At 38.7% G+C, this 103,269-nt stretch overlaps 1 protein-coding gene across 5 annotated transcripts; it reads right to left on the bottom strand.

The window, feature by feature from the left end:
• Nucleotides 1-6,578: 6,578 nt before the first annotated feature.
• On the bottom strand, nt 6,579-102,026 carry KCNMB4 (potassium calcium-activated channel subfamily M regulatory beta subunit 4). Of its 5 annotated transcripts, XR_011977270.1 has the most exons (5): nt 101,108-101,537; nt 78,708-78,835; nt 78,575-78,626; nt 70,806-71,202; nt 7,107-7,188 (listed from the first exon to the last, which is right to left on the bottom strand). XR_011977270.1 is itself a non-coding variant. In XM_072655371.1 (4 exons), the coding sequence occupies exons 1-4, from the start codon at nt 101,441-101,443 to the stop codon at nt 7,183-7,185; spliced, it is 522 nt and encodes a 173-aa protein (XP_072511472.1). In that variant the 5' UTR covers nt 101,444-101,537; the 3' UTR covers nt 7,132-7,182. The 5 variants fall into 5 exon arrangements, 3 of the variants coding, with proteins under 3 accessions (XP_072511469.1, XP_072511472.1, XP_072511471.1); XR_011977269.1 differs by lacking the exons at nt 70,806-71,202; nt 78,575-78,626 and adding an exon at nt 89,691-89,884 and having other exon boundaries at nt 6,579-7,188; nt 101,108-102,026; XM_072655371.1 differs by lacking the exon at nt 70,806-71,202 and having other exon boundaries at nt 7,132-7,188.
• Between the last annotated feature and the right edge of the window lie 1,243 nt (nt 102,027-103,269).

The raw sequence follows: 103,269 nt of genomic DNA, 5'->3' as shown, positions 1-103,269 counted from the left end.
GTGTGTGAGTCATTTGTATAAATGATAATTCAACCTATAGGAGCTGAGGAGATCATCCCAGGTAGCTGAGAGTATGATATGGATGATAAACCAACAAAGTAGACTAAAGAGTGGTCAGCCAAGTAGAATGAAGCCCAAGAGATCAATGTCATGAAAATTCAGAGATGAGAAAGCAACCAGAATAGGGTAATCAACAGTTAAATAGCAGAGAGACATCAAGAAGAATGAGGACAGACACAAGATGCTGGATTTGTCAATTAAGAGATCATTGGTAACTTTGAAGAAAACATTTTCAGTTGAGTGATGAAACTAGAAATCAGATTGCTAAGAAGGGAGAGGAAAGCAATGAGCTATAGACAGCCTTTCCTAGGAGATTATTTATATATAAGAGGGAAGAAACCAGTAGACAGAGAATGAGTTTGATGGTAGGGACAATGTTCTGGAGAAGAAGGGAAGCAGTGGGATCTAGTGTATATATAAAAGAGTGTTTGGGGCTGACAAAGAGAAAGGTTATATTTTCATCAGAGAGAGAAGGAAAGAAGGAGTTATGAGATGCAAAGAAGGAGAGAAGCATATGTTCTCTATTTTCTTATAAAGATCTCACCTCAGAGTATGAAGTGAGATCCTCCGCTGAGGATAAAGAATCATATGGTAAACTTTGGAGCAACCTCTGGAGTGAGTAGGACAGAGAATCATTTAAAGAATCATCTTGCTAAGTTGAAAATTCAATTGAAAGTATATAAGGCAAATTTGTAGTGATCCTACTTGGTTTAGTTGCATGATTTCTACTAGTTCTGTTCAACAGCATATGAATAGGACCCCAGGAAGCAGATGATGAGAATAATTCAGGGTTAGGGTTTAAACCTTGAATATTGATAGGATATCAGGGCAACAGATTTGAGAGAAAAAGACAGTGAGGAGTTGAAGTGTTTAACTATAGGAACTGGGAGAGGAAAAAAGTGAGGTTAGAGAAATGTCTGGGTTAGTTGAAGACAAAAACAAAATAGGCTTAGAAAGGGTTAAGGAATAGGAGAGACAGAGTTACTGCTGAAGTGAAACATTTGTAGTTGATGGTGAGACCCAAGTTATGACCATTCCCACGTGTATCTCAGGTGAAGTCAAAGAGTAGGCCATAAGAATTCAGATTCAGGAATGAGAGATGAGAGTATTCAAAGGGATATTTTCTTTTTCTAATTTACCTCCATCTAATCCCATTTGGTTCTACTGTACTAACGGTGGAACTTTTGTAGATAATTACACTTCTGACTTTGGGGCACACTTTCACAATAGCTAGAATGTTTTTCATAATCTTCTCAAATTAACTGATCCTTCAATCACCTCACGTGACTCCTCTGAATTTCTTCTTATTTTCAAATCTTTTTGAACCTCCAAGTGGCCCCTTTCTATACCTATTTACTCAACCCCTTCATGGTATCTTACAACAGTCTTTTTTTCTTACAGCATTCTTAACAGTGGTTCTAAAACCAACACATTCTGTGAAAGTTAATTTGACCCAAAGACTGGATGTTGGGGAAAATGATGCTCGTCATAAATTCCAAATTTTGCAGAGGTCAGGTTATCTCATCAGATTTTTAAGTCATTTTTCAGTATATTCACTGACCAAAATAAGGAATACCTATGCCTTTTCTAGTGCTTCAAAATTTTCCATCACAGATCATGCTATTTATATTTCTACTATGATGGGGGATGGAGAAAATAATCTGGTAATCTCATTGCATCATCATCCGTATTTCTTAAATGAGGAAACTGATGCTCAAAGTAAAGAAATGACAGTGTCAGAGCAAGCTCAAAATTGAACTCAGGTCTTTCTTGACTCTAGATCCAGCATCCTCTGTACTAAATCAGGCAGTCTCTCTGGTTTCCTTATTTATCTCCTACAACCAAAAATAACATAATATCATACTAGAAACAGTTTCCTTTCCATTAGGACCCAGGAACCCTAATTCTGAAGTAAGTGGAACACACAAAGCTATGTTTAAAAAAAAACTTGCTAGTTATATTTTCACAAAAGCATCCAGAAAATGAAGTCTTTGGACCCAAAATGAAAAGATTAACAAGTGCAGATTGAAGAGAATCCAACTGTTGAATAGAATGTCCTAATCAATGTATTATCTTCCATTTCCTTTCTCACTAAGAGATTTCTATAGGCAGAAAATTTTACACACTATCAAAATCATTGCAAGCATAGATAGATGCAATGGATTCCACTAATTCACTTCTTGACAAATGACCCAAAGGTGCCAAATTTTTTTTGAAGGGGGAGATTTTCAGTCAGTTGTCCAAATAAAATGCAGAATGTTTCCATTGACTACTAAGGAAAGAAGGATGCTGCAGGAAAAGCACAAACTGTGGTTAGAATGGAGTAGCTAGCTCAAGAGATCAGATTTAGTTAGATGGGACCTTAGACCATCTAGTCCAATCCTTCATTTGACAGATGAGGAAACTGAGGCTGATAGTTCAAGTAATCTGCTCAGTGACAGGTAGTGAATGGTAGGCCCAAGATGTGAAAAAAGGGACCTCTAAATAGAAGCTCTTTGTATGTAGGGGCTACTTTGTTCATTATATTTGTACCCCTCAGCTTACAGAAGAGTTATCATAATTATTTAATAAATATCGATTGGCTGATTGACCTCAAATCTAACATTCTTTCCACTACATCAGCATGGCATAATGCCAAGGGGACAAGTTGCACAAATGTCATAAATCACATTTCTGTCTCAATTCCCTTCTTGATGAAATGAGAAAGTTGGATTAATTGATGTCTAAGGAATCCTCCAACTCTCAATCTATAACCCTATCAATTGAATTGAAATTTTCCAAACCTTAAACCCAGCTACCTCACCACAGTATGAGCTGTTAGTGTGGTTATGACTTGTTCCAGTCAAATGTGAGAGAAGTCGGATGAGATCAAAAAGGAGAATCCTATATTCCACAAAGCTATGACCACCACAACAACACAGCCTGCTTTGTCTCTTGGGGTTTAAATATCAATTTGCCTTTATTTTCTATTAACAAAAGGGAAAGTGGTGGTATCAAGGACACAGTATGGGAGCTGGGGTCAGGAAGATGTGGGTTCTAATTCTACTTGAGACATTTGCTCTGGGCAAGCCACTTAATTCCATTAGTCTCGGTTTCCTCATCTGTCAAATGTGGATAATGATAGCACATACCTCATAGAGTTGTTAGGAGGCTCAGGATAATGTAGGTAAAGTGTTTTGCAAACCTTATGCGTTTGAGTGGAGCGACCCTGACAAACAATGCAGTAGTTTTTGTTTGATTTTGTTTATTGGGAAGTACTGAAAAGAGCTGTGGTAGCCCAGGCAGGGATTTGCTGTCTCTCCTTTTATGTTGGGAATTCTTAGCCTAGATTTCAGGATGTCTATGAATGTTTTTTTAAAAAATATTTTGAAAACTATATTTCAACATAATTGATTTCCTTCATGATCTTACAGATTTTTTTTATGCATTTAAAACATTATTTCGAGAAGAGGTCCATAGACTTCATCAGACTGACAAATGTAACCATGACATCAAAAAAAATTTTTTTAAGTTATCTTGGTTCTCACTGATTAGGAATTTGGTAATTTCCTGAGGGTAGATACAAGCAACACCTAAAAGAGTGGTGAGGTGTAGTTGTGTGTAGTGGGGGAGAGGGGAAGGGCAGTTCACCAGGGAAGCTTGGAGAAAGGAAGGAGAATAAAAAGAAAGAGACCAAGAAAGGGGATCAGAGGCCCTGACAAGACCAGAAGAATTCTTGAAATTTGATTCCTTCTCTTGCACTGGAGGGAAGACATTAAAAGGCAGAAAATCCTAGAGTTTACTTTGTGTTTTGTCTGAGATGTGTGTGTGGGGTAGCACCAGAAGTGCACTACAACCTTAACCATGACAGAGCTGTGGGTGAAGAAGACAGGGACTTGGAGAGCCTTCCTTAGAGGAACTCTTGTAATTTCAACTCTGACAGAGATCAAATTGGCAATCTGGGATAATACAGGATAAACTTCACAAATTAACCTGTGACAAGAAGTATAAAATGCACCCTTAAATCAATAATTCAGTGCAGAAGTGAGGAAAAGGTCTCAGGTGTGGAGACAGAGTCAGACCTGGACAGGAAAGGAGCTCACCTGGCAGGGAGGAATGGGGAAGACATTCCCTTTTGGTAGCTTCTTTCAACTGAAAAATCCTCACTTGGCTCTACTATCTTAAGCCATTGGTCTATATTTTTCCTCCTTTCTCAATAAGCTCCTAGAAAAAGCTATTGGCACTCTTACATTTTCTCCTGTTCTTCTCACTCCTCAACTCCAACTCCTTGCAACATCTTCCAACCACATCATTCAGCTGGAGGTGCTCTCTCCAAAGTTACCAGTGATGTCTTAATTACCATGTAAAATATTCTTTTCACTTCTCAATCTTCTCTGTCCCTGTGCACCATTTCACACTGCTTACCAACTTCTTCCACTGGACACCTTCTTCTCTAGTTTTTCATCATACCTATCTCTTGATTTTCCTCCTGCCTGTCTGACCACGCCTCCTCAGTCTTTGTTGGATCATGTCCCAGATCTTGCCCCACAACTGTGGATGGGTATCAAGGCTCTTTAGTGTGCATCCTCCCTTCTCTTTACACTCTCTAATCTCATCAGATCCCTTGGGCTTAATTCTCATTTTTACGTGGATGATTTCTCATTCTGAGCCCCAGGCCTGAATCAACACCTATCTATTAGACATTTCAGACTAGATGTCCCGTAGGCATCTCAAACACATTATGCCCCAGACTCATTCTTCCCCTACAAACCTGCCTCTTCTGAATTTTCCACATCTTTTCAGTCACCCAGTGTTGCACTGCCTACTTTTCCTCACCTCTCATATCCAATCTGTTGCCAAATATTGGCAATTCTACCTATGCATCTTTCATTTCTAGCACCATCTCCCTACTGTGATGAATGCTATCATCATCCTAAATTCAGTGTCACATCACTTCTGTCCTGAGATATTGTGATTGCCTCCTGAATTTTTTGTCTCAAGTCCATTCCTTCTCCAATCCAACCTCCACGGTTACCAATGATATTCCTGAAGCACAGACCTGACCACATTAGTCCCTTGCTTATTAAACTCCAGTAGCTCCTAATTGCCTCTAGAATGAAATAAAAACTTTTCTATGTGGTCTTTATTGTCCTCCACTGCCATATTACTTCCCTTCATATATGCTGTTGTCCTGCCAAATGGCCTTCTTGCTTTCTTTACACAAGTACAATACTCCATCACCTATCTCTGTGCTTTCATAGTCTCCCATTCATACCTGAAATGTGGTCCCTCCTTACCTCCAACTCTCTATCAGAGCTCCATTCAAGTATATACCATCTACATTAGGACTTTTCTGTTTCTTCCAGCTGCTAATGCCTCTTCCTGCCCCCAACTGCTTTGGATTTACTTTGTATAAATTTACTTATGTATGTCATATGCAGGAATGAGAGAGTGACCACAAGGAGAAGGGGGCAAATGTTAATTAATACTTATCCCAGGGTATATTGGCACACCTGTCTCAAGCTGTGTACATGTGTATATGTACTGGATATACTTGTATGCTTCTAGAGAAGGACTCAGTAGGAATACTTATCCCAGGATGTGCCAGCATGCCTTCTCTAAGATACAATCCCTCATCTGACAGAATATAAGCTCCTTGAGGGTTAAGGACAGTTTCATTTTTTTTTTTATCCCAAGGACCTAGCACAGTAGTTGGCACATCATTAGTGCTTGATAAATGTTTGCTAGACAAATTATTTTCACTAACTAAACCCTAAGCTCAATTATTTTCTACTAAAAGAGTACAATTGCTTTCAGTACCTTGGTTGCTTGGGAGCAAAGCCCTAGTCAATCCACGTTAGTTTTGGATCTAGTAAATGACTTTAAGGATCCTTGGGACTAATGAGCATTCATTCAAGGGTTTCTATTTTGTTTCTTTCTTTCTTCCATTGAAACTTTCTTGTTATATTGGGAACAGTAAGCCTCCAAAAGAAGGGGTGGGGAAGGGTTGGGTTCAGGATACTGAGGGATATACCCTGCAAGTATCCTGAGTATGGGCATATCAGCCAACAGAAGGGAGAACCTCCCCTGCCCCCCCCGCCACTACTCTGACACAAAGGATACCTAAGGAATCCCAACATTTTGAGAAGTGGAAGGACAGTGCTTGAGTTATTCTCTCTTAATAAGTTCTCTATCAAGAACCAACATTTGGGCAGACGAAATTCAGTTTTAGGATAATTTTTCCTAACCCAAAAACCTATCCTGTTCAAGTGTCACAAAAACATTGGTGACAACAGAAATGCATTCCTCTTCCAACCTTTAAGAATTAAGGGCTGCTTGTAATGAAGGGAATGGGATTACTCCAGACAGAGGTTTTCTACCATTTTATAAGAGAAGAAATGGAGGTTAGTATGGTTAGATCCAGTTCTGTGCAGAAATCCTCACAGAAAAGTGAAACTTTGATCCACAAGAATTAAATGAAGTATAAAAGAACCTTACCTCTCAGTGCTCTGCATTCAGGATAGAAAGCAGACATTAAAAAAGAATCAGACCACTCCGCTTTAATATTTTAAATAGCATTAGTCATGATGGTTTGTATTCTACATCATACCAAATGGTAGAATGTTTTTGGGTTTTTTTTTTCAAATGAAATTAAATCTACAGGATTTTCTGAAATGGTCATTCCATACAGCTAACAGCTTAACATGTTAGCCATGGCTCAGAAATGTCTAATACAACATGTGTGATTCTGAGTCTTTCAGTTGCTCATTCCTACTGCCTTTGAGGATAAGCCTTCCAGAGATAATTCATGGAACCTTCTCGTAGAAGTCCTTGCTGGGACACTGGTCACACCTACATTTCCCAAGATGCTGAAGGGGCTTTGCTGGGGCTGAGAAGGTATCGAGAAGGAGAGTAGCAAATGACACATTTCCTCTCATCTCTTTTGTATCTTTGGATCCTTTCTCTGGTACCATTTCCCTTTAGGAGAACTTCCTCTTTTTCAAAGCTTCTGCTCTGACAGCCAGGCTCTTGGCACAGATGGTCAGCACCACAATAAGGACTCCCACCAGGAAAGTCACCAGGGGCCAGAGGAAGCAGTGCAGTAGGACGATCTCATCATGGGTGCGCTTCAGAAGCACATCGTCAGGTCTACAGGACAGCATGGGAAGAGGAAGAGAAAAAGGTCAGAGTCATGGCATATCAGTCACTCTGGGACACCTGTCTGGGAAAATCTTCATGCAGGATTCATAACCATATAAGGAAATCATTTCAGAATGTAATCAATGTTATTCTTAATAAGATATACTGTCAGTTACTGGTGATGCAGGGGTTATTTTAGCTTATGGATTAACCAGACTTCTTGGTCTAGTGGAAAAAACATCTTCTCAGTTCTATCCATGTGGTTTTTGTTGTGTACTCTGTGCTCCAACCAAAATGGATTCCCATCTGACCACAGACATGTCAAGCACATCCCCTTCCCTTCAACTGTCCATTGGTCATGTATTTGGATGTCCCACTGTTACCTCAAACAACATATCCCAGTTGAATTCATGTCTGTTCCCAAAATGGCTCTACCTTATGACTTTCCATTTCTATTCAGGGTATTACCATGTTGCTAATCAGTTAGACTCAAAACTATGGTCATATTGGGCTCCTCATTCTCCCCATTCTCCATACTTATCCTCAGACTAGCACTATCCCCCACTAGCACCCATTTCTTCCTGTTCAGCCCTGCTCCACTGCTATATTGAACTGAGGCCCTTAACATTTTGTACTTGGGATCCTAACTGGGGATGTTTGGCCTGATGGAGAACAGAGTCAGCTGTCTGAGCGGCTGTCATAGAGAAGAGGGATTAGACATGTTGGGTTTAGCCCCAAAGAGAAAAATGAGGAACAATGGGTAGAAGCTGTGAGGAGCCAAATATAGGTGTTATATAAGGAAAAGTGCTGTGCAAACATGCAATGGGCTGCTTCATGAAATAGTGGGGATTCCCCTCAATAAGGCTCTTGAAGAAAAGGCTGAATATCCTTATGGGGAATATATTGTAGCGGGGACTTTTTTTTTTCTGGGACATTGGACCATATGGCCTCTGAGGTTTTTTCCAGTTATGAAATTCTGTGATTCTTCCCTCCAGTCTGTTTCTTTTAATAAAATCTGGTCCACTTCATTCCAGGCAGCTAACCTGCACACTATTGCAAGATTAATCTTCCTAATTCACAGAATCACAGAATTGGAAGGGACCTCCAAGCCTAGTGTGAACCTGAATAGGAATCCCCACTTCAAAAGCCCTGCTAAGTGGTATCCAGCCTCCCCTTGACATTCTCCAGTGATAGAGAACTTCTACAACCTGAGGAAGTCAGTCTTATTTTCGCACAGTTCTAACTACAGGGACTTTTTCCCTTTATAGTGATCCGAAAAATATCCATCTGAAATTTCCCCCAAGTGTTCTTAGTTATACTTTGTGGGGCTAAGGAAACAAAACTAATCCCTCTTCACACTTTTTTAAAAATATGTAAATATAGTTATCACATCGTAAGCCCACAGACCTAGAGCTACAAGAGACCTCAAAGGTCAGTGCATAATAAAATCACAGCTCTAGAATTGGAAGAAAGTCATTTAACAGATGAGGAAACTCAGGCCCAGGGAGGAAGGGAATGTCAGAAGCAGAATTTGAACATAAGGTCTCTGACTCCAGAGCTGGTATTTTTTTCTGTACTATACTGTCTCTTCTCATGTTTTCTTCATATCATTTTCTCCATTCCAGAGTGATCTCTTCTTCTTTTGAGCTCTACAGCACTTCGGGTCTACACCATCCATTTCATACTTACTGCACATGGCTCAGTAGAGGACTTTTTTGAGAATTCACACACGTTTATGTCTTTTAAACTTCTTGATGTCAGTGGTGGTGCCTTGTTTTACACAGTGACTAACACAGACCTCTGCACATAGCATAGAATCAAAGAATTCTATAGATGAAAGGGAGCTTGCTAATGGCAGCGACATTTATATTTGGCTCTTTAAGACTGCAAAACTTGCACAAATTAATCTCACTGGGTCCTCAGAACAATCCTGAAAGGTAGATACTATAGGTATCTTCTCTGTCTCTGTCTCTTTCACCTATGATTTCACTAATATAGGGAATCCAGTGATGTGGAAACTGCCTCCAAAATTCTTCCACAAAAGCAAGCTGAGAACTTAACCATAACTTACTGTCTCAGAGAGTTGGCTGGGGCACTGAAGGCTTAAGTGACTTGTCCTGGGTCACACAGCCAGTATGTATCAGAGGCAATATGTGAACCTAGTTGTTCCTGATTCCCAGTTTGGCTTTTTATCCACTATGCCAAACTGTTTCTCACTACAGGTGTCACTAGCCTCATAAAAAAAAAAAAGAAAGAAAGAAACAGATTCAGACAGAATAAATTATTTTCTTGTGGTCACACAGTAAATTCCAGAAGCAAGATTCATCCACATCTTGCATTCTCCTCTACATTAGTGATGCCTTTCCACTATGGTATTTTTTGACTAGCCTCTCATCCTGTGCTTAACATTTTCAGGGCACAATGTGTTACAAGATACCATTTCATTTTGGGACAGCAAAGTTCTTTAAATTCTGTTAAAGTATGCCTTACCCTTGTCCTAGTTCCACCCTCTAGAGCAACCTAAAATAGGACTAATCATTCTTCCATATGACAATATTTCAAGTGTGTGGAAACAGCTAACATTTCCCCCTTAATTTGTGTATTTTTTTTCCAGTCTAAAAATCACCAGTTCTTTCAACCAACCTCAAAATTCATGTTTCTAGACCCTTCTCCACCCTGGTCACCCTGTTCCAGTTGTACTTCATCTAATCCATTTTAAAGCAGAAATGCACATAACATTTTAGATATGCTTTAATGAGGACAAAGTATAGCAGAACTACTGTTCTGGGATTCACACACACACACACACACACACACATATATATACACACATACACATACATATGTATGTACGTATAGATATATAATATCTATTTATATATATATATTCATGCAGCCAAAGATCCCAATAGGTTTTGGGGGGCAGCTGGGTCACACTGTTGACTTATTGGTTTGCACACCATTAAATTTCCTAAATTTACTATGACAAGCTCATAAACTAAGTATCCTCTACCTTATGTGGTTGATTTTGTAACAGAAAAGTACAGGACTTTGTACTTATCCTTTTCATTTTTCATCAGGTGGATGTCACTAAGGCTCTGAGAAACCTCATTATCAGAAAACTGACCATCCTCCTGCTTCTCCTTTATACTTATGGGGCAGCTAGGTGGTGCAGTGGATACAGCACCAGTGCAGGAGTCAGGAGGACCTGAGTTCAAATCTTGGGCAAGTCACACAATTGACTCATCCTGGGTCATCTCCAGTCTTCCTGATGAATATCTGGTCACTGGATTCAGATGGCTCTGGAGGAGAAGTGAGGCTGGTGACCAGCACAGCCCTCCCTCACTCAAAACAAAGTCAAGTGCAAGTCACGTCACCATTTCTCTGATGGCATGGTCTTCTTTGGCAACAAAGGACTAATACACCTTATACTTATACATACTTATACCTCATTAGTATCCTCAGTATCCTTTGCCAATCTGACTGGAGGTCTGGAGAGCAAAAAAAGAACTCTTCTCAAAGCCTCCACTTAAAGAGGGTTTCCAACCTAGACATCTCTTAATTTTCCACCAGCTGCATTCCTTTGGACTAAACTCCATCATCCCTTGTGGCCAGGTACCTTCCTTCTTCTCTCCTCCTTTTATAGTGTCCTTGTGTATTGTCTTCCCCTATTGGATTGAGGGCAGGGACTCTAACTATTTGTATATTAGTACAAGGCCTGACACATCAGGCAAGTAAGAAATTTTACTGACAACTGAATAACTGATTGATCTTACATTCTGTTATTTCCATTTTGCTGAAGTATTTTTGATTACTGATTCTGTGGCAATTTAGTGCCTGCTTAAAAACATTTGTTGGTTGATTGATTGATTTAGCCACAAATCATCTGAACAATCTATGTGTCCTGGAGAGGTACATTTTAAGACATAAGCAAAAAATAAATAAATGACTATGTGATCTGAATTTTGAAGGTTAGACCACAAATTAGAAGAAAACCAGATGCCTTTTACATTTGTACCTTTTTTCTCTCCAGTGAATGAGCAGTCAGAGGGTATAGTTCTCCAAAAAAGAAAACAAAAACCCAAAACAAAAAACAACTCTGTAAATCATTAACAACCATGATTGCTACAATCACTTGTAAGAGACATGAAAAAAAATAGAGGTAACATAACCAGCAAACTAGCAAAGACGATAAAAGATGGGAATATTATGGCCAGTCTTGGAGTCTATTGCCTCATGCAGCTTATGGCGGATGAAAGATACTGGATTCCTCATAAGTGTCACAGAGCGACTTCTAGCCCCATCTCCAGCTTCTGCAGCCTTTCTACTTCCTTTCCATGCAGATTTAGAAATTCTGATCCTACCACATATTAATCAGTAGGAGTAAATCAGAAGGATCACATCTTTCAGTCACATCTAAGCCACAGAGAATTGATACAAAATTATAGATCCAGAGAGATCCTTAGAGGTCTGGTAAGTTCCAGAAGGTTGCACAGCCAGTTACTTCCAGAGCCACGCTAGCACACAACTTCTTCCTCCTAGTCAGTGCTTTTGTGCATACACATAAGGATGTAATACATAGTGTACACATGTATATCTGACAGCATGTCAGTCAAGGTAGACAGGTAGAGAACAAATGAAAGGTTGGATCCCTATGTGTCAGTTTAGTAAAAGATCAGTCAAACTCACTGTTTGAATTTAGTCAGAATGGTAGATTGTGCGGTCTCGTACAGACATAAGCTCTATATGAGATATTGTAACCCCAGGTCAGGGGTAACTGTCATCAAATTTACTTTCAAGACACTGATGCTCCCTTGCAGACATGTGCAACACCTCATCAGTTCCCACATGCTGATGAGGAAATGTTTTCAAGCCTAATGTATCTCTTTTGAAAACTTCACAAAATCGTAGCTGAAGAATTCTAATAAATGCCAACGTCACTGGCAATTTAACATTTTCAAAAAGCTGTCATCAGAGGTGGAGATGTGAGATACCACACAGTCCCTGTATTTAAAAGTGGTCCAGTGATCTGACTTTATCTTGAAATACTGCATTTAAATTTTACAACCACAGAAAACCCATGTTCCATTTAAACAATGTGTGGGAGTGCAATCTCCCCAAAAGGAAATGAATAATGCAGAGCAATTGATTAGTCTGTCCTTAGGCAACAGTAAGAAACATGAGAAGTAACAACCAAGAAATGACAAACAGCGCCTAAAGTTCTGGCGCTTTCCTCTACCACTCATTCATTTATGTCATGGCATTCAGCATGTGCTGACCTGCGTTATTCTCAGCCATAAAGTAAATGGCAAAATATCATTCTCTTTTTAAATTTAATTTTATTACATTTACAATTCCAAACTGTCTCCCTCCCTCCCTCCCCTCTCTGCACTTGAGAAGGCCACCATTTGATGCAGATTTATAAATATATTCAAAACCATACTATGCGTACTTCTATTTGTCAGTTCTTTCTCCGGAGGTGGATAGCATCTTCCTTCATAGGTCCTTTAGAGTTGATGTGAGTATTAATATTACTCAGAATAACTTGGTTGTTCACAATTGTTTTTCAGACAATATTGCAGTTACTATATGCAATGTTCCTTTGGTTCTGCTCACTTCATTTTTCATTATTTTGTGCAAGTCTTTCCATGTTTTTCTAAAACCAACCAGCTCGTCATTCCTTTTTTCCCTTTTTTATAAAAAATAATTAATTTATTTTTAGCTTTCAACATTCACTTTTATAACATTTAGAGTTCTAAATTTTACCTCTTCCTTCCCTTCCTCCCTCTCCAAGATGGTAAGCAATCTCATAGGATATACATGTACAATCATACTAAACACATTTCCACATTAGTCATGTTGTGAAAGAAGAATCGGAATGAAAGGGAAAAATCATGAGAAAAAAACAAAAAAAGGAAGAAAATAGTAGTTCGCTCTGTATTCAAATTCCATAGTTCTTTCTCTGGATATGGATAGTATTTTCCATTATAAGTCTTTTGGAATTGTCGTTGCTGAGAAGAGCTAAGTCTACCAAAGCTGGCCACTGCACAACGTTGCTGTTCCTGTGTACAATGTTCTCCTGGTTCTGCTCACTTCACTCAGCATCAGTTCATGTAGGTCTTTCCAGGTTTTTCTGAAATTCTCCTGCTCATCATTTTTTACGGAACAACTGTATTCCATTACATTCAGATGCCACAACTTGTTCAGCCACTTCTCAGCTGATGGTCATTCCCTCAATTTCCAATTCTTTGCCACCACAAAAAGAGCTGCTACGTGGGTCTTTTTCACTTCTTTTTATGATCTCCTTAAGATACAGACCTATTAGTGGTATTGCTGGGTTATTTCTTACAGCACAGTACAAAATATCATTCTCCAACAGGACCTTCTAAAAGACCTCATCATCCATTGAGAATTGCTCTTCAATTTGGGATTTGGGATTATAATCTTCCATGATAGTGATAAACATTTTTGGAAAGCATATGTCTCCTCTATTTTATACCTCACTGGGTAATAGAAGTGTCATCAAACAGGGATCATTTGTTACACCTTTCAAGGAACCTCATATAAGTTTGACATATGCATGACAGATTGCTGGAAGAAAGGCTAAAAGGAAGCTTTCTGCTTCAACCAATCAAAAACATTGTATAGTCAATAAACACAAATTAAAGTTGCAGCTCTCTCAGCATTCCCAAAAGATAATGGAAAAGGTACATGGTGGGCATGAATAAGATAAAGAATATTGGCTATTATAGATATCATCAGAGAAATGTATGCCCAGAAAAGGTGATGGGCTTGCCATTTACCAAGAGCAAAGGATAACTAATGGATAGCCAGTATACTCTACTGAGATCCACATCACGTTAAGAGTTCTAGAGGAAGACCTCCCAGCACTTGGATGGAATCCTTGTGATTTACAGGATATGGAAAAGAGTTTCTGAGGATGGGGGGGGGGGGCATTGATAAGTTTCCACCTATACTGCTGAAGAGAGTACCCTCATCATTATGATTACTGATCTATCAAAATATGGAATTAACCAAGGACCTTATCTTGTTTTTTTAATCTCTCTCCCCAACTGAACTGCAAGCCCCCTCAAGAGCAGATTGTTCCTTACACATTTTGGTTTCCCAGTGCCTAGCACCAGCCCTCAAAATGGTGATGGCAATGATGATAAAGTTGTTCACTGCTGTCACCTATACTGTACTTTGTGGAAATCCCTTCTCCAATAGAGATTCCATCCCAACTCATACAGTTCCAGGCCATTGTTTCCCCACAAATCTTCCATATGGCATGCGAGGTAGAGGCCTTCCTTTCATTAACTGGATCCTTCTGGGATGCTGTGTCCTTTTCAGTCTGTCCATCTATTGTTTCTCATTTCCATTACACAACTTGTTCTTCTTCTTTTCTGAGCAAACGTTTCCTCAATAATTTAGTTTCTACAATTTCTTCCATGCAAGACAATGGTAAAATGTGGCAGCCTACGTTCACTCACTACGTGCCTTCTCATTGACATGATTTATACTTTTTGTCCTTCCCAGTTTCTGTAATCACGTATTTTACAGCCACGTACTACCCCTCGGAGAATACTGTTGTTAAAATGATGGGCACTGAGGGCAGGGAGCACTGTGGTATCTTTGTGAGCACTGAGCAAACATGATCCAATATGTGATGCAGTTCCAAAGCCTCTGGAAAATTCACTGCAAGTCCCTGTTTCAGATACTCCATGACAAGGCTGCATAGTGCTCCCAGGCTGGATACAAATAGTGCAATGTTGTCTGCAAATAGAAACATTTGTAGAACCTTATCATCGCTAGGCAATCCTTGTTTGTATTTTGTATCTTCCGTGATCCTGGCAAACATCTTAGATTAACTTGTTTTACCCTCCCCATACCCTCCAAGAGATATACAACAGCAAAGTGGAGAGAAAGCTGGCCTTGATTTCAGGAAACACAGGGTTCAAGTCTTACCTCTGATACATACTGGCTATGTGACCCTGCTTAAATTACTGAGACTCTCAGTGCACTAAGCAATTCTTAAAGGCTATCAGTCACAGTGTCAACCTGCATTAAAAGAAGGAGTTTCATTACCTGAGAGTTCCCTGTATCAATTAAGTTATGTGTCTGTCTTTAATCCTATCTAATTTATACAAAAATTGGCATGGGCTCTCATCCTTAAGCATAAAAAAAAAAACAGGTGAAGTACATTGGCAAGTAACAATTTTAAACTATTTAAAAATGTAATCTCCCATGTACCAATACTGTATCTCTTGGACCTACCAGTATTTCCTGAATTCACTGCCATCGATGAATCATCCTAACATATGGAAGGGATTGGGAAAGCCTACTTCAGGATGATAATTTTCTTAGGCTCTGAAAGACTGCCTAGCCAGAAAAGCTCCATAGGACTGACAGGAGAGGGAGGCCACATCCTTTCTTTGCATATGATTTTCATGTAACTTATGCCAATATCCTTCAGAAAATTTCTAGTTAAGTGTTGTTGCACCTACTCTGGATCCAGGACTCTAAAAGACCCTCGATTTATCTGAATGTTCCTTCTGCAGCCTGTAATCTCTCCATGACTTTGGAAAGATGGCTTATGGGTTGTTTGGGCCAGAAAACTCCTCACCTCATGTTTAACCTTCTGGGGATGAGCTTATCTGATCCTGGCTAGACTAGTCCTTGGACAAAAACCACACAGTCCCTTTCCTTGGTAGGAACTGCCAGAGATGAGATATTCAAGAATTTTCCTTAGAGTGAGGGGGCTATTTCTTTTGTCTGTCTGTACTTTATTACCCAGTACAGTGCCTTGACCATAGAAGACAGTGAGTACATTCTGACAGAAGTAAATTTCTTGATTTCTTTGATTCCTATTGTTTCTCACCCAATTATGGACCTGGGTTTTCCCTACACCAAAATGGAGAAATGAGTGACATTAAAGACCAGGAAATAGTGAGCTGTGAAGGTAAATTGCACTAGAAATATTTTCTAGGAGACAGGTTGTGGAACACTCAAGTAGATAGTAAGTGAATAAGGAGAGAACAGCAGGAAGAAACGATTAGGAAACAATGGATTCTAGCTTAGCTTCTAACTAACTAACCAATCTCTTTTTGCTCACTCAAGTATTGCTGAGGGTGGGGGAAAGAGTGGAGAAAGGTAAAGAGGAAACTCTATATAGAAAATGCTGCTTCACATAACAAGTCAGATTTTATTTTGAACTAATCCAGACTTGTTAATTGTGTCTTTAGAATTAAAAAAAAAACCCTATGTATACATGTCTCTAAAAGGTAACTTTTGTTGAAAACTCTAACAACCTTTGTATTTCTCAATCTCCTCTGTATTTCATTGTGTCCCTAAAATAGACCTTTTTCCCTCCAATAGGAAAAACTTATTTAAATAATGAAAAATAGCTCTTTAATCTCTCTACTCAATAGATATTCCAGTTCATTAATCTGCTACAGATGTGCAAATTAACTGGGATAAAACAAAATAATCAAACATATCGACACATAATAAACCTAACAACTTACACCTTTAAAAAGTCCTTTTAATAGGCGGTATAAGCCATTTGCCTCAAGTACTTGTTTTACACAATTTGGTATTAAGTTTACAAGATTTTAAAGCATATTCTTCATATTCTTTAATTCTTCACGATGAAAGCACAATTATCACATTGGGTATTCCATGTACCTTTAACAGTCCATTTCCCTAGCTCTAGCCATAAATCTTTGATAGGGCTTACATCAGATAAGTTGCCAAGCTTCTGAAGCATGTTTATCTCCATCTACAATACGAGGTGGTTATTTGTACTGGATGACCTCAGAGGTCTCTCTAATTCTAGATCTATGATCAGACTATAACCTATGACTGCAATAAGAGCTAGTATTTATACACTTTAAGGTTTGCAAGGTACTTTACAGATATCTCATTTGATACAACTCTGGAAGGTAGGTGTCTATTATTATCCCCCTTTTACAGAAGAGTAAACTGAGGCAGATAGAAGTAACTCACTCAGTATCATGCAACTAGGAAGTGTCTGACGATAGATCTGAACTCAGAACTTCATGACTCCTGATCCAAAGCTCTATCTACTATTGTATCACCTAGCTGCTTCTATACTTCATAGATGGAGAACTTTATATCATTACCACTTACTAGTATTGCTTCTACTTATTATTATGACCTATGTGTGTTAAGACCTAGTATTAAGGGATAAAGGAATAATAAAGTAAGGGTTGAAGTTGCAGACTACTCCCCACATGGGGAGGGGGTGGCGGTGTTTCTCTTTGGTTGTGTGACTCTAATGCTTTGTGCCTTAAGCCTACAGGAGAACAGTGTGTCACTGTGTGAGTTATCCACCATGGTAATCTAGTTATTTGAATGCAGTGTCTGAATTACCCACTAGGGGACACTATCATACCTGAGCCACCAGCCCAGGCCCTATTAGTTATGGAGCTTGGAACACAGTCAGGGCTAGTCTGTCCAAAGATGATACAGATTCTCCACTGGTCACAAGAATGTGCTGAGACTGCTGGCCACAAAAGGTTGCTAAATCTACAAAGCTCCAGGATACACCTACTTCTCTCCCACCTCCATAGCCCTTCATCAAGACATGAGCTTTGACCTTCATAAAGTATTTCAAGCTCTTAGGGCACTTTCCAATAGACTGGACACTTCAGCATATGATTATGTGGGTTTCAATACATGGAGGTAAATGCAAAAGAAATTCATCAATACATTTTACCTTCCCTACCTCCTAGATCTTCCCTACAGATGGAAAATCCTCTATTTGTGCCATAGGTCATAAAGGGGAGATGGAGAGAGGATTTCGCTTCCACAGATCATACACTGAAAGATAAACATTAGAAGATAGCAGAGTAGAAGGACTGACCTACTCCAGCTCTCCCTCCATAGCTCATAAAATACCTGTAAAAAGACTCTAAATAAATTCTAGAGCAGTAGAAGCCACAAAATGACAGAGTGAAACAGATTTCCAGCCCAAGACAGGCTAGAAGGCTGACAGAAAAGGTCTATTACACCAGGGTTGGAGTGGAGTGCAGCCCAGCCTGGGTCACACAACAGGGACAGGACTGGAGCAGGCTTCAGGGTGCAGAATCATGGATGGCAGTTGCGGTTCCCAGATTTCTCAACCCACAAATGCCAATGTCAGCTTCAAAGGTCAGTAAGAAAGCTCTTTCACGTGAGAGGAGAGTGCAGTCTCACCTAGCCCTGTCCCCAGGGTGGCAGCAGTCACTGTGGCAGCAGGGTCCACTTTTGGAGACCCCAGCCTAAAGACCCTGCGGGAATTGAGCAATTGATCTGGATCTCAGCCTTGAGTGATGGTCCTGGGGTGAGGAGAAGCACTGGTGCTGGTGTGGTGGAGCTGGTGGTGGCTGTAGAGGGGGAAACCTACTCACAGTTCCAGGGCTGAAAAGAGTGCTTGTGGTTGCTCACAGAACAGAGTGCAGGCCAGGAGAGGAATAAACTCCTCTCTTTTGATTGTGTCACCTTGGAGGAACTGAGAACTTACAGGTCCCTAGAGATATCTTAGAGAATAGCTGTACAAAACCTCTGAAGCCTAGAGTAGTATACCCTCCACTTGACAAAGGACTCAAATGTCAAAACTGACTGGGAAAATGCCCAAAAAGAGAAAAAATAAGACTATAGAAGGTTACTTTCTTGGTGAAAAGGTATTTTCTTCCATCCTTTCAGATGAGGAAGAACAAAGAATATCATTAGAGGAAGAAATCAAGATCAAGGCTTCTACATTCAAAACCTCCAAAAAAATATGCAATGGTCTCAGGCCATGGAAGAGTTCAAAAAGGACTTTGAAAATCAAGTAAGAGAGGTGGAGGAAAAATTGGGAAGATAAAGGAGAGCAATGGAAGAAAATCAGGAAAAGCAAGTCAACAACTTGCTAAAGGAGACCCAAAGAAATGCTGAAGAAAATAACACCTTTAAAAATAGACTAACTAATTGGCAAACGAGGCCAAAAAGCCACTGAGGAGAAGAATGCTTTAAACAGCAGAATTGGTCAAATGGAAAAGGAGGTTCAAAAGCTCACTGAAGAAAATCGTTCTTTAAAAATTGGAATGGAACAGATGGAAGCTAATGACTTCATGAGAAACCAAGAAATTATAAAACAAAACCAAATGAATGAAAAAATAGAAGGCAATGTGAAATATCTCATTGGAAAAACAATTGACCTGAAAAATAGATCCAGGAGAGATAATTTAAAAATTATTGATCTACTTGAAAACCATTATCAGAAAAAAAAAAAAGCCTACACATAACCTTCCAAGAAATTTTCAAGGAAAACTGCCCTGATATTCTAGAATCAGAGGGTAAACTAAAAATGGAAAGAATTAACCAATTACATCCTGAAAGAGATTCCAAAAGGAAATCTCCTAGGAATATTGTAGCCAGACTCCAGAGTTTCCAGATCAAGGAGAGAATATTACAAGCAGCCAGAAAGAAAAAATTCAGGTATTGTGGAAATACAACCAGGATAACACAGGTTTTAGCAGCTTCTACACTAAGGGATTGAAGTGCTTGGAATATGATACTCCACAGGTCAAAGGAGATAGGACTAAAACAACAATCACCTACCCAGCAAAACTGAGTATAACACTTCAGGGGAAAAAATGGAATTTCAATGGAAAAGAGGACTTCCAAGCATTCTTGTTGAAAAGATCAGAGCTGAATAGAAAATCTCACTTTCAAATACAAGAATCAAGAGAAACATGAAAAGGTAAACAGGAAAGAGAAGCCTTAAGTAACTCATTAAAGTTGAATTATTTACATTCTTACATGGAAAGATGTAATTTGTAACTCATGAGACCTTTCTCAGTATTAGGGTAGTTAGAGGTAATATATATGTAAGCATGTATGGGTATGTATGTGTGTATATTACATATGTGTAGGTAAATATATATACATACATAGACACACACCTGTGTATGCATATATGTATATATAAAAATACATACACAGACAGAGGGTACAGGGTAAGCTGAATATGAAGGGAGAATACCTAAAAAAAAAATTTACTGTTGAATTGAATGTACTAGGAGTAAAAGAAAGAGAAAGGTGGAATGTAGTAAATCATCTCACATAAAAGAGGGAAGAAAGATCCTTTACAATGGAGGAAAAGAGGGAAGAGATGAGAGAAAATAAGTGAGCCTTACTTACTCTCATGGGATTTGGCTTAAGGAGGAATAACACACACTTCATTGGATATGAAAATCTATTTCACCATGCAGGAATGCAAGGAGGAAAGGGATAGGGGAGGGAAGATAATAGAAGGGACAGAAAATTGGGGAATGAGATAATCAGAAGCAAACACTATTGTGGGAGGAGAAGTCAAGGAAGAGAATGGAATAAATGACAGGCAAGATAAGAGAGAGGGAAATGTGGTTAGTCTTTTACAACATAACTATTATGGAAGTGCTTTGCATTGTTACACATGTATGACCTATACTGAATTACTTATTTTCTCAATGAGGGTGGTTGAAGAGGGAGGGAGAGAATATGAAACTCAAAGCTTTAAGAATGAATGTTAAAAATTGTTTTAGCAGGCAACTGAAAATTACGTTATGCAGGCAATGGAGTATAGAAATCTATTTTGTCTTACAGGATAATAGAGGGGAAGGGGGATGGAAGAAGGGTGAGTAATAGACGGGAGGACAGATTGGAGGAAGGGATGGATGGGGTGCATGCTGCCCTGGGGTGGGGGTGGGGAGAGATGGGGAGAAAATTTTGAATTCAAATTCCTGTGGAAGTGAATGTTGAGAACTGGAAAATAAATGAGTTATTGTAAATAAAAGAAAGAAAGTTATGCATTAGCTTAAAAATAAGCATGAAGAAAACCATCACCCATTCCCTACGTATCCCTAGCCACAGGAATGCTGGCAGTTGCATCTTCACTAGTTGTATAGCGGTTTACAAATTAACTAATGGAAAGTTAAAAACAAAACATATGCAATGAGCCCTCTTTTTTTCTGCAATCACTTGTTTACATGTTTTGGCATTTAGTTCACCAGATGTTGACATATACTCTTCAACACAGTGACATATGTTATTAAATATTTGACATATTGGATATAAATGTACCTTTGATGATCACTCCACTTAATTAAAACCTGTAGGTTTTCAATGGGGTTTAAATTAGGAAAGTTCCCAAGGTCATTGAAGCATATCTATCTCCATATCTTGGTTTAATTTCTTAACCTTTTGTGACATATGGACTGATTCAAAGTCAAAATCTGAAAGAAGGTTGGATTTGGGGAGAAATTATCGATAAGAAGTTCTGTTTTGAATAAGTTGAGTTTGAAATGTCTCCAAAACATCCTACTCTAAATGTAGTATTCTTGCAATATTCCAATCTCCACTTGGAATTCTGTAACTCCAGAACAATTCTGCTTCTCAGTAAATCAATACACGTATTGATCAGAGTTCTTCATCCCCTCCATAGAGAAAAGACTTTCAGGCTCACTGGAAGTAAAGAAAAAGCCCTAAAATACAAGTTTGGGTCAATATTTTACAGTCTGATGAAGATGCCCAAAGCTTAGAGACCATCCTGGAATTCCTCTGACAATGGTTTTGGTATAGTCTTGATTGAAAAAATAAGTTTCATCAATAAAAATTATCTTTTTTTTAAAATTTTCAGTACTCTGATCTTGGTCCAGGTCCATTGCAGGTGTTTAACAACAGTTAACAACTGTTTTGTTATTAGTTTCTTAGATGTTCTGCCATTTCAAGTACCCTATACCATACTACATAGAGCAGAGGTATCAAACTCTGTGTACAAAAAAGCAGATTAAAATGTAATTGGGAAGTAGTTTTTGTTGTTGGCTAGTCATTTTGCAGTTGTGACTGACTCTTTGTGACCCCATTTGGGGTTTTCTTTGCAAAGATATTGGAGTGGTTTGCCATTTCTTTCTCCAGTTCATTTTATAGATGAGGAAACTGAGGCAAATAGGGTTAAATGACTTGTCAAGCCAGCAAGTGTTTTGATGTGACCTAGGAAGAGGAGTCTTCCTGACTCCAAGTGAGGCACTCTATCTACTGCACCACCTTACTGCCCTGGGAAATGTTTAACAAAATAAATGAAAATACAATACAACACAGATATTGCTAATTTGTGGTATTCTAAATCAATGTGTACTCACAGGAGATATTTCTATGAGTTTGCCACCACTGCTGAAGAGGAATCATTAATAACTCCTCTAATTGTCAAATCCTTCTGAAAGTCTTCACTGGTTTTCTAAGGATTAATTATTCTGTTTCATGGCCATCCTGTAGTTTGTCATTTCTTGGCTTTGTCTTTTGTTTCCAACTACACTGACCACAGTGCCCTTTCTATTTCAGGGTGGTTTATCCTGTTTCATTGAGTACTTAAATGATCCTTGGAGCTGACCCGGCTTCCGCAAACCAGTGACTCCTGCAATAGTTCTAGTAGCACTGAAATGTGTTCTTTAAGAGCTACACCTTTTGCATGTTGCTATATCCATTCTATAACACAACAAAAGAGAGCAATGAAACCCTTTGTACATGGCGTGAAATCCTGAACTTCACTGGCGGAGAACTAGAGGTGGGATAATTAGCTCAAAATACAGCTTCGTATTAACAAGTTCAGAAGAACTCACATAGCCCAAGGTCAGTAGATAGCCATACACATGGCTACGGCTGTCACAAAATGAAACCGTATCAAAATTATCGCATGTCCCAAATAATTTGCATACAACTGTGTATGATTCACAACAATGCTTTAAAAATGGTACTTTGAACTAAAATTACAAGGAATTTTTAAAATCATATTTTAATTAGGTCTTCAGTAGACTGACTAACTGAATATTTTTTATTCTCTACTTGCCCTGCTTTCTAAAAGGGAGCTTTCTGATAGTTTCACTAGGAATCTTTAATAAATGAAAATGGCTTTGGATTTCAGTTCCTTTGTGATTGTATAAGTAAACCCTCCAGATATTCCTTGAATAAATATGAAAAATTATAAGGGAAGTTCTGCAAACCTTGCAGTGTGAAAGAAATGTTATTATTATTATCTTTAGTCAATGAAATATCTCTGTGACATATAGCTTGAAATGTTCAATAGGAAATTAGTGATACAGAATTGAAGCACAGGATTGACTAGTGGTAGATATATAGATATACAAGTCATTTTCATCAAACTGCTTATTAAACACACAGGAGCAAATGAAGTCACAAAGAAAGAAAATGTAGAGAAAGAAGAGGGATCAAGACAGAGAGTTAGGGAACACCTACAATTAGAGGACATGATATAGATTGTAATCCAACAAAAGAGACGGAGAAGGAATTCTGACAGGTATGAAGAGAAGCATGAAAGAGCAGTGTCATGATAACCTAGAAAAGTGAGCATTCAGGAGGTGACCAGAGTCAACAATGTCAAATGTAGTAGAAGGTTCAAGAAATATGAGACCAAGAAAAAATATCAGCTTAGCTTATTAAGAGATCATTAGTAACTTTGGAGAGAAAAGTTTCAGTTAAATGATTGAGTCTGAAAGACAGATTCCAAAAGAATGAATGAGAGAAGGAAGTGGAGGCAAAGACATAGACAATAGCTCTTTTCTAGAAAATTTGCAGGAGAAAGGGAAGAGAGATATAGAATGGCAGTTTGAGGGGATGGTAGGATTTAAGGGCAATTTTTTTAAGGAGGGAAGAGGATCAGACATGTTTGAGAGAAGAAAAAATGAATTAGAATGAAAGAAAGTGGGAGATGGTTGTCAATGGGGTGTTGGAATGGAGAGAAGGGAATAAAACGGAGTTAAGTTTGAATGGCTTTAACAGTCTCAGAAAAATAAGAGTAGAGGTCTTCTCAGAGGTTGTCAGGGAGGGGGAGGAGGGAAAAGATTTAGAAAAGCTGCTGTGCAGAGTGAGAAGGCATCAGTTAAGGAGAAATAAAAGGATTACTTTGCTCTAGTGATCATTCAATTGGAACTGGATAACAAATATTTATATTTATAACCCAGTTAGCCCAGTTACATCACTTTTTCCAGCTCTGTAGATCATATGAGTAGGAGTAGAGGTGACAGAGGGTGGAAGAAAGCCAACGATGAGTGGTTATCAAATAAGAGGGCAAGTGATTCAAACGTAGATGACAGTGTGCAACTGAATTGGTTAAGGGCTGAGATTAGAAAGGAAAGAAAATAAAATCAGAGTAGGGGCAATATCCTAAAATCCTGAGAGGCAGAGGGACTAGAGACCAGGATGAGACTGAAGAATATGTTTAGGCAGGACTAGATTAAAGAAATCGATAATAGTAATGGTGAGATCTAGGCTGTGACCATCCACACATAGCTGAGGTGGAATGAAAGGGTGTCGTGAGATTTAAGGATACTGAAGAATTAGATTAGGAGGACTAAGGGAACAATAATGTGCATGATGAAATCTCCTATTATAAGGTCAGGATTTGGGAAAGAGAGGAAGATAGTGATCCAGGTGATTAATTCCTTGGGAGAAGAAGGAGAATGACCTGTGGTCTGGAAAAGGTGTATAAAATTTATTTCAGCCTCCTCTTCCCAGACAGCAACTCCTAGGATCTTATGCATTTGGCCAAAACAGTATCATGGTGCACTGAATCTAAACCTACTTACACACACACACACACACACACACACACACACACACACACACATAGACACACACACACACACACACACGCATACATCTTCTTAAAAGAAAGGAGAAATTGGGGGAGATTTATAATTAATTTTATTGCTGTTTGTTTGCCCTACTCTTCTTTATCCCTTGTGAAATTTTCTTGGCAAAGATGCCAGAGGGATTTGTCATTTCCTTCTCCAGCTCACTTTACAGATGTGGAAACTAAGGCAAACAGGTTCAGAAACTGGCCCAGGGTCAATCTGAGTAGTAAATGTCTGAGGCCAGATTTGAACTCAGGAAGATGAGTCTTCCTGACTCCAGGCCCTGCACTATATCCACTGCACTACCCTTATAGTTCAAGGAAAATATGTAAATCAGGCAGAGGGAATGAGCATGTGATTTCACTGATATAGGGAACTCCCAAGGGAGGAAACTCTCTACCACAGGTTAGAACTCCAACTTATAGTCTTTGAGTTGCCAAAAGCATTGAGTGTAACTTGTCCAGTGTCACGCAGCCTATGTCTTCATCTCAATTTGAATCCAGATCTTTCTAGCTTCAGGGACAGTTCACTGACTACCACGAAGCTATGCTGTCTTCTCTAGCAAAAATAACTACTATAAATTGAGAATATGGTTTTTTAAAACTAACCCTAAAATGCAGATTTATATTAATTTCCCCAAAGAAGATGGAATTAGATTATAAATCTGCATCTCTCCTAGATCCTGTGGGCTGAATTCACCCACAATCATGTGACCTAACACACGAACCCCAAAATATGATGATGAAAAGAAAGAAAAGAAAGTGAAAGTGAAGATCAATTAGGAAAATTCCAAGTCTCCCGAGAAAGGAGATGCTTGTTCTACCTTGACAGAGATCAGTGGGGAAGAGAGGAGGAAGATAAGAGTGCTGCTGTTTGAAGGAAAGAAAGGAAACACTTCCAGGAAAATATATCACTTCCAGCATTAAGGCTCTTAGAGGAGAAGACATGGCCAGACAGCCATGAAGAAAAGAGAGAACGAGCAGAAACACTACCTCCTTAGCCAAGAGACCTAACAAGTAGATAGACATCAAGCTACACCTTGTTCTGGATATAGGCCTGGTCAGAAAATAAAGATGGGAATTGCACTAGCTTAGCATGGCAAGAAAGAGTTAGTCCCTTGGTAGGTCTTCTCCATATAGAATTCTTTTACATTACTTCTGATCTAGCCAGGAAACATTTAAGAGTCTCAACAAAAAAATATGTCTCTTGCTAGATTCTCATAGCCTGCTCCTCCTTAGCTTCCAGTGAAGGCTGAAAACAAAATTTTAACTTACTCCAAACTTAGACAGTGAGCTCTGGATATTGGCTAGTCTAGAATCAGAAAGGTCCTGTGCTATTATCAATAAATATCTTTTTCTAATCTAGACACCCACCCTGTAGATGCTGCCCCTCTTAATCAGATCTGTTATTCTGGTAGAAGCTGCCACAGGCAATTCCATAATCAGTGACCATACAAGGAAGCAGAGAGTGACACTGCTTCATGTGCTACTGACAGGCATGCTGTCTTCTGAGAAGAGTGTCTTTGTGGTCTTCATTCTTGGCGGTTATATTGGCTTTTCCACTCTGCCCTAGTAGCATCAAGCATGTTGGCTGGACCTGCAGCATCCTCCTCTCCAAGTTTAGCTCCCTCAAGCTGGTCTCACCAAGGGCTTTTCTTCCTGGTATTTCCAGCCCTGTACATCTTTTTTTTTTTTTAAATTTAACTAATTTGTTTTCAATTTTCTACAATCACTTCCATAAGTTTTAAATTTTCTCCCACTCCCTCTCTGAGATGGCATGCAATCTTAAATGGGTTCTACACATACATACTTGTTACCACATTTTCACATTAGTCATGTTGCATAGAAGAATTAAAACAAATAGGAGAAATCATAAGAAAAACCAAACCAAACCAAAACATAACAAAAGGGAAAACAGTCTGTTCCAGTCTGTGTTCTGGTTCCATAGTTCTTTCTCTGGATGTGGATAGCATTTTGCATCAAGAGTCCTTTGGAAATGTTTTAGGTTCTTTGCATTGCTGTGAAGGACTATCAGAAACAGTTCTTGCACACTGTGGCTGTTACTGTGTATAATGTTCTCCTGGATCTGCTCATATCACTTAGCATCAGTTCATATAAGTCTTTCCAGGTTTTTCTGAATTTTTGACTGTTCATCATTTCTTATAGCACAATAGTACTTCATTACATTCATATACCACAAGTTGTTCAGCCATTCCCGATTGATGGGCAATTTCCATCCATTTCCAGTTCTTGGCCACTACAAAAAGAGCTGCTATAAATATTTTTGTGTATTTGGGACCTTTCCCCATTTTTATGATCTCTTTGGGATACAGCCCTAGAAGCGATAGTGCTGGGTCAAAGTGTATGCACATTTTTGTAGCCTTTTGGGCAAAGTTCCAAATTGCTCTCCAGAATGGCTGAATCAGCTCACAGCTCCACCAATAATGAATTAGTGTTCCAACTCTTCCACATCTTCTCCAACATTTATCATCTTCCTGTTTTGTCATGTTAGCCAATCTGATAGGTGTGATGTGGTACCTCAAAGTTCTTTTGATTTGCATAGAGCATTTTTTCATATGACTATAGATAGCTTTAATTTCTTCCTCTGAAAACTGCCTACTCATATCTTTTGACCATTTATCAACTGGGGAATGACTTGTATTCTTGTAAATTTGACTCAGTTCTTTATACATTTTAGAAATGAGACCTTTATAACAGACACAGTTGTAAAAATTATTAACCAGTTTTCTGCTTCCCTCCTAATTTTGGTTGCATTGGGTTTGTTTGTGCAAAACTTTTCAATTTAATGTAATCAAAATTATCCATTCTGTACTATATAATGTTCTCTATCTCTTGTTTGGTCATAAATTTCTCCATTCTCCGTAGATCTGACAAATACATTATCCCTTGCTCCCCTAATTTGTTTATAATATCAGCTTTTATACCTAGTTCATGTACTCATTTGTACTCTGTTCTAGTATATGGTGTCAGGTACTGGTCTATGCCCAGTTTCCATCACACTATTATCCAGTCTTCCCAGTGGTTTTTGTCAAACAGTGAGTTCTTATCCCAGAAGTTGAGTTCCTTGGGTTTATCAAACAGCAGACTGCTATGTTCATTGAGTGTCTGTGTCTTGAGTACCTAACATATTCCACTGATCTACCCCTCTATTTCTTAGCCAATACCAAATGGTTTTGGTGATTGCTGCTTTATAACAATTTGAGATCTGGCCCAGTACAACTTAAGAGGCCTGACTTTAGCTCTCTGCTCACTCTAAGTGAATACCTGAATAGGCCAAAGTCTCCCATTGCATCCTAGGCCTTCTCCAGTGATCCTGATGAATATCTGGTCACTGGATTCAATTGGCTCTGGAGAAGAAGTGAGGCTGGTGACCTGCACAGCCCTCCCTCACAAAACAAAGTCAAGTGCAAGTCATGTCATCATTTCTCTGACGTCGTGGTCTTCTTCAAAAACAAAGGATGAACACAGACCTGTGAGTAGACCAAGTTGCCTAAATGGGGACCCAGCTAGCTGGATAACTCAGTTCATCCTCTCCCTTCTGTCCCCCCCTACCCCCTTTCTTTCTCCTCCCCAAAGGAAGGTAAATTTAGATAGCCAAAAGCTTCCCAGTTGACTTGAGTTTTACTGGCTCCTTTCCTTTCTTGTCCTGTCCTGTCTTGTCCTAAAACCTTAAACCTACTGCACTCTGAAACTGGAACTCCAATGGACCCCTGCCTAAGGGCTCCTCTGGACCCTCCTAGCTTTAGAGTGATTATCAATTGTAACTGATGCTGGTTCCCATCCAGCCTGGTGTCTTTCTTTTTCTTGACCTCATTAAAGAGGCCATGCCCTGGCTACTTCTTAAATAGGCCTATTCAATGAATGGGCATTGCCTCACCCTAAGTGAGTACCTGCAAAGACCTTGGCCTAAAGGGCCCATGGTCTCCAGTTCATCCTGGGTAATCTCCAGTCATCCTGAGGAATATTAGGTCGCTGAATTCAAATGGCTCTGGAGGATAAGTGAGACTGATGACCTGCATAGCCTTCCCTCACTCCAAAGTGAAGTGAAGTCAAGTCATCATTTCTCTGATGTTATGGTGTTTTTCAAAAATGAACACAGACACTGGCTGAGCTGAGCTGACAAGTATGTAATGGCTTTGGCCAATGGATACTCTTTTCTAACGTAGAGTCTTTGAGAGCTGCTGTCACAAAGGAATTCATTATTATGCTGTTGGCCTCATAGTGGGCCTCTCAGATCATAAGCAGGCTGGCTATTTGATGGGCTATTTTATTTATTTAAGGACTATTTGATGCCCTTCCAGCTTGAGAGCAGAGTCTACTGGCAAAGCCTTCAGGAGCCTTGGATCACTTCCAGTCAACAATGGGGCACTTGAATAGGACTTAATATAGGACTTAATGGAGTGGTCTCCTTCAAATATTGGTTCTAGAAAGAGCTGATTCCAAAATAGGTTGAACTGGATGACCACTGAGATCTATTCCAATTCTGACATTAAATAACATTTTCTCCTGCTTTTAATTACTGCCTTGCCTAGCTCAAAGTACAAAGTAAATCTCACATACTACCTGTTTTTATACTAATCACAACAACAGTAACAACAATGATATACATATATACAAATATGCATGTACATGTGTGTATATATATAAAATCAAAACCCATGTATACTCACTCTCTCTTCCCAAATCCCCTCCCATAAACATCAAGGGTCATTTCCTCACATTAACTTACACAGACATATGGAAGACATATTCAGCAAATATCTTTGACAATGTTTTGCATCATAACCTTGAGAAGAAGTGGAATTTAACAGACAAAAAATAAAAAATCACACACATAGATTCAGAAAAAAAACCAAACAGGTATAAAAGAACTGTCTTCTTAGCAGTTTGCATTAAAAAAAATCTATGGCATTTAAAAATTAATAGCTAATCCTTTCAGGTTTCCAAAGAACTCCATATACATTATCTTACTTAGCCAGCACAATAATCCTATGAGGTGGGCACTATAGGCATTATCTTTCCCAGAAGAAACAAAATCCTCCACTAAAGAACTCTTTTCTTGTTCTGTTTGTTTTCACAATCTATCAAACTGATAGAAACTGACAACTACAGGGTTAGCAGACATCGTTGCACAGAATGCTTTGTAAGCCTTCCAGAGCTCTGTAAGGAGGCATCTACTTTATTTTTCAATCTCAAAGTGGGACAAATATTTTCCTTCTTTTCTCATAGGACATTTCTCTACAGATCTAGAAACTATTTTAAATACCGGCACTGCCATAACCCATTTGAGATAGAGAAATCCAATGGGCTTTTACACAGAAGACATTCACACTTGAAATGTATGCACAAAACTATCAACATGTATTAGTTTTATAAGTTATATTCCTTTCCCTAGTAGCTTCTTTCCTGCATTTTTTTCATCTTTTTCCTCATTATTTCTGTCACATCCATTGTCCTTCAGTCTGTTAGCTATATTTTAATGGGCAAGTAGTCAATAGAGTTCTTAATTTTTACCGTCCCAAAGGGACTTTTCTCCTTTCTGTTTTTAAACCTTGCCAATCTGAATTCTTTTTCCAATTTTTATTTTCCTGTGAAAATGTATTTATGCATAAACATATTTACAGAGATGTGATAACATATTATGTTTCATCATGGTATAATGGTGACTGACCCTGGTTCTTGAAGGTGTTGTCATCTTGGCACAAAGTCTGATAAATACTCCTAAGCACAAAAGACTTTTCACTAAGTTCTTTGATAATTTGGTGAATCAGAAATTTCATTTTTGCAGGGAGTCCCTCCAATGATGTAAATAGCAACCCCTCATACCTGTCAATCACACAGGACTCTTGTCTTACACCTCCCAGAAATCTTCCCCAATACACTGGGGGCCTTCCTTAAGTTTTCTTAATATTATGAGCATACCAATGAACCATGTAAACTAACTGTCAGTTATCTTTCATCCTATGACTTATGACCAACCCATATTCTTTTACAAGCATACTCTTCTCTGATGACATCTTTTATAAATACTTCTTTTACACAATTCTTGGATGGTAATGTGTTATAGGCTACTCATGCCCACCATAAGCTTCTTCACTGCCCTCTGGGTTTACCTTAAATTTAATTTTTCAGACACTGTTATTTCATGATTAACAGCCATACAATAAAACTGGTAGAGTATTATTGTTTAATAGGTAGGACTTTGTTTCAAGGATAAGACTGGGGGCAATTCATTAAGTATGAACCCCAAAATACTCTATATGTCCCTTAATCACAGACCATAATGGCTGAGTGTAGAGGCTTATCACTAGAAGGCTTACCAATTAATGATGAGATTTGGCGCCATGGCAACTCTTAAGGAGCCACAAACTACTTTGATGGAAAGAATACCTACACCACACACATCATGAATCTTCCAAAAAGCTCAAAAGTATCATAGTAATGATGTAATATTAGGGTTGGATTACAGTACTTTCCATGGAATTGAATGTGAACTCAGGTCAATTATAGTGACAGATGTACCCTGGCCCGAGCTAAGGGACATATAAGGGAAACTCTTCTAGAAAAGCACTATACAAAACAGTAGGCATCAGGCTTGGTAGTTACCTTGTGAGCTTGAGAAATCCAAACTTGCCTAATGATAGGGCAAGCAAGCTAGCTCAAAAAGTAAGCAAATAAACTCAAAAGAGATCTAAACCTATATAGAACAAGGAGTAAGCATACAGGACTGATTGAATTCAACCCTCTCAGACGTTGGATCAGTCTTCAAGATGTCATTCATAGAGTAGGATGGGCAGGGTTTTCCCACAAAGGGGTTCTGGCTCTGGCTTCAAGTGGGCCAGATCTGGTACTTGGAGGGTCTGAACCCAAAGAGGCCAATCAGGAATTTTCTCATGTTCTCTGGCTTATTATATCCCCATCCCAGAGTCCTAGGGATAATTTCTTATATAATGCTTAGTTATGGCTCATATCTAGAGTCTATCAAGTCCCTTCTCTTAAAACATAGGTTTCCAAAGTGGAAAATACTGCAACCTGTGGGGAGGGGGGTGCTGGAATGATCCAGGGGAATGATAGTCACCTCAGACGCATTTGGGGGGAGGGAGCATTGAATAAAAATAAAGGAGTAGTGGAAGCATACAGAAAGAAGATAAGAAAATTTTGAAAAAACATTCATATATGACTTATCTGTTGTGTAACAGAGTTAAAGTCATAGCGATTACATTATTTTTCAAATAAACACAAAATATGCAAGTTATAACCAATCAGTGGTCAAGTCTGGCAACAGGTCTTAACAAGCAAGTGCTGGCAGGTGAATATGTCATGTTTTGTCAAGAAGTCCAGCATGCATCGACAGGAATATGTATATATAATAACTTGTTTACAATATAATACGTGACATGATGCAATGTTGTGTCATCAAAATTTCAATGCAGAACCCCCCCCCACAAATTTAAAATAAATTATTAAATTTAAGATGCATCATTTTAAATATATATATATATATATATATATATATATATATATATATTTGAAGTGGCACAAATTTCAAAAAAAAATTGAAGAGTTAAAGAAAATAGATTTCCAAGGGAGAGCTGAGTAATTTTTTTAAAAAAGGGGTGGCAGGCCAAGTAAGTTTGGGAATCTCTGTATTAAAGTTACTTAATGTATAAATTGGTAGATATGATATAGTAGAAAAAGCACCGTTTCTGGAGTCAAAGAACCTGGGTTCAAATCCTACATCTAATGTTCACTCCCTGAGTGATCTTGGGGAAGTCATTTAACCTTCAAAAGCCTCAGTTTCCTCATTTGAATACTGAGTGAAATGGATAAGATAGCTTCTGAGCTTCCTTCAAACTTTAGATCTATGATTTTATATCAAGTATAAGGCAGCTATTTTGTTCTTTAACCACAGAAACAATTTATTAAAGTACAAAGAACTCAATGTTCTCATTGATAAATGCTTAAAACATGAAATAATAACCCCAAACTCCAATTTATGCTATCCTAAGAGGTAAAAACTCCCAATAGACAGGTGGAACTACTGAAGATCATTCACATTTATTTTATATTTATACTATCCAAATAGTAACTCAAGGTCAATATATTCTGGGAGTGAAGTTATGCAGTTCACGGATATGGGATGTACTGTTACACATCCCTTATTCGTTTCTATAAATTACTCTTTTTTTTCCCTTCAGAATGAGATGCTTTATAAAAAGGGGGAAAATCATTTCTTGCCTTTGTTCTTTTTTACCCCTGGTACCTGTGGGTTTTTTTTACTTTATATTTTTTTAATATTTTGAACTTAGATACAAAAAGAAGAGAAACAAACACAAAATTAGAAAAGAAAAAGATTGCCAAGTACACAGCAGAACATAACAGAAGATTCAAAATATAAAGCAATAAATTTCCACTTCATGAAGTCTATATAACAAATATTTATATTGTGTTCAGAATTGTCCATCTTTACTTCCTTGTAGGTTTTATTTTGTTTTCTCCTGTGTACTTTTTACTTTGTTCTTTTTTTCTCCCTTCCTCTCCCCCCTGCCCTGCCAAGAAGGTTACAATTAAACGCAGATGCACACACACACACATGCATATACACATACACACATACATATATACACATACATACAAACATATAGACCTACAGACATACACACTCTTAGATACATATATAAATATCTATAATCATACACATATACATTCATATGCATCTATTTAAGACTGCACTATACTTGTTTGTGCTCTGTTTCTCTGAAGGTAGACAACATCTTCCTTCCTAAATCCAACTCTTTCCATACTTTTCTAAATCCATCAATTCATCATTTCCTATAGCACAGCAATATTCCAACTTTATGCTGTCTAGTTATTTTAAATAGTCTAAAACAATTGATTAATATGGGTGACATATAGCAGTGTAATTATTCTTAATAAAAGTTCATCCCCCTGGTGGTAGTTATCTTTTCTTATCACAAGGGTATAACTGCCAAAAGTACTCCTTCTGAGCAACCAGCATCCATTTCAAGGTATCTAGCCCTCTCAAGTTCACAAAGTAACTGTCAAGGTTAGAAACATCCATCTCAAGGACATTGTTCAGTCCCCTGTGCTCAGAGAAAGAAATACAAAGCAGATCAGGAAGCTAGGGACTTGAGATACAGTCTCAGGATCACCTAAGCAAGCATAAGTACTTGCCATCATGTGTCTATAGCTCCCACCTGTATCTGCTACTGGGGGGAGAGAGAAGAGAGCTATACCCTCCACACCTTTGTTGGAAGTCCTAAGTAAAGCTGGCAGAAGTCTAAGTGAGAGAAACGTGGAAAGCTCATCCTTTCATTTTAAAGCCTACTAAGTGAACTTCACAGTTCAGTCATCAATCACCTTCAGCACAGCCACCCCTCCAGTGACCCCAAATCTAAACATACCCATACACACCAACCACTTATTTACTGGTCACAGGGCACATGGAAGTAACCAGGGCCTCTGGTCACACATGTCCCTCAGCAAGGGTCCAGAGCATAGATATCACCAGAAGTGGCCCAAGATCAAACTGAGCTACAAAGGAAGCGGTCTAATCTCTCTATGCTATACTCAAAAACATGCTTTTCCATTATAAATACAAACTGCCTACATATTTTTTTACCTACTTGGTTTCCCATTATTTATATCATACAAATTGTTTTCTTAATCAAAAAATTAATAGAACTTTTAGTTCTAATATAATTTTGTATTCTTGCATTCCTAAAGGAATCACTTTCCTACTATATATAACACTTTGACCTATACATTCCTCTCACCTTTTGGTTCTAAATTGTATGATTTTTTTCCTGTTTCCTTTTTTGGCTTTGGCCTTAGCCATTGGATTCTAAATTATTTGAAGATTAGAGTTTATGATCAAGTATTTGGGCATCTTCTCGGCCTATATTTTTACACTATAGAATCTCACTAATACCTCTAAACTTTATATTCATTTTACCAAAAACTTATAATGTACCATGTACCAAATCACAATTTTGCCTTTCCTTATTTCCTTACACTAAATATCCTTCAATATTTTTTATGTCTTTGCCTTCTGATAGCTGTTTTACATGAGAATAAGGTTCTGTAATTTGAGGATATACTATTTTATATTACTTACTCTTCTGTGCAATTATTCTTCATAAACCTGAAGGTCATTTCAGTATTATTGTCAGTCATCGGTCAATAATGGGAAAGTGTCAGAATGCACAATGAAAGTCCTGAAGTCTTCAACTATAACAGGAAGGGATAGAAGCTGCTAAAACTCATTTTTCTTTTGAATTTGCCACTAGGAAGTGCTCTCAGGAAATGAAAATTTTGATATATGAAGTTAATAGCAGGGAATTTTTTCACTCTTTTCCAAGCCATAACCTTAGAACTATTAATTTTTAAAATACCAAATGATATTTTGCATACTTTATCTTACTTTAGAATATAATAGAGCTATATACTAACCATGGAGTAGGTCATCTTTGGAATGCTTGAAAATAAGCTAGAGAGGATATTTATGGAACATGGGATCAATGAAGTGAATGAAGAATAATGGTACCATATAACTGGATCCTGGCACCACATTATATCAATCACAATATCTGCCTTACTTCTAAAGACAAACATGGTGACTTTTTGCTAATGATGAGGCTGCTAAAAGCATTCTCAGGAATTAAAAATTGATGAGCTCTATGCTTCTCTTCAAGAGTCTTTATAACAAAAGGGGAGAATATGAAAAAGACAGTACATACAGAGGTGACTATAAGACAATGAAAGTCGCTAAAAATTATAATGGGCTATCAAAGGAAGTAATGGTATCCCAAGAGTCCTTTAAAATCAGGAAGGACCATAGATTTTAGAACTGGAAAGGACCTTAGAAATTATTTAGTCCAACCCTTCATTTATAGATGAGGAAACTGAGGCAAACAGAAGAAGTTAATTGACTTGCCCAAAGTTACAGAGCAGCGAGGTGGTATAGTAGATAGAGCTTTGGGCCTGGAGTTAGGAAGATCCGAGGTCCCCTTGGACACTTACTAGCTGTGTAACCTTGAGCAAGTCACTTAACCTCTGTTTGCTTCAACTGTAAAACAAGGGTAATAACAGTACCTACCTCACAGTGAACACATGATAACACTTGTAAAATGCTTAGTCTAGTACCTGGCATAGAGTAAGTACAATATAAGCAGTAGCTATAATTATTATTATTAATCTAGCAAAGTTTTAATCTGAGCCTACATCATCGAGCATCAAATCCAACACTTTTATCGCTCTGCCGTGTATTAGGATTGACATTAAGAAAGATTTTGCCTGAAGACAAGAGGATAGAGCAGGTGCTGTTGTGGGTCCCTCTAAAAATTCACCTGTGTCCCCCTCCTTACCCAGGTATGGGGATTCATAAAGATAAGCATAACAGGAGTGCACACTTACATATGAAGTCATTTAACAAAGCACTAAAGGCTGGTTTGAGCCAAATCATTGGCTCTTATTTCCCAAAGCTGGATCATGTTCCCTGTCCTCTCTCCATGCAAAAAGGATACAGAGAACAAATAGGAACTATATCACATACTTGCCATGTGGGTGTGAAAAACTGTTTCCAGAAAGAAAATGACAAGCATACTGATGTACCCGAAATAAGTGTGAGCTGAGGTACTACTGCTAAGCTAGGACTGGCAGGGCCTCCATCAGGGCTTGGAATTCAAGGAAAGGACGTGAGGAATCCCCCAACTGCCAATTATCATGTCCACACTTCCAACAATACATGACATATTTCATGGATTCAAAATTTAGCCTAAAAAAAGACTGGAAACATATATTTTCCTTTGACTTCTGAAAAGAAATCAAGATTGTAGGTGCTCCCCAAATCATGAAACAGCAGTCAGAGAGGAGGAGAGATGGTGGCTCACTGACTCACCCACAGCCCAAACTTAAACGCCTTCACAAAGAGAAATATTCTCAGCTATTGGACTGCTTTGTCTGAGACCAGCTTCTTTTCTGGGGTCCTAGCATCTAGTAGTGCTCAGTTCAGTTTTATGTGCACTGTGAGAACTCAGTAAATAGTAATGACACATGATAATCCACTGAAGGACAGTGATATTATGAGGAAATCTAGTATACAAAATTCTTAGTTAAACAACTTTGAAACAGGTTCAGACTTTTTTGGGTTTTTTCAAATATCACACTTATATGCCTGAAATAGTTAATCCCATCACAGGTGTATTTGCATAAATATTCACTATCTGCCTAAACAGCCATGTGTTATCTGCATATAATTTGCATTTATCTACATGGATTATGTCACCAGCTTTTAAAAGATGTTCAAGGAAAACTGGGATTATTATTGCTAGTCTTTAGGTCATTGTTATATTTCTATTTTCTAACTACCTCCTCAGGAGATATCTTACTATACTGGATAAATAACTGGCTTCCAAACACAAAGATTTGGGTTTGAGGTTTGCCCCTCCCCTCCCCAATTCATACTAGCCGTGTGACCTTGAAGTTACATAACTTCTCAGTGATTCGAGTAACTAAACTAATAATTTGTAGAGAAGGTGAAGACCTGCATTATTCAACGAAGTTTTCTCCTCCAGGGGACTTCCTTAAGCCAATGGAATCCTAGGTCCTGCCCTTATCCCTAAGTCTTTCCCCATCTTATATTGATAGCACTTTCAAGTTTCAATTTTAGACTTGGACTGCAATGTAACATTTCACCCAAGACAAGTGACAAACATCTTTTCTAATTTTCTAAAACCTCCACAAAATGAGATTCTATAATTAGCCCAGTGTTGATGAGCCCTCACTGGCAGGAAATGATTCTTAATGTCTAACTTATATACCTGATGCTTTAGAGGAAGTACATTCATTTTCTCATTGTTATAAAAAGTCCTCACCAGAATTCTCAAACAGAACTAGAATTTTGTGATGTTGGGGTATTTTGGCCTTTAAAATAATGTGTCTTATTACATTGGCAAGGAAAAATAGCTAATGCAATCCTGAGCTGCATTCAGAGAGAGTTAACTTCCTCAAGTGAGGAGGCAGAAATCTCTCTGTACCTGGGCCTGGTCAGACTATATCTAGGTGATTGTGTTTAGTTCTGAACAACACAGTTAAAGAAAGACATTGATCAGATAGAGTGAATCCAGGAGAATAATGACTCTTCAAGGATATGTTATGGGGGTGGGTCAAAGGAATTAGGAAGTTTAGGCTGAGAAGAAAAGATTCAGAGAAGGATGTGAGAACTGTGTTCAAGTACCTGAAGGGCTGTCACATGGAGGAGGAATTAGACTTCGGTTTTTTGGTCCTGAGAGGGGAGAAGTAGGAATGATGGGTGAGGTTGGATGTCAAGACAAAGAACCACTTAGATGGGAAGCAGGTGGCCTCCTCCCTCACGCATGGAGGCTGAGAACCACTTAGATGGGAGGCAGGTGGCCTCCTCCCTCACGCATGGAGGCTGAAGGACTCACCACTTGTTGGTTCTGCTATAGTAGAGATTCTTTTGTGGAATGGGCTAGAATAAATGGTTACTTAAGTGCATTAAAATATGAAAAAAATCTTCATTCCAGATTAAAATGTAAATTGATTACTTCAGAGAAATTTTAAATTTCACTGGTGTGGATGTTCTCTCTGTGACACAATCCACCGTAACTTACAGATCTATAAAACTTAAAGACTGAGAGAGTTACTAAGAACACTGAGTTGATTTAGAGCACAAAAGAGACCAAGTCGCATAGTAGGTGTTAGAGATAGAACTTGAATCCAGATCTTCCCGACTTTTACCATACTACCTCCCAGTTGAGGAAACTATTAACTAAAAATAAATATGCTTGAATACCTTGTTGCTGTGTTCATCCTTCGTTTTTGAAGACCATGACATCAGAAAAATGAGGACATGACTTGCACTTAACTTTGTTCCGAGTGAGGAAGGGCTGTGCAAGGTCACCAGCCTCACTTTCCCCTCCTGAGCCATCTAGATCCAGTGACCAGATATTCATCAGGATGACTGGAGGTGACCCAGGTGCACTGGGAGACTCTGGCCCTTTTAGGCCTGGTCTTTTCAGGTACTCACTTAGAGGGAGGCAACACCCATTCAGTGAATATTCCTCTTTAAGAAATAGTCAAGGAATGGCCCCTTTAATGAGCAAAAGAAAAAAATAATAAAATCAAGCTGGAAGGGAAAGGGAAACAGTTACTATTGATAATCACTGTAAGCCAGGAGGGTCCAAAGTACAGTCATTAAAGTAGAGCTTGAGTGGGACCTGTTATCCAATCTATGGGCTTCAGGTTTTGGGAAAGACACGAGAGGAAGGAAGGAAGGAAGGAAGGAAGGAAGGAAGGAAGGAAGGAAGGAAGGAAGGAAGGAAGGAAGGAAGGAAGGAAGGAAAGGGAAGGGAAGGAAAGGAAAAAAGAAAGAAAGACATTAAGCCAGTAAACTCCAAGTTAACTGGGCAGCCTCTGGCCTTCCAAATTTACCTTCCTTTGGAGAGGAGAAGGAAAGGGAGGGAGAGACAGAAGGGAAAGGATGAGCTGAGTTACCCAGCTAGCTGGGTCCCAACTTGGGAAGCTTGGTCTACTCACAGTCTGTGTTTGTCCTTTGTTTTTGAAGAAGACTATGACATCAGAGAAATGATGACATGACTTGCACTTGACTTTGTTTTGAGTGAGGAAGGGCTGTGCAAGGTAACCAACCTCACTTTCTCCTCCTGAGCCATCTGGATCCAGTGACCAGATATTCAAAGGGGCAGCTAGGTGGTGCAGTAGAAAGAGCAGACAGGAAGAACTGAGTTCAAATCTGGTTTTGGACACACTTACTACTATATGACCTTGGGCAAGTCACTTAACCTTGTTTGCCTTGGTTTCCTCCTCTGTAAAATGGAAATAATAGCATATATCTCCTAAGGTTTCTATGAGGATAAAATTAGATAATTGTAAAGCACACTGCAAACTTTTAAGTGCTATATAAATGTAAGCTATTATTATCATGGGAAAACTTTAGCTCTAATAAAAAACACAACAAAATGTTTATACAAAGAAAGTAAAGGAAATAGACAAGATTTATAATATACAAGTCCCTAGATACATGAAAGCTTCTTGGTCTAGAAAAGAAGACTTTCTAATTTAAAAAGCTCTTGCATGAATAAAATTGATGAAGATACAACTTAAAATGAAACAGAACAGGAAAAAATATGTATCAAATATCACTGATAGAAGTCTGACTTTAAAATATATAAGGAACTAACACAAACAGGTAATATCAAGTGTCATTCCTCATACTTTGACTACATTGGTAATCAGAGGTCATGAACAGTTTTCGAAAGAAGTGTAATCTATAAATGACCATGTGCTTCAAATCACTAATAGTAAATGAAGTGAAAATTAAAACAATTCTGAGATTTCACTTTACACTATACAAACTGGCAAAAAAGACAAAAGATGGGGAGAGAGAAAATCAAGGCAAGACTGATGCACTACTGGTAGTGGAATCACTTGGGATATGAGTTTAGAATGATGCAAGAAAAGTGACTGAACTGCTCATAGTCTTTAACTCAGCATTCACACTGTTGGGCATATACCCCAGGGAAGTCAAAGATAGAAACAAAGGTCCAGTTAGTCTTTGAGAAGTGGAAATAAAGTAGGTGTTCTGAAACTGGGGAATAGCTGGAAAAAATATTGCATATAAATATAATGAAATATTCTAAGAAGTAAAGAAAATGAAGAATTCAGAGAAACATAAGATGTGTATGAAATTATAAAGAGAAAAACAATACACAATGACCCCAACAATATAAATTAAAAGATCACTAAAAGAAAGTTTAGCTCTAAGTAATTAAAAAAATCAATGAAGGTCCCAGAAAATAGATCATGAAATATACTATCCCCCAGAAGCAGAAAGGTAGAGGACTGCTAGGCCAAACTGGCACACACTGCTATATGCGATCATTTTATCAGATGGTTTTGTTTACTTATTTTAATCACAATAGAATTTCAATTTGACAGTGGGTAGAGAGTGTTGAAATGGCAACGATTTAAAGACAAAAGACACAAATAAAATTTTAGTCCTTCTATGTGCTTGTGACATTGACTCTCTATAACTCCTTCCTAGGAGGTTGGGCATAAGGTTAGGAGGTGAGGGGAGGGTGTGTTGCTTGCACTAGAAACTAAAAAGTTATTTCATTAAAATATGTATTCCTAATCATAATATTTCTCTGTGTGGTACAGGTTATATATATTTTGCTCCTAAGGACAGGAGAATAGAAACAGGCTTTGAGGTACTACATATGAATGATATACACTGACTCCTAAATTTCATAGTAGAAGACACATAAATATTAGCATCATAAATTGCTATGCTACTGTCTATTATGCAAATGGTTCTCTATTTAAAATCTGCACAAGAGAAGCATTAATCTTAAGGTTTTGCCCCTAAATCAGGAGTTCTTCACCTGTGTGTGTGTGTGTGTGTGTTTATGTGTGTGTGATAGACTCTTCTGAACATCTAGTGAAGCATATAGACCTCTTCTTAGGAAAAAAAATTCAAATGCATAAAGTACATGGAATTTTAGAGGTGGTAAGCAGCTTGAGAGATGATGGACTTAAAGCTGCAAGTGATCTGGGGTCATTCAGTCAGACTCCCTCATTTTAAGATGAAGACACTGAACCTCAGAAAAGTTATTACTTGCCCAAAGCCCTGTAGGCAGCAAGTGGCAAAGCCAAGGTTTCAACACAAGACATCTGGCTCCAAACCCTGTGCTTTCCCCTGTGCTACACTGTATTCCATCTATTTGAGTCTCATTGAAGCTTGTGATCACAGAGTTAAAGCTGGACAAGACTTCAGATACCACTTGGTTAAACCTCTTCCTTTTATAGATAAAATAAGTGAGACCCAGAGACCTTGCTATCCAGATCACACAGGCATTAGGTAGTGGAGGTGGGATTAAAAACCAGGTCCCTGACTTGAAATCCAGCATATTTTGCACTGTACCACCCTGCCTCAAAATTTGATCTTTAATTGTGGCATGAAAACCTCCCTCCCTTTACCCCATTAAAGAAATTTCAAGTATCAATGAGTAGGTGGGAGGGGTGCTTTTTTTTTTTTTTTTTTTTGGATAGAGTCCAGAAATAATATGAAGTAGTTGTTATGGGTGAGAGCCCAAAATATGGCTGGGCAGATAGGGCTTTGCCTCAGGCATAGACATGGTATGTTTGAGGGTAGGGATAGTGTAGACTGCTCTCAAGGAACAGCAATATCTGTTCTGTCAACCAGCTTTCTTACCTACCCTCATGCTACCACATTCAGGGTGGACTGCCCTATGCTGCCTGGCCTGTGTGCTCAGGATGCCAGGGATCAGTCCAGGATCTGAATAGGAGTCAGCAGCAAAGCCAATGCATCAGCTGCCATCTCCTCCCTCCTTCCATAGTTAAAAATCAGTTCTAGTTCTCATTTCCTCAGTTCTATCTTTCCACTGTGACCCCCTGGAACACTTCAATTCTAAATTTCATATTTCTTCCATCTTATGATGCTCACTGAAGAAGAAACCCTACCTCTTGGCCCCCTCTCTAAGGCTGACTTTTCTTTCTTTCACACTCACTGACACACAAGGCCAGAAAGAAGAGATGAAATGGTCCATCCTTCCTCACAGTATTTTTATTCCCTTCTTATGCCATTACCAGCGCTCCTTTAAAATTTATTCTTTCCAGATAGCTGTTGTCACCTATTGACTCCCAGGTCACTCTCATTTTTCATAACCCACTCCCAACCTTCTGTATTCAAATACAGAATTCCTAGTTATGGTTCCAGCTGTTGAAGCTGGTGGTTTCTTAATACAAAATACAATGAGATGCATATTGTTTCCAAAGAATGGCTTTTGGAAAGTCTTAGTAGGACATCATTCTCTCAGAATATTAAACCATGAATAATTTTATTTTTGTTTGACCTTTCAGAGGGTTTTCCTACTACCAAAAAATCAGCTCAAAGTACTTGATAGTAACTATCAAACCAATCTCTCCAATGCCCTTCTAAATTTGAAAGGGAGCCAGTACTAGCCCCATTTTAAAGAAGGTTAAACTGAGGTGAGACCTATCCAATAATTAGACCAAGGTCACTCACTGAGTCAGGGAGAGAGCTATGCATAGAAGCCAAATCTCCTGATACCCAGCCTTACAAGTCTCACCACCAGACCGTACTACACTCCATGACCTACTTGCTCTAAGTTTTGTAGTTTCTTCTCCTGAATGCCCTCAGGGCTTTGCTTAATGGTTATATAAATCAACTTCAAATTTTAAAAAATTAAATATCAAATTTTTGCTTTATGGAAGTTAATAAAAGTGGTTAAAATGCTAGTTAAGAAGAAGACACTTCCATCAATCCCCTTAACACCCAGGAGAAAAAAATGCATGTGTACATTATATTGAAAATATGAGTACCTTGGATTTCAGGTCTCATTTAGTCTCTTGCATATAGTACAGTTCACTATACTGAACAAGAAATAACTAGTATTCTATTAAAAAAACCAGGCTTTGTTTAGCAGATATTAGTCTATTTTGTCTTTCTTAATGTTCTACCAATATAAAAGTCACAAAGAAACATCCAACTTTGGAGAAAATTCCACACTTTTGCTTTCAAAGTTTCATAAAATTCATAAAATATTCCTTCATATGTCAATGGATGTAATACATTGAAAATATAGGTAAAAAGACCAGAAACCATAACTTTAAAAATAATCCCTGAACTATACAATTATTTTTAGGTTTGATGAAAGGAAAATTTCCTAACTTTCTACTTTAGTAAAGTGATAGTATGCTTGATTTTGACCTCTAATGCATAGAAAAGTAAAGTAACTTGTATAAGGCTACAGAGGCAGTTTAATGGCAATGGTGGGAATCATTCCCCAGTTTTCTGTAGTTATATTCAGTACTCTTCACAATGAACCATACAATCATGGGGTTAATATTTGTTCTTTTAAAAGTTGCTTTTCAAAGTAACTGGAGAAAAAACCCATAAGCTCTAGCAAAAATAAACTTTCTACCAAATTATAAGGTTATTACTTGGAAATGAATTTAAATGTTAATGCCCTTTCAAAGAAGTACTTGCTTCTCCTGGATAATTTACTCCAAATTTTAGGTCTCATCAATGTGCACAGAATTTTTGTTTTCCTCCTAAAAAGACATCTTAGAAAACTTTTTGTGCTAAGTCCCTTAAAATTAATATTAGAGAACTTACTTTTTATAAAACAGATCTGTTCTTAGACATTTTATAGGTCAAAAATCTGAACAGTCACTGCCAAAATAAACTACCTGATAAACGACTTCTCACTAACCCTTATCAGCCATGATTCATATTACCATAAGTATCCTAACAGCTTCTGACTACCACTGTAGACCATCTATTTATTTTTATATAAATAGTTGTAATGCAGGTCTGACATGGGGGCAGATCTTCTCAGCTTGCTTAGGTGACAAGATGCCAGGGAACAACTGTGAGCTGGTCCAGTTATTCTAGAAAGCAATTTGGAACTATACCTCAGAGGCTATTAAACTGTGCATATCATTAGACCCAGTGATACCAAATCATATTTATATCCCCAAAGAGATAAAATAATGAGGGGAAGGACTTATCTCATATATAGAAAAATATTTATAGCAGCTTTTTGTGGTGGCAAAGAACTGGAAACTGAGGGGGTATGTATTAATTGGGGAATGATTTAACATGCAATGGTATATTACTATGAAGGAATACTATTGTTCTATAAGAAATGATGAAAGGGACTGTGATAGGACCAGGGTTTTCCTGCTTCAGCTTCCTTTCCCATCCCCCTCCCCCCAAAAAACAACAAACCAACACAGAGGTAGACTTAGGACAAATCTGCCTGTGGGATTTAATTGGCTCCAGTTTCCATTTGCAATTTCGTGATTATCTAAAAAGTCCCAGCCACAAGAAGTCTGGGTCTAAGACCATGAGTCTTTAGATTTCCTGATGATCTGCTAACTAGATGTTTCCATATGGAGATGAGGGGGCTACAACCAGAGAAGGTAAATGCCCCTGTATCCTTGCTACATGTCCTTTTTTTTTGTGGGTTCATCCTTCGTTGCCCAAGAAGACCATGCCATCAGAGAAATAATGACATGACTTGCACTTGACTTTGTTTTGAGTGAGGGAGGGCTGTGCAGGTCATCAGCCTCACTTCTTCTCCAGAGCCATGTGAATCCAGCGACCAGATATTCATCAGGATGACTGGAGATGACCCAGAATGAGGCAATTGGGGTTAAATGACTTTCCCAAGGTCACACAGCTAGTGAGTAACAAGTGTCTGAGGTGAAATTTGAACTCAGGTCCTCCTGACTCTGGCACTGGTGCTCTATCCACTGCACCACCTAGCTGCCCCAGCATGTCCTTACTGTGTTAGGATAAAGTAAAGCTCCTTTTGTAAATGTTCAACGAGTTGGAATTGCTTCGTTTTGTCCCCAAACCTAACACCAGTTCTGGCATTAGAGCTGTTCCTTCAACACAGACAGTTTCAGAGAAAGCAAGGAAGACTGTTATGAGTTGATGCAGAGGAAAGTGAATAGAACTAGAACAATTTATACAATAATATTATTATAAAAACAAACTCTGTAAGGCTTTAGAACTCTGATCAACATAATGACCAACCACAATCCCAGAGGACACGTGATAAATGAAACATACTACCTACTTACTGAGAGACAGATGACAGACCTAGGTTGAAAACCAAGACATTTTTTGTTTTGATATGGCCCATGGGGGAATTGTCTTACTTGACGATACATGTTTGTAACAGGGGGGTTGTTTTCTTTCTTTCTCAAAGGAAGGGGAGAGTTGTTGGAATGGGGAAAAGGTACTTTTTTGTTGATTGAAAAAATAAAAATATAAATTTAATATTAATAAAAAGAAATTTCAAGTTGAATCAAACAAGAAACAAAAAGCTCACGCAGCTTTAAAATACGAATGACAGAACAATCATATAAGGTGACTGAACTCTAGCTTCTCTGAAAAACTGGAAAAAGGCAAGACTGCCAAATCAGAGCTAGTGATCTACTAGTGTAGACTCAAGGGTTTGAGTTTGAATGTAGGGATCAAACTGAATCAACGGATGAAGGAAATACTTACAAATACCCTGGTCTTCTTCAGGCAAGACACATCATACATAAAGCTATCAAGGAAAAAAACTGTGGCTAAATGTTAAGAAATTCACTGGCATCCTAAAATTAAAGCTTAATACAAAGAACATATTTAAAGTGATTAGCATATAACCAACTTCAATTTTAGTGTATACTTTTGGAACTACAAAATGGACTATAACAGATTTGGAAGATAAACCTTAAAAACCCCATACAATATTAACAAAACACAAGGCTTATTTCCCTAAATCAACTATAAAAAGATTAACACTTCCTCATCAAAAAGGTAGATATTCTCAAGCACAAGTCAGAGTTAAAAACAACAGCAACACAAAACATCAGACATATTTTTGGAACAAGCAGATATCACTCCACTAAACAATAGTATAGCTGATAACAGAGTAAATCCCACTGGATTTGTCAATAAAATGAGAGTTTTTTTCCAGAACTTAGGAATGTTTTTAATAAAGGTTGATATCTTAAATATTCATAATCTCTAAATTGATTGAAATAAAAAGATTTCAAAATACAGAGACCTAGCAGAGCAAATTATAATCATTCTTATCATCCTGATTGCTACTAGAATTGTACTTGGGATGTTTTTGGTGAAGCTAAAGAAAGATAAGCTTATATCCAAGTATGTTTATTTGCCAGTAGATTAGTACACAGGACATAAAACATTAAAGAATAATAAACAGGAAAGCAATTTGTCCCAGAGGTATTTCTGAGTTCCATCAAGCAAAAGGAGAAGAATGCTTTTTCTCTAATGATAAGGACAATAATAAAATGTAAAAAGGGAACAACAGAAGCACAGTAGTAACTTGCTCCTACATCATTTCTACCTCAAATGCCATAAAAAAGTGAGAATGAGATGAATAATAGTGTCTTACATTTTACTGAACTACTAATTGCACAGCACCTCAACGCACGTTAATGTTGACTGAAATCTCACAACAGCCCTGTGAGATATATAGGGTATGTATTAAATTCACATTTTGGAGATGATGAAACTGAGAATCAGAAACGTTGAATAACTTGTCCAAAGTCATACAGGCTTCCTGATTCCTACCACATCATGTTTCCTCTGAATGAAGCAATTAATTCCTCAAATAAGTATGCTAAGTAGCATACGGATAGAGCACTGGGCCTGGAATCTGGAAGACCTGTGTTCAAATCTAACCTCTGACATTTACTAGCCATGTGACCCTGAACAAGTCACTTTACCCTGTTTGCCTCAGTTTCCTCATTTGTAAAATGAGTTAGAGAAGGAAATGGCAAACCAGTCTAGTATCTTTGCCAAGAAAACTCAAATATAGGGTCACAAAGAGTTGGACACGACTGAAATGACTGAACAACAAAAAATAAAACTATCCTAGATAATTTCAAACCCAAGCATTCATTGTATTCTTTAATATGTGCTAAGAATGCTCTCTGATTTTTCCAATTCAAAGAATTCTAATTTTACTAGCTGAATAACAAGAAGTCTCAATTTTAACTAAACAGCCTGGATTTTTCACACATATTTGTTTACTGAGAAAACAGGCCCCATTCACCATGAGCTCTTTTCTCCCCTCTTTCTATCTCAAAATTCTTTATCATCTTTCCTCATTCCTTCCTCTTTTACTTCAGTCTCTGATGAAGGGTGCCCTTCTCTTTACCACAGCTAATCCTTCTACTTGTATCTTTGATCTCCTCCCCTTCATCTCTTCCCTCTGACAGATTAATCTTGCAATTAATCCTTTATAATTGTCAATCTTCCCCTATATACATAGACTAATTTCCTACTGCCTACAAGCACATGTAGGTCTTTCCCACCTATAATCTCTTGAATCCTATGCCTTGCTTCAGTTTTACAGCCAAACTCCCAGGAAAAGTTACCTATACTAATTGTCTCTATTGCTTATTCTCTCATTCTTTTCACCACCTTGCAGACTTTAGCTCAGTTAAAACTACCCTTCAAAGTTACCAATGATTTCTTAATTGACAAATCCAATTGCATTGTCTAAATCCACATTCTTTTTTACTTTATTGTACACTGGACACTGCTAACTGCCTTCTCCTCTGTTTCCTTCATCACTGCTCTCTCTTGGCTCTCTTCCTTCTTCTGACCATTCCTTCTCAAGCTCCATTGCTGGATCATTGTTCATATCATGCCCACTAATGGAATGTACTCCAAAGCTCTATCACAGACTTTCTTCTTTCTATAAAGTGTTCTCTGAGCATCTCATCATCTCTCACAAATTCAATGTTCATCTTCATGGAAATGATTTCCAGATTTGTTGTCCTACCTTAATCTTTCTTATGAGCATACTTCCCATACCAATTATCTATTCTTATCTCCCAACCATAAGCATCTCAGATTTAAAGATAAGCATAGAACCTGTGATTTAATTTTCACAAGAAACTCCTAGGAAAGGAAACTGACTTTGTCAATGCACTTTCCAACCCACACTCAATAAAAATCAGTGGCTTTTGAACTCCTTCAGGATAAAATATAAAATCCTCTGTTTGGTATTCAAAGTTCTTCATAACCTTGCTGGGCTCCACTCCCCGCCCTTCCTACCTTTCTAGTCTTCAACCATACTCCCTACTAGTGGCATTGGACTTCTGGCTGGTCCACAAACTCCATCTCAGTTTGGGGCATTCTCTCTAGCTGTCCCCAATACCTGGAATACTCTCCTTCTGCACCTCTGCTTGCTGGTTTCCCTAGCTCTCTTTAAGTCCCAAGTAAAACCTCATCTTCTACAGGAAACCTTTGTCAATCCCTCTTAATTCCATGCCTTCCCTCTTTCAATAATCTCCTGTTTGGCTAGTAAATAGCTTGCCAGTACAAATTTGTTTGCATGTTATTTCCCCAACAGATTGTGAGATCTTTGAGGGCAGGGTCTACATTTTTTGCCTCTTTTGTATACCCAATGTTTAGCACAGTGTAAGTGGCACATAGAAGGTGTTTAATAAATGTTTACTGATGAACTGATTGACTTCTCTGCCACCTCTAGTCTCAAAGAATTACCAACAATCCTGAAAAGTAACATGTCCAGGATTACTCAGCCAGTGTGTCAGATTGTCTTGGTTTTGAAGCCTCCTCTTCATGTATTATGCCATGTTGCCTCAAACTTAATGTGTCCAGAATAGAATTCATTATATTTCTCCTGAACACACACCTTTTCTAAAATTCCCTATTTCTGATGAGAAGTCACTATCCTTCCAGTCACACCATTTCACAACCTTAGAGTCATCCTTGGCTATGCAATGTCTCTCATCCCTCCATATGCAATCACTTGCCAATGCTTAATCAATTTTACTTTCCCAACATCTCTTGCATCTACTTCCCTTCTTCCACATATAGAACTTCCAATCTAGTTCAATTTCTCATCACTCTCATCTGGACTATACAATCATATCTGAATTGAGTTCCCTCCTTCAGGTCTATCCCCTCTCCAGTCCATCTTCCACCCTACTACTAAAGAGACACTAATATGGCACAAGTCTGACTTTCTCACTGTCCTGCTCAAAAAGCTTCAATTAGTCTCTGTTGTTTCCAGAATAAAATACAAACTATTCTGCTTGGTATTTAAAGCTTTTGACAATCTAGCTCAATACCACCTTTCTTGACTTATAGTACTGACCCTTTACAGACACTAAATTCTCATCTAACGTGCTACCTGATGTCCTACATGTATACAATAATTTTTCTCCAATCTTCATGCCTTTGTACATGCTGGTTTTTATGCCTTGGATGCACTTCCTCTTCATCTAAGCTCCTTCTAACTCCTTCAAAGTTCAGTTTAACACCCATTTCTCACATAAGTCCATTCCTGATACCCCTGAGGACTAGTGTGTCCTCTACTGAAATCACTTTGGTTTTATTTACATCCATATGTGTTGTTTTCCCTAATCAAACAATAGTTTCTTAAGAGTGGAATCTGCTTTGGCACTTAAATATTTGTGGATTAAGTGGTTGGTTCCATGACAACCTCCCTGAACATCAGCTCAGAGTTATCATGAGAAAGGATCCAGGGCTTCACTGGATCTATGATCTCATCAATCCTGTGCAACTTTTACCCTTGAGCTCTGAGAAGTCACTACAGAAGATTTCATCCCGAATGGTGGAATCTACACTTTCTTGACAATGATAGCTATTGATGGAGCAGGAGAGCTATCAATGGGTTAACCCTGATTCTTGCTACATGACCAACCCATTTTTTTTTCTGGTTAGACATTTCACTGATAACACTCATTATACTTCATCTCCTTTATAATTCCTCATACGTTATGTACTGCAGCCTCCTCACATATATAATATCCCTCTGCATAGGCCTTTGGGTGATCCTCTACTTCAATTATTTAGAGATTTAGTATTTGAGGATTTGCAGGCATACAACACCAGAAGAGGGATGATGTTAAGAGTAGTGCTTTTCATAGGGAGAAGTTTGGGGTCATTAAAAGATTGACATAATTTTATTAAAGTATTTTAACCCATCCTACTCTCCTGTTCAATTCAAACCTTAAGACACTATATAAATGTGAGTTGTGATTATGATGGTGATATAATTGCAAACTCCCTGAAGTCAAAATCAGTGTCATATTTTATCTTTGTACCCTTAGAATCCAGTAAATAATAGAAGATTAAGTAAATATTCACTGAATAAATTACTGCTGCTATTGAGATTATTAAATACTTAAGTGTTTTAATAGTTATTTTTTAATGGAGAATAACAGTTCATTAACCTACTGGAAGGTTGAGTGCTTGAAGCATGAGGTAACAAATAAGGTATTACAACTCATTATCCAAAATGTAAGCAAAGAACTTAAGAGGACACCAATAACTTTTAGTTCTGAGATTCCAGATTTAACTCTATAAAATGACAGACATCACAAATGCCATCAAGCAACTGCCTGAGTTCAGATTCTGTCCTAGATTAGGAGGTCTGGATTGAGGAGGAATTAATGGTTCTCCTATATTCTGAAGTAGTTCTGAGATGTTTTGACCTGGCCTAGAGCTTCTTAGATCAATGTTTTGTAAAATCAGGAAGTTGAGATGGATACTAGAAATTTAGGCTATCCTCTTCACTTTACAAATGAGAAATCTGAGATTCTGAGAGGTTTCAGAGGCATAATCGATTGTAGAAACAGGACCAGAATCATGTCCCTTACTCCTGTTGCAGTACTCTTTTACCCTGTATGGTCTGGTGGTCCCCTCTGTCAGCCTTCAAGTGGCTTCATTATGTTCACGGTATATTAGAAATCCTAGATTAAACTGAATGATTGGGACAGGCCAGGAACTAAACTACCTTGCTTTGCTGCTGTTGTTCAGTTCTCCTTGTGACCCCATCTGGGGTTTTCTTGGAAAAGATACTTGCTACTTTGGTCTCCAGCTCATTTTATAGATGAGGAAATTGAGGCAAACAGTGAAGTGTTTTGCCCAGGATCACACAGCTACTAATTGTTTGAGGCTGGATTTGAACTCAGGTCTTCCTGATTCCAGGTCTGATACTCTATCCACTATACCATCTAGCTGAACCCCACAGGTCTTGACCAGGAATAAGGAGACATTATGATAGGGAGAGGGGACAGAGAAGTTTGCCAGTCTATTGAGCTCTAGTGGATTCACCTTTGAAATAAATTTTCTTTATATTCAATGGGATAACAGGTCAGGATGCTATTGTCATTTGAGGACGTTTTCCTCAATTACACTGACTACGTAAGAAAAACATTTTCACTCTTCACACAAGTAAAGAACATCTGTAAATTATGCCAGAACTCAGCACTGATGTCTAAAGTTAGCAGTGGGAAGAAACTGCACTTGGCAGCAAGGATAAGTTAATACTGGTTATGATAAAAATATTGGCTGCTGTCCTGGCACTCACCCTACCCTAAATCAGGGAATTGGAAGGGAACCAATCTGGCTGCTGTTTACAAGACACAAAGCCAATCCCTAACAGTGTCCATATTGGGAAGATTGACAGATAGCTCAGTGTCTCACTCTCTTGTATAAAAAATGTAAACAGTAGAGGGGTCTTCCTCTAAAACAACTGATACCGGAAAAGTGGGGAGCAAATTATTACCAAACTGATTTTTACTGTGGGCATGTCTGTTCAGAAAGGTAGTCGCTGGTAAGGAGAAGAGGTCCTCCTTTCCTTAGAGGTTGTATTTTCTTAAAGACAATTTTTTCTGGTCCTTACTCTATGAAAGATCTAAAAGTTCAGAAAAAACATCCTTTATTCCTAGGTAATTCATTCTTAAACTTAAATACCAGTACTCTCCACTTTTCTACCTTGCTTTTATCACAAGCTTCCTTGGATCAGTTATGTATGCAATTCTTAATCCTTCATTAGAGTTCCTTGAGGGCTGGAACTGCTCTGTTTTTCCATCTTTGTAACCTCAGGGCTTAACATAGTACCTCGTATGCAACAGGAGCTTCCTAAACGTTCGTTGAATTTAGCTGAATTGAATTACCCTGTTAGGGAGAGCTTCTTTATAGAGAAATCACATCTAAAGAGCTCTTGCTACAACTCTGCCAATTTATCTTGGTTCTACTCTCAATAGTGGTAAAAAGAAGATGATTCTTGTGTGTGTGTTTATGTATACATACACACATCAACAAAAGATATACACATATATTGTATATACATAATACATTAGATACAAACATACATTATATACAAACATATAGAATAGATGGTGGTGGTTGTCCTTTGTTCTTGAAGAAGACCAAAATGACATCACTATGTTGGGATCCAGGTTCAGCCTATCCAACTGTACATATACATACATATCTATCTATGTCTATATATAACTATATATACACACATAATGTATATACATAAATACATGTACAAAAGAGCCACCTTTTACTATGTGTGTATGTATATACATACATACACACACACACACACACACACACACACACACACACACACACACACACACACACACACACTTTCCCTGGCCCCCACAGTTGTACTCCTTTGGACTGGCCTCCAATATGACCTCAAGATTTCTCATCATCAGGAAACTCATCATCCTGCCAGACTTCATCAGTTTTGGTACAGCTTTAAGTACTTTCTGCCCCTCTGATTAGAAGGCTAGAGGATAGAGAAAAGAATTCCTCATAAAATCTCCATGTGAAGAGGGTTTCTAGGCCATCCACCTTTTTATTTCCCAGCACTTGTACTCCTTTGAACTAGATTCTATCATGCCCTACCTTGGGCACATTTTCACCCTCCCCCCATTCCTTTCAGCTTCTTTTTTGTGTGTTGTCTTTCCCCATGAGATTATTAGTTCCTTGAGGGCAAGGACTATTTTTTCAGATTTATATATCCAAAGCTTAGCATACTTAAAAATGTTTATTGGCTGACTCTACATTTCCTATATCATGCAACAATTACTGATCTTTATTTTTTTAAATGCCATCTAAAGGAGAAAATAATTCTGTTCTTTGGATATATTGCTTTATAGCAATGCTTGTGCTAGGGGGAAAATAATGTGAGTTAGGTAAAATTTGCCTTAGACAGTTCCTAAACCCCAATCTCTTTAGGATCCTCATGCGACACTTAGTAGGTAAGAGTGGAACAGGAGAAAGAGTGGTAGATTTAGGTTAAAAAATTCTGGGTTCCAGTTCTGGCTCTGACACTTGTTCACTGTGTGATCAAGGTAGCCAAGCTCTCTGGGTCATAGATCTGAGTATAAGACATATGAAAGGACTGGCTTAGTTGGTCCTTAGGATCCCTTGTAGCTCTACATTTGTAAGTGTATAAGTACTTCTTTCCTAAAAGTGTATTCCCTAAGCTACTGGGGGTATAGATGTCCTAACTATGTATTCTCACTCTGCCTCACCCAGGCCCAGTCTACGCAAAGAGACATCTCATTCAAATTTAATTCAATAAACACTTATTAAGTACCTACTCTGTGCCAGGCACAAGTATACAAAAGAAGTGAAAAAATAGCTCTCAACCTCAAGGAGCTTACAATCTAATGGAACATACAGGTACAATCTGTTGTCTTTCTCTGAAGCTTTGTCATGGTTATTTTCCCTCCTCCATCTCTTGCCCCCTACTTAAATTAATCTCAAAGTCAGATTCCTGTTCCTTTAGATATTACCTAATCTGATCAACTAGCTTCTGATAAATGAAAGTTAAAAGGTAACTGAATGATTCTGACTCATTTCCAAAGTAATAAGTGTGATGATCTTCTGGAGACAATGCTTGTCATAGAGTGAATTTTAGGGCAGCTTTGTAGAAAGTAGGGTACTTGGTTACACCAGTAGGGAATATAAGAACACCTTATCATTCCAAGAAACGAGCTGTTCAGCACAAATGAACTGCCCAAATAACTAGAAAAGCACAAACATCCTTTTAAGAGAGAAAATGAATATTATATATGAATATAATGTGTTGGGTAGCTAGGTGAGGAAATGGATAGAATTGGAGTCAAGAGAATTTTAGTTTGGGGGCGGAGCTAAGATGGTAGAGTAGAAACATCGACCTACAGAAGCTTCTCCACATAGTCCATAACACACCTGTAAAAAATGACTCTAAACAAATTCTAGAGCAGCAGGAGCCACAAAATGACAGAGTGAAAGAGATTTCCAGCACAAGACAGCCTGGAAGGCTGACAGGAAAAGTTGATCGCACTGGCGCAGAGCAGAGTGCAGCTCAGCATGGGCCACATGACCCAGCAGGGACAGATGGGAACAGGCTTCAGGGAGCCACCAGCAGCAGTTCCCACATTACTAAACTCACAAATGCCACAGACAGCTTCAAAGGTCAGTTAGAAAGCCTTTTCATCTGGGTGAGAAGGGAACTTGGTCTGGCCCTGCCAGCAGCAGTCGCAGCAGCAGTGTCCATTTTTCAAGCCCTCTGCCCAAAGCCCCTGAGGGAACTGAGCAGCTGATCTGAATCTCGGCCCTGGGTGGCAGCCCTGCCCTCCTCCTAAAGCCCCTGGGGGAACTGAGCAGGGGATCTGAATCTCAGACCTGAGCTGGGCCCTGGGAGCCCTCTACCTAAAGCTCTGGGGTGGGGAGGAATGTTGGTGGTGGAGTTGGAGACAGTTGTGGAGAGGAAAGTCTACTAGCAGATTCTAGGTAGAAAAGCTTTTGATTGCTCCCAGACCAGTGCACAGGTCAGGCGAGGAGTAAACTCCTCTCCCTTGATTGTACCACCTTGGAGGAACTGAGAACTTACAGGTCCCTAGAGTATACCCTCCTCTTGACAAAGGACTCAAAAGTCAAGTGACTGGCTGGGAAAATGCTCAAAAAAGGGAAAAAAATGAGACTATAGAATGTTACTTTCTTGGTGAACAGGTGTTTTTTTCCATCCTTTCAGATGAGGAAGAACAAAGCATAGCATCAGAGGAAGTCAAGGCTTCTACATCCAAAACCTCCAAAATAAATATTCAATGGTCTTAGGCTATGGAGGAGCTCAAAAACAATTTTGAAAATCAAGTGGGAGAGGTGAAGGGAAGATTGGGAAGAGAAATGAGAGTGATGCAAGAAAGTCATGAAAAGCAAGTCAACAACTTTCTAAAGGAGACCCAAGAAAGTGCTGAAGAGAATGGAACCTTTAAAAATAGGCTAACTCAATTGGCAAAAGAAGTCCAAAAAGCCAATGAGGAGAAGAATGCTTTAAAAAGTAGAATTAGCCAAATAGAAAAGGAGGTCCAAAAGCTCACTAAAGGAAATAGTTCTTTAAAAATTAGAATAGAGCAGATGGAAGCTCATGACTTTATGAGAAACGAAGAAATTATAAAACAAAACCAAAAGAATGAAGAAATGGAAGACAATGCGAAACATCTCATTGAAAAAACAACTGACCTGGAAAATAGATCCATGAGAGACAATTTAAAAATTATGAGACTACTGAAAGCCATGATCAAAAAAAGGGCCTAGACATCATCTTTCATTAAATTATCAAGGAAAACTGTCCTGATATTCTAGAACTAGAGGGCAAAATAAATATTGAAAGAATCCACCAATCACCTCCTGAAAGAGATCCAAAAAGAAAAACTTCTAGGAATATTGTAGCCAAATTCCAGAGTTCCCAGGTCGAGAAAATATTGCAAGCAGCTAGAAAGAAACAATTCAAGTATTATGGAAATACAATCAGGATAACACAAGATCTAGCAGCTTCTACATTAAGGGATCAAAGGACTTGGAATATGATATTCCAGAAGTCAAAGGAACTAGGATTAAAACCAAGAATCACCTACCCAGCAAAACTGAGTATAATACCTCAGGGGAAAAAATGGTCATTCAATGAAATCGAGGACTTTCAAGTATTCTTGATGAAAAGACCAGAATCAAATAGAATATCTGACTTTCAAACACAAGAATCAAGAGAAACACGAAAAGGTAAACAGGACAGGGAACTCATAAAGGAGTTACTAAAGTTGAATTGATTACATTCCTACATGGAAAGATAATATTTGTAACTCTTGAGACTTTTCTCAATATTTGGGTAGTTGGAGGGATTACACACACACACACACACACACACACACACACAGCACAGAGTAAGTTGAATAAGAAGGGATGATATCTAAAAAAATAAAATGAAGTGGTGAGAGAGGAATATAATGGGAGGAAAAAGGGAGAAATGGAAATGGGGCAAATTATCTCTCATAAAAGAGGCAAGAAAAAGCTTTTTCAATGGAGTGGAAAAGAGAGGAGGTGAGAGGGAAAAAGTGAAACTTACTCTCTTGACATTTGGCTTAAAGAGGGAATAACATGCTCACTCACTTTGGTATTAAAATCTATCTTACACTACAGGAAAGTAGGGGAGAAGGGTACAAGTGAGGTGGGGGGGATGATGGGGGGGATGACAGAAGGGAGGGCAAATGAGAAGAGGGAGTAATTATAAGTAAACACTTTTGAGGAGGGACAAGGTAAAAAAAGAGAACAGAATAAATGGGGGGCAGGATAGAATGGAGGGAAATATAGTTAGTCTTACACAACATGACTATTACGGAAGTCTTTTGCAAAACTACACATATATAGCCTACATTGAATTGCTTGCCTTCTCAGTGGGGATGAGTGAGGAGGGAGGAAGGGAGAGAAGTTGGAACTCAAAGTTTAAGGAATGAATGCTGAGAATTGTTTTTGCATACTACTGGGAAATAAGAAATACAGGTAATGGGGTATAGAAATCTATCTAGCCCTACAAGAAAAAAGAGAAGATGGGGATAAGGGGAGAGAGGGGTGTGATAGAAGGGAGGGCATATTGAGAGAAGGGGTAATCACAGCACAAGGCATTATGGGGTGGGGGGAAGGGAGAGACAGGGAAAAAATTTAGAACTCAAAGTTTTGTGGAAATGAATGTTGAAAACTAAAAATAAATAAACATTTTAAAAAAGAGAGAGAATTTGAGTTCATCTAGCCTGAAACACTTACTAGCTATGTGACCCGGGGCAAATCGCTTAACCCTCTTTGCCTTAGTTTCCTCATTTGTAAAATGAGGTGAAGAAGGAAATGGCAAAGCACTCCAGTATATCTGCCAAAAAACCCTCATGAAAAGTAAGACATGATTGAAACAACTGAACCATATAATATGTATGTACATATGATGTGCATACAATGCAACAAATCTTGCTGTGACTTTGTAAGCAGTTTTCTGACATTTAATGTTTTCTTGATTACCCAGGGCAATCATTATTTGTCAACATTGGTTAATGTTCTATGCAATGTAACAGTAATGACTTTGGAATTTGCTGAAATATAAGGCAATTTGCCCTTTTACTAAATGGTCCTGGGCAGTTGGAGTTTTTGTTGTTTTTTTTCTTTGAGTTCTTGTGCTTTTGATAATTTTTCTGCCTCCTTACTCATCCATCAGATTGTCAGCTGTCACTTCTTACTGCTGTCAATATGTCTACCCTAGCAGACTTCCTTTCTAATTTGCTGCTTCTAATGTAAATTTCCAACTGAACACAAGTTTTTGTTTTTAAATGAGATTGCTTTCTTGATCCCCACTGTTTAGCACAGTATCTTGTTCTGTATGAAGGATCTGTGATTTCAGTGTAGGAAGTCTTGCTATGGGAATTTTCTCCATCATTCACGATTAGTCTCTAACTACATAGATAAGCCCAGGGAACCTAAAGATTAATTGCCTTGCCCAGGGTCACACAATTAGTGTTAGGATGGAATCTGAATCATGGTCTTCCTGATTCTAAGTCTAATCAACCAATAAATCAATGAGCATTTATTCAACATCTATCCTGTGACAGGCACTGTGCTAAGTGGTAAAGATACAAAGACAATGACGAAATAGACTCTGCCTTCAAAAATCCTATATTCTAATAGGAGAGATAACATGAATATATATAGGTATATTCAAGACACATACAAAATAGATAAAAGGTGACCTTAGAGGGGAAGGAACTAGCAGCTGCGTGGACTGGAAAAGGTCTCCTGCAGGTGGTTCTTAAACTGAGCTTTGAAGGAAGCTAGGGAGTCCAAGCAATGGTGAGGAGGGAGAGCATACCAAGTTTCAAGAACGACCACCATACAGGCAGAGAAAAAGAAAATGGAGGATCCTGTGGGAAGAACAGGGAGTCAGCACAGATGGCCCATATAGTATGTAAATGGGAGTCGTGTCTAAGAAGGCTGGAAAGGCCAGAGCAATGGAATAGGAGAGAGACCTGCAGCAAGCAAACTACAGCAATAGTCCAGGAGTGAGCAGCTGTTCATTTTCCATAGCTACTTATCACCTGAAATGTCCGTCTTCAACTTAAAGCACTGCAAACTACCAATCTCAAAGTTTTTAGGCTCTTGGTGTAATGTTAATTAAGGTAATGAGAGTTAAAGATCTTCCCCACCCATAGATGGACCAGCCCACTAAGGGAAATTTGATTAGGAGAGATTTGTTTTGTAGGAAGGCCCACACCTTTTGTTAATCTCTAATAAGGCACTGATTCTCAAGGGTTGTGATGCCTTCTAGCTCTGAAAAGTGTATATATACTCTGAGGTGAGGTTTTGTTTTGGGGTTTACTCTTGGAAGTGTTTGTTTGGCCAGAGGAGACTCTGAGTAGCCTCAAAGGAGTCCCCCAGCTTTGAAAATGCAGATGTTGGAACTTTTCTCTCTGTTAACTATGTATGTATGTAATGGTCAGACAGTTAGATCTGTTGGTTGATCTGTGATGTATGTATTGCTTATAGTCAGAGTTGGAAGCCCTGTCTGCTGATCTTTATTTCTCTGTATTTTCTCTGAAGTTCAGGGTACTGACTTTTCCCCTGAACTAAGTGAATGATATATGTGCTTGATTAAAGTAGATTGTTGACCCCTCAAAAGTTGCTTTTCTTTTAGAAAAGCAGATCTAAGAACCTGTACAGAGGGCTTCCTGTGTATGCCAGGGTCCTTGCTAATACACTTCCCCAGAACTTCAAAATCCCTTGAGATGTTTTATAGCAGGGATTCTTAAAGGTGACAGGGAACCACTGGAGTTTACTGAGTGGCAGAGTGGGGAGGGACTGACTGGCACTGGCTACATTTTCTTCTTTTCCCTATCTTGATGCCTTGGTGAATCAATTGAATTCCACACGACACAATCAAATCCCTCATCCCCTTGTCCTCTCCTCAATCATGCTTTGTCAACCACCAACTTTGGATAACTCTCATCATCTGCCACCTTCACTTTTATTCACATGCTGCTGAAGAAAGCTTGAGATCATGAAACTGTAGTGATTGGGAGGCTTGCACCAACATGAAACATAAGTAAACCAGAGTTTTAGTCGCTCGTTAGCCAAGAAGTTCTTGAAAAGTCACACCTCTGGGGATCCCTGCACTGGCATCTCTGCGAGTTACCAGCACGTCACTGTATAAAGCAGGAACTTCATAAAGCAGGTAACTATAGAAAGACAGGCCTGTATAAAGGTTGAAATTCATGGGCTACAGCTAAGAAAAATCTGAAAACTCTTCTTAACATTAACAGCCCTTTTTCAGTTGATCTTTTGGACTAAAAAATCAAGACAAGAAAAAGACCATGTGATCTGAAGATGACTATTAATTTATCCTATTTTTTGGAGGATTTCCTTAAACTTCTTTCTTATTTATAGTAAGGTTGTAAAAAGCTTTGTTATTTGCTTCCAGGTAATGGATGATACCTCTATCTGGTTTGGTTGATTTCAGTATCAAATATGGTATAAAAGAACATTTATTCAAATGATCATCATAATGCTACTTGGTCAGGAGTCAGCTTCTAATGTAGTTTATATAATATAAATATGAAAGCCAGGATGACTGTATTTTCCTAGGAGGCCAAATCCTTGAAGTGAAATATTAGACAAGGTGGTTGTTTTGTTGTTTTTTTTTCTCCCCTGGAAGTTGGATGGTTTATGTTCTGAGAATGACTCAGTAATTAGGTAACAACACTTTTACTTTGGTAGGCTAAATAACAGTTAAAGTTGTAGGCTAGCCAAAAAAGGGTCAATCTTTAAGTAATAAATGCCAGTTTTTAAGAAGGTTCATACTGAATTAGAAACAAGAAATACTTGAAGGTTTCTAAGAAATTACATTAAGAGCTCCTGAGCAACAAATATCTGGTACTAGGCATAAACATTTAAATGACAACTATTTTTCTTTAGATCTTTTGTCAATTCAACTAAAAAGTAGGTGGGGAGGTACAAAGTAACTGTAAGCCAAGGGTATTTATTATTGCATCTCTGTGATTTCAGATGTTATGGGACATGCTGGACAAACAAGGCAAATAAAGCAACCTACTCTTCCACCCTAAATAACCATACATATCAGAGTTATGGCACTTCAGAATGTCAGAACCCTGTAAAGAAGACTCCTCCCCAAGAATGGTCTACAGTTCAGCTGTGAGTGCTATGACCCCTCACACTAGGATGTTTCTTTATAGGCATTATGATCATTCTTGGAACTGAATTTGACAGCCAGGAAAATCAAATTCTGCATCTTTTAGATGGCACGCTCAATAAATTTGGAGATGATGCCAAGTTGGGAAGGAAGACGCACTAATACACTGGACAATAGCAAAAATCCAAAAAGATATTAGCTGATGAGAGCATTGGACTCAATCTAATAACATGAAATTGAGATAAATGTAAAGTCTTAAAAATGGATTAAGAAATCAAATTAACAAGTAGTTTCTGGAGGTGTATGGTTGTTAGATAGCCCATGGGGGTGCTAGTAAAACTGTCCTGTGATATTCAGCACTGACCAAGTCAAAGGAATTTCCTAAATCTCTTCCCCCTGACTTGAATAAAAGGGCAGAAGGACATTGGTAGCCAGGTTATTATCATACCAGGCACCTTGCTAAGTACTTTAGTTTTGATGTGGGATTCTAGGAGGCAGACTGCCGAGGGAAGGGGCATTGTGAGCTCTTAGAGTCAGTATCAATATGAGCATTTATAGCAACCTCTGTGTCAGTCATAAAGGGTAGAGTTGAATGGAAACCTTCTGAATTACCCAGGCTATCCCATGTAGCTAATTCTAAACAATCCAGTTCTAGGAAGTGCGAAACCATTTTCATCATTAGTGATGGAGATAAAGGAGACTACTTTCCTATACCAGCTTCTTTTATAATAACCCTGTGTGGCCAGTGAGGAGTGAACTCTAGAGAGCTTAGAGTGAACTACAGGGAGCTAAACAAAGTTGCCATACTGATCTTTGTGGCTATTCCTGATTTGTCACAGTGGTGGACTAAATAGCTCAGGCTCTGGCTAAGTAGTACAGAATTCTTGATCTTAACAATGCGTTTTCCTCTATTCCTGTGGCTGAGACTGGTCAAGTACAACTCACTTTCACCTAGGAAAGTGTTCAGTTTGCCTTCATTATCCTTCTCCAGAACAACTTGGACTCTTCCTCAGACTACGACAGTCTGGTGGAATTAAAAGAGGCCCATTTTCTGAGGCACCATGTCCACTTTAGAATAGATTGCAATCTATAACAAGATCGTATGAGGAATAAGGAGTAGGAGACCCACCCTATGAAAATTCTGGATCAGACCACTCAGTTTAGTGTCAGAGAATTTAATGAAGAGGGAAAACCAAAATGCTTTCAGACTTGATGTAAACTACTGATATTCTTTAGCAGAGCAAGCACTAGTAGTAGCCTAGGGCTTAGCAGAGCGAGCAATAATGCAAGCTGAAATAGAGTGGGCAGCGTCAAGGACACCAGCAGAAGTAACAGTGTGGAGCTGGTAGAATGAGCAATGATACTGATCCCATGGACTGGGCAGCTTTATGGGTACTAGCAAGGTGTGCTATTGCCAACAGTATCCATGAGGTAGCTAAGCTGTGCAGTGGATAGAGTGCCAGATCTGGAGAAGACTTCTCTTCTTCCAGAGTTCAAATTCAGCCTCAGACACTTATTGTGTGACCCTGGGCAAGTCATTTAAACCTGCTTGCCTCAGTTTCCTCATCTGTAAAAATTAGCTAGAGAAGAAAATGGCAAACCAGTCTTTGCCAAGGGAACCCAATAGGGGTTCTGACCCCAAAAGGGATCACAAAGAATCAGACACAACTGAAAAACAATTAGACAACAATAATATTCATGAACAAGTTGTGACTCTGCCAGAGGCTGAAGTCTTTAGTTCCAGCATTGATGCCCACCCTCTTCCACTAGCCCAATGACACTCCTTGTACCAGTCTTGTATGGTCCTCAATCTACCTATTATCAGTAAACTACTAGTCCATTTCCTCCAACTAAGGGGAAAGGGATTACTCCTATTAACAGCTTCATCATCATATCCCTGACTGTTGGGGTTAGATGTTCCACCTCTAAGATACAATATCTGCAATTGGCACCACCCTAGAAGGGAAAGAGCTCTCTAGTCCAGTGGTTTCTTGTTTCTGGCCTCCTAAAAGACTAATCCAATAAGCATAAATGGCTTTTACATACAGTTCTGGTTAATTCTTTTCACCTCTTCCTCATTCCATCTTCTCTGTAGCATTGGACAGATCTCAAAGTCTCTACCTGAGAAAATGACTCATTACCTCAATTGGCAGATCTCTTTTCCCCACATGAAGTTCAGAAAATGCCTTCATAGATAGGGATTGGGGAACCAAGGAGTGGACTTACTGGAAGTGTCTCAATTTTTAATGATTTGGTTAACTTATCTTTGCATAATTATGGTCAACAAGAATTTACTTGGAGAATAGGAGATCTTAGCCAACCTGGTGGCAGTCTTGAGTTCCTGGATAAAAGTAAAGGGGAGTTTTTATTTAGCTCCCAAAGAAGGAGGTAGCCCTTCAGTAGAGGACTCCAAAGAGCAAAGAACTGGTCTCATCTCCCTGTGTGACCCTGAAGAAAGGAAAGTTCTAAATGGTGGGCCAAGGAATGAGTGAACAGTGCTATGGGGCAAATCAGGTCCTGGGGACAAGTTGTATGCAAGGCTTATGACCTTTTAGCTATCTACTTATAGATAAGTCTGACTGGTGATGAAGATTATTAGTGGCTGTGCCAGAGGTATAAACATCTGAGGTATGGACCCAATATCTCTAGCAGCTCTTGCCCATTATCTCTGCTTTGTACTGGGGGCTGTGGACTGTTCAATTATCACTCTCCTTATGTAGACTAGATTCTTTCACAAGGCCATTACATTGTCTGCTGTTATAATTTTTCTTTTATTTGCACTAAGCTCCCTAGCCTATTGCTGCCTGTTCAAGACTTTCTATATCCCCAAGGTTTGGGTTGCCTAGTGGTGGCTCTAGGACAATTTAAGTGATTAAAGGGCCCTTTGAAGGACTTGTGGGAACTTGCCACCAATAGCCATGATGTGGTCCAAGTAGCATCCATTAAAGCTAGGCTAAACTAATTTAGTTTAAGAGGCAAGGAAGCCATTATCAAGATTTGTTTAGTCTGAAGGATGTGTATCTCTAAACCTGGAGTTCTTAACCTTTGTGTATTACAGTCTGTTAAAGTCTATGGACCCCCTTTCAAACTAATGTTTTCAAATGTATAAAATACATAGAATTACAAAGGAAACTATATTGAAATAAAATTATCCAAATATTTACAAAATAAATTTTAAGACTCTAGGTTAAGAATCTCTGCGTTAGGGCTTGAATCTTAGGTGTTCTATATGAACTGACATACCTCTTTTATTGGGTCACTAGGTAGCACAGTATGTAAAGCAAGGGATCTGGAATCAGGAAGACTCAGATACTAACTAGTTATGTGAACCTGGGCAAGTGTAATCGTAATTTAAATGGAAAGATCTTTCCCATTCATTAATAGGGCCATGTGACCTGCTTAAATCACATGGAAACCTAAGTCACTTGTGGTGGGAGAAGCTTGCTGAATGGGTGGAACAGGATGAGTAGAGCAGAGCTGGGAGGAAGTTAGTGAGAGCAGTTAGGGCAGAGAAGAGAAAGGATACAGACAGGCACAGCTTGTGAGTGTTTGTTTGTGGGAAGGGCCCAGCAGGGGGCGGGGGGAAGCCTTGGGAATGGCTCTAGTGATAATGTGTATTGACTTCTTGGTGATTAGGATGGATTTGGCTTTCTGGTGTCTGAATAAATGTTTTTCTTCTGCCTTCTGTATGGAGAGTCCGTTACACTTTGTGATTCAAAACTATGCTGGAGAAAGAGGAGGGGGAAAGAGAAGAACAAGAACAAGAAGAACAACAAGGAGAAGAAAAGAAGGAGAAGGAGGAGATGGAGAAGAAGAAGAAGAAGAAGCACTGAAACATTTTTTTCAGTGCACAGAGAGAAAGGTCAGAGGGAGATAGGACAGCTTTAAAGCTGTATTGAATTTTCTTTTGCACTTAGAAACAAGCTGTACTGATTAAAGATATATGCTTTAATATATAAACTTTTTCGGTTCTTTTTTGCATATGAAAATGTTCATGTTTGCTGGTATTTGTCAAGTTCAAAATAACAAAAAATAAAAACTGTTAAAACTAATTTTTGCCAGAATGCTGTCTAGCTTATCCAGTAACTTTCATCAAAATTGGTCCTTTAATAGGGTTTTCAAAGTGCTTTGCTGACATCATCTCATTTGACTCTTGTAACTTTGTTTGACTGTTACTGGTTTGTATATCCCTAATAGATTCAATCATCAACTTTTCCATCCTTACTTTTTTTCATAATTTTCCTTAAGATTGTGGAAGCATATTTTTAAAAGACTCTTTTTCAGTTTCTCTAGAAATATCAAGGAATACTATTTCTCTAGCCTAAAATCCTTTTTAAACTTTTCCCTTTAGGGAAGTGGGGAAAACAAAGGTTAGAGCCTTCTTATGAAAGTGAGTAGTGGCAGGGAAGGGAGTGATATGGATCTGAGACAGCAGAGTAATAGGAAAAGTGCAGTGAGCTTCCACCCACAAACTCCTCCAAATAGGGCTAGAAAACGCACCAAACAGCATCCTGAAGGGGATATTCAGAAAGTCACAGTGAGTCATTAGTCTGGCCCAGCCTAGCATAGCAAGATAGACAGGGAGGTCTTCAGATACTGAGACTGGGATGGGTAGGGTCAGGAGCACTTAAGTATGAGTACCCTGGAGCCCAGGGAGAGCCTGTGCACTAGGGATACAGGTATCCTCACACTCAGAATGTACCAGCCTCTGACCCATAATTGAGGAGAGGTACAAAATAGCAGCTCTGTTGTCCACCACCCAGTTCTGGATAAGGAATTTGTACAGAGTTCTGGGATCAGATGGCCCTGGGCTAGGTATGGAGAAACGAAGATTTTCAGAAGCCAGCAGCAGCAGCAATGATGTGGCTCACACTCCTGGGGAAGCAGGGTCTCATTTCTAGCATTTAGCCCAGACTTCAAAGGAATAACCAAAATAGAAAACCAGACCAAAGTGGAGTCTCCAGTTCTGCTGCTCTGAGAAAACAGCTTTCCAGCTGACTGACAGAAGCTGAGCTCTACAGCACTTTACTAGTGCTCAGATCCAACCCAGGTAAGCTAAGAAAACCACAACAGAACCAGCCCAGATCTTCCCTCCAGAAGTGTGTTGTTGTTCTATGTCTGACTCTTCAAGACCACATGGACCATAGTACACCAGGCCCTTCCATTCTCCATATCTCCAGAGGTCTGTCCAAGTTTATGTTCATTGTTTCCATAATACTATGTATCCATCTCCTCTGCTATCTTTTTGCCTTCAATCTTTCTCATCATCAAGGTCTTTTCTAATGAGTCCCCTCTTCTCATCATGTGACTAAAGTATTTAAACTTCAGCTTCTGTATTCAACCTTCCAGCAAAAAATCTGAATTATTTTTAAGTATTGACTAATTTGATCTCCTTGCTGTCCAAAGGACTGTCAAAAGTCCTTACTATCACAATTCCAAAGTATCAATTTTGCAACACTAAGTTTTCGTAATAGTTCAGTTCTTAAAGTCATACATCGCTACTGAAAAAAAAAACAGCTTTGATTGTATAAACCTTTGTCAGAAAGGTGATATCTCTGCTTTTTAGTATGCTGTCCAGATTTGCCATAGCTTTTCTTCCAAAGAGGAGCATCATTTAATTTCATGGCTGCAGTTATCATCTGTAGTGATCTTTGAGCCCGAGAATAATAAATGTGACACTGCCTCCCTTTCTTCTCCCTCTATTTGCTGGGAAGTAATGGGATCAGTTTTTAAGATCTTAGTTTTTTTAATGTTTAACTTCAAGTCAGTTTTTATACTGTCCTCTTTCACCCTCATCAAGAGGCTTGATTCCTTTTCACTTTCTTCCATAAGAGTAGTATCACCTGCATATGTGAAATTGTTGATTTTTCTCCTGGCAACCTTAATTCTGGCTTTGGATTCATCCAGCCTGCCATTTCACATGATATAAAATATAAATTAAATAAATAAGGTGATAACTAACAGCCTTGTCATATTCCTTTTCCAATCTTAAACCAACAAGTTCCCTGTTCAGTTATAACTATTGCTTCTTGGACCATATATAGGTTACTCAGGAGACAAGTAGGATGATCCAGTACTCCCATCTCTTTGAGGATTTGGCCACATTTTGATTCACACAGTTAAATTCTTTATTGTAGTCAATGAAGCAGAAGTAGATTTTTTTCTGGAACACTCTACTTTCCCCATAGTTCAGTGAATATTGGCAATTTGGTCTCTAGTTCCTCTGCCTCTTTGAAAATCAGACTGCTCTTCTGGTAATTTTTGGTTGACATATTGCTGATGCCTAGCTTGCAGACTCTTAAGCATAACCTTACTGGCATGTGAAATGAACACAATTGTTTGATAATTTGAACATTCCTTCACATTGCCCTTCTTTAGGATTGGGACATAAACTGACCTTTTCAATCCAGTGGCCATTTTTGTGTTTTCCAAATTTGCTGGAATGTTGTGCAAATCACTTTAGCAGGAGCATCTTTTAGGGTTTTAAATAGCTCAATTGGAATCCTTTCACCTCCACTAGCCTTATTGCAAGCAATGCTTTCTAAGGCCCATTTGACTTCATTCTCTAGGATGCTTGGCTCTAGATCACACCATCATGGTTATCAGTGATGTTAAAAATTTTTCTTGTATAGTTCTTTTGTGTATTCTTGCCACCTCTTCTTAACTTCTTCTGCTTCAGATCAATCACTACCATTTTTGTCTTTTATCATGCCCATTTTTGCATGAAACTTTTCCTTGATATCTCTAATTTTAGATCATTTGTCTTTCCCATTCTATTATTTTCTTCTATTTCTTTGCATTACTCATTTAGGAAAATCTTTTTATCTCTCCCTGCTATTCTTTGGAATTCTGCATTTAGTTGGCAGCCCTAATATCAATTCTCAGGTCAAGAAAAACACTGCAAACTAGCCAAACTGGCTTTCTCTCAGTTCCTTGTGCAAAAAACTCCATTTCCTCTCTCCATTATTTCCCACTGGCCATCCTCCATGCCTGAAAGGCATTTACTCCTCAACTCCATCTCAAAGAACCTCTTTGGTCATTCAAAACAAAGCTCCAAAATCCCTCAGATCCCAAGGTTGTCCCTTTATAAACGTCTCTGCATTTACATGTATTTAATTTCCTTATATTTATTTTACATACAATTTAAATCTTTTTCTCCCCATTTAGAAATTACGTTCTTTGAGAGTAGAGATTTTTTCATGCATACTTATATTCCTCAGCAACTAGCACACTACCTGATACATAATAGGGGCTTACCAAATATATGTTGGCTGATTTATTGATTACAATTGGAAGGAATACTCAAATCAATAAGTTCCCACAACCACCATATTATTAGAGTAAAACTGGAATAGCTTTTTAAAGCTGCCATGATTAGGATCCTAGGATTTTTAGACTTGTAAAGGATCTTCAAAGACTACAATCACTTCATTTCCCAGATGAAAAAATGGAAACCCGGAGAAGTTAAATCTTTTGCCCAATGTCACCTAAGTAGTAACTGGCAGATAAGGGATTCAAACTCTTGTTTGCTACACTGATTAACATTTAACTTGCAATTAACTAAAATCCCCAAGGCTTTTTCATATGATTAGCTGTTAACTCATATTCTCCCATGCTCACAACACAATCATGTACTTATGAAGTTGACTGTTTGAATCTATATGCAGGACTAAACATTTGATTTTTCTTCAATTCAATCTTGTTAGCTCAGGCCCATTCTTCTAGGCTTTCAAGATCTTTTAGAACCTAGTTCTATCAATCAAGCAAGTAATATACATTTATTAAGGGCCTACTTATGCCAAGGACTGTGCTAAGCTCTGGGGAAAACTTTGTGACCTCATTTGGGGTTTTCTTGGCAAAAGTATTGGAGTAGTTTGCTATTTCCTCCTACAGTTCAGTTTACAAATAAGGAAACTAAGGTAAACAAAAGACTTCCCAGGGTCATACAGCTAGGAAGTATCTGAGGCCAGATTTGAATTCACAAAGATGAGTCTTCCTGACTCCAGGACTAGCTAGCACTCTTATCTACACCACTCAACTGCCCAAACAAGCTATATATAGGATAAATTGGAAATAATGAAGAGAGAGAAGGCATTTGAGTTGACATATTGAGAAAGGAAGGCTTCCCATAGAAGATGAATTTTAATTAGGACTTAAAGGAAGGCAGGGAAGCCAGTAGGTGGAGAAGAGGAGGGAGAGCTTTCTAGACATGAGGGACAGTCAGAAAAATGCCCAGAGATGAGAAGTGGAGTGTTGTATGTGGAACAGCAAGGAAGCCGATGTGAATGAATTGAAGAATACACAGTAGGTGTAGGAAGATGGGAAAAGCAGAAGGGATCTAGGTTATGCAAGACTTTGACCACCAAGTAGAGGATTTTGTATTCTCTCAGAACTTTGGAAACTTCCTTTTCCAGAAGCTGGTGAGAGCTGAGAATAAACAAGGAAAGTGTAGGTGTTTTCATTTGCAACTATTTCTGGATCGAAGTGGTTTGGATGAAAGTGATATGGTCCTGAGGGACTTGACTGTGGGAGCCAAGACTTCTTGGGGGAAGAGAATCCATGAGAGATTATGGCAACAAATACAAATCTACAACCCTGGTGATAGAGGACAGTAGAGAGCAGAAACAACTGGGCGGGAGTGGTAAGCAGAAGTAGGTATAATCTGGAGCATAGACAATGGGTATCTGTTGGTGAGGGGCTTATTCCAGGTGCTTCTCTTCTGTCCCCTTGCATTCCACAGTGCCTAGGAAGAGAGATCAGCCTTGCTCTCTCCCTCTGTGGCTAAGTCAGACCTCTTTGGAAGTGTTGTTTTGGGCCTAAATCTGTTTTAATTCTTATGCTATTAAAACTGTGGCTAACTATTAAACTGTGTTAGGAGTACTCGGATCCACAATTAAGGGGTTGATTTGGAAAAACCAGCAGATTGAAAACTGCTGTACTGACAGTATCTTCTAGCTGAGAGCTCATAGCCTAAGAAAAAATTTACTGATTTATTTGAACAATGTCCCAATTTAGAAAGAAAATGCTTTCACTTTAATCTCTCTTTGCCACAAGGCTGGGTCTGAAAGAAAATTACTCTCCTAGAAGAGCTGGGGAAACTTCTAGAGAGAAAGCCATGTTCCAAGAGAGGAGTTCATCCCAGGAAAACCTCACCCATAAAAAGGTGGGAGAGGGTAAAATAACTGGAAAACTCAGCCTGCCTGTTTACCACCCTAGCAATCACTGGAACACTTTGTATCTTCTGATGCCTAATATGTCTTTGTTCATGTTACTGACTGGACCAGAGCCAAGGACCAAGATCTTGCAAACAATTAAAGAACTTCTTTCTCATTTATATCAATTTGTTCATTAATCAACATTCTTTGAATATAGCTGTTGAATCAGCTACGAGTACATTTTGAATCCTGCTTTGGACACACACCCAGGGCAAATAATTTATACTCTCTCAACCTCAGTTTCTCCTCTGTTAAATAGAAATAATTACATCATTCTGAATGTGTTCTTCCTTCTGAGCTTTGACTTAGGATACCATCATAGCTTTCTCTAGCCCTGTGCTTGATGTGTCTTGTCTGGAGGAGATGCATGTATTTGCAAATATCATCTTTGTCTATTGGTTCAATCTGATCTCGGCATTCAAACTCAAAAGCCTTCACTTTTTCTTTGGCATGAGTTCAAATGCCATTTTGACATTACTTGACCCAATTTACATGAGAGTGGGAAATTAGTATGTTTTTAGGTAAAATCATATGACTTGATGTTATCTATGTACATCAACTGATTAATATTATGTGTCAATGTGACTTCCCTTTGAGTTGAAATCCATACTCAGTTTAATTCAAAAGAGATTGTGATGGATAGGACTGACCTAAATCATAACAGGCTTAAAATGTCTCTATGAAAAGTGTTACATTTTAAAATATATAATTTGTTCTTGACATTACGGTGCTGTTGGTGTGCTGTTATTGCTATTAATACTTTAACTGGACCTGTAATTTCAGCAGTATAGGCAGCTTCAAGTGATGAACTCCTTCTACCAAGGCAAACCAACTCCTTCTGTACAACTGATAATCTTAGAGGTTCTCCTGGAGCATGAAGAGATTAGGTGATTTGCTGAGGATCACAGAACTAATGTGTGTCAGATGCGGGACTTGAAACTAGATTGCTTTGGCTCTGAAGCATAGTCTCTATCATACCATGCAGTCTGTCTCTTATTGTTCATGATTGATATTATTACTATGACTGCTGTTGTAATTATCATATAAAAACTATTATTTTCATTTTGTTTAATGCAGTTCAGATAGAAGCAGTCCTGAAGCAAGTCATTCTCTTGTTCCTATTCATTTCCCATGGCTTGGAGATTATGAGAATTTGGTATGGTGACATCTGTTAAAAAAATAAAAAGATTGTTCTCAGGTTGTACGTTCTATGGGTGATCGTGGGCAACAGTTTGATATACAATACTTTTATCGTTTATTAAGCAAGGTCTCAAGTGTATATTGAGGTCTGTATTTTTAATACAGGTATTTGTTGTCTGTCAATTCATGAAAGATAGTGAGCTTCTAATGTTAAATCTAGCCATTGGGTCATAATTTGGTAGTGCTAAATTGTTGCTGCCTGCGATAATGTATAGTTCTAGTTTCCTTACATAGTAGACATTGGTCATTACTGTTTTATTATTATATAATTAACAAGCCCACATTTCTTTATTTCACACACAAAGATGTCATAAGAGACTATCAAGTACCCATCTGAAACTGAGATGAATTTATATCTACAGCATTCCCTTAATCTGCCAGACGATCCATTAAAAAAGAAAATGAAATTAGTTTGGCATAACTATTTTTAGTGAAACTATTAGCCAGGTTCTATCCTAGAATCTACCCTAGAATTTTTTGAGGGATTGATGTTAAGCTTGATAATCTCTATTTTCCTATATCCACCTATTTCTACTTTGGAACAAGTATTTTTAAGCACTCACACACTGGGTGCCAGGCACTATAAAATCAGGGCATTGGCTCTCTCTGAACTTCTGGCACTCCTTCTGTTCTCCATGATTCCCAAAAGATTATCAAAGGCAGTTCTGCAATCACAGCCACAAGTTCTTTAAAAATACTTGGATATGTTTCATCTGGCCTGGAGCATCTAACTTAGATAAAATAGATATGTACTCTCTTACTATTCCAATAAATGGGTGTGCAAGGCTGAGGGGACAGCTGAGAATACATGATGATGATGATAACTAACATTTATGTAGCACTTGAAGGTCTGCAAAGTGCTTTATGAATATCTCAGATAGTTTTTATCATGAGTAATGGATCCTTACAGAGGTCAAATATATGACAGGGATCACTCTCTAGACCAGAGGTCTGAACTTTTTTGTATCATGGATCTCTTCTCAGAATAAACATTTTAAAAGCATAAGATACATAGGATTACAAAGGAAACCAATTATATTGAAATATAGTTGTCAACTATTAAAAAATATTTTTAAAAAACAAATTCATGGTCCTTAGGTTAAGAACCCCTGATTTAGATCACATAATGCACCAAAGTGAAACAACAGATTTTAACTGTAAAAGTAAGAAGTAACTGGAAATTTTCATAGAATCATAGAACCCAAAATTTGAAAGACATATGAAAGGTCATCTAATCCATACTATACCTGATTCCATAAAAGCCCCAAGAAATGATTATCCAGCTTTTGGTTGAATAGGGGAACCTGATAATTTCATAACTATGGAGAGTTATAACTGACAAAAAGTTTCTCCTTGCGTAAAGTATAAATCTAGCCACACATAACCATTTTAATATTTTGAAGTTGATTTTTTTAACCAAAATGGAACACTATATCCCTATTAGATGACATCTTAATAGAAATCAACATTCTAGGCTATTGAGATCTTTTTTGAATTATAACTTTGTCATCTAATATTTTAGTTATCTTTCACAACTTTTGTCACCTGCAGATGTGACAAGTATGCCTTTTATACCTTCATCCAAACCATAAAAATATTAAATAAATTAGGACTAAGGAAAATTCCTTGGATCACTCTCTTAGAACCTCCTCCAAGTTGACGGAAAGTCATTAATGGTTATCCTTTGGGTCCAGTTCAGCCATTTTTCAGTCTGTCTAGCTCTTTGAGACCCCATTTAGAGTTTTCTTGGTAAAGAGATTGGAGTGGTTTGCCATTTCCTTCTCCAGCTCACTTTATATATGGGGTAACTGAGGCAAACAGGATTAAGTGACTTGTCCAGGTTCACAGAGCTAGTGAATGTCTGAGGCTAAATTTGAACTTGGGAAGATGAGTCTTCCTGACTCCAGACCCAACACTCTTATCTACTGTGCTATAAATTGGATGAACCACATGTCCTCCTTAGTTAGACAAACATCACAAATCTCAGATTGGATAACCGAGGTCTCTAGGTTCTTTAAAAAAAGCACTTGAGAGTAATGGACTGTTTCAGTTTTTGAATTTGTACCCCCCAGCAACTAACATAGTTCTTGGTACATTGTAGGTACTTAATAATGATTGTGAGGCACTCTAGAAACCTTCAGGATGACATGATTTTCCAGATATAATATATGCCCTTAAGTTTCTCTCAAGATATTACACAGTAATTGAATAACGTTAACAAAGCTAATGCCCAATGACTTTTGGTCTCATTCTAAAATATTACTCCTGTGTATCTGGAGGGTAAAGGGACTAAATCCTATGTAGTGAAGAAATGTGGAACACAAAGTGCTCTTAGCAGAATTCTCTTATTTGAGGGAGAATACAAATAGGGCTTAGGACACAGTTAAGATTAAACTGTCGGCCATTTATATTAGATGGAGTATGAAGAAGGTATCACACTGAGTGTACCTCACTCACCCTTTTTCTTTAATTTTCCCTGATTCAGGGTACATGTATGACTATGTCCAATACTTTTATCCTTAGATACTGGAAACACTAAAATGTAACTTTCAAGGTACCTGTCATTTTCATTTTATCAACCAGTTGTTCCTTCTATAGTGGTCAGAATTCATTCCTTTAAGATAAATCTCAGAAAATCATATCAAATAACTTTTGTAATTACAGGTCTTACCTACTGTGATTATTACCAGGAACTGCCTGGTCTCACTGTCCCACTACATCTAGGTGAACCTCCTTATATCCCTTTATGTGTTCATACCTTCTTACACTCTGAAACTAGTTTTTGTCCTGAATAACAAGGATGTAAGGAACTCTTTACTCAGAGAGTGATTAGATCAGTATTAAATGTCTTTCTTATTACTATTGGCATTCCTCTTTGTTTCTCCCTGTACTGGCACCTTCGCGTGGAGTCCTGATCTTTTATACTTGTTGGTTTATCCTTTTCCTGATTGCTAATTTCCTCTGTCTCCTGACATATGTGCTTTTCCTACTTCCTATATGTTAATTCTGCTTTTGACTCTGTGTGTAGTCTCACTTCAGTCTGTGCTTGCTCTGCTAGCCATTTGCCTGCTCTCTCACCAGTCCATGGCCCACACACCCTGTGTTCAGTGTAGAGGAATCACATTCTAGGAAGGACATTGGTAAGTTAGAGAAGAGACCAAACAGAACAGTGAAACACCCTCAGATAAGCCACATGCACATTAGTTGAGGGAATTGGAGATATTTGGCTTAAAGTAAGAATCACATGATCCTTCTTTAGAACATATGAAAGTTGTCATGGGGAAACGATATTAAAATTGTTCTACCTGGTCCCATGAGGGATGGCAAGAACTTTCAGTTTTTCTAGCTTTCATGTCTTTTGTGAGATCCAGTTCCATGTCACCAATTGCCTGCTGGGTATTTCCATTTCAAACTCAGTATATCCCACACCAAATTCATTTGCCTTTTCCCCATGTCTCTTCTTAACTTCTCTTTGTCTTTCAAGAGAACCATCATTCTTTCAGTCACCAGGTTCACAATCTGGCAGTCCTTGATTCTTTGCTCTCCCTTACTCTCCATACCCAAGACTGGTTAGTGTTGTCCATTCTACCCCCAGAGCCTCTCCAGTAAGCCCTTCTCTTCTTTCCACTTCCATAGTCACCACCTTAACTCAAGTCCTATTCAACTGATGAGGGGAATAAGGAGAATACAACAGAGAGGACTAATTCAGGAGCCTTCTAATTGGTCTCCATTCAGCCTAACCCACTCTCCACAGAGCTGCACACTGATGTTCCTAAAGCACAGGTCTGATCCTGTCACTCTCTGCTAGAGATACAGCAGTGCTTGTGGGATAAAACACAGACTCCTCCATTTGGCATTTCAAGTCCTTCACAATCTGGCTTTACCCTAATTTTCCATGGTGATAACATATTACTCCTTACACTCTGTACCTTCCAGCCAAACTGGTCTGCTTACTGTTCTCCATATTCAGGCTCCACACCTTGGCACAGGCTGCCATCTCTTGAGCTTGGAATGCTCTCCCTCCTCCCCCAGCTGCCACCTCCTGCAAGAGGCATTTCCTGATTCCCACAGCTGTCAGTGCTCATCCTCTGCCTGAAATGACTTCCTATTCATTTTGTATTTACTTATCTGTGCACGTATTATTAAGTAAACTTATTTAGGGCAGGGATAGTATAATTTTTATCTTTGGATTCATTCCAAGCACTTGATACAGTATCACACAGTGGACACCTAATAAACATTTGTTAAATTTGACCTAGGAGTAGTCAATTAATCAATAAATCTATCAGTTGACAAGCATTTATGAAGCACTTCCTTTGTGCCAGGCACTGTGCTGGGTGCTGGAGATACAAAAACTGAAAAAATCCTAATACTCAAGGAGCTCACATCGTAACAAGAAAGACCAGTACATAGGTAAGTATATAAAGAATAAATATAAGCTAATGAAAAAAAGAGTTAAATACAGGGGGGATATGGAGAGTAGGGACTGGTGAATGGGAGAAGCAAGAAAAATTTCCTGTAGAAGGTGGAAGGGTGGCATTCTAAGAGGCAGAGGTGAAAAGGAAGTAAGTTACAGGTATGGGATGTACCCAGTGCCAAGACTGGAGATCGAGAACTGTGAATGAAAATTCACTGAGGAAATGCAGTTGGGAGAGACCAGTTAGGAGAACTCTGCAATAATCCTGGAAAATGCAATGAGGACCTGAACTAAAGTGACGGTTGTGTGAGTAGAGAGAAGGGGTTGAATGCTGGAGCTATTGTAGAAGTAGAAATTACAAAATTAGGCAACGGACTATATATATAGACTGAGGGAGAATGAGCAGTTTAAGATGATGTCAAGGTTATGAACCTAGGAAAATGAAAGAAAGGTGGTACTTCTGACAGAAAAGGGAAGTGGAGAAGATGGAGAGGAGGCAATGTCTAATAGGCAATTGGTGAAGTGCAAATGAAACTGGGGCTCTGACTGGATATATAGATCTATGAGCCATCTGCAGAAAGATGACTTGAGAGGTATGAATCTTTCAAATGAGAGAAAAGAGGGGAGAGGGAGTGAAAGGAAGAGGGAGAGAGTGAAAGCAAGAGAGAGAAGGAAGAGGAGAGGTAGGGGAGGGAAAGAGAAAAGAGGAGAGGAGAGGAGTGAAGAGGAGAGGAGAGGAGAGGACAATAAGAGAATGAGGTCTAGGCTAGGAGTCATAGTTCAAGAAAGGCAAATTTTGGCTCAGTGTTAAGACAAAATTTCTAACTGCAGTTACTCAAAAGCAGAATGAGCTACCTCAAAAGATACTGGGTTTCTCTTTACAGGAGGTCTCAGTCAAAGACTGAATAATCACTGGTTTGGTTATATTGTATTGTAGAGGGGGCTGTTGTTCAGGCATGGACCAGATGACTTCTGAGTTCCCTTCCAACTCTGACATTCTGCGATTCTATGAACATTCATTGTGCTCTCACAAGGCAGTTATGAAGGTTTTGTAAACCTTAAGGTGATATCTAAATATGAGCTATTATATAATAAATAATAATCTATAATGAATATATGTTATATTGAATATATTATATTATATATTGTTATATTGAATGTTGTGAGGTCCTCTAGATCTAGATCAAAATAATACTAATAATATAATAAATATGACCTATAAAGTATTCATTTTATCACAGAGTTAAGATCTTAAACCTAACCTAATCCAACCACTTCATTTTATAAAGGAAGAAAATGAGATCCTAGGTGGCCTGGTTGATTAATGACAGTGCTATTACAAGAGCCTGTAATCTCCAGATTTCGGTGTTCTTTTCCTCACAGTACAATGCCTACCTCTCGTTGGCACTATGGTCCTTTACTCTATGTGTAAACCAACATTTACTGAGACCCTATCAGAGCAGAAAAGTTTTGAAGCTAGCTAAAGCTAAGTCCTTTTAGCCTTCTGATGTGAACGTGGATTTCAAGGAAAACTGTTACCAAACACTCTCTTCTTACGACAGAATTCAGCCTAGCTTTCATTTCTCATTTATTGATGTTGCCAGACTGTGGAGCACTAGAGTAGAGACCATCTCTCTTCTCCCAAAAGTGCCTTTTCATTTTGCAGTCACATTATGCCTACAGAAAAGAACATGCTCTGACCTGGAATAGTAAGAAATAGAAGCTATTTAAGAAGCTAATATATTTCACTCACTGTAGATCTGATCCACAGGAAAATATTTCTATTTCTTAAGGAATATCAGTTTCTTATAATGAAACATTTAACCTCCTCAAAAAGAAAATGTGAATTCTTTCCAGACAGAAATTGATCACTTTTGCATCACTAGACAAACTTTTTCCAATAGAATGGAAAGCACTGCTTCCCAGACAAAAAAGAATAGTTTCTGTCAAGGCTTTCCTAATAGAATTATTTACAAAATAAATAATTATAAATTATTTTCAATTATTTTCACATATTTTCAATTATTGTAAAATTATAAGGGGTATGATGAAATTTTTCAGAAAGACTTTAATAATATTCATTGTGATCAGAGATCTTAGATTGAGAGCTAGTTAACTGGGCCCTCAGTTTTATGTTCAGACCCTGAGTTTCAGAACATAAGGCAACTTCTCTGAAGTTACACAAGTAGTAAGCATCAGTCAAGATTTTAATGAAGGTCCTCTTGACCTTCAACGTGATATTTGGTGATCTTTCTACTACAGAACAAAATCAAAATAAATAATAAAGCATTTTATTTATATTATAGTAGTAGTAGTTATACTGGTAATAGCATTGATAGTGGTAGTGGAAATAATAGTAAGCAGTAATATAATGATTTTAGATTTGAAAAATGCTTATGAGATAATATCTCATGTTATCCTCACAACAACACTTAGAGGTAAGTACTATTATTATATCTATTTTATAGTTGGGAAAATTGAGGAAACCTATGGTTAAGTGACCTGTCCAGAGTTACAGAGACTAAATGTCTGAAGCTGGATTTGATTTTAGGTCTTCCTGACTCCAGGGCCACCTGGTGCTCTATACATCAGGTGTATAAATGACCTAGTTGTCTAAACTGATTCATGCTAATAATGAAAATAATATTTTATCAAGTATACATAATTACCATTAAATTCTTAAACCAATATAGATTATCCAAGCAGAACATTAACTCTGGCAGTTCCTTCTATGCTGGAAAAATTTCAAATATGAGTGCAATGACAGATCACATTTATTATCTAAGGAGCAGTCCAGCTAAATTCCAAGGTTCGTTACCATGTTGGTCATAGGACAATGACTCTTTCAACTGATGCAGCTCTTAATGATGGTATGCCCAGTTAAGGAGAGTCTAAGATCTGTGTCACTGAGCAGAATACTCACCCTAACAAAATCAAGTTGCTTGGAGCACCACTGAAGTAAGGGAGGACAGAATCTATATGGGCACAAACAATATCAGGGATGAAAGAACAGGTAATAGAAATGTTCAGACTGGAACACATCAATGTGAACTTACCTCTGATACTGATTAAAATAGCAAGTGAATGGCTGAGAACCAACTTCATCTTCCCAGTACTGTTGCCAAGTCATGACACTTTCCAAATTCTTCTGATTTTCTCTTTCGCAAGGAGGGATATATGAGCACTGGCAAAACAGAATGTAAGAAGTAGAATTAGCACCTTGCATGATATTACAAGATGTGGAGAAGATCCAAACTTTTACTAGAGAGGGAATGCAACAAATATAGTGGATCTAATTAATTTTAGTTATCATAAAAAATAAATTTTATTTTAAAATTCCAATTTAAAGCAATTATAGAAATGCACATCATGTCCATTAATTTATAGGAATAAAGGCACTACCATGAACAACTGACAAAAATATAATAGAAAAACAAAAATCCATACTCTCTGAAATGTAGAGTTCAGATAGCGATCTTGGGCAAATCCCTTCTTCCTAGACATTAATGAGAAAACTAGATTAGAAGACCCCTAAATGCCTTCTAGCTCTAAATCTATGGTTCTATCTATCTATCTGGGGACTATCAGCCAGGGATGGAGACAAAATAAGTTCAACCCCATCCATTTTTCCTCTCTAAGGACCATCAAATATTCTTATATGTCACCCTTTCTGCACATCATCCTTCACATACACTCTTTAAGTACACAGCCACACTCATATTCCTATTTTTTTTTCCTGTCTTATTAGACCTTCTAATCAGTAGAATACTATTTCACAGTGGAATATTCTCTATAGTCTATAGGAAGATACTTGTTCTCTGAATATATAATCTCAAGGGATTTTTTCAAAACATATCTCTAGACATTTTTCTAGACATATCTCTAATAAAGTATGCTCTCTGAAAGCATTCCACATCATCCCCTACCAGTTTCTCCTTCACTCTGATCTCATAAAGAGACAGACCTTCTCCTTACTCCTCCTCCTCTACTTGGATCCTTCATTGCAACCTCACCAGGCTTCTCCAGCAGATTGCCCGTACTACCATTCCCACTAATTATTAGCTCCTTCGTGGATGACTATAAATATGTTCATGGAGCTCCCTCATCCTTAAAAAGTCTTACTTGCATATACCATAATTTGTTCAGTCATTCTCAATTAATAAATGCCTCCCAAGTTTCCAGTTCTTTGCCACTACAAAAAAAAGAGTTGCTAGAAATATTTTTGTTTATATAGCTTCTTTTCTCTTTTATTAATCTCTGGAGCATAGGTATAGTAGGTGTACTGCTGGATCAAAGGATATGTAGAGTATGGTAGGTAACTTTTGGAGTATATTTCCCAATTACTTTACAAAATGGCTGGAATAATTCACAACCTCAACAATAGTTCATTAATATGTCTATATTCCCACAGCCCCTCAACATTTGTCATTTTCTTTCTTGGTCAGTTGCCAATCTGATGAGTGTGAGATCGCTTTAATTTTCATTTCTCTAATTATTAGTAATTTGTAGTATTTTTTTTCATATGACTATTGATAGCTCGAATCTCTTCCTTTCAAAACTGTCTATATCCTTTTTGATGGGGTCTATCCCTTTCTAACTCTGTTGCAAGTATAAATAAGGAAAGTGAGAATAAATGCCATTTGTACAGATTTTACCAAGCAAACATGTAGACATGTTTATACTGAGCACCCACAATGTATGAAACGCTCTATAGTGCTGTGCACATTGAGATTTCAAAAGAGATAAATGAAATATGATTCTTTCCCTTAAAACGTTCACAGATTTAGAGGGTTATAAAGTCGAGGCTCCAACATAGCACCTTCTTAGTTCAGATTCAATGCTGGGATGAAATGAAGTACTCACAAGCCACTTCACACTTAACAAAAAACAAAGTAGGTTTGCCCCAAAACAGCAAGAATACACAATTACACAATAGCACTAGTCATCCATCAAGTCTTAGAAGTACAGAGTCTGCATATCTGGGACTTTTATGTCCCTAGATGACCAGGAAGCCAGAGCCAATCAGGTCCTGGGAGCAACTTTATCCTATCAACATACCACTCCTTAGTGGCAAGGTCCTAAGGATAGACTGGAGTAGTGGTGTCAAACTCAAAATTGAAATGTAACCCTGTGGGCCTCACATTGACTTAGAAAAATCACAAATTAGTATTGTCTATATTGTATTTTTAATTATATTGCTAAACATTTCCCAATTACATTTTAATCTATTTTGGACCACATTTGGGAATTTCGCAGGTTCTAGAGGACATTGCACTCTTTTTTTTTTTTTTGATAGAATTCTATTTTTTAAAAATTTATTTTCAGTGTTCCACAATCACTACCATACAACCTAGATTTTTTCTTTCCCTCCCTCCCTCTCCCCCATTTTCCTCCTGCCTCCCTGAGATAGCATACAATTTTATATTGGTTCTACACATACATTCCTATTAAATACATTTTCACCATAGTCATGTTGCATAGAAGAATTAAAATGAATGGGAGAAATCACATAACAAACCAAAACGTAATACAAAAGAAAATGATCTGCTACAATCTGCTATTGAATTCCATAGTTCTTTCTCTGGATGTGGAAGGCATTTTGCCTTAAAAGGCCATTGGGAATTTTTCAAGTCCTTGCATTGCAATGAAGTTCTAAGTCTACCAGAAAAAATCCTCACACACTGTGATTGTTGCAACGTACAAAGTTCTCCTGGTTCTGCTCCTTTCGCTCAGCATCAGATCATATAAATCTTTCCAGGCCTTTCTGAAGTCTTCCTGTTCGTCATTTCTTATAGCGCAATAGTATTCCATTACATTCATATACCACAACTTGTTCATCCATTCCCCAGTTGATGGGCATCCCCTCGATTTTCAGTTCTTGCTCACCACAAAGAGAGCTGCTATAAATATTTTTGTACATGGGGGACCCTCTCCCATTTTTATGATCTCTTTGGGATACAGTCCTAGAAGTGATATTGCTGGGTCAAAGGGTATGCACATTTTTGAAGCCCTTTGGGCATAGTTCCAAATTGCTCTCCAAAATGATTGGATCACCTCACAGCTCCACCAACAATGAATTAGTGTTCCAACTCTCTCACATCTTCTCCAACATTTATCATCTTCCTATTTTGTCATGTTAGCCAAACTGATAGGTGTAATGTGGTACCTCAGAGTTGTTTTGATTTGCAACTCTCTAATCAATAGTGATTGAGAGCATTTTTTCCTATGACTGTAGATATCTTTAATTTCTTCCTCTGAAAATTGCCTGTTCATGTTCTTTGACCATTTATCAATTGAGGAATGACCTGAATTCGGACATTGCACTCTTTAAATGCCTATAAAGCTTTTTATTGGGCAGTACAAAAGATGAAAAGGAGGAAAGAGGAAGTCTCCTTCTCCACACAATGTGATAAATACATACCCATTATAGCTAAATATCAATAACTTCACCTATGAGAAAGCAAATGACCTCCCAGCAATAGTACCTCTTGTTTCCCCAAGTCCTTTCTGGGAAGTTCTCTGAATCATCTCAGAGGAAAGGAAGCCATCCAAATGGGTTACTTCTTGGCCTGAGCTACTTCTTCAGGGTATAAGGAGCCTTCTGAAGAGGCAAGGACCTTGAAACCAGGGCATCTCTGCACTAGGGAAGGAAGTACTAAGGAGTCTCAAACAGAATTCTGTTCAAAAACAGAGTTTTCTTATCAGATAAGTCATCCTAAAGACAGAATCCAAGAAATCATTAGACAACAACTCTTGCCCTTTCCATAGTCACATTGATTTGTCACAGATGAGACTTCTGGGATGTAAGATATATGACCTGGGCAGATACATGATGATATAGTTGTTGATCAACAGGGGCAAAACTCTTGCCCTAAAATAAGAGAGTGTCTGTCTGGGAAAGACTGAGAGCCACTTGGGTTAGAAATAGCTGTCTTGCTCTTAGAGTGATCATATGGTCCTATGGCTAGCACAGCATGGTATCACCACCCAAATGTCCAGATTGAAACTGGCTTCACTTCTCACCATTTGTTCTTCTTGTAATGCTTCCAACCTGGTTATTTAGCACATATATCTCTAATGAGTGCTAACATGTCCCACTAATAACTGATTAAGGTAGGAAACATTGGCAAAATTCCTCCATTGGTCCTGACCTCAAAGGGGAAAGAGTCTTTGTCTGTCTAGAGCTATGCTCTTCAGGCCACTTGGCCAGACACACAGACACACAAATACTCTGCCTAAAATATGTGGTAGTATGAGGGAAAATTTAGGTAACCTTGGAGAAGGATGACAAAGACATATTGGACTCCTTCCCAGGCGAAGGAAACTGTTCCTGACTAGTTTTTACCCACAGGAATAGAGAGGGAAAAAAACATTGGCAAGACTGACAGACCCATACCACTCAACCTGGGTCAACTCCCTGTAATCCACTGTAATCCCTCCAGAGATGAAGATCAGCAACTTGCCTGTCTTGTAAATCTCATACAATTAGTTGCACAAGGCAGTGAGAGGTTAAATGCCTTGTCCAAGGTGACATGGTAGTATGCATGAGAGGTAGGACTTGAACCTTTTCTCACTGCATCATGTTACCTCTCAACTTTAAAATACTCTCCCAAATTTCTTAAGATAACATAGTACTGAAAATAAAACACATTTGCTTTTGCATCTCAGAGGTGGCTCTTCAACACATGTATAAAGGAAGTTGAATGGTGGTGGGAAAAGGAGGGTCTAGACACGGTAGGAGGAGCAAGAAGTACTGCAACACTTGCTCCAAGAGAAGCATGATGGGGGTAAAGAAGGGTCTGGATTCCACAGAAGGTTCAGCCAGTGATAGAAAAGAGGGTCAGCTCTTCAGTATCAATTGGACAAATCCAGGCCTCCATGTGGACAGGAAGATGGGAAGGAGCACAATAGGACATTGGCATAGATTTTTATTGCTTCCTGAGGAAGCTTTACTGATGTGAATCAATTGCCAAAATTAGGACTCCCCCCAAAAGACTAGAAACCCACCTTGGCTAGCAACCTTATAATATCTATTGTTTTAGACAGGATTCTGGAGAGACATTGTGAGGAAGTTTAATTCTATTGATGCAAATAGTAGCCCAGCATGGAAGGAGGAAGGGAGAGGAATTGGACCCATGATTTCATTTGTACAGAGAACTTCTGTTCAGGAAACTCTTCCAACAATGCAAGAAGCAAACCTACTCAGCAGCTTAGAGTCTTAGTTGCCCAAAGCACTGAGAAATTAAAGAATTTACTCAGGTACACACAATGAGTATATACATATACATACATACATACATATATATATATATATATATATATATAATATACACACATACGTGTATATATATATACATATATATATACACATACGTATATATATATATACATGTATATATATATACATGTATATACATACACACACACACACACATATACATGTTAGAGATGGGCCTCAAATCCAGATCTATCTGGCTTTGAGGCTAGGTCTCTACTCTTTACAACTGAGAGAATCACAGAGGTAATCTAAGGAGTACCTAAACAGGCCTTGGTCTAAAGGGGTCAAGGTCTCCCATTGCATCCTGGGCCATCTCCAGTCATCCTGATGAATATCTGGTCACTAGATCTAGACGGCTCAGGAGGAAAAAGTGAGGCTGGTGACGGTGCACAGCCCTCCCTCACTCAAAACAAAGTCAAGTGCAAGTCATATCATCGTTTCTCTGATGGCATGGTCTTCTTTGACAACGGACAAACACAACAACAACAACAATTTCCTTGTTTTGTCCAAGCTCCTCCAAAACTTTTTGATGTCTATCCTTGCCTGCTTTGTAGGTCACAAATAGTGATTTACAACTTGTTGTTACCTTTATACATCCATAATTTGGGAACAAAACTTGAATTATACATTTCCTGAGTGTTCTAAGCCTTTTGTAGAAAGACACCTGAAAATAAATGCCATGGTATATCCATAAGCACTCCAACATACACAGGTTCTTAGATTTGCATTCATAAAAGGAAAGCAACTTTCAAGGGGTTTAACAATCACTTTAATCAAACACATGTATCATTCCTTTAACCAAGCACATATATCATTCATTTAGTTCAGGGAGCCAGCACCCTGAATTTCAAAGAAAATATAGAGAGGTTAAAAAAATCAAAAGACATGACTTCCTCTGCCTGAATTCAGCAGACAATTGGATCCCAACTGTCTGACCATAGTTGCCAGAGAGAGAAGCACCACCATGACATCTGGGTTCTCAAAGCCAAGGGGCTCCTTAACAGCTTCCCAGAGTCCTTGTCTGGCACTCAAACCTTCTTACCAAAAACCAAGTTCCAAAGTAAAACCTCAACTTAGAGTATTTTTACCATTTTTTAGAGCCAGAGGGCATCACAACTCTTTGACCCAGTGCTTCACTGTAAAAAAACAAAAGGTACTTGGGACCCTCTTACAAAACAGTTCCCCTAATCAAGCTTCCCACAATGGGCAGGCCCATCAATGAATGGGAAAGATAATGAATCACATTAAAATAATTAACAATACAAATACACTGTTTCTAGTTATAGAAGTCTTGTTTCTGTACTTTACTCCTTCTAAAGACTCTTGATTGATAAAGGCAAGATTCAATCAGAGGAACTTGATTATACTAAAATAAAAACAGCAAAACATCCTATTTTGATTGCCATCACACATGGTAGTAAAGCATAGTAGAAAAGACTAGTGTGAATCAAAATGCCATATTACTAGCAAGTAAATTCTCTGTCACTAATCTTCCTGAACTGGAATGAGAACTGTGTCTCTTTTGAAAAAATTGAGAAAGGCTCCTGCTGCAAAGGGGTGAGGTGACATATTATGTTCATTTTTTTCCTAGTACATTCTCTGAAAGGTGGATTAAGAATTTTTTGGCTAGCCTTTGGGCCCTTATTTGGCTAGGTGGTCAGTCTCTGGTGCCATCAATGCAATTTCAGTCAGGCTTATTTATGGCCACATTGTCCTTACTTGTCGAGGACAATAAGGATTTTTCTCAGGAAAAAGTTCTTCATTTTATATCTAACCTTTCTTGCTTTTCATTTGGCAATGACCACATTTATTAAATTTTGATCACATTAGTATCATGGTAGTACATCTATAAAAGCTTGACTGAATGAAATTTAAGGAAATCATTGCCTTAAAAAAAGTCATGTGGGAAGTATGTAACTTTGTATTCTAAATGAGTGTTTTAAAATATTCTGAATATGCATTAGTGAACAAAGCTAATTCTTTCAAGTAAGTACACTTGGATAACATAAAGTAAGTTTTTAGGGAGTTTAATTAAGCAAGATATAACTGTCATTTGAGGCAGAAGAGTTGAGTGATGGGTTCACATGTTCATTTTTTAAAAATCTGAATCTAATAAGTTTCAGAATGCAATCTCTTCTCCTCTGAAGCTCATTCTATCAAAACTTATTGCCTAATACCAAACATGGTGGTTGTTGTCTACTAGTCTCTGAATCATTCTTCCACCTTTTTCATGGAGTTGAAAATTTGGCTCAGTCTTTTTCTTTGACCCCAATTTCTTTCTTTATATTAGGGTATTTGAATAAGCATGTTGATGCTACCTCAAATACCCTAACCTCCTTCTTCCTCAATTTACTAATTTCCTACATCCTACACTTTCATTCCCCTTCAGCCATAGGCAAAGATGGTCACATGCTAGATCTCACCATCACCCATGAGTATTCTACTTCCACAATTGCAAAGTCTGACATTCCTTAGATTGAGAGCTCCTTCAGGGCAGGGATTGTCTTTTGCCTTTCTTTGTAGCCCTAGTTCTGGGCACAGTGCTTGTCATATAGTAGGGGGCTTAAAAAATTCTTAGTGACTGACTCATCTCATCCTTCCATCTATTCCTATGCCTTATACCACCTAAATGTATTCTTAATTTTCCCCATGACCTCCAAACCCTCCAGCAGGTCTGTACTTTCTCAGTCCGTTATTCCTGTCCTGATGTCACTATTCTCCCTTTTCAGTTTCAGCCCTATTGTTAACATGTTCAATTCCAATCTGTCCTCAAACTCTTGCCCCTTTATTGCATTATCATTTATTCTAACTCATTAAATTAATACTCAGTCTCTCTCCTGAGTTCTAGATTCACATCCCATGTCACAACCGCTTATCGGACATTTCAAAATGGATGTCCCAAAGATCTCAAATTCAACATTTCTAAAACAAAACATCTTTCCTCCAAAACCTACTTTTCTTCTGAACCTTCCTATTTCTATTAAGAGCACAAGTTTGGTATTATCTCTGATTTTTCACTCACCCACATCTCATCTACCCAATTGGCTGAAAAACCTTGCCATTTCTGCTTTGAATCTGTCTTCTCCTCACTACTCACAAAGTCACCACCTTGGCTCAGGCCTTCGTCACTTTTCTTCAGGGCTACTACAATGGCCTCCTAATTGGGACCCTGCCTGATTTTCTGCACTCTGGTTCATCTATCCCATAGCTGCTAAAATGATTTTTCTAAAACATAAATCTGACCATGTCACTCTCTCTTCAATAAACTGCACAGCCTCTTTATTGCTTCTTAGAGAACATAAAAAATTCTTTTGGTTAGCTTGCCTGCCACATGGTAGCCCCTTAAAAATGTTTATTAGTTGATTGATTAAAATCCTTTACTGCCTGGCCCAACCCACTTTTACAATCTCATTATAAACTATTTTCCTTTTTGTATTTAATTATCTAGTACAACTGGTGGTCTAGCTGTCCTCACGCAAGGCACTTATTTCCTATCTCTGTGTCCATCCCCATGTCTGAAATGTATTCTCTCCTCAACTCTACCTGAGAATTCCTTATTTCCTTCATGATTCAGCTCCAGCACTACCTTGCACACGAAGCATTTCTGGATCCCTCCAACTACTAGTTTCCTCCCTCCCTTAAACTAACATTCATTTTGCATTTATTCAATATATACTTCCATACTCTGCATATTGTGTCCTCAAATAATATTTAAACTCCTTGAGAAAAAGAACTCTTTTGGTCAGTTAGCAAACCCCTATTGAGTACTTACTATAAAAAAGGCATTGTGAAAATATAACAGAATGATAATCCCTAGTCTTGAGGAGTTCACCCTAGAACAGGAAGGCAACATATCTAAACAAGTTGAAAAGGAAGAGGAGGTACCCAATTCCTGGTCATAACAGACAAATTAAGTTAGAAATGCACTGTGGGAATGAATGGGACATAGCTGCCTTCCTTAAAGTTCTTGAAGGAACTACTAAATCAGAGGGTGAGGCTGCAGTGTGTGAATTTCAGGACTGTAGTAAGCTTCTGGAACTATGAGGTTTCTGGGGCATGGTGAAGGAAGCCAGGAGTACAGCCTAGAAAGGAATACATGCTTCATTTTTGTCTTTGTATTTCTAGAACCTAGCTGTAATAAAAGTAGGCATTTATTAATTATGCTTGTTTCTTGATTGGATGATTTCATCAGTCATAGTAAAACTGCCTCAATTATATGCCTTATCATTTCACTTTTTATTTCTCCTGACTTGGTGTTTTTATCTTTGTTTTATTCAGTTAGTAACCTGATTATACATAGATAATAGTTTCAGAAAAAAAATCTCACACATTGGGGAGCAGCCGTTTTCTGTCTGTTAAAATATAATCATTTTCACTTTTGTGATATTATTTGGTGCTTATCACATCCAATGTCTCTTTATTCTTCTCAAAGTATTCATGATATATAGACATGACATTTCTATATAGTCTAAAAGACTTTGATCTCTCTCATTTCTTGCTTCCAAACCATATTTTCAAAGATATTTTGTGCTATCCTTCCCAGTCAGCCCTTTGCAACGAAGTTTTCAAGTCTCAAAGGGTATGTTGCTTTAATATTTAGGGTTTCATAAAATTCTTCATAGAATTTCTCTATTTTCTGCAATAGATCTTGGGGCATAACAGGAACAGTTATTTTCATGGGGATCTTTTGGCAAATGTTTATGATAAACAGTGTAACATGAAATGACCAAGTGTCCCATGAAATATTTCTTGTTGTCTCCGGATGCACAATAAAACCAACCAGTTCCTTTATTTGCCTCTCCAAAGGAGAATATGTGAGCCAGCCTTCCACTTAGCTGCAACTTCCTTTTGTCTTTAGATTTCGATAACAGAGAGAATATAAATGTTGATATGGTTTAATTCCTCTAGTAGTATTTCTATCTATTGGTCATATAAGTGAGTATAATTTTATATTTTTCTTTGTTTTATGGGGTGCAGTCAAGTAATTCATTACTAAGTAACATACCTACTGGCACAGCGTAGGCATTTAATAAATATTTATTGATTGACTGACTGAAGCTGAACTCCTCATAACTGGGCACTGTACAAGCCATAGCAGCATTTTTTTTAAAGGCAACCATGGTATCATGATGAAAACTTGCCAAAAGTCTTACCTTGATGCTCTCTTGCAGTACAGAGGTAATCCTAACTTCCTGAAGGTTATTCTGATACAACATGAATTCTGACATGTTTGATAAAATTTGACCATGAAATAAAATTCTATTTTAAGGATATAAACAGGCTAATATAAAACTTTATGATAAAAGATTAGTTATCATTGTCTTCTTATCAACCTATCCCTAAAAGTGAAAGCCTAACAGTTATGTCTTTTTGAAAATATATTCTAACACTTCTCAAAGCAGGAACACTTCTATACAAGTAAGAATTTTGAATCCCTGAAATCTTTAAATGCCACATATTGATGCTGTTAATTTTCTACTCAATTGTTCTGTGAAATCAAATAAACATTAGCTCAAAAACATTGAAGGACAAGGTCCTAGAAATTAGCCAAAGTTAAGCAGCAATGCAGTGAAATACCACATGGATTTGGAAGATAAACTGGATCCGCAGTGGGGAAGCTGCAATCTCAAGGTCACACATGGCCTTCTATGTCCTCATGTGTGGCCATTTGACTGAATCCAAACTTCACAGAAAAAAATCCCATTACGTGTTATTTTCTTCAGCAATTTTTTGGGTCTCCTTTAGCAAGCTGTTGACTCACTTTTCATGATTTTCTTGCATCGCTGTCATTTCTCATCAAAATCTTTCCTCCACCTCTCTTGATTTTCAAAATCTTTTTGAGCTCTTCCACGGCCTGAGACCACTGCAAATTTATTTTGGAAGTTTGGGATGAAGAAGCCTTGACTTTGATGTCTTCTTCTGATGGTAAGCATTGTTCTTCCTCATCTGAAAATCCTGAAGAAAATAACATCTTTAAAAACAGACTAGTGGGGAGTGGAGCCAAAATGGAGGAGTAGAAAGACATATATACTCTACCGTTTCCCCCACAGCCCACAAAATACCTGTAAAAAAAATGACTCAACAAATTCTAGAGCAGCAGAAGCCACAGAACAACAGAGTGAAAGAGATTTCCAGCCAAAGGGAACCTGAAAGGCCAGCAGGAAAGGTCTATCCCACAGGATGCTGAGCTGAGTGGAGCCCAGCCCTGGCCGCATGGCATGGGGAGGAACAGGACTGAAACAGGCCTCCAGGACAGAATCCCCAGAAGGGAGGGTCCCAGATCCCTCAACCCACAAGACACAAAGAAAGCTTCAAAAGTCAGTGTGAGAGGGCTTTCCCAGCTGGGTGAGAAGGGAACAGGGTGCCCCTAGCACCGGCTCCAGGTGAGAAGGGAACAGGGTGCCCCTAGCACCGGCTCCAGCTGGTGGCAGAGGTGGTGGCAGCAGCAACAGCTGTGGGCAGCAGGTGGCTACAGTGACCACAGAAGCAGCCTGGGTCCATTATCCCAGCGGTTCAACTTAAAGTCTCTGGGGGAATTGACCCCGCCCCCACCCAAAGCCCCTGGGGGAATCAAGCAGCTGATATGAATCTCAGCCCTGAGCACAGTCCTGGGGGGAGGAGGAGTACTAAGATCCTCCTCTTGACAAGGAATTCAGAAGTCAAGTAACTGGCTGGGAAAATGCCCAAAAAAGGGAAAAAAAATAAGACCATAGAAGGTTACTTTCTTGGTGAACAGGTATCTCCTTCCACCCTTTCGGATGAGGAAGAAAAATACATACTGTCAGAGGAAGTCAAGGCTTCTGCTTCCAGTACCTCCAAAATGAATATGAATTGGGCTTAGGCCATAGAAGAACTTGAAAAGCATGTCAGCAGCCTGCTAAAGGAGAACTAAAAAAATGCTGAGGAAAATAGCACCTTTAAAAACAGGCTAACTCAATTGGAAAAAGAGGTCCAAAAAGCCAATGAGGAGAAGAAGGCTTTAAAAAGCAGAATTAGCCAAATGGAAAAGGAGGTTCAAAAGTTCATTGAACAAAATAGTTCTTTAAAAATGAGAGTGGAGTTCAGGTAAGCTAATGACTATAGCATAAACCAAGAAGTTACAAAACAAAACAAAAAGACTGAAAAAAATAAAAGAATGTGAAACACCTCATCCAGGAGTGACAAGTTAAAATTTTTAAAACAGACTAACCCAAATGGCAAAAGAGGTCCAAGAAGCCAATGAGGAGATGAATGCTTTAAAAAGCAGAATTAGCCAAATGAAAAAGAAGGTTCAAAAGCTCACTGAAGAAAATAGTTCTTTAAAAATTAGAATGGAACAGATGGAAGCTAATGATTTTATGAAAAACCAAGAAATTACAAAGCAAAACCAAAAGAATGAAAAAATTGAAGACATGAAATGTCTCATTGGAAAAACAATTGACAAGAAAAACAGATCTAGGAGGGACAATTTAAAAATTATGAAAAAAAGCCATGATGAAAAAAGAGCCTAGACACCATTTTCCATGAAATCATCAAGGAAAACTGCCCTGATATTCCAGAACCAGAGGGTAAAATAAATATTTAAAGAATCCACCAATCACCTCCTAAAAGAGACCCAAAAAGAGAAACTCCTAGGAATATTGTGGCCAAATTTCAGAGTTCCAAAGTCAAGGAGAAAATACTGCAAGCAACTAGAGAGAAACAATTCAAGTATTGTGGAAATACAATCAGGATAACACAAGATCTAGCAGGTTCCACATTAAGGGATCAAAGGACTTGGAATATGATATTCCAGAAGTCAAAGGAACTAGGATTAAAACTAAGAATCACCTACCCAGCAAAACTGAGTATAATACTTCAGGGGGTAAAATGGTCATTCAATGAAATTTCAAGCATTCTTGATGAAAAGACCAGAGCTGAATAGAAAATTTAACTTTCAAACACAAGAATCAAGAGAAGCATGAAAAGGTAAACAGGAAAGGGAACTCATAAAGGACTTAAAGTTGAACCACTTATATTCCATTTCCATGGAAAGATAATATTTGTAACTCTTGAGACTTTTCTCAGTATTTGGGTAGTTGGAGGGATTACATAGATATAGACAGAGAACACAGGGTGAGTTGAATAAGAAGGGATGATACTTAAAAAAAAATTAAGGGGTGAGAAGGGAATATATAGGGAGAAGAAAGGGAGAAATGGAATGGGGCAAATTATCTCTCATAAAAGAGGCAAGAAAAAAGCTTTTTCAATGGAGTGGAAAAGGGAGGAGGTGAGAGGGAAAAAGTGAAGCTTACTCTCTTGACATTTGGCTTAAGGAAGCAATAACATGCTCACTCACTTTGGTATTAAAATCTATCTTACACTACAGGAAAGTAGGGGAGAAGGGTACAAGTGAGGTGGGGAGGATGACAGAAGGGAGAGCAAATGGGAAGAGGGAGTAATTATAAGTAAACACTTTTGAGGAGAGACAAGGTAAAAAAAGAGAACAGAATAAATGGTGGGTAGGATAGAATGGAGGGAAATCTAGTGACTATATGACTATAGTGACATGACTATTATGGAAGTCTTTTGCAATACTACACATATATAGCCTATATAGAATTGCTGGCCTTCTCAGTGGGGACAGGTGGAGAGGGAGGGAGAGAAACTGGAACTCAAAGTTTAAGGAATGCATGCAACTGGGAAATAAGAAATACAGGTAATGGGGTATAGAAATCTATCTAGCCCTACAAGAAAAGAGAGATGAGGATAAGGGAAGGGAGGGGTGTGGTAGAAGAGAGGACAAATTGGGGGAAGGGGTAATCAGAATGCAAGGTGTCAGGGTGGGGGAGGGGAGAGATGGGGAGAAAATTTGGAACTCAAAATCTTGTGGAAATGAATGTTGAAAAATAAAAATAAATATTTTTTTTAAAAAAGCAATTATCAGTTTTAGGCATTTTAAAATAACTATCAAAAGCTCTACTTTAAAAGTTCAAAGCAATGTTTGAATATTAACTACATGTCCTCCTAAAGTGACTGGTATGGTAGCTGTTATAGGCCTGACAAAATAAACCCAGTTTAAATACAGTTAAGCTCATTACCAATTTTTTTCATGTCTCAGTGCTATGATCTATGATGTGATCAGTGAGTTAACTCCTTCTAATAGTCCAGATTACAATTTATTTCGGACAACATTCTATGCAATCCTTGTCAGTCCACCACAGGAAATCTTTCATAGGTGATCTTCTAGCCACCTAATGTTCTAGGGAACTTTCCCTGGCTCATCTGACACCGTGTGGATGCCAGTGGAGCACATAAGATTGTTTCCCTGTTAATCTGTGTCCTCACTACTCCTTTTCCAGTTAGCTATGTCTCTGATGAAACTCTTTATGACACTTTACCTGTTAATTCTTCATTAGTATGTGTTGCTACCTACTCCCAAAGGATAACTCTGTTGTCCTTTATTAGGTCACCTGCAATCTTAATTCTTCAAAAGTGTTTACCTAATTCTTTTCAGAGTTTATGAAAAATTCTCAGTATTCAATTTGTTGAAAGAGTTGAAGAGGTGTAATTAATTTGACTACTACTAACTTGAATTTATGTAAACTCACTGTGGGACAGTCACATTAAAAATACAATAGTTTATTTGGATTCCCTTCCAACGATTTTCTCTGTCAATTGATACTCATGTTGATCACTTTGAAAATCTAATCTAAATTGTGAGTTAATTCAAAGGAAATTAATTTTCATAATGACAAAAGAAAATACTTTAGTCATTTTTGCTTCAGTAGGAAGAAGTAGAAAAAACCCACTTCAATACACTGCAATTTGAAGGACTCAAAGGGAACTTCAAACCTTTATCTTTTATCATGGAATCATCCCTAGAGATCATTTAATACAGTTTCTTCAATTTATAGATGAAAAAAAATGAGGTGCTGAGAAGTTAAGTGACCTGCCCAAGGCCACACAAATAATCAGCAAAGGTACTTAGGTCAAAACATTATCATCACAAAGAGCCATTTCTAATTTCTGGGTCTATTTTCTCATCTTTAAAAGATGGGGCTGATCTAGAATAGAGATTGCTAATGTCCATTCTAGCTTTACAATTTTGTGATGGGGCATCTAGGCAGTGCAGTGGATAGAGTACCAGTGCAGGAGTCAGGAGGACCTGAGTTCAAATCTCACCTCAGACACTTGACACTCCCTGTGTGACCTTGGGCAAGTCACTTAACCACACCTGCCTCATCCTGGATCATCTCCAGTCATCCTGATGAATATCTGGTCACTGGATTCAGATGGCTCTGGAGCAGGAGTGAGGCTGGTGACCTGCACAGCATTTCCCTCACTCAAAAGAAAGTGCAAGTCATGTCATTATTTCTCTGATAGCATGGTCTTCTTCAGTAATGAAGGATGAACACACACAATTCTGTGATATCAGATATGGTCTCTACCTTCCAGGCACTTAGTTGAGGCAGGGCATATACATAAAAAAAAAATAATAGTATAAAATTGCATGGGTTTACTACCAAATGAATGGCATAGACAACAAATGCTACAGGAATTCAAAAGAAGTTATTTCGGAGGGCCAGGGGATGATCCTCAAAGAAAATCAATCAGTGAGAATTTTTCATGCATTTACTATATGTCAGGTACTGTGATCAGCATTAGGGACATAAAGACAAAAGTGAAAGTCCCTGGCCTCAAAGCACTTACACTCTAACAAAGGAAATGTACATTTATAATTATATACAGAATATGTGCAAAATGAATACAAAGTATTTTGGGGATAAAGATACTAGCAGCTGGGAGGATCTGGCTTTATGTGGAAGGTGGTTCTCTGAGCTAAGTTGTGAAGGAAACCAGAGATTCCAAGAGATGCAGATGAGGTGGAAGCATATACCTCACATGGAGAACAGCCAGGAGAAAGACAGAAATGGGAAATGGAGCATCATGTGTGAAAAACAGCAAGTAGGCCAATGTGGATAGATTGAAGAGTTTGGGGGTGCGGGTTGGGGAAGAGGAGAGTAGATGTGCAAGGCTGAAAAGGATCCAGGTTTTGAAGAACTTTAAATCTTAAACAGGGAAGTTTATATTCTAATTCTAAATCTATAATCTTATGAAAATCTATAATGGCACAAATATGATTCATATTTATAAAATATTTTGAGGTTTCCAAAGGAACTATCTTAGTAGATAATTGAAATAGTTCAACAAGAATATAAAAGAAGGAACACATGGGAGAGACATTCCAACTCTTTGATATTAAGACAGCATGGCAACATGGTGTGGATGCTGGATGTGGAATCAAGAGAATCTAGGTTTGAATCTCATCTCTGCTACCTACAAACAGCATCCTTGAGTAAATTACCTTACTTCCCTATTTCTCAATTTTTTCATTTGTAAAATGAGAATAAACAAGATGATCTCTGAGGTCCTTTCAAGCTCTAATCTGTCACTTTATAAGTGTTCAAGCATGATTTTAAAATTCTGAATCTAGGTTTCCATTGATAAAAATAACATAGATTGGAAAGAAAACATTTTGTGGGAAAAGGAAATAGTGAGTTCTGTTGGTGCCAATAGAATTGAAAAAGGTAAACATAAGAACATTGAAATCAATATTCATTCATTCAACAAATATTTGTTGATAATCTAGTATGTGTAAGGTACTACACTAAGTACTACAGGAGATATAAAGATATAAATGAATTTAAGATTTTTACAAAATGGTTTTCAAGTATAGTTCATTATTGCTTTGGCAAATAATATATTTTGATGGGATATAACAGAACAATTAAATTGATTATATAGATGACCCATGATTAACCTTCTATTTTCTAGTAGTTAAGGGAATTAGTCCCTGTTCTAATTTTTCCTACTGAAAATACCATGATATCAATATAAATTGTTTTACTATGACATTGTTGGATGGGAAATAACTAGCAAATAAAACCAGGACCTGGGTCTAGGTTCCTTAGAACATTTATTCTGCTGCATCAGAAATGTCACAGAAGGCACAAATCTCTGTCTGATAGTCTTGCACTTGTACTTAGGAATGGAAAGTCTCCCACGATCCACGTTGTCAGACTCTGTTACTCGAGCAAGCAATAAAACAAAATAAATGATTTAAATTCACTTATTTACAGAAATATTATTCACAAAAGGAAATTGTTTCATCTAGAAAATGGTTTGCAGTCAAGAATACTGCTATTAATGAGCTTAAGGAAGGATAGGTTTACTTCTGCCAAAAACAAAATGTGAAAACTCAAAGGACAACTTTTTCATGAATTGGTTTAGCAGAATTAGTACATGACCTACAAGTAACCCAGGTAAAGAATAGCTTAGCATATTTGTAATATTGGAGACTATTCTGTTCATGATTTTGCTGTGAGTAAGTAGAGTTTAATCAGAGGATAAATGTACTATTTATCTAGGCACTCAAATGAAATGAAATTCTACAAAAAGAACTATAAAATGTGTAAAACTTGAAGTAACTAAAACTTTAATTGTTCACTTATTAACTATACATTCTAAGTAGATAAAATATGTTACTGCACTGACAATATAATAAAATCTTTGCAAACTTCATGACAATGGTTGAAACATAAATGCATTCTTTCTTCAAATGAAACTACAAACAAGGTATGTGTACATGACAAATCAGTGTTGACAATAAATATTCATTTATTTAATCATTACTTATAGAAGTATATTTTAAAGAGGTCAAGATGTAATCTAATAATAATATCACAAAGTAATTAAATCAATGTACTTTATGGTTCATAATGTAATTAGATTATATTAAGAATCACTAGATCACTATTAAAGAAACAAAATTTAGTATGTTATTCTTTAAGAAACATATTTTTTTCTGGGAGCTTTTCAAATGATGATGACTTCTATACATTCCACCTAATTCTACCTAAAGATCAAAGTTAAAGAGGGGTGTGGTAAAGTTATAAATTTATTTCTAAAGCCTATACAAATCTGAAGGTAGGTCTTTTCAACAGACTAGTAGTTTCTTGTGATAATTCAACAAATGTTTTATAAAGCTATTTTACAAAGCAAAACAAAATTATTTGGTATACTCAATTTTTAAAATAAGATCAGTATAACTCTATAATTCTTTTCCTAAAACAATAAAGATTTGAAAAGGTATTGAGACAGGAAATTTTGGCCATCTTGGGGAACCACAACCTGAAATTCCAATCGAAAGCCTGAGTCAGAGATTTTAGGTTCCCCTTGAGTTAAACACAGTACATGTGAGCCCCAGAGGCAGTTGTTTGTTGTATTGAGTGTTGTCAATAGAACTAAACAATCTCTCTGGGTAGTTGGTAGAAGGAGAGGGAAGAAAGTTTTGGTGGGTTATTATAAATGAGAGTTCTTGAAGATCTCTTATCTTTATCTGTCCTTTGACCTAAATTGCACAGAATCCCCTTTAGTCATTTTACCTTTCTTTCCCATCCCTTACTGTATTTTCTATCCTCTTCATAGTACTTTTAGTATATTACTCTTCCTCCTAATTCTTCTAAAGTTTTAATAATAGGTAGCATTTATATAGTGTTTGAAGATTTGAAAAGCATTTCACATGTTAACTTATTTGATCCTCACAACCACCCTGTGATATAGGTGTTGTTATTATCTTTATTTTTACAGATGAAGAAACTCGAGGCACAGAGAGATTTGCCATGGCTCACACAGCCAAGACAATAAGGCAATTTGAACTCAGATCTTCCTAACTCCAAATCTCCAAGCTCCATTCACTGGACCACTTAGCTGCAGGTATTCTGTAGACAGAAGAGCACTTAAATATTTGTCTTTATTCAAATATAATTCACTGTACTCTCAATTATCTGTGTTTGTGGAGGGAAGCAGTAGTATAAACAATCTAAAAGATTTAGGAAAAAATCAGAAACCATTTTTCTTCAACTTTGGAATACTTTATTTGATTTTCACCGCAACTTAATTTTTCAATTATGTTTTTTAAAAATTAATGTTAAAATGCATTTATACCCCCTAAGCATATACTAGCTCAATGGCCCCAGGAAATAACTCAGAATAATGTTATCACAAGGATGGCAAAGGGAAAGATTGCAAGAGTTAATGTCTACAGATAACAGAAGGTTAATTCTAACATTGCATTTGATAAAGGAATCACTTCTGTTCCAGTTTTCTTGTCTGAAAAAGCAATAAAAGCAAGAATCAAAATAGAAGCTGATAATTAAGTCTAACAGAATTAAAATTCCTTTAAAAGTCAGATCAACTAGAAATAAAATTTATTCACTAGTGTTTTTAGTAATACATGATTCTGATGTTATATTATTTTCTTGTTATATGGTGTTATATATTCGGTATCATATGGTGTTATATATTTGATGTTATATGTTCTTTGTAATATTTCCAAAACTTCCTGACTTCCACTGCAATTAACAAAATGATCTGTAGAGTTGGGGACTGGGGAGAAGATGAAAAAAATTCTTCAAATCTTGGTTTAATTTTTTTGAGTGATGGTTTACTAAATTTTGCTTCTGGTGAGGATGGGTAATAAAGAAGAAAGATATCTTGGGTTCCTGGGAGTCTAGGCTGTTTTTGGAGGTAGGGATACTCCCTACATGTTCTGGAAAGGAAATGCAAGGGGGGGGGGGGCTGGGGGTTAGGGAGTTTCAGATAGAGGTCATTGGAGAAAAGTGAAAAAATAAAAAAGTGGATTAGAGAAGGAGAAATTTTGGGAAGGAAGTATTTCTTTCTTGGTGAGAAGGGTAATTGGGAATATTAACTTATATGGTTTGACTCTAGGCAAATAATTTAATCTCTCAGTGCCTTAGAGACAATGATTTTAAATGGCAGAACAAGAGGTGACCCAAATAGGTAGAGGAAGTTCCTTATTAGGAGCTCTCTAATACCAATGAAATAACAGGTCAGTGATTTTAAAAAAAGTAATTCTTATCTAAACATTTTGCTTCTGTACTTGGCACTGCCACAATATATTTACTTGTCATATTTTTCTATCAATAGTGGCCCATACTAATCTGAAATAGAAAGACTGCAGCCACATATAAATTTGTATTCTATTAATATTGCAAATTATTAACAATTTGGATGAAGTTCCCCTAGTAGAAATGCTGGCTGGCGGAGATTTGATGAAGTTTTGACTAAGATGCTGTACTTCAACCTTCAATGTCCCTTATTTTTCACCCAAATGTGTGGGCATAGGTATCTATGTATGCATATGTATATATACGTATATACTCATACATGCACACACATATATACATCAGATATATGCATTTTTCCTAGACCTATTTCTTGAATTCTATTACAGCTTTTTAAAAATGTTATTTTGCCCAGGTACTCCTTCAAGATCTATCCTGCCAGCATCAGAATTGGCACTCTTAAGAAACAGACTCTTGGCATATGAAATCAAATCTAAGTATTACATAAAGTATTTGCTTCCAAGTGATTTTAAATCTATCTACTAATGCTTCTTTTTTTCTTCTGCCAGAATTTTCAAAACTTGCTTTGAGATTCTGAACAAGGTATTTTACAGGGCTTAGTAATTTGTACTTCTGTCTTAAAATATTAGCAATAGGTAGAGCTGTATGGCTTGTTACTATATGAGAAATTCTCTCTAAACGATAACAGAGCTTCCCTGATTTTTTAAGTGAAGCTACCATGAAATAGACGTTCTTCTTAGTTCTGAAATTCTAGGATCTTATGATTCACTATTACTCTTCTGGCCCTTTTTTTTGGTTTGGTTCACCCTTAAAAATGATGTTTTTAATACTTTGATTATCTGAAAATTATTTTTATACAATGCAGCATTAAGCAGGTTAAGTTGTGATACTTATCTTTAAGACATCATTACTTCCTGGCAAGTTCAAAAATTATGTTTCCTCTAACCTCTTATGGAATTTTGCTTTGTTTCTGAAATCTACCTTTCTAACTCAAAGTGAAGAAATCATTTAGAAACAAAGACTTCTGGGTTAAATAAGCTCCTTTACATCTCAAACCACAAGCTTAAAGTTTAATGCAAGAGCTTTCACAGGCCATGGGTAAGGTTCCTGTATAGTACAAATTTAACTGTATGGTTTTTAATACATAATGGAACCACCTCTCAAAATTCTCTTTACTAATGAAAGATAACTAGTGAAAATATCAACACAAGTGGAACACTGTTTCTTTAAACGGAGAAGAGAAAAATTCAAGCTGGTAGTTTAAACTGATAGACCTTAATTTTGGTTCCCATCATGAATCCTCTCCGACTCTCTCCCCTTTAATCCTGGAGCTAAGCATCAGGAAGAATCAGAAAAAAACCTGAGTACTTTTGCCGAGATCCCTCCTTTACTTTGCTATGTACGAAGCAAGAAAGAAAACAGAAGGAGAAAGTCTTTCTGGTAGCCCCAGGGGAGAGGCAAAAACTCAATTAATTCCCAGACTAAGGACAGCATTTTGTGAGCAGATCGCCCTACCAGTTTTCCTAGTATAAACTGAATGTCAACTCCTCCATTAGAGTGCAGGTCCTAATTCTTTGTACGGAATCCTAGCACAGAGCCTGGCATATAGAGGGCACTTAATGAGTGCTTGTGGAGTTACTGGTTTTTTCAATAAAGCAGAAGTTGAAGGGAAGCTGTCATCTGACCCTATTTGTCTCCCTGAACTGTTCCATTCTCCGCATTCCGGCACAGCGCTAGGCACTTTTTCGGTTAGGCAGGGACAGCAGCCTTCGTGTGACCAGACAGATTTGTCTCAGACACCCCACTTCGGGAGCTGACCCCTCTCCCCCGGCGCCACGATTCAGGACCTCTCCCTGCAGGCTTTCGTGGATAGCTCCCCCCGCCGCGCGCTCCGCGGTCTGTCCGCGGTCTGTCCGAGGACAGCGGGACCCGGGCCGGAGGAACGGGGACCCCCTCACGGGGGTGGGGGCCCAGCGGCTGCCTCGGCTGCGGGGCTTCCGCCGGGAGGAAAGAAAAGTTAACTTTGACGCCTAACGTGTGCTGCTTCTCCGCGGGCCGCCGCTGCCTCTCACGGGTGCGGGGCTCACGAGCAGGGAGGCCGCCTGGTGCGGGCGGCAGCCCCGCCAAGCTCCGGGGAGAAGACGAGCGGGCGGCGGGGCTGCGGCGGCGGCTGGGGCTCCGGCTCCGGCCCCGGCTCCGAGGGCCCCGGCTCCGAGGGCCCCGGCCCCGGGGGCCCCGGGGGGCAGCCTCCCGCCCCCGCCCTGCCTACCTTGGGGTTGGTCAGCAGCTGGTGCTCGTCGCGGTGCAGCAGCGCCCGGGAGTGGGACTCGGAGTTGTTGACGTAGACCTGGACGCAGGGGTACTGCGAGGTGCCGCGGCAGTCGGCGCCACAGGTGAAGGTGCACTCGAACACCTCGGCGATCTGCTGCACCGACAGCACCGTGCAGTTGGCCGCCTTGGCTTGCAGGTCCTGCAGGGCGGGACTGAGCCAGCAGAAGCCGAAGATGAAGAGCGACACGATGCCCGAGATGATGAGGAACAAGCCGAGCCGGATGCTTTTGTCCTCCGCTTCCGTGTACTCGTAAGCCACCCTGATCTTCGCCATCGCCCCCGACGCCCCGCGAGCGCGAGCGCCTTCCTCCTCCTCCTCCTCCTCCCCCTCCCCTCCCCCCTCCCCTTCTCCCGAGCAGCCCGACAGCCTCCGGCGGGAGGAGCAGCCACCACGAGACAGGAGGGGAGTGGGAGGTGAGGGGGAAGAGAGAGAACAAAGGGAGAGAGCCGGGCTCCTGCCAGCAGGAGCGCCCGCCGCCCCCGGGCCGGCCGAGCCCCCGCGTGGGAGCCCCCTGCGCTCCGCGCGGTTCCGGGGCCAGACTGGAGGAGCCCGAGGCGGCGGCGCAGCCCGGCGCGCGCCCTGCCCCTCCTCTCCCCTCCCCCGCCCCTCGCGGGGTGTTTCCCATCCCTCCTCCCCCCTCCCAGCCCAGATCGAGGCTGCCCGGTGCTGGGGCTGGGGGGGAGGGAGGGCTGGAGGGGGTTAAGGGCCGACCCTGCAGAGGGAGCGCCCCCCCTGCTGGGGTCTGAGGCAGGGAGGCTGCGCCCTCACTCTCCCCTTCCTCCCTCCCTGGAGGCGCTGGTTTATACTTTATAATAGTGTCCAAGGGGTCTGGACTGGGGGGAAACAATAGGGGGAGGGGGGCGGAGAGAGTCTAGAACCCCAGCGCCGGAGAGCGCCTCTGAAGCAGAGGCTGAGAGAGGAGGAGGGAAGAGACCCCCGAGCCCTCGAAGGCTCCTCACACTTCGCGAAGAGAGACCTGGCGACCGAGAAAGCGCGCCCGGAACTGTCCAATCCGGAGCAGCCATCAAGCTTTCCCGCCCCCTCCCACCTCCCCATCCCCTAGGTCTCGGGGAGTAACGGTCCCGGCGCGCTCTGGCTCCGCCCCCCGCCCCGCCCCCGAGGACGTTCTAAACTGCCGCGGTCTGCGCAGGCTCGCGCGTCCCTGGCCCACGCGGTCGGGCCGGCGGCTGAGCCCCGAGCCCTGAGGGTGCTGCTGGACCAGGGTCGGCATAGAATGAGTGGGCCGGGACTCTTCTCAGCACCTCGTTTTGCGGTGGAGTGTGGGGAGTGTGGGCCCCTCTGCTGGCGGAAACGAAATCATTGTAGCCGCCCGGAGCTCAGGGATGTCCCAGCAGACAAACTAGCGTCCCCTCGGGGCGCCGGAAGGTCGGGACCTGCGGGAAGCGGGGGACGGGGCTCCCAGGCCCCTGATTTGTGTCTCTTGGGCGACCCCACGTCTTCAGCCGCTGAGACACCCCCGGGGCTGCTGGATTCAGCGCCCCCGAGACGCCGGGACCTGCAGGCGCACTCTGCGGGGAGGAGGGTCGTTTGTCCAGCTCCGTTCTCGCCGCCCTCACCCCGAGCCTTCCTCTGGTGGGACGGTTCTGTTCTGTTTTGTTCTGTTCTGCTTCTCCAGAAGAGCCTGTGCTGTACCGGAGAGAATGCCGGACTCGGAGCCAGAAGGTCTGCGCTCAGAAACTTGGCTCGTCCGGCGCTAGCCAGCCGTGTGATGTTTGGAGAAGCACAGCCTCCCTCTGGGGTCCCTTCCCCATCCTCCCCATCCTCCCCTGCCCCATGTGCTGCCTCTAAGTCTTCTTTTTTCTGCTCTGTAACCACCACCATTTATTTGTCTTTGTGATGAGTCAGGTTCTCCTAACAAATAAAGATTCAAGTTAGGTCCTGACCGTCGTCCAGAGGCGTCCTCCTCAGACAGCCATACCCAACATCCTTGCATAGACAATGATATTTTTTCTTGATCTGCTGCCCCAAATGACACATGTACGTGGAATTTCTTTTTATTATCATTTGTTACATTTCGTATGTTGCAATTTGAGTCATGATGGTCCTTGGCATTTTGTTTTGTGGCTCTCGACTTTTAC

The sequence above is a fragment of the Notamacropus eugenii genome, chromosome 3 (genome assembly GCF_028372415.1).
Source record: "Notamacropus eugenii isolate mMacEug1 chromosome 3, mMacEug1.pri_v2, whole genome shotgun sequence".
Classification (NCBI taxonomy): domain Eukaryota; kingdom Metazoa; phylum Chordata; class Mammalia; order Diprotodontia; family Macropodidae; genus Notamacropus; species Notamacropus eugenii.
The sequence above is the reverse complement of the archived record's forward strand: the minus strand, read 5'-3'. Positions and strand labels throughout refer to the sequence as shown.

Excerpts from the sequence above, each read along its gene's own strand:
- KCNMB4 (XM_072655368.1), bottom strand. The coding sequence starts at position 101,443 with ATGGCGAAGATCAGGGTGGCTTACGAGTACACGGAAGCGGAGGACAAA. Across the intron at positions 78,836-101,107 it reads AGCTGCTGACCAACCCCAAG|TGCTCATATATCCCTCCTTG; the intron begins GTAGGCAGGGCG and ends CTGTTTTGCCAG. Across the intron at positions 7,189-78,707 it reads TATTTTAATCAGTATCAGAG|ACCTGACGATGTGCTTCTGA; the intron begins GTAAGTTCACAT and ends GCTGTCCTGTAG.